This window comes from Sylvia atricapilla, unplaced genomic scaffold, assembly GCF_009819655.1.
Source record: "Sylvia atricapilla isolate bSylAtr1 unplaced genomic scaffold, bSylAtr1.pri scaffold_69_arrow_ctg1, whole genome shotgun sequence".
Classification (NCBI taxonomy): Eukaryota; Metazoa; Chordata; class Aves; order Passeriformes; family Sylviidae; genus Sylvia; species Sylvia atricapilla.
Window position 1 is genome coordinate 62,262 of NW_027077156.1, and position 136,643 is coordinate 198,904.

A 136,643-nucleotide genomic window follows, 5' to 3' on the forward strand; every position below is an offset into this window, starting at 1 on the left:
GGGGCCCCCTCGCTGTCCCCCGCAGCCGCCGGCAGGTGGCGCTGCAGCACCGCGAATGGGGAAAAGGGGCGGGGCACAAAGGGGCGTGGCTAAACCCAAATGGGCGTGGTCACGCACCTTATTACGTGTGAATATGTAACGAAGGGGCGGAGCTATGCAAATACACCCCGGTGTCGCAAAGAGCGTCGGGTGCCGAGGGTGAAAATCCAAAAGGGGCTCGTGGATTTATCCCAAATCGTTCCCATTCCCTGACCTCTCCCGGGCTGGAATTTCCCCGTGATTCACCCAAATCTCGCCCTGTTTATTTAACATTGGGGCTGGGAGGGATTTCCTGGGGGGATAAAAACGGGGCTCTGTGCCCCGCGGAGTGGCACGAGGTGGGCACGGGGACGGGGCCAGCTGTCCCCACACAATCCTGGGGGACACTAAAAATAACCCGGGAGGGACAGCCCGGCTCCGGTTCCCGGCTGGAAAGTGCCCAGGGCCCTGGGGAGGGGTTTGGGGGCGCTGCCAATTCCCTGAGGGCGGGGGTTAGGGTAGAAAAACACCCCAAATCTCCGAATTAGAGGGGCTTTAGGGTGAAAAACCACCCCAAAATCCAACCCAGGGAGGGTTAGGGTGGAAATCCACCCCAAATCTCCGATTTAGAGGGGGTTTAGGGTGAAAAACCACCCCAAAATCCAACCCAGGGAGAGTTTAGGGTGAAAAACACCCCCAAATCTCCAACGCAGGGAGAGTTTGGTGTGAAAAACAGCCCCAAATTTCCAAATTAGAGGGGCTTTAGGGTGAAAAACAACTCGAAAATCCAACCCAAGGAGGGTTTAGGGTGGAAAACAACCCCAAATCTCCAATTTAGAGCAGCTTTAGGGTGAAAACCAGCCCCAAATCTCCAACCTGGGTGGCTTTAGGGTGGAAAACACCCCTTGAGTCTCACACCTGGCTGGTTTTAGGGTGACAAAGAGCCCCGAATGTCCCAGTCTCTGCACTCGGAGGGTTGCTCTGTGCTGGGCAGTTCCCGGGCACAGCCCGGCTCCGGAGGGTGTTCCCTGGGCTGATTTCCAGCAGCAGATTAGGGAGAGGCAGCAGCTGGAGCCGAGCAAAACTGGGACTCAAAAAATCCCCGAGATCTGGGCACTTCCAGCCTCCCAAAAATCCTCCCCCGGTGTCCCTCGGGCTCATCCCTGGAGATGTCATCCCAAAAATCCAGTCCAGGGAGGGTTTAGGGTGGAAAATACCCCCAAAATCTGGGCCCTTCCAGCCTCCCAAACACCTTCTCTTGTCTCCCTGGACTCATCCCTGGATCTCTCCAGGATTTTGTGGGGCACAAAACCCCCCTTGGAAAACCCTGGGCCAAGCTCAGCCTGCTGCCAGGAATGAGATCCCACGCCGATTTTTCCACGTTATTTTTTTTTTCCCCTGGGATGAAGCATCCCCTGTGGCATCCTGTTTGTGCCGGCGGGTTTCTGGGCCAGGGGAGACGTGTCTGGGACGGGCAGGAATGGCAGGATCGGGGTGGTGCTGCCCCAGCTGCTGGGTTTGGGCTGGGCAGGAATGGCACAGGGAGCCTGTGGGTGAGGTGAAGGGGCAGGAATCCTGTCTGGATCCATGTGGGAAGGGGAGAACGGGCAGGAATCGCACAGGGATCTTTGTGGGAAGGGGAGAAGGGACAGGAATCCCACATGGATACAGGCAGGAATCCTGTGTGGAGCAGAGAGGAGCAGGGATCCTTGTGGGAAGAGGTGAAGGGACAGGAATCCTGTCTGGATCCATGTGGAAAGGGGAGAATGGGCAGGAATCCTGTGTGGATCCATGTGGAGGGGTGAAGGGACAGGAATCCCACATGGAGCAGAGATGGGCAGGAATCCTGCAGGGATCCTTGTGGGAAGAGAACAGGCCACAGATCCTGTGGGAACAGGATCCACAGGGACCTTTGTGGGAAGAGGTGAAGGGACAGGAATCACACAGGGAGCAGGGGTGGGCAGGAATCCTGCAGAGATTCTTGTGGGAACAGGTGAAGAGGCAGGAATCGCACAGGAATCCTGCAGGAAGGGGAGAATGGGCAGGAATCCCACATGGAGCAGGGATGGGCAGGAATCCTGTGTAGATCCACATGGGAAGGGGTGAAGGGGCAGGAATCCCACAGGGATCTTTGTGGGAAGGGGTGAAGGGGCAGGAATCCTGTCTGGATCGATGTGGGAAGGGGAGAACAGGCAGGGATCCTGTCTGTATCCATGTGGAGGGGTGAAGGGGCAGGGATCCTGTCTGGATCGATGTGGGAAGCGGGTGAACGACCTGCGACAGGTTTGAACCCTGCTCCGCGGTTGTTTAACGAGGTTACGGGGTTTCAGGGTGGATCGCGGGTTGATGACCCTGGCAAGGCAAAGGGAAGGACAGGGCCTGATGCCAGCTCCGCTTTCCCACCCCTTTCCCTGCAGATCCCGGCCCGGAGCAGCTCCTCGGGCAGCCGAGCTGCTCGGGAAGAGCCACCGCCTGTCCCTCGGCCTCCGAGCGCCCCAAAAGTCACCGAACATCGCCCCTGGCCGAGCCTGGCGCTGTCCCCGTGTCCCCTCGGGGGTCATCGCACCCCCAAATCATCCCCCCAGCGTGGGCAGCGCCCCCAAATCTCCCTCCCGAGTGTCCCCGAGTGTCCCCAGAGGCCCCGCGGCGTTCAGCAGCATCGCCATCCCCAAGGCCTGTGCGGCTCTGGGCGGCCCCGCGCTGCTCCAGCGGGAGACAAGGCTGAGGAGCCACCGGGGAACGGTCTCAGAGCCCCGCCGGGGCTGCGGGGGCACCGGGGAACGGCCTCAGAGCCCGCCGGGGCTGCGGGGGCACCGGGGAACGGCCTCAGAGCCCGCCGGGGCTGCGGGGGCACCGGGGGCGGCGGCGGCCCCGCCATGGCGGCCTCACCCCGCTCAGGGCCCGGGGCGCCCGTCGCCTTGGCAACCGCTGCGGAGCGAAGGGGCGGAGCCGCCGCTCTGCCGCGATTGGTGGGCGCAGCTGCCGTTCAAGCGCGCGGACGCTGCGCGTCGCTTCATTGGTTCGCGTCCCTGTCACTCAAGGAAGGCTTTGCGCGCCATTGGGCGGCCGTGCTGTCAATGAAGCGCACAGCGGAGCCGGCCGCGCTTCCCCGCTTCTCATTTCCTATTGGCTCAGCCGCGCCGAGCGCCCGGGCCACCCGCGCCTACTCGCATGCCTATTGGTCAGTTTCTCTGCCAATCAACGCGGCGCTGGGGAGGCGGGCGCACCTCTCCGCCGCCCGCTTTTCATTGGTCCGCGCCTCGCTCCCGCCTCCCTTCGCCGGGCGGTGATTGGCGGTGGCGCGGCGCGAGGCGGGCGGGGGGGGCGGTCGGGCCGGGGCGGGGAGCGGCGGCGGCGGCGGCGGGGCCGGAGCGGCGGCGGCGGAGCCCGGCGGGTACCGGCGGGGGCGGATCCGTGGCGGCGGGCGCTGGGTGGTGGTGGCGGTGGTGGTGGTGAGGAGGAGGTCGGCGTGCGGAGGTCGCGGCGGCGTGCGCGGGGCGGGGCGGGGCGGGCGGCGCTGAGGGACGACGGCGGCGAGGCCGCGGGAGCGCGCGCGAGGGTGGGGCGGGGTCACGTGGCCGCGCGCGGGGTGGCGGCGGCGGGGGGCGAGGTCACGTGGGGTCTTAAAGAACCCCGGGAAAAAGGGGCGCGGGGACGCGCACGTGGCTCCCACCGGGCACCCCAAAACCGGGCACCCCAAAACCGGGCACCCCAAAACCTCCCCCGGGAGCCGCCAGTCGCGATCCCGGCCGGCGGGAGCCGCCCCGGCGCGCTGGGGGCGGGGGGAGCGGGGCGGGCCCGGGAACGCTCCCGCTGTGTTTGATGGCAAAGCCCCGGTGCGAACGGCGCTAAGCGAGCACCGCCGGCCCCGTTCCTTCAGCCAGCGGGAAGTTGACGCACCAACCTAAGAATAGCTCGGGCAGGGAAATCGCCGGCCGTGTTGTCGCCGAAGGAAAATCGGCGGCTCCAGCCAGGTTCACGCGGGGGTTTTTTGCGGGGGGACGGCGCTGCGCGGGCAGGGTGGTGCCCGGTGTGTTACCGTGTTTGCTCTCTGGTTACATTTCAGCTGCTGATGAAATCGCAGCCGGGAGCGGAGGAGTCTTTGGACCTTCCCATGCTCGGGACCTTTGACTCATAAAAGGCTCCTTCAAAAAGCGTCGGGAGCAGAAGAGAGGGGAAGGAGAGGAGCCGGAGCAGGGAAGGAGAAGCTGCTGGAAGGAGCGGAGCCCGTCCCGAGCGTGGGCAGCTGCGGGGGGACGGAGGGAGCCGCTGCATGTGGAGTTTTGGGACAGTAAGTCACATGGAATTCCGCCTCTCCGCGTGGTCCGCGGGATAAAAACAAAAGGGAAGGCGAGGGTGGAGCTGCCGGGGAGAGCTCCCGGCTCTAAACTTGGGTTTTCCTCCACTTCTCCGCGCACCCATCTCCTGATTTCCCAGAGGCAAACCGAGCCTTGTTGAGCCGAAAAGCTTTTGAGCTTTCTTGAAACTTTTATCCCGAGTTTGTCGCCCTGCCCTGAGCGGCACAGACGGGTCTGGTGGAAAGTGGGGCAGAGCAGAGAGGCAAACCCACCCAACCTGTTGTGTGGAGGCTTCACCCTCTGCCATCTCCTCGGTGTGGATTCCCAATTCCTCAGTCCTCAAACCCTGAATCCTCAGTGTGGGTTCTGGATCCTGAATCCTCGGTGTGGATTCCCAATTCCTCAATCCTTGGTGTGGATTCCAAACCCTGAATCCTTGGTGTGGATTCCCAAGCCTGAATCCTCAAACCCTCAATCCTCAGTGGGGATTCTGAATCCTGAATCCTTGGTGTGAATTCCCAATTCTCAATCCTCGGTGTGAATTCCCAACTCCTCACTGTGAATTCCCACCCTCAATCCTTCTTTTCCCACCCTCATTCCTCACTGTAGATTCTCACCCCTCAATCCTCACTGTGAATTCCCACCCTCAATCCTGCTTTTCCCACCCCAAATCCTCAGTATAAATTCCCACCCCTCAATCCTCACTGTGAATTCCCACCCCAAATCCTCAATATAAATCCCCAACTCCTCACTGCCAATTCCCACCTTCAACCTTTCATTCCCCACCCTATTTTTATTTTTTTTTCCCCCTCCTTTCCCTGCCTAGAAATGCTCTCTCTGAAGAAATACTTCACGGAAGGCCTGATCCAGTTCACCATCCTGCTGAGCCTCATCGGCGTGCGCGTGGACGTGGACACCTACCTGAGCTCTCAGCTGCCTCCCCTGAGGGAGATCATCCTGGGCCAGAGCTCTGCCTACACCCAGACCCAGTTCCACAACCTGCGCAACACCTTGGACGGTTATGGCATCCACCCCAAGAGCGTGGAGCTGGACTATTACTTCACCGCCCGCCGCCTGCTCAGCCAGGTGAGGGCTCTGGACAGGTTCCAGGTGCCCAGCCCCGAGGTCAGTGCCTGGTTGGTGCACAGGGACCCCGAGGGCTCCGTGTCAGGGGGACAGCCCGGTGGCAGCGGTGGCCTGCAGGACGGCGGCGGAGGTGACGGAGGAGTGAGGGAGAGCGGAGCTGAGCAGGGCTTCGGGGAAGAGCTGGAGGATTTAGGAGCTGTGGCGGCACCTGGAAGTGGAGATCTCACCAAAGAGGTAGGAAGGATTTTTTTTTATTATTATTTTTTTATTATTTTTTTATTATTTTTTTATTATTTTTTTATTGTTTTCATTTTTGTAGATATATATTTCGGGCTTGTTTTAAGGGAGGGGTTGTTGGTTTCCCAGCCAGGAGAACTTTGGATATTCCGTGTGGTGTGTGGGGCTCGGGGGAATGTCGCAATCCTGAATCACAGCTCGGTTTCAGTGCTCCTTCCCGGCTGCTTTTCCCTTTCTGCGTGCTCCCTTCTGCCTCCTGAGGAGCAGTGAAAGGAGGGGAAGGAGCCGAGGGGCCCCTCGTGACTCTGGGGATTGGGAAAGCCCCAGCCCGGCTGGGACACAAACAGCAGCCTTGGGAAACTGCCCCGGCCCAGGTGTGGAGCAGGTGGTTGGGCTGGAGCCCGGCCAGGAGCCTGTCTCTGCTCGGTTTTCCTTCCCAGGAACCTGTCCCTCTTTTATTTTTCCTTCCCAGGAGCCTGGCCCTGCTCAGTTTTCCTTCTTAGGAACCTGTCCCTCTTTTATTTTTCCTTCCCAGGAGCCTGTCCCTGTGTGGTTTTCCTTCCCAAGGGTCTGTCCATGCCCAGTTTTCCTTCCCAAGGGTCTGTCCATGCTCGGTTTTCCTTCCCAAGGGTCTGTCCATGCCCGGTTTTCCTTCCCAAGAGCATGTCCATCTCTTGGTTTTCCTTCTCAGGAGCCTGTCCATGCTCAGTTTTTCTTCCCAGGAGCCTGCTCCTCTCTTGATTTTTTTCCCCAGAATCCTGTCCATGATCAGTTTTCCTCCCCAGGATCCCATCCCTCTCTGTTTTCCCCAGGATCCCACCCCTCTCTCTGTTCTCCTCCCCAGTGTCTGGGCAGAGCTGGACTCAGGAGGGGTTTGGTTTGAGCCCCGACCTTTGGGAATGCCAGGATTAAATCCCAGGGAATGTCGGGACGAAATCCCAGGGAATGCCAGGATTAAATCCCAGGGAATGCCAGGATTAAATCCCAGGGAAGGCCGGGATGAGATCCCAGGGAAGGCCGGGATGGAATCCCAGGCCCTGGGAGCTGCTGCTGTGGTTTTTGGCAGGGCCTTTGTCATGGCACAGCCCGGCCTCTGTGGGGCCTTGGGGCTGATCCACGGCCTTGGGTCCTTGCAGGGAAAAGGAGCAGGGCTGTCAGTGGTGGTTCCATGGCCTTGGGTCCTGTCAGGGCTGTGGACAGAAGGTGTCAGTGGTGATTTGTGTCCTCAGGTCCTTGCAGGGCTCTGGAATGGGGCTGTCAGTGGTGGTTCTGTCCCCTCAGGTCCTGGCAGGGTTGTGGAGAGAAGGTGTCAGCAGTGGTTCTGTCCCCTCAGGTCCTTGCAGGGCTGTGGAATGGGGCTGTCAGTGATGGTTCTGTCCCCTCAGGTCCTTGCAGGGCTGTGGAGAGAAGGTGTCAGTGATGGTTCTATCCCCTCAGGTCCTTGCAGGGCTGTGGAATGGGGCTGTCAGTGATGGTTCTGTCCTCTCAGGTCCATCCAGGGCTGTGGAATGGGGCTGTCAGTGGTGGTTCTGTCCCCTCAGGTCCTGGCAGGGTTGTGGAGAGAAGGTGTCAGCAGTGGTTCTGTCCCCTCAGGTCCTTGCAGGGCGGTGAAATGGGGCTGTCAGTGATGGTTCTGTCCTCTCAGGTCCATCCAGGGCTGTGGAATGGGGCTGTCAGTGGTGGTTCTGTCCCCTCAGGTCCTTTCAGGGCGGTGGAATGGGGCTGTCAGAGGTGGTTGTATCCCCTCAGGTCCTTGCAGGGCTGTGGAGAGAAGGTGTCAGTGATGGTTCTGTCCCCTCAGGTCCTGGCAGGGCGGTGGAATGGGGCTGTCAGTGCTGCTCCATGCCCTCAGGTGCTCCCAGCGTGGCTCTGCCATCCCCAAAGCCCTGCCTGGCCCTGGGCACCGCGGGATGTGCCCGGGATGTGGCTGGAGCTGTGGGAAGCACCGCAAAGACACCCCTGGAGGTGGCCCTGGGAATTCATTCCCGCTTTCCCCTGCGGCTTTTCCAGGGATTTCCAGAGGGAAAATCCCGCTCGGGGTTGGCAGCGGCGACCTTGGGAGGTGCCAGAGGGACACGGGGCCGAATGTCCCCACCTCGTGCTGCTCCCCGGAGATTCCCGGCCTCGGGGGGATCCTTGCCTTGTGCAAGGTCACTCCTGGCAGCCTCCTGTGCCCTTCTCGGGTTTGGGATTCCTGCCTCCCAGGAGCTTTCCCGGGGCACGGAAACCGGGCTCGGATTTGGGGGAAAAGAGGCCGGGAGCTGCTGTTTTATAGAGACATCCACAGGCAGGGAAACTGAGCTCCGGTTTGGGGGAAATTCGGGAGGAGAAGAGCCGGGAGCTGCCGTGTCCCAGAGACCTCCACGGGCAGGGAAACCGGGCTGGGATTTGGGGGAAATTAGGGGAAAAGAGGCCGGGAGCTGCTGTTTTATAGAGACCTCCAGGGGCAGGAAAACGGGGCTGGGATTTTGGGGATTTTGGGGAAAAGAGGCCGGGAGCTGCTGTTTTATAGAGACCTCCAGGGGCAGGGAAACCGGGCTCAGATTTTGGTGAAATTCGGGAGGAGAAGAGCTGGGAGCTGCTGTTTTATGGAGACCTCCAGGGGCAAGGAAACCGGGCTCAGATTTTGGGGGAATTTAGGGGAAAAGAGGCTGGGAGCTGCTGTTTTATAGAGACCTCCACGGGCAGCGAAATCGGGTTCAGATTTTGGGGGATTTTGGGGAAAAGAGGCTGGGAGCTGCTGTTTTATGGAGACCTCCAGGTGCAGGAAAACGGGGCTCGGATTTTGGGGATTTTGGGGAAAAGAGGCCGGGCCTGGACGCGCTGGCCGTGGACCCGGGCTGGGTGGGGACATTGCGGCCGCTCCTCTCCCGGCCCTGCCCCATCCCTGGCCGTCCTCAGCGCTCTCATTTCCACAGCGCTCCCGGCGCTGCCCGCATCCCCTCTGCCTCTGGGGCTCTGATTTCCCCGCTTCCCCCAGCCCGAGGCCGCTGTCGCTCCAGGAAATCCCGTCTGCTTCCCACGTCACTCCCTCAGCCCATCCCGGTGCCCTCCTCCTCCTCCTCCCCCAACTCTCCGCTCCCACATTTCAATGCTTTTATTCTATTTTATTTTAATTTATTTTATTTTTAAGGCGGTATTTTTTCCCACCCTGACTCCTTGAGAAAGGCGGAGCAGGCTCAAACCTCCCCTCGGGGCTCTCCGGCCGCTCCGGGCGGGGATGGAGCCTGCGGATGGCTCCAGGGGCCGGGATGGAAATTTTTCCATGACTTTTCTTGGCACATTGCGACTCGCGGTGGGTTGTGCGCGGCCCAGGCGCGACCTTGCCGGGGGAATACGGAGCGATATAAATAATTTTAGGAAGCTGGAACTCGCTCTGGGAATGCTGTGCGGGTTTTTTTTTTTTTTTTAATTTTTTCTTTATTTTTTTTTGTGGGCGTTGCAGCACCCGGAGAGCGGGCGGGGCGCGGGGAGGGGGAGGAGGGGATGTTCAGGGGAATTATGAAATCCACTTCTTTTTTTTTTTTTTTTTTTTTTTTTTTTTATCCGTGGGATAAAAAAAAAAAAAAAAGAAAAAAAAAGAAAGAAAAAAAAAAAAGCCGGTTTTGAGCCGGGGCTAAAGACAAAGCTGGGATTAAATCCCAGCGCTTCCCTCTGCAGCATTGGGGGTGGGGAGGGCGGCGGAGGCTCCGTGCCCGGGGCCGTTTCCACAACACGAGGATAAAAATACGTGGGGCATGTGATGAGCTGCGGGGGCTCAGCGCTGTCACCCCCCCGCCCGTCCCGGTGCGGGGATCTCCTTACACTTGGCCGCGGTTACCGGAGCCGGGGCGTGCCCGGGGCCGGGAGCCCGCGGGGCGGAGGGCAGGGGGCTCCCGGGGGCCGGGGCCAAGGTGACCCCGCGCAGTGCCCGTGCCCGGCCCGGGGGTCCCGGTGTCCCCGCCCCCCGTTCCCCATTCCCCGTTCCCCGTTCCCGGTGCGGCGCGGGCGGGGCCGGGGGGGGCGGGGCGGCCCCGCTGCGCCAGGGCGGGGGCGCGGCCCGGTGGGCGCCGGGCGGCCGCTGATTGGCCGAGCGCGCTGCCTCCGCCCGCGCTGATTGGTCGGGGCGGCGGCCCCCCTTGGCGCCGATTGGTGGCGGCCACCGCCCGGGGCGGGGCGGGGCTATGGGCGGAGGGGGCGTGGCCCGGGAACGCCGCATCCCGGCGGGGAGGGGGCGTGGTCCGGAGGAGGGGGCGGGGCTTGGCGGCCGCCGCAGCCGGGAACGGCGGGGGGAGGGATTGGGGGGGGGCGGCCCCGGTGAGCCCCTCCCGGTCCCTCCCGAGCCCCTCCCGGTCCCTCCCGAGCCCCTCCCGGTCCCGCCGCCCGCCCGGGGGCCGCCGCCGCAGCCACAGCAGCATCCGCCGCACCGGGGGCGGGGGCGGCTGCTGCCGCCGCAGCGGGGCCGCGCGGGCACCTGTGGCCGGTGGGGCGGAGCGGAGAGCGGCTCCCCCCCGCCGCCGCCGCCGCCGCCGCCGCCGCCGCCCCGGCCGGCGATGCGTGCGCGGCGCCGCGCCCCGGCCAGCCCGCCCCGCCGCCGCCTCCTCCTCCTCTTCCTCCCCCGGGGACCATGATCGGCGTGCGCCGCGGCCCGGGCGGCAGCTGGGGACATGAGAAAGGTACCGGGGCCGCCCCGAGGAGCGGCGGGCTGCGGGAGGTGCCCGGGGGGGTGCTGCGGGCAGCCCGGTGCCGGCGGGCAGCGGGCAGGGGCCCGGCGGAGCGGCGGCGGCGGCGGCGGCTCAAGTTGCATCAGGTGGGTGGGAATGCGGGGATTTTCCTGCCACCCCACCCCTTATGCAAATGGCCGGGATGGCACCACGGGCTGATGCAAGGCGGGCACGGCGCAGCCACCGCCGAGACGCGGGCCCGGGCGGCCCCCGCCGCCTCCCCCGGCGGCGGGCGGGCGGCCATGGGCGGCGGGCAGGGCAGCGGCGGTCATGCGGAGCCCGCAGAGCCGCTCCCGGCCGCTCCGCGGGGCTCCGGAGCCCCGGCACGGGCGGAGGACCGGGGGCGCCCGGAGGGTGGGCTGCGGGCCGGGCGGGGGGTCCCCGGGGAGGGGCCGCTGGGTGGGGACTCCCCCTCCTCCGGCAGGGCCTTTGCGGGGTGGGGGCTGAAGGAAATGTGGTCTGTCTTGCAGGACATCGATTTGATTGACATCCTGTGGAGACAGGATATTGATCTCGGCGCTGGGCGAGAGATTTTTGACTACAGCCACCGTCAGAAAGAGAGCGAAGTGGACAAAGAGCTGAGCGATGGGAGGGAGCGCGGGGACAGCTGGAGGAGTGCAGGGAATGAGGTCTTGGATAGAATCCCGCTAGTTGATGGAGAGACCGGGGAGAGTTTCCCAGCGCAGGTAACACCCCTGGGCCGGCCGGGCTGGGGGCCCTCGGGCTGTGCCCGCGCCTCTGCGGGGGCTCTGCCAGCAGCAGCAGCAGCAGCAGGGTTTGCCCAGGTGGGCAGCAGGATTTGGGCAGGGCCAGCCGCAGAGTCCCCCCGGCCTGAGGGGACAGCAGGGACAGCAGGGACAGCAGGCTGGGCCGGGAGCGGCGGCGTTGGCGCTTTCCCGGAGCCCGGAGCAGGAGGATGGAGCCAGCACAGGAGCACTGGGTGGGGCTCTGGCTCTTTTTCGGATGCGCTGTGGCTCCAGCCCTGCCGGAAGGGAGCCGATTCCTCCTCGGCAGCACCTCCCAAAGCCGCGGCTCCCATCCCCTGTCTGCTCTCCCCGCAGGTGCCCGGTGCGGAGGATCAGACTGCGCTGTCCCTGGAGGAGTGCCTTAGGCTGCTGGAGGCCACCTTCCCTTTCGGGGACAATAACGAGGTGAGCCAGCAGCAGCAGCGCCCCGAGGCTCTCCCCGCCTCGTTCCCTGGCGTTTCGGGGCCTCCCGCAGCAGCAGATTGGGTCTGGCTGCTCCAGGAGGCATCCTGAGAAACCACCCGGGGCCGGGAGGGGGCTGTGATTAATTAAAGCTTTGCTCCCTGTTAGTTGGTGGTGAAGTGGGCGGGAAGGGCGTTGGGCTGGGAGGGTGGCTGCATCCCCGAGAATCCCTGAACGTCCCTGAGCATCCCTGTGTGTTCCTGAGCATTCCTGAATGTCCCTGTGCATCCCTGAGTGTCAATCCCCGAGCATCCCTGAACATCCCTGAACATCCCTGAGAATCCCTGAACGTCCCTGTGTGTTCCTGAGCATCCCTGTGCATCCCTGGAGTGTTCCTGTGTGTTCCTGAACATCCCTGTGTGTTCCTGAGCGTTCCTGAACGTCCCTGTGCATCCCCGAGTGTCAATCCCTGAGTGTTCCTGAGCATCCCCAAGCATCCCTGATCATCCCTGTGCATCCTTGAGAATCCCTGAGTGTCCCCAAGTGTCGCTGAGAATCCCTGAACATCCCTGTGCATCCCTGTGTGTTCCTGAGCGTTCCCGAGAATCCCTGAACGTCCCCAAGCATTCCAGAGAATCCCTGAGTGTCCATCCCTGTGCATCCCTGTGTGTTCCCGAGCGTTCCTGATCATCCCCAAGTGCTCCTGATCATCCTCGGTGTCCCCAAATGTCCACCCCGAGGGTCCCCGCGTGTCCCCAGCCCTGACGGGGTGCCGTGCTCAGTTCCCAGCCGCGGATGTCTCCGCCCTGAGCGAGGCCGTGCCCGGGCAGAGCCGTGCCCCGGGCGGCTCCCCCAGCCTGCTGTCCCCTCTGCTGGCCGAGACAGAGTCCCCCTTCGACCTGGAGCAGCAGTGGCAGGACCTGATGTCCATCATGGAGATGCAGGTGAGCTCCGGGAGGGGCGGGGAGGGTTCTGTCCCTCCAGGTGCGGTGACACCGAGGTGACGCCGCGGTGACACCGTGCCATCTCAGAGCTCTGTCCCCGGGCTCTGGCAGCAGAACTCCCGTGCCCACGTCTCTTGCAGGCCATGGAGGTGAACGGCACCGGCGCCGAGAGCCTCTACGGCGGCCCCGGCGGGGATCTGCTGGCCTCCAACTACAGCCTGGCGCCCGGCACGCCCATCAACCAGAACGTCAGCCTGCATCAGGCCTCGCTGGGCAGCTGCTCCCAGGACTTCTCCCTCTTCAGCCCGGACATGGAGAGCCCCTCGTCCATGGCGGGCGGCTCGGCCCTGCTGCAGCTGGCACCCGACAACTCCACGGGCCTCAACAGCACCTTCGGCTCCACCAACCTGAGCGGGATCTTCTTCCCGCCGCAGATGAACAGCACGGGCAACGAGACGGCCGGGCCCGAGCTGCCCGACCCCCTGGGAGGGCTCCTGGACGAGGCCATGCTGGACGAGATCAGCCTGATGGACTTGGCCATCGAGGAGGGCTTCAACCCCGTGCAGGCCTCGCAGCTGGAAGAGGAGTTCGATTCCGACTCGGGTCTTTCCCTGGATTCCGGCCACAGCCCCGCGTCCCTGAGCAGCTCCGAAGCCTCGTCCTCCTCGTCCTCTTCCTCTTCGTCCTCCTCCTCCTCCTCGTTTTCCGAGGAAGGCGCCGTGGGCTACAGCTCGGACTCGGAGAACGTGGACTTTGAGGAGGCCGAAGGGGCCGTTGGCTACCAGCCAGAGTACAGCAAATTCTGCCGCATGAGCTACCAGGACCCGGCGCAGCTCCATTACCTGCCTTACCTGGAGCACGTTGGCCACAACCACACCTACAACATGGCCCCGGGCGCCCTGGACCCCGAGGAGGCCAAAGCTCCCGGCGCCGCCAAGAAGAGCGGCAAGGAGAAACCCTCGGAGCTGCTGGACAAGCAGCTGAGCCGCGACGAGCACCGCGCCAGGGCCATGAAGATCCCCTTCACCAACGACAAGATCATCAACCTGCCCGTGGAGGAGTTCAACGAGCTGCTCTCCAAGTACCAGCTGAGCGAGGCGCAGCTCAGCCTCATCCGCGACATCCGCCGGCGCGGCAAGAACAAGATGGCCGCCCAGAACTGCCGCAAGAGGAAACTGGACACCATCCTCAACCTGGAGCGCGACGTGGAGGAGCTGCAGCGCGACAAGTCCAAACTGCTCAGGGAGAAGGTGGAGTTCCTCAAGTCCATCCGGCAGATGAAGCAGAAGGTGCAGAGCCTGTACCAGGAGGTGTTCGGGCGGCTGAGGGACGAGCAGGGCCGGCCCTACTCGCCCAGTCGTTACGCTCTGCAGTACGGCAGCGACGGCAGCGTGCTGCTCATCCCCCGGGCGCCCGCCGAGCCGCAGCCGCGGCGCCAGGAGCGCAAGCAGAAGGACAGGAGGAAGTGAAAAAACACACAAAAAAAAAACCACAGAAAGGGGGGAACGGCAAGGCTGGAAGGGAGAAGTTTTTGGGATGAGGGCAGAGCCTGGAAGATGATAAAAAAAACAAAAACCAGATTAAAAACAAAAAAAAAACAAAGCAGCGCTTGAGGAAGGGGGGAAAAATTTTGATGCCTTCTTAGCTGATTGTGTCTTGTGGAAAGGGCGCGAGGCGCCGGGGACTCTGCGGGAGTGGCCGTCCCAAAAAATGAACAAAAAACCACAAAAATGTCTCGAGGTGGGGGACACACACACAAAAAAAAACCAGAGCTTTTTGCCCCCCTGCCCTTAGCAAGCCCAGCTGCCTCCGGAGCCATCCATCCATCCCCGGGATGCTGGGAGAGCAGGGACGAGCTGGCAGCGCTGCCGGGGAGGTTGGCACGAGGTGGATTAAAACAGAAAACCACACACAAAACAAACCAACAAAAACTACTGTTAGGAACTGGCTTTAAATAAGAGAAACAACAATGAAAAAAAAAATCACACAGAAAAAAACCCAAGAGGAAAAAAAAGAGGTTTAAGAGAACGGACTTGAAACCGAGTGATAGGAGAGACGTTTTTCTGAACTTCCAAAGTTCTGTGATTTCAGGTAGTTGGTTGTTTTTATTTTTATTTTTTTCCCTTTTCTCGTTTTGGTTCTTTTGTTTTTTGCTTTTTTTTTTCCTTCCTTTATTTTCTCCTCTTCTCCCGACCCCGTTTTTGCCATCGGTGTGTGTGTGAGATATTCCAGATTTCTCCTTCCTGGATCCCAGAGCAGGGCAACACGTGACTTCCACAAACCCTTCACAGGCCGAGGGAGCTCAGAGCCGGAGGGGAGAAAAACAAAAAAAGGAAAATAAAACCCATCCTGGGAGAGAAGGACGCCGAGGAGGGATCCACACAGAGCTTTGGGATGGTGGGAAGGGGCTGGAGGAGCAGCAGGATGCGTTCTGCTTCTCCTGGGAGATGCTTGGGGAGGGATTTGGGGTCAGGAACAGCACAAGGGGAGCCCCAACCCTGACCCCAGCCCCACCTCGGGGTCCCCTCCCATAACCACGCTTGGGTTTCTTGTTTTTTTTTTAAGGGGGGGTTCCAGCCTTGATTTTATTTTTATTTTTTCCTTATCCCCTCCATTTTAGGGTCTAGAAGTGCTTGTGTTGAGTAAAAACAAACCTAAACGACAACAACAAAAAACCACAAAAAAATTTACAAAAAAAATTTACAAAAAAACCCAACCCCAAAACCAAAAAAAAAAACCCAAAAAAAACCCAAGGAAAAAATACAAAAAAAAAAAAAAAAAAAGGGAGAAGCCCAACCCGTTGAAAAGCTGCTCAATGTTCTCTTTGCCATAAAGATTCCGTGTAACCGTGTGATCACATTATAGGATTCTCTTCTGTCCCTAGAGGTGTTGGTCTGACTTCCTTCGTTCTTTTATGTTTTCAGGAGGGGGGTGGGGGTAGTGCCTTGATCACTGTCAGGTCTCCACACCTCGGAGACCATCCTAGAGCTGGATTTCCATATAGCACAGCTGGGAGTGTTCTGACTTTACCAGCAACCAGAAAAAATAAAAAAACAAAAAAAATAGAAACGAAAAAAAAATTAAAATATATATAGAATTAAAAAAAAATTAAAATAAAAAAGGTTAAAAAAAAAAAAAAGGAAATAAAAGAAAAGAATGGCTTTTTGTGAGCCAGTCCTGTGCGTGGGATCCGAGGAGGATTCCAGGGCCCACCTGGAAAAGCAGCAGGGAAGGAGCCGCTGGCAAAGATGTGTGTGGGTTTGTGGGAATGTTTTTTCCAGGTTTGGTGGGGATTTTTTGGGGAATGCTTGGAGCTGGGATTGGCTGGAGGAGAGCCCCTTCCAGTTTCCCAGGAATGAAGCACAAGTTGGGATGTGGGGAGGTTGGGATGGAGAGAGAGAGAGAGCCCTGTGCGTGTGCTTTAAATTATTATTTTTTTGTTGTTATTTTTTTTGTGTTTTTTTCCTCTCTTTTAGAAAACTTATTTTTGATTTGAATGATCTGTGACCTGTCAGGGAGAGAAGAGAGAGATTGTTGTGAGCACAGGACAAAAAAAAAAAAAAAAAAAAAAAAAAAAAAAAAAAATTAAAAAAAAATAATAAAAACGGCTTATTCACTGTACCAGCCTCGGCTCCGGGGGGTTTTATTTGGGATTTGGGCTGGAATTCGGGGATTTTCTCCCAGTGCAGCAGCTCCAGAGTCAGCATGGATGGGAGGGAGGTGTCCCAGCCCCGGGGATGGAGGAGGAGAAGGAAAAGGAGGAAAAGGAGAAGAAAATGAGAAGGAAAAGGAGAAAAGAAGAAGCAAAAACTCCCCTGTAGGAACAACCAGCTGTGGCTTTTTTGCCTTTTTTCCCTCTCCAATCCAAGGAGAAGCGAATTCCTGGGTGAATTCCTGGGTGAATTCCCAGCTCCGGAAGGGATCCACCGAAGGGACCCGCTGCTCCCCCCGGGATCTCCCGCAGCTCCTTCCCTGTGCCCAAAGCCATCGGGAAGTTCCAGGTGATCCCGGGGCCTCTGGAGCCTGAGGAAAGCTCAGCCTTCCCTCCTCTTCCTCCTGGAGCTGCCATTTGCTCTTGGAGCCATCATCTTCTTCCTCCAGGAACCATCATCCTCCTCCAGGAACCATCTTCCTCCTGGAGCCATCATCATCCTCCTCCTGGAACCATCTTCCTCCTGGAGCCATCATCATCCTCCTGGAGCCATCATCATCCTCCTCCAGGAATCACCATCCTCATCCAAGAACCATCATCATCCTCCTTCAGGAACCATCATCATCCTCCTCCAAGAACCATCATCATCCTCCTTCAGGAACCATCTTCCTCCTGGAGCCATCATCCTCCTCCATGATCCATCCTCTTCCTCCAGGAACCATCCTCTTCCTTCTCCAGGAATCACCATCCTCATCCAAGAACCATCATCATCCTCCTCCATGATCCATCCTCTTCCTCCTCCAAGAACCATCCTCCTCCTCCTCTTCCAGGAGCCACCATCTTCTTCCAAAAACCACCATCTTCATCCAGGAGCCGCCATCCTCCTCCTCCTCCTCTTCCTCCTCCAGGAATCCTCCAGAGCTGACCCCGCTGTCCCTGCCCAGCCCCGGAGCTCTGCCAGGCCCCAAAAGCCCCCAAAACCCCAGAAAGGCCCCCAAAAGCCCCCCAAAGGCCCCAAAAGGCCCCAAAGTCCCCAAAAGTCTCCCAAAAGCCCCCAAATCCCAGGACGGGGCTGAGAAGGGAAGCCGAGGTCACTTACCCACCTCAGGGCTCAGCCTGAGCCTCTGCTGCGGCTGGAGGCCAAAACAACCCCAGAACCTGTTCCAGAACCTTCTCCAAAGCTCTAACCTGGCTCAGGGCTCACCTTCCCTCCGTGTCCTGCTCTACCTGGGCACTCACGGCTGGAGGAAAGGGAGCAAGGTAAAGAAAAGGTTAAAAAAAAAATAAAATAAAATAGTAATAATTCAAATTTTCTTTCTTTTTTTTTTTTCTTTTTTTTTTTGTTTTTTTAAAGGAATTTAAAAATCAGGATTATAAATCTAAAATTTTATTGAGACCAAAAAGGAAAAAAAAAAAAAAAACCACAAAAAAATCATCATCAAAACAAAAGGAAAAAAAAAAAAAACAAAACAACAAAAACCAACAAATCCAAAATAAAAACTGGACAGAGCTCGGTATGAAGTTAAAATCCAAACACGAACTTTTACATTTGCACACGGAGTTTTTGCACAGGAACCCAAAACACATGCTCATAAAAAAGGTTTGTACAATTCACGTCGAGATCCCACCCCTGGAGTCACTTCAACAGTTCAGGATTTGGGAAATAAATCCGAGTTTAAAAATCAAAATAATAAAAAAAAAAAACAACCTCCCCAGAGGTTTTGGGAAAAGAATTCCCAACCTGGATTTGGGAGGAAATTTGGGAATTGATTGGATTTATTTTTTTTTTCCTTGTGCTGTTTTTGGCCCTCCCACGTTCCCTCCCTGCTGACTGGGCAGGAAAAATCCAGGTTGGGAAAAGGAACGAGTGGTCAGAAATTCAGGAAATCTTTTTTTTTTTTTTTTTTAGGATTTTCCCCCCCCCCTGCCCCGGATTTGGAGAAATAGCACCTTAGAACAAAAAACCAAAACGGGTTAAAAAGGCGACAAAAGGGTAAAAAAATCCATCCCCCCTCATACAATGCACGTGTCAGGAGTGGCAGTTCTGCTGCAGGACGATACAGAATCACAAAGTTGCATTTTCACAAAGTCTTCCCCCCTTTTTGATCCCCTCCCACCCCAAAAATTCCCTCCCTTTTTCCACCCCCCCCCCAAAAAAACAAAAAATTCCCCCTAAAAATCACTCGAGGATCAGCTCCGGAGATTTTGGACATTCACAGTTTCAGTGTCTCTGTCCCAACTTTTGGGATCTTCTCCCTTTTTCCCTTAATTTTTTTTTTTTTTATATCCACCAGAATTTCTTTGCTGAATTCAGTTTTTTTTTAAAAACAAAAAAACAAAAAAACAAAAAAAAACCCAACAAAACAAAAAAAACCCAACTAAATTCAGTTTCTTTTTTTTTTTTTTTAAAAAAAAGAAAAATAAAATCTGGGAACGATCTGGGAACGTCATTTCCCTCTTTGATTAAAAGAGACCAAATTGCTCCCCCCCCAAAAAAAATCCCTCCCTTCCCAAAGGATAAACACCAGGAAACAGCAAAAGAAAGAGGTAAAAAAAAAGTTAAAAAAAAAAAAAAAACCAACAAAATAAAAGGAAACGAACAAAAGGCCAATAAAAATCCGAATGGAAAGACCTACACACGTCTACGCCTTAAAAATGCAGAGTGAACACTTTTGGGGAGGGCTGGGGGCTGCTTTTGGGGTGGGCTGTGGAGGGGAGGCAGGATCCATCTGCATTCCCATCCCCATCCCCATCCCCATTCCCATCCCAATCCAATCCCAATCCAATCCCAATCCAATCCCAATCCCAATCCCAATCCCAGCCCGGTGAGTCCTTCAGGGGAGGGGCTTTGCTTTTTCTCCCCCCCAGTTGCTCTGAGGCCCCTCCCCGAATTCCCACCTGATCCCAAAGTTCCTGGATCCACCCCTCCCCTGATCCTCCCCTCACCCCGCTTTTCCCGACGGAATGTGGGATTCCGTGGATTCTGCTGGAATCTGGGAGCAGAGGAGCGGCTGCAGGGCACGCTCACGCTCACGCTCACACTCACACTCACACTCACAGCCCGGGCTGGGGGGACTCTTCCTCCAAACCCCTCCTTTGCTCAACACCCCACCGAAGTTCCGATTGATCGTCTTCCCAAAAAAATAACAACGGCCAAAACCACGAAATCCCCTCCCCGAGGAGGCGCCCGGAGAGGGGCCCGGAAGGGTTTAGTTCTTGTCCTCTTTCTTGTCATCGTCCTCTGAGGGGTACGAGTGCCATGTCAACCGCTCCTCGTAGAAGGAGATCACCACCTGCGGGCACTTGATGTTGGCCTCCTTGGCGGGCACCAGGTCGGCTTCGTCCGAGTTCTTCCTGTGGGACAGGACACGGGTCAGGGAGGGGGAAAACCCTAAACCCTGACCCTGACCCTAAACCCTGACCCTGACCTTAAACCCTGACCCTGACCCTAAACCCTGACCCTGACCCTAAACCCTGACCCTGACCCTGACCCTAAACCCTGACCCTGACCCTAAACCCTGACCCTGACCCTAAACCCTGACCCTGACCCCAACCCCTGACCCTGACCTTAAACCCTGACCCTGACCCCTGACCCTAAACCTTGACCCTGACTTTAAACCCTGACCCTAACCCATAACACTGACCCTGACCCATAACACTGACCCCTGACCCTTGGCGGGCACCAGGTCGGCTTCATCCGAGTTCTTCCTGTGGGACAGGACATGGGTCAGGGAATGGGGGAAAACCCTAAACCCTGACCCTGACCCCTGACCCTAAACCCTGACCCTGAGCCCTAACCCTGACCCATAACACTGACCATAACACTGACCATAACCCTGACCCCTGACCCTTGGCGGGCACCAGGTCGGCTTCATCTGAGTTCTTCCTGTGGGACAGGACACGGGTCAGGGAGGGGGAAAATCCTAAACCCTGACCCTGACCCTAAACCCTGACCCTGACCTTAAACCCTGACCCTGACCCTAAACCCTGACCCTAACCCATAACACTGACCCTAACCCTGACCCTAAACCCCAACCCTTGGCGGGCACCAGGTCGGCTTCATCCGAGTTCTTCCTGTGGGACAGGACACGGGTCAGGGACGGGGAAAACCCTAAACCCTGACCCTGACCCCTGACCCTGACCCCTGACCCTAACCCTAAACCCTGACCCTGACCCCTAACACTGACCATAACCCTGACCCCTGACCCTTGGCGGGCACCAGGTCGGCTTCGTCCGAGTTCTTCCTGTGGGACAGGACACGGGTCAGGGATAGGGAAAAACCCTAAACCCTGACCATGACCCCTGACCCTAACCCTAAACCCTGACCCTAACCCATAACACTGACCCTGACCCCTGACCCTTGGCGGGCACCAGGTCAGCTTCATCCGAGTTCTTCCTGTGGGACAGGACACGGGTCAGGGGAAAGGGGGAGCAGAATGGGAACCCTGACCCCAACCCCTGACCCTAACCCTAAACCCTGACCCATAACACTGACACTAACCCTGACCCTAAACCCTGACCCTGACCCATAACACTGTCCCTAATCCTGACCCCTGACCCTAAACCCCAAGCCCTGACCCCTGACCCCTGACCCTTGACCCTGTCCCTTGGCAGGACCCAGCTCGGCCCTGTCAGCCCTTCCTGCGGTGGGAGGGGAGAGGGGGAATGGGAGCAATGGGGAAAACTGGGGACCAGAAGGGGAATGGAGCCCCTGAGATATCCCAGGAAACCCCAACCATAAAATCCTAACCCTGCCCCTGAACCCCAAAACCCTGACCCTGAACCCCAAAGCCTGGACTGTGACTGTCCCCTCCTGGCAGGGACCTCAGAAGGTCCCTCCTGATCCCTCTTTTCTCCAGGATCAACATTCCCACCTCCTCAGCTGCTCCAAACCCTTCCCTGTCCCTTGTGGAGATCCAGAATTCCCACTCTGATCCCTCTTTTCTCCAGGATCAACATTCCCACTCCCTCAGCTGCTAATGGAGCTCCAAACCTTCTTTGTCCTGGGATTAGAGCCCCATGTCCCCTCCTGGCCACATCCAGAATTCCCACTCTGATCTCTCTTTTCCAGGATCAACATTCCCACTCCAGGAGCTCCAAACCTTCCCTGTCCCTTGTGGAGATCCAGAATTCCCCTTTGATCCCACTTTTCTCCAGGATCAGTATTCCCACTCCAGGAGCTCCAAACCCTTCCCTGTCCTTTGTGGAGATCCAGAATTCCCCTTTGATCCCTCTTTTCTCCAGGATCAACATTCCCACTCCCTCAGCCGCTCCTGGAGCTCCAAACCTTCCCTGTCCCTTGTGGAGATCCAGAATTCCCTCTCTGATCCCTCTTTTCTCCAGGATCAACATTCCCATTCCCTCAGCTGCTCCTGGAGCTCCAAACCTTCTTTGTCCTGGGATTAGAGCCCCATGTCCCCTCCTGGCCACATCCAGAATTCCCACTCTGATCTCTCTTTTCCAGGATCAACATTCCCACTCCCTCAGCTGCTCCAAACCCTTCCCTGTCCCTTGTGGAGATCCAGAATTCCCACTCTGATCCCTCTTTTCTCCAGGATCAACATTCCCACTCCAGGAGCTCCAAACCTTCCCTGTCCCTTGTGGAGATCCAGAATTCCCCTTTGATCCCTCTTTTCTCCAGGATCAACATTCCCACTCCAGGAGCTCCAAACTCTTCCCTGTCCCTGCTCCAGCCCCTCCTCGGCGTGACCCCGAAGCGCCCACAACTCCTGATCCCACCCAATTCCCGATCCAGCGGCTCCGAGGGAAGGCTCCAGCGGCTCCCTGCCCTCCCTGGGAATGTGGGCAGGGGTCCCAGGCCCCCGAGACCCTCACCACTTCATCAGGAACATCAGCTCCCCGCTGGAGTCCGTGGCCCCGATGATCCGCTCCGGCTCGAAGCCCCGGGCGAAGCCTCGCGGTTTCTCCGACTGCGGGAGGGCATTAGAAATTAAAATAAAAATTAAAATTAAAATAAAAAATAAAAAAATGAAGGGATGGAAAGGAAATTTTGTTTGGGAATTCCTGGAGTGACGTTCCCGGCTCTGGGGAGGATCAGGCTGAGGTTTCAGGGGTGAGCTGAGGGCTCCAGGAGAGGTCTGGAGAAGGGAAGGATCAGGGACAGGAGCCAGGAACTGGGTGAACTGGGAACAGACTGGGATCAGACTGGGATAAAACACTGGGATCAGACTGGGAACCCAAACTGGGAAAAGACTGGGATCAAACTGGGATAAAACACTGGGAACAGACTGGGAACAGACTGGGAACCCAAACTGGGATAGGGCAGGGAACAGACTGGGATCAAACTGAGGATGGGAAATCCTTGGGAGCATTGGGATTTTCTCTAGAACAGGAATTCCCTGGGAACACCAGGACTTTCCCTGGGATGGGAATTCCCTGGGAAAACCAAGATTTCCCCTGGGAACCCCAGGATTTTCCCTAGGACAGGAATTCCCTGGGGACACCAGGATTTCCCCTGGAATAGGAATTCCCTGGAAAAACCAGGACTTTCCCTGGGAACCCCAGGCTCTCCCCTCTTTCCTCTCCCTGCCTTACCAATCCAAACCCACCCATCACCTCCCACCCCTCCGGAAAAAAAAAACCCTTGGAACACCATTTCCCAGGGATTCCACTGGGAATTCCCCTTCCAGGATCCCATTCCAGCCTCACCTCCTCCTTCTTTTTCTTTGGTTTGCTCTCCTCCCCTTTGTCCTCCGTGTCCGACTCGGCCTTGCGCTTGCTGCCCTCGGACTTCTCGCTCTCGTGGGCGGTTTTCTGGGATTGCAGGAATTCCGCGATCAGATCCGGGCAGTCCAGGTTCTCCTCGGGCTCCCACGTGTTGTCCTCGCTGCCAGCAAACACAAAGCCCACCTTTTTTCACCCAGATATTCCTGGGTTTTACTGGTTTTCCCCAGTTTTTCCCAATTTCCCGCAGTTTTTCCCAGTTTTTTCCCATTTTTTCCAGATTTTCCCAGTTTTTTCCAGCTTTTTTTCCCACATTTTCCCATTTTTTTCCAGCTTTTCCCAACTTTTTCCAGATTTTCTCAGGTTTTTCCAGCTTTCCCCATTTTTCCCCCAGCTCCTCCCAGGTTTTTTTCCAGCTATTCCCAGGTTTTTTTCCAGCTATTCCCAGCTTTTCCCAGGTTTTTCTCACATTTTTCCCAGTTTTTTTCACGGCTTTTTCCATTTTTTCCCCAGCTTTTTTTTTCAGCTTTTTGCAGATTTTTCTCACATTTTTCCCAGCTTTTCCCAATTTTTCCCAGGTCTTCCCAGCTTTTCCCCAGTTTTATCCAGCTTTTCTCTCCCTCCCTGCTTGGGGACAAGAAATCCTTGTGACCACCGGAATTTTCCTTAGGAACTCTGGGATTTCCTTTGGGATCATTGGGATTCTCCAGGATTTTCTCTCCCTCCCTCCCAGGGACAGGAAACCCTCAGGATCACTGGGACTTTCTTTGGGATCACTGGGATTTTCTTTGGGATCACTGGGATTTTCTGTGGGATCACTGGAATTTTCCTTGAAAACAGTGGGATATTCCTCAGGAACTCTGAGATTTTCCTTGGGATCACTGAGATTTTCCTTGGGAACTTCGGGATACTCCTCAGGAACTCTGAGCTTTCCTTCAGGATCACTGGGATTTTCCAACGGGATCACTGCGATTTTCCTCGGGATAATTCAGATTTCCCTCAAGATCTCTGCGATTTCCCTCGGGATCTCCGAGATTTCCCCATTTTTTCTCTCTCTCCCCACCCCAAAACCCCCCTCAGGGATCCCTCCTTCCCCTCCCACCTCCCAAAATCCCCGTCTGGATCCCTCTGGAATCACTCACTCGGAGAATCCTTTCCACTTGAGCAGATATTCCACTTTCCCTTTCACCACGCGCCGGTCCAGCACCTTCTCCACCACGTACTCCTCCTCCTCCTCCTCCAGCACCTCCTCCACCTTCTTCTTGTTCTGCTTCTTTCCCATTGTGCTGGCCAGCTTCTCCGCTTTCCCGGGCTGCTGCAGGGCGGAAAAACGGGAATAAAAACCGTTGGGACTGGGAATTGTATTCCCAGGAAGAGCCCAGGGTAATCCCAGTGGAGGTACTCTGTTGTTTTACCAAAAAAATTCCAGTTTTTGGCTTCTCTGATTCTTTTAATTTCAGCCATTTCCTGGGATTTAGTTTTTATTTTTTTCCCCTAAAAGCTGCTCTAATTTTTTTTCCTTTCCTTTTCTTTTCTTTTCTTTTTCTTTTCTTTTCTCCTTTCTTTTCTTTTCTTTTTTCTTTTTTCCTCTCTTTTCTTTTTTTCTTTTTTCTTTTTTCTCCTTTCCCCTTTCCCCTTTTTCCTTTCCTTTCCTTTCCTTCCCTTTCCTTCCCTTTCCTTTCCTTTCCTTTCCCCTTTCCTTCCCTTTCCCTTTTTTTCAGCTTTTCCCAATTTTTTCCAGCCTTTTCCTGAGCTCCTCTTCAAAAAAAACCCCAAAACAAACCAAAAAAACCAAAAAGTGATTTTCCCATCCAGGATTTTCCTCTCCCCTGCCTTGCTTGGGATAGGAAAATCCTCAGGGGAAAAAAATTGGGAATTTCTCATTTTTTCTCTCCCTGCCCCTGGACAGGAAATTCTCAGGAAAAACTGGGAATTTCTGCGAACTCCAGGAGTTTCTTGGGAGCTGAAATTCCATCAGTTGTTAATCCCAACGAAATCCAGGTCACATTCCTTTGGGAACTCTGGGATATTTACCCAGCTCTTTATCCCAGGGTTTTTCCTCAGCTTCCAGAGCTGCTCAGGGAGTCAAAAATCCCTGAAAATCCATCCAGGAAAACTCGGGATTCGGAGCTGAGAATATTCTGGATTCTGAGCCAGGAAATCCCTGGATTTGGGGCATTTTTGGGTTCATTTTGGGGTATTTTTGGGTCCATTTTTCCCAGATTCCCACAAGGAATTCCCAAAGGATGGAGGAAACCTCATTCCAAGACAATTCCCAGGTTTTTTTTTGGGCTTTTCCCAGAGGCTGGAGCAGCTCAATTCCCTGGATTCCAGCATCCTGAGCCCTCCCCTCTCCATTTCCAGCGGAATTTTGGGATTTATCCCTATTTTTATTTGTCCCCCTCTCACATTTCCAGCCTTTTGCACAGCAAACCCTGGGATTATCCCGCCAAATTCCTGATTTTTCCACGCTGCCATCCCTCAGTTTTACAGGAACACACGGAGCTGCTTCCAACCCCATCCCTGGGATCCTCAATCCACATTCCAGAGGTTTCCCATCCCAAAAATTCCCCCGAGGGAGGGATAATTCCTGGGATAACCCTGAGCCATTCCCAGCTCCAAATCCGCTTTTTTTGGGGTTTTTTTTTTTCCCCTGGAAAAAGACTTTCCCTTTCTCCAGACACACAAAAATCCCACAGATATTCCCAAAACCTTTTCCCAGCTCCCATTCCCGGAGTTTTGGTTCTTCCAGCTCCCAAAATTCCAACAGAATTCTTCCCAAAATCAGCTCCTCTTCCCTTCTCAGCCCCAGCTCCGCCCCGAATTCCCCCGATTCCTTTTTCCAAACCCAAATTCCCGGGATTTTTCCTGTTTCCCGCCAAAAGTTGTGGCTTGTCCCTCCCTCGATCCCGATCCTGCTCCTTCCCCAGATTCCCGATTTTCCGTGGAGATCCTTTTCCTCTCATCCCAAGGGGTTGTTAAAGCCCCGTCCCCCCCAAAAAATCTCACTTTTCCCCCCAAAAATCTCACTTTTTTCCCTCAAAAATCCCACTTTCCCCCCCCCAAAATCCCACTTTTTTCTCTCAAAATCCCACTTTTTCATCAGAATTCCCCTTTTTTTCCCTACCCAAATCCCACTTTTCCCCTCCCAAATCCCAAACTGGTTCTCCCCATAAATCCCACTTTTTCTCCTCCCCAAATCCCTTCTCCTCGCCCCCTAAAATTCCCTTTTTCTCCCCCACAAATTCCACCTTTTCCCTTTCCCAAAAAATCACTTCCACCCCTCAGTTTCCTGTTTTCCCAGCTCCTTTCTCTCCCCATGGGATCTCCCCCATCCCAAAATTCCAGGACCCCAAAACTCCTGGAGCCCAAAATTCCCTTTTTGCCTCCTGCAGCTCCTTTTTGGGGGGCACAGCCCCAGAGCCCCTGTCCCAACATTCCTGACATTCCATCGCACTGATCCCCCTCCCCCTGCTCCCCAAAATCCTCCCTGCACCGAGCCCATCACCCCAAACCCGAAATCCCCAAACTCCATCACTGATCCCCAAATCCCTGACCCAAATCCATCACTGAGCCCAAAATTCCATCCCTGACCCCAAAATCCCATCACTGACCCCAAATCACATCACTGACAAATCTCTGCACTCCAAAATCCCATCCCTGTACCCCAAATCCCATCACTGACCCCAAATCCCATCCCTGCATCCCAAAATCCCATCACTGACCCCAAAATTCCATCCCTGACTCCAACCCTACACCCCAAATCCCATCCCTGACCCCATCCCTGCACCCCAAACCCCATCCCTGACCAATCTCTGCACCCCAAACCCCACCCCTGACCCCAAAATCCCATCACTGACCCCAAACCCCATCCCTGACCCCATCCCTGCACCCCAAACCCCATCACTGACCAATCTCTGCACCCCAAACCCCATCCCTGACCCCAAAATCCCATCCCTGACTCCAACCCTGCACCCCAAATCCCATCTCTGCACCCCAAAATCCCATCACTGACCCATCCCTGTACCCCAAACCCCATCCCTGACCCCAAATCCCACCCCTGCACCCCAAAATCCCATCCCTGTACCCCAAATCACATCCCTGACCCCAAAATCCCATCCCTGACCCCAAACCCCATCCCTGACCAATCTCTGCCCCCCAAACCCCATCCCTGACCCCTCCCCATCTCCCCACCCCCCTCCATCCCCTCCCCCTCCCCTCCCCCCCTTTCCCCCCTCCCCCTCCCCCCTCCCCTCCCCCAACGCCCCGCCCCTCCCCCCCCTCTACCCCCCCTCCCACCGAGACCCCCCATCCCCCATCCCCCCCTCACGGCCCCAGTGTCCCCCGCCGCGCTCGGGGCGCCCGTTGCCGGTTCCCCGCTGACCTCGCACAGCCCCGCCGCCGCTGTCCGAGGGAAGGGGCGCTCGGGGCTCGGGGGGGGCCGGGGCCTGGCCGCGCTCCGTCCGCCGCCCTGAACAAAAGAGCCCGGCCAGCGCCGCTGCCCGCCGCGCGCACCGCGCCTGCGCCGCGCCCGCGCGGGGCACGCCGGGAGCTGTAGTCCGCCGCCGAGCCGCAGTGCGTTCCTCTGAGCGGGCCGCGGGGGCTGATGGGAAGTGTAGTCAGTCCCGCGGGGTAATGGCGGCTCGGTGCGCGCGCGCGCGCGGGGGGTGATGGGAAGCGTAGGCCGCCGCCGCGCGCGGAGGATCATGGGAAGCGTAGGCCGGGGGTGGTTCAGGCCTTTTCCGCTAAGCGCGCCGGGAATGGGAGAATTAAATATGAAATCAAATCAATTCATTTAATAAATTAATAATTCGACTCGGTGATGAAATTATTAGATGCGAAATAATAATTTCCGATTTTAGTTGATTTCATTGGATTAATTAATATATTAATTGAATTTATTTCACTGGGAAATAAAGTGTCACTCCCACGTGGGTTTGGGGATGAGGACTCCAGCAGCACCCTGGTGTCAGTGTCGCATTCTCCTTTCCATGGAGAAATCAACCCCTGCTGATGTCCAGCCTCAGGCCGTTCCCTGCCACCACAACCCAAATCCCCCGCCTCTGTCAGGGACTTGTGCACATCCAGAAGGTTCCTCCTGATCCCTCTTTTCTCCAGGATCAACCTTCCCGCTCCCTCAGCCGCTCCTGGAGCCCCAAACCCTTCCCTGTCCTTGCGATCAGAGCCTGATGTCCCCTCCTGTCCCTTGTGCAGATCCAGAATTCCGTTCTGATCCCCCTTTTCTCCAGGATGAACATTCCCACTCCCCTCAGCCGCTCCTGGAGCTTCAGCCCCTCAACGTCCCTCCTCCTTCTCCCGGCTCCACCCCGGCCCACAATGGCGGCGAACCACGACTCCCAGCATGCCCCGCACCGGAAGTTCCGGTTCCCGCCCGCCGCCATCACCCCGCGCGCTTCCGCCGCCGCTTAAAGGGGCCGCGCTGTGTGCGAGGTGAGGGAGCGCTGAGGGGAGGGGACAGCTTTGGGGAGTCCCTTTGTCCCCTCGGGATTTTTGCGGTGTCCCCTTTGTCCCCAAACCCCCCGTGAGGAGGGGGAGACGCTGGGCTGGGCCTTAATCCCGACCGCGGCCTCTCCCGGCGGGGCCGGGCTCGCCCTCAGCGCCCGGAGCTGGGCTCGGCCTCCGCTCCCTGTCCTCAGGAATCTTTTCCTTCCCTGGAAAAGCCAAAAAAAACCACCTCGGGAATTCCCCCTCGAGGTGTTTTGCAGGAGGCGTGGGAAAGGAAGAAATGGGATTCGTTTCCCCTTTTTTTCCTGTTTTTGGTTTGTTTTTTTTCTTCCCCCTGGGGTTTGGGGCTCCTTGTGGTGAGGGGACATCTCCTTAGGACAGGGGAAATGGGGTGGGATAAAAATCCTGAAAAAAAAAGACTTTCAGTTTGTTTTAGAGGCGGCTATGTCCAAGGAAAATAGGGAATAAACGGGATTTATTAATCAGCAGTTCACCTGCGATAGGGATAATCAGGAATAAATGAGATTAATTCCCGTTTTTCTGGCTCTGGAGGGTTTTTCCCACGGCTGGGAATGAGGATTCCCGCTGTTCCAGAGGATTGGGAAAGGTTTTTATGGATGGATCAGCGTAAAAGATAAGGAGCCTGAGATAACAGCGAGCGCTTTCCCTGGCAGGAATTTCCCTGGAAATGAGGAATTTCCCTGGAATTCTCTCCTCGAACTCCGATCCCGGGCAGGTGAGAGGCAGCTGAGCCTTGGAAAATCCCAAATTTGGGAAAAAACAACCCCAAAACGGGAATCCCAGAGCCCCTTAAATGGAGGCTTTTCCCAAATCCCAGGGATTTCCAGTATTCCCAAAAGCTGGAGCATCCCAGGATTCTGAGGATGCAGATTCCATGGAAAACCCACAGAAAAGGATTTCCCTTTCCAAATCCTTTTTTTCCCCCTTTTTTATTGTTGTTTCCCCAGATGTTTCCAGCTGCGCTCTGGCTTTAGGATGTTGGAGAACCGGGAGGAGGTGAGGAGCATTCCTGCCTCATTCCCAAATTCTGGAATTCCGGCTGGTTGGAATTCTGTCTCCGGGGATAACTCATGGGAGCTGAAAATGGGAATATGGGAATATGGGAATAGGAATGGGAATGGGAATATGGGAATGGGAATGTCTGGAGGGGTCTGTGCCATTCCTGGGAAGCAGGAAAAGCAGGAATGGGAATGTCTGGATCTCCCTGATCCCATTCCTGGGAAACTGGGAAAGCAGGGATGGGGACGGCAATGGGAATGGCTGGAAAAGCAGGAATGGGAATGGGAATGTTTGGAGCCCCCTGATTCCATTCCCAGGAAGCTGGAAAAGCAGGGATGGGAAGGGGGATGTCTGGAAAAGCAGGAATGAGGGTGGATCGTAATTTTTGGAGCCCTCCCCATCCCATTCCCAGAAAACTGAAAAGCAGGAATGGGAACGGCTGGGAAATCAGGGATGGGAATGGGAATGTTCCAGGAATGTCCCATTCCCAGGAAGCTGGGAAATCAGGGCTGGGGATGGGAATGTGTGGAAAGCCGGGATCCCATTCCCACCATCCCGCAGGAGCTGACCACGGTGCGGGTGCAGGATCCCCGCGTGCACAACGAGGGCTCCTGGAATTCCTACGTGGATTACAAGATCTTCCTGCACGTGAGCCGGGATTGGGATTGGGATTGGGATTGGGATGGGATCAGCCCTGGGAGCGGCTCTGCAGCGGGATCATCCCGATCCATGGAGGAGAATCCTCGGGATCACATCCCGGATTGGCTCCAGGATCCTGCAGTGACTGAGATCCAGGTCCTGCATCCCACAGAGAATTCCCACGGAGAATTCCCACGGAGAATTCCCATGGAGAATTCCCACAGAGAATTCCCATCCTGGATCCTCAGATCCAGCCCCTCCAGCCCACAGATAACTCCCAATGATAATTCCCACGGATAATTAATTCCCATGGATAACTCTCGGGGATGATTAATTCCCAAGGATAATTCCCAAGAATAATTCCTAGGGATAATTCCCATCCCATTTCCCGCAGTCACTGAGATCCAACCCCTCAATCCCGGGGATAATTCCTGGGGATAATTCCCAATTCCCAGGGATAATTCCCAGGAATAATTCCCATGGACAACTCCCAGTGATAATTAATTCCCAAGGATAATTCCCAGGAATAATTCCCATGGACAACTCCCAGTGATAATTAATTCCCAAGGACAATTCCCAGGAATAATTCCCCTCCCATCTCCCTCAATCACTGCGATCCAACCCCTCAATCCCAGGGGTAATTCCTGGGGATACTTCCCAATTCCCAATGATAATTCCCAGGGATAATTCCCAGTGATAATTAATTCCCAAGGATAATTCCCAGGAATAATTCCCAGGAATAATTCCCATGGACAACTCCCAGTGATACAAGGATAATTCCCAGGAATAATTCCCCTCCCACCTCCCTCAATCACTGCGATCCAACCCCTCAATCCCAGGGATAATTCCTGGGGATACTTCCCAACTCCCAATGATAATTCCCAGGGATAACTCCCAGTGATAATTAATTCCCAGGGATAATTCCCAGGGATAATTCCCAGGAATAATTCCCCTCCCACCTCCCTCAATCACTGCGATCCAACCCCTCAATCCCACGCCTAACTCCCAATAATAACTCCCGAGAGGGAATAACTCCCAGGAACAATTACCTCCAGGGGGGCTAATTAATTTAATTCCCAGGGGATCATTCCCAAGGAGCTCATTCCCACTCCAGGGATTATTTTTCCAGACCAACAGCAAGGCTTTCACCGCCAAAACCTCGTGCGTGCGGCGCCGCTACCGGGAATTCGCCTGGCTCAGGAGGCAGCTGCAGAAAAACGCCGGATTGGTGTGAGAATTCCCGGGAAAAGCCCCGAGGATTGGGATTTGGGATGGGGGGAGGTGTTGCTGATGGCCTGCCCCGTTCCCGCAGGCCCGTGCCGGAGCTGCCCGGGAAATCCGCCTTCTTTGTGGGCAGCTCCGATGAGTTCATCGAGAGGCGGCGGCAGGGGCTGCAGCAGTTCCTGGAGAGGTGGGGATTGGGGTGGGATTGGGGTTGGGGTGGGATTGGGATTGGGGTTTGGGGTTGGGATTTGGGGTTGGGGTCAGGTTTGGGGTCTGGGGTTGGAAGTTTGGGACTGGGGTCTGGGGTTTGGGATTGGGGTCAGCATTGGATTCTGGGGTTTGGGATTGGGAATTGGGGTTTGGGGTCAGGTTTGGGGTTTGGGGTTTGGGATTGGGATTTGGGCTCTGGGATCGGGGTTTGGGCTCTGGGGTCAGCACTGGGCTCTGGGGTTTGGGGTCAGGGTTTAGGGTCTGGGGTCTGGGGTTTGGGACTGGGGTCAGCACTGGGCTCTGGGGTTTGGGGGTTGGGATTGGGGTCTGGGATTGGGGTTGGGGTATGATGTTTGGGGTCTGGGGTTTGGGGTCAGGTTTGGGGTCTGGGGTTTGGGGTTTGGGATTGGGATTGGGGTTTGGGATTGGGATTTGGGGTCTGGGATCAGGGTTTGGGGTCTGGGGTCAGCACTGGGCTCTGGGGTTTGGGGTCAGGGATTGGGGTTGGGGTATGATGTTTGGGGTCTGGGATTGGGGTTGGGTTTGGAACTGGGGTCTGGGCTCTGGGCTTTGGGGTCTGGGGTTTGGGGTCAGGTTTGGGGTTTGGGATTGGGGTTTGGGATTGGGGTCTGGTGTCTGGGGTTGGGGTATGGGACTGGGGTCAGCACTGGGCTCTGGGGTTCGGGGTCAAGGATTGGGGTCTGGGATTGGGGTTTGGGGTTTGAGGTTTGGGGTTTGGGTCTGGGATTGGGATTTGGGATCTGGGATTTGGGAGTGAGGTTTGGGGTCTGGGGTTTGGGTTTGGTTTTGGGGTCAGGTTTGGGGTTTGGAGTTTGGGGTGTGGGGTTTGGGGTGTGGGTTTTAGGGTGCAGACTATGGGGTGTGGGGTTTGTGTTTGGGGTCAGGTTTGGGGTTTGGAGTTTGGGGTCTGGGATTTGTGGTTTGGGATTTGGAGGGGACAGCACCCGGGAGGGGACAGCAGGGAGGGCTGGGTGACCCTGGGGACTGTCCCTGCTGTCCCTGTCCCCTCAGGGAGGGAGGTGACAGCAGGTGACAGCAGCGTGACCGTGTCCTTGTGTGCCCAGGGGTGGGAGGTGACAACAGAGGTGGCAGCAGAGGTGACAGCAGAGGTGACAGGCTGCCAGCACCGTGTCCCTGTGTACCCAGGGTGGGAGGTGACACAGGGTGACAGCAGAGGTGCCAGCAGGTGACCTGTGTGTGTCGCTGTCCCCAAGGTGCAGAGCGCCACTTGTGCAGCTGCATGTCCCTGTCCCTGCAGGGTGGGAGGTGACAGAGGGTGACAGAGGGCACCAGAGGGTGACAGGAGGGGACCGAGGGTGACAGAAGGTGACAGGGGGTGGCAGGAGGTGACAGCGTGTCCCAGTGTGTCCCCAGGGTGCTGCAGAGCGCCGTGCTGCTGCCTGTCCCTGCAGAATGGGGGGTGACAGAGGGTGACAGACAGTGCCAGAGGGTGACAGGAGGTGACAGAGGGTGAAAGAGGGTGACAGAGGGTGACAGAGGGTGACAGGAGGGGACCGAGGGTGACAGAAGGTGACAGGGGGTGACAGGAGGTGACAGGGTGTCCCGGTGTGTCCCCAGAGTGGTGCAGAGCGCCGTGCTGCTGCCTGTCCCTACAGGATGGGAGGTGACAGAGGGTGACAGGAGGGTGACAGGAGGTGACAGGGGGTGACAGACAGTGCCAGAGGGTGACAGAGGGTGACAGGGTGTCCCCGTGTGTCGCCAGGGTGCTGCAGAGCGCCGTGCTGCTGCTTGTCCCTGCAGGATAGGGGGTGACAGGAGGTGACAGGAGGGTGACAGGGGGTGGCAGGAGGGTGACAGGGGGTGACAGGAGGTGACAGCGTGTCCCCGTGTGTCCCCAGGGTGCTGCAGAGCGCCGTGCTGCTCTCCGACAGCCGCCTGCACCTGTTCCTGCAGAGCCAGCTGCCCGTGGCCGCCATCGAGGCGTGTGTGCAGGGCCGCGGGCCGCACTCTGTCACCGAGGCCATCCTGCACTACGCCATGGGACACCGCGGGGACAGCCCGGGGCTGGCCTGGGGACAGCGTGGGGACAGCCCCGCCCCGCCCCGAGCCAGGTAACGCCCCGGGGGAGGGGCCTGGGAGGGCTGGGCACACCGGGGTGGCCTTGGGTGACAGAAAGGGACGCGGGGACAGCTCCAGACCCTCCCCGGGGTGGCCGTGGGTGACAGAAAGGGACCTGGGGACAGCCCCAGCTCCTCCCTGGGGACCCTGGGGTGGCTTTGGGTGACAGAAAGGGACACAGAGAGAGCCCCAGACCCTCCCTGAGTGCCCCAAGGTGGCCTTGGGTGACAGGAAAGCGACCTGGGGACAGCTCCAGATCCTCCCTGGGGACCCCGGGGTGGCTTTGGGTGACAGAAAGGGACACGGGGACAGCTCCAGATCCTCCCTGGGGTGGCTTTGGGTGACAGGAAAGGGACAGGAGAGAGGAGGGGCAGCTCCAGGATCTTGGTGTGAAACCTGGAGCAATCCCAGTCCCTCCCTGTGGATCCTGGAGCAATCCCAGTCCCTCCCTGTGGATCCCAGAACAATCCCAGTCTCTCCCTGTGGATCCTGGAGCAATCCCAGTCCCTCCCTGTGGATCCCAGAACAATCCCAGTCTCTCCCTGTGGATCCTGGAACAATCCCAGTCTCTCCCTGTGGATCCTGGAACAATCCCAGTCCCTCCCTGTGGATCCTGGAACAATCCCAGTCTCTCCCTGTGGATCCCAGAACAATCCCAGTCTCTCCCTGTGGATCCTGGAACAATCCCAGTCCCTCCCTGTGGATCCTGGAACAATCCCAGTCCCTCCCTGTGGATCCCAGGGCAGAGGATCCGGAGCAGGAGGCTGGAACATCCCTGGGATGGGAATTTCCCCTTTCCCGGCCTCACTGTTCCCGCTGGGCTGGAGCTGCTGGGGCGGGGCTGTGCCCAGGAATTCCGCCCATTCCCTGGATCCCTTTTTCCTGCTGTTTTCCCAGCTGTGCCCTGGACACTGTCCCCTACTGGGGGGACTTTGGCCTGGACGAGGCGCGGCCGGAGAGCGCCGAGCGTCCGGCCGGACAGCGAGTGACCCCTCTGGACAGCCCAGAATTCCCAAAATCCCCAGCTGGCCACGGAGTGACCCCTCTGGACAGCCCAGAGGAGTCACAGGATGTCCAGCCAGACACAAAGTGACCCCTCTGAAAAGTCTGGAATTCCTGGAATTCCCAGCTGGACACTGAGTGACCCCTCTGGACACCCCCAGGCCCCACAGCCCTCGCTGGGAGAGGGATCAGCACGGACTGGAAGCACTGGGATGCACTGGGAATGCAGCCCCAGCCATATCCAAGCTTTTTCCCAGCAGATTCCCAACATTCCCTGATATTCCCAGCAGTGTTCTCCTCGCTCTGCTCCTGGCTCAGATCCCTCTGGAATTCCCAAACTGGGCTCAGAAACCTCTGGAATCCCCAAACTGGGCTCAGAAACCTCTGGAATCCCCAAACTGGGCTCAGAAACCTCTGGAATCCCCAAACTGGGCTCAGAAACCTCTGGAATCCCCAAACTGGGCTCAGAAACCTCTGGAATTCCCAAACTGGGACAATCAGAGCCGAGTTTCCCGCCGGGAAAAGGGAGGGATGGGGCTGGAATTTGTGTCCCCTTCCTGCCAGGGGCAGATCCAGGGATTTTTTGGGAAAGCAGGAGCATTCCCGGGTGGATTTGGGGTCGTCTCCTCCCTCAGCACTTGGTGTGAGCAGGAAATAAAAGCGAATAAAAATGGAAATAAAAATGGAAATAAAAATGAAAATAAAAATAAAAAAATAGAATCCAAGCTGAAAGGACAGGAGATTTTGTTTTCCAGGTTCTGTTGGGCTCAGGGGTGGGAGAAGCACCGGGAATTTCGGGAATTTGGGGAGGTTTTGGCTCCAGGGAAGACTCAGGAATTTTGGGAATTCCTTGGAGAAGCAACAGGAATTCCAGGAGGAGCTCAGGGCCCCGAGCGTGGCCAGAGGGATCAGAGCTCCGTTTGGGGATTCCGGAGGGATCTGGGAATATTTTTTTGGGAATATCAGAGGGATTGGAGCCCTACCACCATCTAGTGGCCCCACAGCCAAGGGCGGGAGGGGAGGGAACCCGGGAAAAGTGGGAAAACTGGGAAAAGCTGGAAAAATGGGAGGAGGAAGCGCTGGATTCACCCTCACAGCAAAGGGGGCCACTCCCAGATCATTCCCAAATAATTCCCAGATCACTCCCAAATAATTCCCAGATCGTTCCCAGATCATTCATTATCAATCTCAATGATACCAAATCATTCCAAATCATTCCCAGCCATTCCCAGATCATTCTCAATCATTCCTGATAATTCTTGATCATTCCAGATCATTCCCAATCATTCTCAATCGTTCCTGATCATCCCCAGATCATTCCCAAATAATTCCGAGATCATTCCTGATTATTCTCAATCATTCCCAAATCATCCCAAGATCATTCCAGATCATCCCAGATCATTCCCGATCATTCCCGGAGCAGCCAAAGTGGCGAGGAGAAGGGGATTTATTTGGGAGGAACATCTGGATTTGGGATCTCCAGGGGCGTGGCCCAGGAGAAGCGGATCCGAGGGCGGGGGATGTCCAGGGAATTTTGGGGTTTTGGGAAGGGCGGGTCCATGCCTCAGTTTCCCCGTAGAATAGCTCCAGAGGGGGAATTTTGGGATAAATCCAGCGCTGGGTCCAGCAGAGGAGGATCCGCCTCGGGAATCCCGTGGGATCTGGGGGATTTGGGATCCAGGGAATGCCACGGGCCACGCCGGTGTCGTCCCTGCCTGCTCCAGGGAAACGGGACATGGAGACAGCACGGGGATGGGTTCCTGACCCCAAATCCCAAATCCGACCCCAAACCTCAAATCCCAAATCCCAAACCCCAAAGCTGACCCCAAACCCCAAATCCCAGACCCAAATCTGACCCCAAATGCAAACCCCACACCCTAAACCCCAAACCCCAAATCCCAGACCCCAAATCCAGACCCTGTATCCCAAACCCTAAACCTGACCCCAAACCCCACACCCAAATCTGACCCCAAACGTAAACCTCACACCCTAAACCCCAAATCCCAGACCCCAAATCCAGACCCTTCGTCCCAAACCTGACCCCAAATCCCAGACCCCAAACCCCAGCCCCAAACTCCAAACTCTGCCCCCCAAACCCCAAAACCCCAAAACCCCGAAGCTGACCCCAAAGCTGACCCCGAAGCTGACCCCAAAGCTGACCCCGAAGCTGACCCCAAAACTCACCTGTCCCTGTCCCTCTCACTCCTGCAGCTCGAAGGCCGGCGTCAGGAATTCCATTGGCACGATCCCGATTTCCCGGCCCATCTCCCCGACCCACCAACCGCCCCCGGGGTATTCCTGTGGGACCAGGACTGGGGTCAGAGCCCGCAGAAACACCCCAAAGCCCGCAAAAATACCCCAAAGCCCGCAAAAATACCCCAAAGCCTGCACAAATACCCTAAAGCCTGCACAAAATACCCTAAATCCTGCAAAAATACCCCAAACCCCCAAAAATACCCCAAATCCTGCAAAAACTACCCCAAATCCCACAGAAATACCCCAAAGCCTGCACAAATACCCTAAATCCTGCAAAAATACCCTAAAGCCTGCAAAAATACCCCAAAGCCTGCACAAATACCCCAAACCCCGCAAAAATACCCCAAATCCTGCAAAAAATACCCCAAATCCCACAGAAATACCCCAAACCCCACAGAAATACCCCAAATCCTGCAAAAAATGCACCAAACCCCACAGAAATACCCCAAACCCCACAGAAATACCCCAAAGCCTGCACAAATACCCTAAATCCTGCAAAAATACCCCAAACCCCACAGAAATACCCCAAAGCCTGCAAAAAATGCACCAAACCCCACAGAAATACCCCAAATGGCACAGGAACATCCCAAATTCCACAAAAATCAAATCCCACACTAATGTCCCAAATCCCAATCCCAGTGCTGCAGTCTTAATTTGAACAATAAAATTTCTTCTCTGCTGAATCTCGATTTAAATCTCGGGATAAACTTCGGGATAAATCCCAGGATTTTCAGCATCCAAAGGGATGGAAAAAACCCCAAACTCTGGTGGGAATCAGGACCTGAATTTATCCCTAAAAACCCAAATCTATCCTGAAATAAATGCCAATAAAAGCTGAGCAGCGCCTCGGCCACTCCGCAATATTAAAAATAGAAAATAATACTTTCTCGGCTGAATCCCAGGACAAATCCCGGGTTAAATTCGGGAAAATCCCGGGGTAAATCCTGGGATAAACCTCGGGATAAATCCCAGGATTTTCCGCATCCAAGGAGACAGACTAAACCCCCAAACTCTGCGGAGGACTCAGGACCTGAATTTATCCCGAAATAAATGCCAATAAAGGCTGAGCAGCGCCTCGGCCACTCCGCAATTTAAAAAATAGAAAACAATTCTTTCTCTGCTGTATCTCGGGATAAATCCCGGGCTAAATTCGGGATAAATCCCGGGCTAAACTCGGGATAAATCCCGCATTTCTCCGCCCTGCGGTGCCTGGGATCGCACCCCCGGCTCCCAGCCGTCGCTCCTTTCCCCGCTCGGCTCCGGGATGAATTAAAAGCGCATTAAACTCGAGGCAATAACGTTCCGCTCCTCGTTCCGCGCTGCCAAATTGCCCCGCGCTGCCTCGTGCAGATGTTCGTTAATTATGCTAATTTTTATTAAACCATTAACGCCCGAGCCCTGGCACGGCGGAGTTGGCTGAACTCTGCTCCGCTCCTTCCCGGCTCCATGGAATTCCTGGGATTTGGGGGTTTTCTCCTTTTTTTTTTTTTTTTGTGGGGGGGAAGAGGAGGAGAGCGAGGATTTGGGGTGGTTTTTGTTGGGATTTGGTTAATTAGCCCTTAATGAGGGGAGGGGATTTCCGGGGGGTTTGATGGGGCAGGGCTGGAAAGGAGCGGTGGGAAAAGGGAGTGGGAGGGACACTGGGAGAAACTAGGAGCACTGGGGACACTGGGAACAATGGGGACACTGGGATGAACTGGGAACGCTGGGAGCACTGGGAACAATGGGAGCACTGGGAGGAACTGGGAACACTGGGATTACTGGGAGCACTGGGAGAAACTGGGAACACTGGGGGGAACTGGGAACACTGGGATTACTGGGAGCACTGGGGGCACTGGGAAGAACTGGGAGGAACTGGGAACAATGGGAGCACTGGGAGGAACTGGGAGCACTGGGAATATTGGGGAATCTGGGAGCACTGGGGTTACTGGGAACACTGGGATTACTGGAGCAGTGTCCTCTCCATTCCCAGGGATCAGCAGGAATCAGGAAATTGGGAACCCGGTGCCCTTTTTCAAGGCTGGGAATTTGGATTTGGGGCCACCCCAACTCCAACTCTCCATTCCACAGGAATCCACAGGAATTCCAAAACCGGGAATCCGGCGCTCTTTCGAGGCTGGGAATTTGGGGTCACCCCAACTCTGTCCTCCCCATCCCGGGGATCCTCAAACTGGGAATCCTGTCCCATCCCACCTGGATCCAGGTGTCCCATCCCACCAGGATCTGTCCCATCCCACCCGAATCTTCGCTTCCCAAGCATCCAGAATTTATCCAATTCACGATTTCCCTTTAAAAAAAAAAAAAATCCAAAAAAAACCCCCACCCAACCATCTCCCCAGGATTTATCCAATTCACGATTCCCATAAAAAAAAACAAACAAACAAACAAAAAAAAAAAAAAAAAAAAAAAAAAAAAAAAAAAAAAAAAACACATCTCCCCAAGCTTTTTACAACTCACTTTTTAACCCCCAAAAACCCCACCCAGCCCCAGAGGCACACCGGGGGACACACGGAGGCGACCCCAGGGCCACAAACACCATCCCCAAAAGCCCCGCTCCATCTTTCATTCCTCGGCCGAGCCCGAGGCGGCGGCGAGCGAGAGAACGAGAGAAGGAGCGAAGGAGCTGAGCGCTGCTGGGGCACGATGCGAGGGAAATGTTTCATCTGCCGGGCCCATCTGTGCCGCGTTCCTGCCGCTCGGCCCCGGGAGAGGCTCCGCATCGCCTTTAATATTCTCCTAAATCACCTCCGCGCCGCGCTTCAAGGGCCATTGCCGCCGCGGCGCCGGTTCATCTGGAGTGCACGGCGGAACGGGGGCACGGGGAGGCCACGGGCAGGGCACGGGGTTCGGGGGGTTCCTGGGGGTTCGGGGGGTTCCTGGGGGTTCGGGGGGTTCCTGGGGGTTTGGGGGGATTCCGGAGGATTTGGGGTTCAGGGGGATTCTCGAGGATTTGGGGTTCATCTGGAGTGCACGGCGGAACGGGGGCACGGGGAGGCCACGGGCAGGGCACGGGGTTTGGGGGGATTCCTGAGGGTTTGGGGGTTCGGGGGTGGTTCTCGGGGATTTGGGGTTTGGGGGGATTCCGGAGGGTTTGGGGGTTCGGGGGGAATTCTCGAGGATTTGGGGTTTGGGGGGGTTCCCGAGGATTTGGGGGATTCAGGAGTGTTGGATTTAGGGAGATGCTCCGGGTCCAGGAATGTTTGGGGTACCCAGAAGGATCCAGGGAGGCCACGGGCAGGGCAGGGCACGGGGTTTGGGGGGATTCCTGAGGATTTGGGGGTTCGGGGGGATTCTCGTGGATTTGGGGGTCCTCAGTTGCGGGGAGAAGAGAGGAGGTGTGCAGAAGTGAAAATAAAAATGAAGAGGGGAAGTTGGTGGGAATTTGGGGGTTCAGGAATGTCGGATTTGGGGAGATGCTCCGGGTCCAGGAATGTTTGGGGTCCAGGAGGATCCGGGCAGGATTTGGGGTTCGGGAGGGATTCCCGAGGATTTGGGGTTCGGGAGGATTCCTGAGGATTTGGGGGTTCAGGAATGTCGGGTTTAGGGGGATGCTCCGGATCCAGGAATATTTGGGGTCCCCGGGAGGATCTGGAGGCGCGGGGAGGGTTTGGGGTCGGAGGGATCAGAGAAGGAGCAGGGGAATGTTCGGGATCCTGGGATTTTTGGGGTCCGGGGCCTTCAGCAGTCCCGGGATGACCCAGGGGAACAACGGGAGTTTGGGGTTCCAGGGGTGAGCAGGGCGTTTGGAGTTTCAGGGATGCAGGAATTTGGGGTAAAACCTGCCGGAATTTGGGGTGAAAACTGCCGAAATCAGGGCGCTCCCAAGCCCAGCAATACCCAGGTACCCCGGCCGTGAACTTGGGGATTTGGCGTTTCAGAAATCCAGGAATTGGGGTAAAACCTGTTGGAATTGGGGTAAAAGCTGCCAGAACTGGGGTGAAAACTGCCGGAATTGGGGTGAAATCTGCTGAAATTGGGGTAAAACCCGCGGATTCAGGGCGCTCCCATCCCGCGGCCATGAACTTGGCGATTTAGAGTTTCAGAAGTCCAGGAATTGGGGTAAAACCAGCCGGAATCGGGGTAAAACCTACAGAAATTGGGGTGCTCCCAGCCCCAGCAGCACCCGATCCCCCGGCCATGAACTCGGGAATTTGGAGGTTCAAGGATGCAGAATTTGGGGTGAAACCCGCCGGAATCGAGACTCTCCCACCCTTTAGCCGTGAACTCGGGGATCTGGAGATTCAGAAATCCATGAATTTAGGGATAAAACCCTCCAGAACCGGGACCCTCCCACCCTCTGTCCATGAACTCGGGGATTCAGAAATCCATGAATTTGGGATGAAATCATCCGGAATTTGGGCTAAACCCCTCCAGAACCGGGACCCTCCCACCCTTTACCCATGAACTCGGGGATTCAGAAATCCATGAATTTGGGATAAACCCTCCAGAACCGAGACTCTCCCACCCTCTGCCCGTGAACTCGGGGATTTGGAGATTCATAAATCCATGAATTTAGGGATAAACCCCTCCAGAACCGGGATAAACCCTCCGGAACCGGGACTCCCCCACCCTCTGTCCATGAACTCGGGGATTCAGAAATCCATGAATTTGGGATAAAACCATCCGGAATCAGGATAAACCCTCCAGAACCGGGACCCCCCCACCCTTTACCCGTGAACTCGGGGATTTGGAGATTCATAAATCCATTAATTTGGGCTAAACCCCTCCAGAACCGGGACTCCCCCACCCTCTGCCCGTGAACTCGGGGATTCAGAAATCCATGAATTTAGGGCTAAAAGCCTCCAGAACCGGGATAAACCCTTCAGAACCGGGACCCCCCCACCCTTTACCCATGAACTCGGGGATTTGGAGGTTCAAGGATGCAGAATTTGGGCTAAACCCCTCCGGAACCGGGACCCCCCACCCTTTCCCGGTGAGCTCGGGGCCGTGCCCGCGGCTGCCGGTGCCCGGGGCCGTTCCCATCCCGTTGTCACGGGAACCGGGCCCGGTTTCCCGGGGCGGCTCCAGCTGCGGCCGGGGTGAGCGCGGGGTCGGCGGAATTAATGAAGGCGGCCGCTAATGAGGAGTCGGCGGCTGTCGATGCTCTCTCGGTGTGTGTCGGGGGCCACTCGCATTTCCCGAGCTCATTACGGCTTTGCAATTAAAGGGCTGAGGCGCCGCCAGATATTTAAACTCCTTTTTTTTTTTTTTTTTTTTTTTTTTTGGTGTTGTTATCGCTCGGGTTAAAATTAGCATTTTAATAACGCCGCTGCCGAGCGAGGAGAAGGGGAAAACAACACACACACACGAAAAAAAAAAAAAAAAAAAATTGGTCGTTTTGTCACCGGGAAAACTTGCCCCGGGTTCGAGGTGAGGTTTTAATGGTAGAGTTGTCAGAGGAGAGAGTGGAAAAAAATAAATTAAAATAAAATAAAATAAAATAAAATAATTAAAATAAAATAAAATAAAGTAAAATAAAATAAAATAAAAATGAAGCTTTGCCGCTTTTCTCAGCAGGTAAAAAAAAAAAAAAAAAAAAAAAAAAAAGAAGGAAAAAAATAAAAGGAAATAATAATAATAATAAAAAAAAGGGAGTGATTTTTATTTGGTTTATGGCACACTCTGTTTCCCGAATTTGCTCTAATTTTTGGCTTTAAAGTGGCGGCTGCTGGAGCTCAGAGCTGCGGGGAGGGTTTGGGATAATTCCATCCAGCCCCAATCCCAAATCCCGAATCCTCGGAGAAGGGAGCGGGGTGCGGGTTTGGGAGCAGCGAGTGCCGGGTTTGGGTTGGATCCGATCAAAAATCGGATTAAAAAAAAAAAAATCTCGATTAAAAATCCCATCAAAATCCTAAAAAAAAAAAAATCCCGAATCCAATTAAAAATCCCATTTAAAAAAGAAAATCTGATCCTATATCCGATTAAAAAATCCGGTTAAAAAAAAAAAAATCTGATCCAAAATCCCATTAAAAAAAAAAAATTCATTAAAAATCCGATTAAAAATCCCATCGGAAAAAAAAAAAAACAACACCCCAAAACAAAATCCCTGATCCCAAACCCGATCAAAAATCCCATTAAAATCCCCAAATCCAATTTAAAATCCGATTTAAAATCCGATTTAAAACCCCCATTCCCAGAGAAAACCCTGGGGTCGTTTCCCCTTGTGAAGGTCACGGTGAAAATTCCCGGGATTTTGGGGCAGGGAATGGGATCGGGAATCCCAGAATTTTATAGGGACAGAACCGCCCCTTTTCTTCCCGGATTTTCCCCAAATCCCAAATCCCAACCTCCTCCTTTTCCTCATCCCGGTTTTGGGGTGTCCCTAAATCCCAGGGGTTGGGGAGTTGAAGGAAGAAATTCCATTTCTTCCCGAATTTTTTGGTCGAATCCCAAATCCCGGCCCCAAAGTGCCGCTGGTCCCTTCCAGCGGGATTTGGGATTTCCGCTGTTGGGTGATCCCATTTCCTTTGGGGTTGGGAATTTGGGATTTTCCTTTGGGTTGGGAATTTGGGGTTTTCCTTTGGGATTGGGAATTTTTGTGGTTTTTTCCATTGGGGTTGGGAATTTTTGCGTTTTTTTCCTCTAGGGTTGGGAATTTGGTTTTTTTTCCATTGGGATTGGGATTTTTTTTTTTTTTTTTCCCATTGGGGTTGGGAATTTGAGTTTTTTCCTTTGGGATTGGGAATTTGGGTTTTTTTCCCTTGGGATTGGGAATTTTTGGGTTTTTTCCATTGGGATTGGGAATTTTTTTGGTTTTTTTTTTCCCTTGGGGTTGATGTGAGGGATTTGGGAAAAGGGGGAGGGACCCTTTGGGAGGGCTGGGAGAGGGGCCTGGACTGGGACAACTGGGAAAACTGGGATTGGGGAAATGGGAGAACTGGGATTGGGGAAATGGGAAAACTGGGATTTGGGCACTGGGAGAACTGGGAGAACTGGGATTGGGGGAACTGGAAAAACTGGGATTGGGGAAATGGAAAAACTGGGATTGGGGAAATGGGAGAACTGGGAAAACTGGGATTTGGGCACTGGGAGAACTGGGATTGGGGAAATGGGAGAACTGGGATTTGGGAACTGGAATAACTGGGATTGGGGAACTGGGAGGACTGGGATTTCCCATCCCACATCCCAGACCCCCAAATCCATTGGAGCAGCCCCTGAGGAAGAGCAGGAGCAGGGCGGGAATCTCCCGATCCCGGCATTTCCTCATCCCGGGATTTCCTCATCCCGGGATTCCTGCGGCCGAATTCCCGAGGGTTCGATCCAATCCCAAATTTCTGCAGGACAATTCCCGGGATGAATCGGGAATTCCAGCCTCATTTTGGGATCCCAAATCCCTTTTTTCCCTCCCCATAAAACCGGGATCTTCCTTCATTTCCAGCTTGGAAAAGGGATTAAAAAAAATGGGAATAAAGGACGGGATCAGCGGGATTTGGACCTGGAAAATTCCCAATTTTCCCCCAAATCCAGGCTCCGCTCATCCCAAATTTCCCCTCCTCGGGGTTTTTTGGGATCATTTTAAATTCAGGATTTTTTCAGGATCTGAGGGAAGGGGTTGGGAATTCCAGGAGCGGGAATTCCGCAGATTCCAGAGGGAAACAAGGCCGGAATCTCCGGAATTCCCGCCGGCTTTTGGGATCAGCGCTGGGAAAAGGAGCTCAGGGATTTCGGGGATTTCGGGGATTTTTGGGATTTTTGGAATTTTTGGATTTTTAGGATTTTTTGGGTTTTCTGGGATTTTTGGGATTTCTGGGATTTCTGGAATTTCTGGATTTTTTTTTTTTTTTTTTTTTGGGGGGGGGGGGATTTCTGGATTTTTGGGATTTCTGGGATTTTTTTTTTTATTTTTGGGATTTTGGAGGATTTTTGAGATTTCCGGGATTTCTGGAATTTCTGGGATTTTTTTTTTATTTTTGGGATTTTTTGGGATTTTTGGGATTTCAGCCTTTCCTGTCTCATTCCTGAGTTTCTTTTCCTGAAGTTTCTGTGTTTTTCCCATTGTTTTCCATGGAAAAAATTCCCGAATCTGCCGGCAGGGGCGGGTGTGGAGGGGTGGAATCGGGGTGGGAGAGAGAAGAGGAAAGGAAAAAAATAGCGAATATAAAACGTAAAAAAATTTAGATTAAAATATAAGATATAAAAATGAAAATGGAAAAAGATAAGAAATAAAATGTGAGCGCTTAAAAAATAAAATTTGGAAAAGGTGAAAGGTAAACCAGCAAATAGAAAAATCAAAATGTAAAATATAAAAAATCAAAATGTGAAATATAAAGTAAAAAAAAAAAAAAAAGGTAAAATGTAAAATATAAAAGGTAAAAATACGTTAAAAATAAATAAAATATATTTAAAATAATGTTTTGAAATGAAATAAAAATGTAAAATGTAAAACATAGTAAAATAAAAAATGTTAAATAGAAAAATGTAAAAATTAAAATTCAAAATGTAAAGTAAAAAAAAAAGTAAAAAGTAAAATGTAAAATATAAAATTTAAACCCTTAAAATATAAAATTTAAAATGTTTACATTTAAAGCACAAAGTATTAAATACCAAATATTAAATACCAAAATACAAATTCTAAAAATTCAAAATCCAAAAAGAAGTGGAAAATCTCTGACAGGTAACAGCCGTCCTATCGAATATTAATATTAATATCCTATTAATTAATTAATTGATAATCCCTGGGGCCGCCCCGTTCCCAAATCCCGAATTTCTCCTCAGCACTGGAACAAATCCCGGCTCCAAAATCCCGATTTTAATTAATTTTATTTCCCTCTTTATTTATTAATTGGTGAACCCGAATTTACCTCCTTATTTATCTGCTGATACATTTATTAATGGATAAATAATGAATTAATATTTATTTACCTCTTTAGAATGCATTTCGTGATAATAATTTTGACTTAAGGATTGATTTTGAATAAGAAATTATTTTTAAATAATAATTTAAAATACATTCTTTTAAAATAATAATTTTAAAGAAATTATTTTTGAACAATAATTTTAAGAGTAGTTATTTACCTGTTTATTTATTAATTTCTAATGCGTTGATGAATATTTGTTTACCTGTTTATTTAATTATTTAGAGTGAATAATTATGTATTTACCTGTTTGTTTATTTAATAATTAATAATGAATTAACATTAACTCACCTGTTCGTTTGTTAATTTATAATGGATAATGAATATTTATTTACCTCTGTGTTCACCTGTTTGCCCATTAATTTTTAATGAATTAATGATTAATTTATGTGTTAATTTACCTCCTTGCTTACCTGTTTATTTATTAATTTATACCTGATTTATTTCCCTCTTCATTTATTAATAAACATGAATTTATCTGTTTATTAATTTATAATGGATTTAAATGCCTGTTTATCTATTAATAATTAATAATAATCTACCTGTTTGTTTACCTGTTCACTTATTAATTAATGATCTATTTCTTTCCCTGCTTTTTATTAATTAACGTTTGTTTACCTGTTTATTTATTAATTGATTAGCATTAATCTCCCTGGTCACTTATTAATTTATAATTAATTTCTCCTCGTCATTTATTAACTGATAATTATTACTCCAGCTCTTTATTTAATAATTTAGAATTAATCAATGATGGGTTCATTTCCCTACTCATTCATTCATTCATTATTTTATCCCAATAATTCATTAACTAATTTTAATAACTTAATTTTCCTCAGGCCATTCCCAAGGGGCTGATCCCAAAATCCTGGATCCTTTGGAATTGTCACACCGAGGCCCAGCGACGTTCCCAGCCAGGAATTCCAGAGGAAATCCGGGAATATCCCAGAAATCCCGGGAATTCCAGCCCCGGATTTATGGGATGAGGAACGGACGGGGTTTATCCCGGAATTCCTGGAAACAGGGACGGAATTCCCTCTTTTTCTGGGCGGGGTTTTTGGGGAATGTGCACGTGAATCCCTGTGGACGAGGGAAAATTTGGGATGAAGCTCCAAAATTTGGGATGGAGCACCAAAAATTTGGGATGGAGCATCCAGGATTTGGGGGTGAATGATGGCTGGGGGAAATTTGGGAATGGAGCATTGGGAATGCACAGGAGCGGGAAAAAATTGGGATGAAGCAGCAAAAATCTGGGATAAAGCTCCAGAATTTGGGATGAAGGAGGAAAAACTGGGATGAAGCTCCAAAATTCGGGATGAAGGAGCGAAGTTTGGGATGAAGGAGCGGCGGTGTGAAGGTGGGGCTGGATGGGCCAAAATTCGGGATTCGGGAATGTGCCGGTGAGTCCCGGGGGATTGGGCACAATTTGGGATCTGCCTCGTCCCTGTCCTCGGGGGTGACCAGGGAGTGACCAGGGGTGACCAGGGGTGACCAGGGGAGATTGGGAGTGACCAAGAGTGACCAGGAGTGACCAGGGAGTGACCAGGGAGTGACCAGGAGTGACCAGGGGTGTCCAGAGGTGACCGAGGGTGACCAGGGAGTGACCAGGAGTGATCAGGGGTGACCAGGGGAGATTGGGAGTGACCAAGAGTGACCAGGGAGTGACCAGGGGTGACCAAGAGATGACCAGAGGGTGACCGAAAGTGATCCGGAGTGACCAGGGAGTGACCAAGGAGTGACCAGGGATATCCAGGAGGTGACCAGGGGGTGACCAGCGGTGACTGAGGTGTCTGAGGGGCTGACCAGAGGTGACCAAGGGGTGACCAGAAGTGACCGGAGGTGACCAAGGGGTGTCCGAGGGATGACCAGAGGCTGACCGGGAGTGACCAGGAGTGACCGAGAGGTGACCAGGAGGTGTCTGAGGGTGACCAGGGCTGACCGGGGGGTGACCGGTGGATGACAGGGGGTGACCAGGAGGTGACCAGGGGTGACAGAGGGGTGACCGTGAGGTGACTGAGAGGTGACCAAGAGATGTCTGAGGGTGACCAGGAGTGACCAGAGGTGACCGGGGGGGTGACCAGGGGGTGACCGGTGGATGACAGGGGTGACCGGGAGGTGACCGGTGGAGGACAGGGGGTGACCAGGAGGTGACCAGGAGTGACCAAGAGGTGACCGAGAGGTGACCAAGAGATGTCTGAGGGTGACCAGGGGTGACCGGGAGTGACCAGGGGTGACCAGGGGGTGACCGGCGGGTGACCGGCGGGTGACCGGGAGGTGAGCGCTGTCCCCCAGCTGTCCCCATCCCGGCCCTTCCCAGCGGGATGGTTCCCGGGATCCGGGCGCAGCTGAGCCAGGACCAAACCCATCACTCGCCGCCTCCGGGGACACTCGGCCCGGGGACACTCGGGGCTTGTCGCCGTCCCCAAATCCCTGGGACATGCCGCTAGATGTCACCCCGCGCCTTCGGCTGGAGTGTGCCGGGTGGGAATCGTCTCCCGGCCCTTCCCTCTGCCGCTTTTCACGGGAAGGGATCCAGGGAATGACGGGTCGATCCCGGGTTGATCCCGGGTTGATCCCGGGACAGAACCCGCTCCGAGCGTTCCCTCCCACCGTTATCCCTGAGGAGGAATGGTCCGGACGGGAAAAAGGCAACGGGGCCGGGAACAGGGATATGGGAACGGAGTTTCCTCGGGATTATGGAATTCTGGAATGGGAATTCCGGGTGGGTGGGAAGGAGCTCAAATCCCATCCCGATTCCAGCCGTGCCATGGGGCAGCTCCCGCTATCCCAGGCCTCGGACACTTCCAGAGGTGGGAATTAGGGATGGGAGTGACCCTTCCCTTTTCCCAAATGAATTCCCCATGTTCCCAGTCATGAATTCCAAAGGAAACCCGACAATATCCCAGAAATCTTGGGAATTCCAGCCCCGACACCTTCTGCATTCGCGGGATTTACGGGATAAGGAATGGATGGATTTTATCCCGGGAATTCCTGGTGGTGAGGAAGCAATTCCAGCTTTTCCTCCGTTTCCCCAGTATTTTCTCCCGGTGGGAATTTTGGGAATGAGCCTTTGGCACCCCTGGGGTTGTCACCCTGATCCAGGGTGGGGCAAAATCCCTTGGGAGTCATTCCCGGGATCCCAATTTTTTGGGAGTGCCTCGGGACAGGGGTAGATTTTGTGCCCAGTTCGGTGACATTTTCCAGCCTGGACAATTCCCTGACCCCATCCCGCTCCCAGCTCTGGTTTTCCCGGGAATGTCAGGCCGGGAAGGCGCCAGATGGGATTTTATAGGAGCCGCTACGGCACGGTCGGAGCCGGCGGCCGCCGCGAGATTAATTCCGCGAAATTAATTGGGACAAGATTGAAAAGGAAATTAAGGCGCAGCTGAGTGAACATCCCCAACCTTTCCACTCCTCCTCCTCCTTTTCCCATCGCTGCCTCTCCCTCCTCTTCCCTCATCCCGAATTTATGGCGGAAAAAGCCCTCGGGATCCGTCGGTTCTGAGCGAGGAATTCCCGCCGGGATCCCCCTGGATGGACACGGGCCTGGGGCATCCCAAATCCCAAATCCGGCCCCAAAATAACGGGGAATTTGCAGCTTTCCAGGGGGGTGTAGGGGCAGGAGCTGCTCCTGCAGCACTGAATCAAACCCCAAAGTGGCCCCAAACCCAGTAAAAACCAGTGAATACCAGTAAAACCCGGCAAACCCAGTAAAAACCAGTGGAAATTCAATGAAACCAGTAAAACCCAGTAAAAAAAACAGTGAAAAGCCAAGAAAACCCAGTAAAAACCAATAAAGACCAGTAAAAAAAGTGAAAACCAGTAAAACCCAGTGAAAACCAGTAAAACACAATAAAAACCAGTAAAACACAGTAAAACACAGTAAAACCCAGTAAAAACAAATAAAACCCAGTAAAAACTGGCAAAACCAAGTAAAACCCAGTAAAATCCAGTAAAACCCAGTAAAACCCAGTAAAGACCGGTAAAACCCAGTAAAGACCAGTAAAACCAGTAACCCTCCCTCCTGACATCATTAGTTTAATTTTTAATCTTTATTTTGAGAGATTTTAGCTCCTTTTGGCCTTGAAAAATTCCCTCAAAATTCTGGATTCTGCCCCACTGAGGATGCAGACGAGGACACCCCTTTGGGAATGGGAAAATGAGCCGAATTTCAAAAAAAATCCCAAAAAATTCCCAAAAAAAGTTCCCCTAAAATTCCTCAAAAATTTCCAAAAAAACTCCCCAAAAACTCCCCCAAAAATTCCAAAAAATTTCCAAAAATATTCCAAAAAATTTACCAAAAAATCCCAAAACAATTTCTGGATTCTACCTCACGGAGGATGTGGATGACGTCGCTCCACTGGAAATGGGAAATCAAATGGAGAACGAGCCAAATTTCTAAAAATTCCAAAAAAATTTCCCAAAATTCCCAAAAAACCCCCAAAATTCCCAAGAACTTCCCAAAAATTCCGGCTCCTACCTTGCTGAGGATGCGGATGAGGTCTCCCCGTCGGAAGGAGAGCTCGTCGGGGTTGTCCCCGCGGCAATCCCACAATCCCTGGTAATAATCCGAGTAATCCCCCTCGAAAATTCCTGGGAAAAACGGGAAATTCAGGGTCAGGGAGGTGAAGGGTTTGTAGGTCCGGGATCAGAAAGGTCATTCCAGATCCAAAAGTTCTCCTGGAGCTTCCCCGGGATGGGAAAGGCTCCAAATCCATGGGAATGTTTGAATATTGGGGTTGGAAACCACCAGGAATTCCCTGGGATTCCATCATGGCCAAGGGAATGGAAGGAAATCATGGAAAAACTTTCCTGGAGGTGATTCTGGAGCTCAAAGTTCTCCTGGAGCTCCTCCAGGGTGGGAAAGGCTCCAAATGCACCGGGAATGTTGGAATATTTGGGTTGGAAAATGCCCGGAATTCCATGGGATTCCATCAGGAACTTGTTGGCAGAGGGATCTGTGCTCTTCCCAAAGAGTTTTGTCCCAGTTTTCCCTCGTATCCCAGGAATTGTCCCTGTCCCAGCTCCTTCCCCGCTTCCCAGAGGGGCAGGAGGGCATTGGAGGCATCCCGGGAATATCCAGTGGGATCCGTGGGATCCATCCCAAAATTCCTGCAGGAGCCATCCCTGGCCTTTTAGGGATAAAAACCCCATTAAAAAAAAAAAATCCCAAACTCTTCCTTTATCCCAGGAATTTTGGGAGGTGTCTCCGTATCCCATTGGGAAGGGTCATCCCAACCGGAATTCTGCCATAGCTGAGTCTCATTCATCAAATCCTGGGAATTCTCCCGTTCTCCACATTTCCCACAGTTCCAAAGTGGCCGAAATCCCAAAATATTCCCGCCACCCATATCCCGGAAATCCTTTGGATTGGGATCTTACCCTCCTCGTTCCCGAAATCCTCCTCATCCTCCGGGCACAGCGGCTCCAGCTCCTCATCTGGGGAGGGAAAAAACCGGTGGGGAAAAAATCAGGGAAAATCCGGGAATGTGACAGTGCAACCAGGCCCCAGAGAATCCTGGGAATGAAAAAATTCCCGGATGGATTGTGGAGGGAAGGAAAGGTGGGAAGAGATTTTGATGGGAAACGGGAATTGTCGTGGACACCGGGAAAAACCAAATCCGTGAATTCTGGGTGTTGCTGCGGGAAGAGAACTTGGGAGAAGTTGATTTCAGAGGGGAAATTCCAGGCTGGAATTTCCTGGAATTAAATCTGAAGGATCCAGGAGTTTTCCTGGAATTAAGATGGATCCGGGTGTTTTCCTGGAATCAGGCCTGGAAGTGAAGCTCTGCCTTCCCAATCCCACCCACCACTTGGATTTTTCAGGATGGAACCAAAGGAAAAAGCTGAAAAATCCTGGAAAAAGGGATCCATGGGGACAGGACCAGCCCCTCTCCACTATCCAGAGGTTTTCCTGGAATCAAATCTGATGGATCCAGGAGTTTTCCTGGAATTAAATCTGATGGATCCAAGAGTTTTCCTGGAACTAGACCTGGAAATGAAGCTCTTCCTTCCTAATCCCACCCACCACTTGGATTTTCCAGGATAGAACCAGAAGAAAAAAAAAAGCTGGAAAACTTTGGAAAAATTCAACTTCTCCCTCCCATCCCACTCCTGGGATCCTCATCCCGGGGGTCCGGAGCCGCCGGCGCGTCCCGGGAAGCTTCGGAATCTCTGCGGAGCCGAGTTTTTAATGGAGCAATTTGATTCAATTTTCCAGTCGATAAAATTCCCCGGCAGCGCTCGGCGCTTCCGAACGGACACCTTCACTCCTGATTTAACATTCCCATCGAATCCTTCCCGGGAAATTGGAAAAATTTATCACCTGTGAAATTTTATTTGGCCTCGGCCGCGTCTGTTTTTGTAAAACTTCATTAACGCCGAGGAAATTATCTCTCCGTGGCTTTTCCCGTTTTTTTTTTTTTTGTTCCCGTCTCTCCCGGGGTTTTTTTTTTTTTTTTTCCATGATTTTTTTGGTCGGGAGGTAAAGGAGGGAGAGGGGAAGTGAAGAGAAGAGTGGATTTGGGATTTTTCCTGGGGGTTTTTTGGGAGGGAGGTTTGAGATGAAGGAAGATCCGTGAGTTGGGTTATGGGAAGGGAAGATGAGAAATGAAATCCATGGAAAATCGTGGAAAACCGTGGAAGTCCATGGAAATCCGTGGAAAACCATGGAAATCTATGGAAATCCATGAAAACCTGTGAAAACACATGGAAATCCATGGAAAGTCATGAAAACCCATGGAAACCAATGGAAATTCACAGAAATCCATGAAAACCCATGAAAACCTGTGGAAATCCATGGAAATCTGTGAAAACCCATCGAAATCAGTGGAAATCAGTGGAAATCCATGGAAATCTGAAAACTCTGAGAGCTGCTCCAGCAGTATTCCCAGACCTGAAATTCCCAGAAAAACAAGGTTTGGATTTGGGATGTCCATCAAAAACTCGGAATAAAGAGCTGGGATAAAGCCTTGGAATTTTGAGGGGGTTTTAATAAAGGTCAAGGTTTCCTCACGTTTTTCCAAGGAAAAGTTGGGAATTTGGGAGCTCACCTGGCACCACCTCGTAGATGTCCTCGCCTTCCCGCTCCGGCTCCTCGGGATTCAGGGTGGAATTTTGGGAATTGTTCATGGAATCGGAGCTGTCCTGGTCCTTGGAGAGCTCCTCCTCCTCTTCCTCCTCCTCATCCTCATCGCAGGGAATGGTCAGGGAGCTCAGGTCTGCCGGGAAACAGGGAAAAAGGGGATGGAAAAGTGGGAATTCTTCTGATTCCAGAGGGGTGGGAAAGAGATCCAAATCCTGCGCCTGAAAAGGTGCAAAAATCCAAGGAAAAACCCAAGGAAAGATGGAAAATCTTAGGGAAGACCCCCAAATTCAGGGATGAATCCTGATGGGACAGAGCCAGGGTGTTCCAGAGGTTCTGGAAAGTTCCAGAGGGTTCCTGGAATTTTCTCAGTCTCCAACTGGTGCAACTCCACAGAAACCCAGGTGGGAGAGAGGGAAAACGGGAGGAAAAGCGGGAATTCTCCCAATTCCAGAGGGGTGGGATGGAGCTCCAAACCCTACACCAGAGAACTGGGAAAACCCCCCCTGAAGGAAAATCCCAAAGAAAGATGGAAAATCCCAAGGAAAGATGGAAAATCCCAGGGAAGGACCCCAAATTCCACGTGGGCCTGAAGAGATGGAGCCTGGGAAGCTGCCTGGAGGATTCCAGAGAATTTCTGGAATTTTCTCTGTCTCCAGCCCACTAACCCGGGTGTGGATGGATGGAAAGCCCCGATCCAGGTGGGAAAACTCTTCCCAAAGATCCCAAAAACTGGGAGCGGCTCCGGGGACTCACCTTTGAGGAGGAACTGGATCTGCTCCACCCAATCCTGGGCCTCGGCCGGGCTCGGAGCTGTGAACTGCCAGGATAATCCGTTATCCCGGGATTTGGGGTTTGGGGTTTGGGATTTGGGATTTGGGGTTTGGGGTTTGGGATTTGGGATTTGGGGTTTGGGATGAGAGGACAGCGATCCACTGTTCCCAACCCCAGGAACAGCACCAGGAAAATTCCAGGATTTATCTCACAGCTCCAAGTGGGAGTGGAGCTTAACCAGGATATCCCAGGAAAGCTGTCAGGCCTAATCCATGAAAATCCATGAAAGCACATGAAAATCCATGGAAATCCATGGAAAACCTGGCCAGGATATCCCAGGAAAGCCGTCAGGCCTAATCCATAGAATTCCATGGAAATCCATAGTAATCCATTCCCGTTTCCATCCTCAAATTCCCATTTCCCACCCCCAAATTCCCATTTTTTCCCCTCTGAAATTCCCATTTCCCCCCCAGAATTCCCATTTTCCCACCATTTCCCACCTCGTAGGAGCGTTTTCCGGGGCAGAACAGCTGGAAGCAGCTTTTTTTCCGGGAATCTTTCCGGAGTTGGGAATCCAGGCGGGCCTGGTAGCGCTCGATGGGGAAGGAGCCTTTGGGCTGCTTGCCTGGGAAAAAGGGAATTGGGAGAAATTTGGGATTTTCCAGCTTTTTTCCATCCCCTGGGTGCAGCGCCATGCGGGTTATCCATGGGAAAGGGGAATGTCCTGAAAATTTTGGGAAACTGAGATGGATGGAAAAATTTTTAAGTAAGGAAAATGGGCCACGAAATTCTGGGAAAGGGAAATGGCTGAAGAATTCTGGGAAAGGGAAAAAAATGGAAATGGAAATTAAAATGGAAATTAAATGGAAATGGAAATGGAAATGGAAAGAAAATTCTGGGAAAAGGGGAAATGGCTGGAAAAATCCAGGAAAGAGTAGTGGCCAGATAATTCCCTTTGCTCCAACAGAAAAAATTCCCAAATCCAACTGGGATTTCCCCTTCCAGGAGCTGGGAATTTTGGTTTTCCATGCTCAGATCCCTCTTTTCCCAACCGAAAGCCAGGAATTCTTTTCCCACTCACTTTTCTCGTTGGCGTAGTAGAGGAAATTCCGTTGGGTGAGGATGCACCAGCGCTTGTGCCACTCGGAGCTGAAAAAGCTGTGCTCTGGAAAATGGGAAAAAAAAACCGGAAAAAATGAGGAAAAAACCAGGAAAAATCAGGAAAAATGGGGGGAAATCCTCCTTTTTATCCCTTTGGGATGCGTTTTTCAAGGATTCGATGCGGCCAGGGAAGGAGTTTGGAGTTAAATCCCTGGAAAATGTCGTCAAGGCGGAGATTAGCGGGAGTTAAGCCAGGCCTAACTCCCGGCTCAGCTCAGGGAAAAAAACCAGGAGCTGTTTCTGCCTCTTCCCATCAATAATTCCCGAGAAAATCCCATTAGGGAAGGGAATAATTTGTGGGTTTCACGGGAAAAGGGAGATAAGGCCGAGGATGATTCCGAGCCCGGCTCTTATCTCCGCATTAAACGTGGGATGATCCCGAATCCCTGGAGCTTTTCCCGGCTTCTTCTCCTCATTAGTTTTGCCCTCCAGGCCTGGGCCGGGCTTAATTTAATTCCAGGATTTAATTTGGCTGCTCTGGAAAAGGGAATGAGCCCAGCAAGGCGTTGGAAAAACCTGGAAGCTCCTGCTGGTGGAAATCCGTGGATTTCCTGTGTTTTCCTGGGGTTTTTTTTTTTAGGCTGGGAAATTTGGGGTTTTCCCAAATTTGGAGGTGGCAGCCCCTGGGTCTTCTCTTGGGATTCCAGGTGTTACCTCGGGATCTCTTCTCCAGGTATCCTTGCTTCAAAATATTCCCAGAATTCTGGATGGGCCTTGGGATCTCCTCCAGGCCTGCAGGGAGCAAAGCAAAGGAAAATCTTGGAATCTGGAATTCCCACGTTCCAAAGTTTCCAGCCCCTTTTTTTGGGGAAGGAGCACTGGGGGTGGAAATCCCGGTTTATCCCGATCCTGCTGATATTCCCAGGATTGGGAATAGGGAACAGGGTCTTGGAATTCCAAGATTCAGCGGGATGAGGCTGGAGCTGCCCTTTTTCCCCTGGAATCTGGTGGGGTTATGGACATGGAAAAACCCAATTCCCATGGAAAATCCAATTCCCGTGGAAAACCCCAATTCCCATCATGGATCACATGGAATCTCATCCCAGAGTCTGGAAGGGCTCTGCCATTCCCAGCTCATCCCAAAAACCTGGAAATCCTGGGATAGTGAGAGGTGACCCTGGATGAGCTTTGTGATCCCTTCCATCCCAAATTATCCCATATTAAATCCATCTAAAAATGAAAAATATGGAAATAAAAATACTAATAATTATAAAAAAAATACAGATCCATAACTTTAAAAAAATCCCTGGAATTCTTTCCCTGTTCCCTCTCATCCCCAGTCCCAACATTCTGAGCCTGGCCGAGCCCTCCCTGATCCAAAGGAAAATCCTAAATCATTCCCTAATGGAGCGTCCATCCCATCCATCAGCGGGCGGGAATTCATCCCCATTAATTCCCTAATCCGTGATAAACTTCCCGTCCTTTCCTGTCGGCGCGGGGACTCCGTAAATCCCGACTTTTGCTCCGGCTCCACCGGAGCGTTCAGGTGTGCTCCGACCATTCCTCGTTAGCCCGACGGCCTCATTTTCCCGGGAATGGCCTTGGAGGCCCCGTTTTCCTGGGAAGGGCCTTGGAAGCTTCATTTTCCCGGGAATGGACTTGGAGGACTCATTCCTGAGGTGGCAAACTTGGGAATTCCAGAGGCAACAAGTTCGGGAATTCCGTAGGTAGAAAACTTGGGGATCACAGAGGGAGCAAATTCAGGAATTCTGGATGTGGCAAATTCGGGAATTCCAGAGGCGACAAACTCAGGAATTCCAGATGTAGTAAACTTGGGAATTCGGGAGGCAACAAATTTGGGAATTCTGGAATGTGACCAACTCAGGAATTCCAGAGGCAACTAATTTTGGGAATTCCAGAGGTGATAAACTTGGGAATTCTGGATGTGGGAAATTTGGGCTAACTCCCCTCAGTGGGGCAGATCCAGGAGGCAATCCAGCATTTCTTGGAATTCCCTCCAAGGTGAGGTTCAGCAGGGCTGAGGAGCAGCTCCATCAATCCAAACTCATCCCGGGAATCCGCAGAACTCCGGGATCTCCCCCAGCCGGCCCCGGGAAGCGCGGCCGGAGCTCGACCGCGGCTTTTCCCCCCTCTCCTCATCTCCCTGATAAGGAGCTCATCCATCAGAGGGAGGAGGGCGGGAAGAGGGTTGGATTTATCGGGAATGTGTCATTCCCTCCACACGCCCCGCGGGATAAATGGATCCTCCATCATCCTCCGGCCGCTCCGCACCTGCGGCCGCGCGCGCTCCGGGAGAGGCCGAGCCCGGGATTTGATGGATTTTCCCTTTTTTTTTCCCCTCTCCCCCGGCTTTAATGAACGTAAACAAACAAAGGAGAGAGGGGGAAACATCAAATAATCCCCGTGACAGCTCCCAAAAGGAGCCGGGAGAGCGGGAAGCGCTTCCCAAAGGGAGCCGCGTTTGATGTGGGATCGGGATTTGTAAACAGCGGCAGCTCCGGATCGCGCCTTATCCAAATATTTCCCTTTCCCAGCGCCGGCTGAAAGTCGGGATTGACGGCTTTGGACTCTTCAACTTTCAGCTTTCACCCCGCGGCTCCGCAGGGAGGGAGAGGGGGAGATCTCCCTCCCCATTCCCGCTGGAATTCGTTCCTGAATTTCCCCTTGGAAAAGCTGATGTGGGGCACCTGGAGATCAAACTCTCAGTGCTGATTTCCGCCCTCTGGCATTCCCGCTTTTTCAGAGGGTCCCAAACCCCTCCAAGAACCTCCGGGCCTCAAAGGAGGAGGGAGGGGGGAGTGACCCCAATTCCCACTGGGATTTGTTCCCGAATTTCCCCTTGGTAAATGGGGAAATCTTCCTTGATGTGAGGCACCTGGAGGTCAAACTGGTCCCACTCTTCCGGCTCATTCCCAGTTTTCCAGAGGGTCCCCAGCCCCTCCAAGGACTCCACACCCCCAAAAGGAGCGAGTGGAGGAGGGAGAGTGGGAATGGGATGAAGGAGCCCCATTCCAGTCGGGATTTGTTCCCATTCTCCCCATGGAAAAGCTGATGTGGGGCACCTAGAGATCAAATGAGCCGCTCATTCCCGTTTTTCCAGAGGGTCCTGAGCCCCTCCGGGGACCCCTCCGGTCATGGACCCTGAGCCCCTCTGGGGACCACTCCTCATCCATCCCATCCCGTTATCCCATCCCGTTATCCCATTGATCCCATGGACCCTATTGATCCCATTGAGTCTATTAATCCCATTGATCCCACTGATCGCATTTATCTTATTGATCCCATTGATCCCATTCCTTTTTCCCAGGGCCAGGAGCTGTCCATGAATCAATCCCAGACGGATGAAGCTCCCCTGACCATAGATAAACAGGATTTGGGATGCTGAGCCACGGGAACAAATAACAAATCCCAAATCCTGGTGGGATCCTCCCTCCCGGCCACCCCTTTTCCTTATTCCCAACAGGGAAAATCCCAAATTTTGGGGCGCTGAGGGTGTCACAGAGGTGGGAATTCCACGTTCAACCCCAAGCGGCAACGGCGCTGAAATTCGGGAATAAAAGGAAAGGAATGACAGAACCTTGCGGCCATAAATATCCCGGGAATTCCCACCCGGGGATCCCGGGGTTACATCCTGGCTCTTTAAAAGCTCATCCCAAGAAAATCAAGCACTTCCATCACCTCCCCAGGAATATTTACGGCCTCCGGGAAGGGCTCAAGAGCCGAATTCCCACTTGGAATTATCGAGGAGCCGGCAAAGGTCAGCGCAGGGATGGACGAGGCTGAAGGATTTCCCTCCCGAGATTCCCAGGCCGGGAGATCCCAACCCCGGAGCTGCTCCCAAGGGATTCTCCCGGGGTTTGGGGTCGCGTCCCGGGGCAGGAATTCAGGGAAGGGCCTTGTCATTCCATGATTTTGCCACAAGGAAGCAGCAGAAGCTCAGGATTGGAGCCGGGAGCGGGAGCGGCCCAGGCGGGAGCGGCAGCGGGGGGCTGGGATCCCAATTCCCAAATTTCCCACCCCAAAAAGGGGTTGGGAACCCCAGCTGGGATCCGAATCCCCGAATTTCCCATCCCAAAAAGGGGATGTGCTGATCCCTAAAATCTCCTGTCCCTGGGGGTTCCAGACCTCCCCTTTCCCCCTATTTTGGGGTGGCAGCTCCGTGTCCCCATCCCGGTCCTTTTTCCTGTCCCTGTCTCTTCCCGTCCTTTCCTATCCCATCCCATCCCTCTCCAAACTCCTGTTTTCCTCCCATTTTAGGATGGCAGCTCCGTGCCTCATTCCCGCTGGGAACTCCAAGGGAAGTGGATGGGGATTGACAGGTCCCTGTCCCTGTCCCTGTCCCTGTACCTGTCCCTGTCCCTGTCCCTGTCCCTGTCCCCCAAACCCCTTTTCTCATTTCAGGCCGGCAGCTCTCTTCCCCATTCCCGCTGGGAATTCTGAGGGAAGCAGATGGGGATTGGCAGGTCCCTGACCTTGTCCCCATCCCTGTCCCTGTCCCTGTCCGTGTCCCTGTCCCTGTCCCTTCAAACCCTTTCCCCTATTTTAGGGTGGCAACTCTGTGCCCCATTCCCACTGGGAATTCCAAGGGATTTGGGTTGCCAGGTCCCTGTCCCCATCCCTGTCCCTGTCCCCATCCCTGTCCCTGTCCCCCCAAACCCCTTTTCCCACTTCAGCCTGCCCCCTCCGTGCCCCATTCCCACCGGGAATTCCGCGGGAAGCTCCAGCCCCGCTCCCTCCCTTTCCCTCTCCTGACCTCATCACTTTTTTCCCCCCTCACTCTCCAAAAGTGCTGAGCCGCAGCTTTCCCGGGAATTATTTATCCGCGGGAGAAATGATTAAAAAAATTATTGGGAAAAAAAAAAAGGGAAGAGAGATAAAACAAAACATCGATCGCTGCGGAAAAAAAACTGGGAAGTGACAGCGGATAAAGGATGGAGGGACGGAAAAACAGGGAACTGCTTTTTATGGCAGCTCGGATTCCCACAAAGTCATAAATCCGGGATGTTATGGATCGGGGGCTCCTCGGGAAAAGCTCCACACGCGGTGGGGTTTGGGGGGATTTTTGGATGGAAATCTGGGTGGGATCAGAGCTCCAGGACCCAAAATCCAGGTGGGATCAGAGCTCCAGATCCCAAATTTAGGAGGGATCAGGGTTTTGGGACCCAGGGCGGACATTTGACCCTTATCCCAAAATCCAGGGGTTTTGGGATTAAACAGAACCCCAGGATTTTCTCCCATGGGACTGGAGCCTCTTCCCAGCCCGGATCTGATCCCAAACTTTCCCCTGGAGACCTTTCCCTCATTCCCTGGGAAGGGAACATCATCGGGAATTTGTAACCCCTGACATTTATGGGGGCCCTAAATTGGAAAAGTGAGGATTTGATTTTATTGCTCTCTCCGTCAGAAAAACCTCCGGCTCCATCCGACGCCCGGGAACCGCGGGATCGATATCCCGGCCTTTAATATCATCCCAGAAAACAACCCCCAAAATCATTATCCCGTTATTTTTATGATGGAATTACGGCTGAGAAATGGGAGCTCCGGGCGGTTTCCATTTCCTGGCTGGTTTCTTGAGGAGTTTTTCCCTTTCCCTCTGGATCAAATCCCAAACCAGGATGGGAAACGGGATTTGGGTGGGGATGGGAAGGGCCCTGCTCTGCTCCGGGATGGGGATTTGGGAACCCCAAATCTCCAGGATGGGAATTTTAGGAGCCCCAAATCCCTGGGATGGGAATTTCAGGAGTCCCAAAACTCTGGGATGAGGATTTTGGGAGTCCTGCAGTTCTAAGATGGAATTTTGGGAGCCCCAAACCTCCAGGATGGGAATTTTGGGAACCCTGAAGATCCCCACAGCTGTGGGATGGGAATTTTGGGAATTCCAGAGATCTCCAAAGCTCTGGGATGGAGATTTTGGGAGCCCCAAAGAACCAGGATGGGAATTTTGGGAGGCCCAAATCTCCAGGATGGGAATTTTGGGAATCTCAGACCCTCAGGAAGACAAACTCATCCCCACCAAGTCCCGGACTGGGAGCAGATTCCTGCTGGGAGAGAATTCCCAACATCCCACTGGGGCCTTGGTGGTGTCACCTCCTCGTGTCCCCAAATCCCTGCCAGGGCACACACGGATTCCTGGGATTTATGGGATGGGGAAGACGGAGCAAATCCTCGACCTCACTTTAGAACCAGGAATGTGACGGATCCGGGATGGTTCCTTGGGACTCAACCCATTATCCCACCTTTTCCAGCTGCTGGGAGGCCAGGATTGGGAAATCCCAGCCTGGAGCATATCCAGGACATCCTGGAACATCTGGATTCCTGGGATTTATGGGATGGGGGAAGACAGACCCAAACCCTCGACCTCACCAGGAAGGAGATGGATCCGGGATGGTTTCTTGGGCTCCATCCCATGATCCCACCCCACATTCCAGCTGCTGGGAGGTCGGGATTGGGACAGGAAATCCCAGTCTGGAGCACACCAGCACATCTGGGATTTACGGAATGGGAGAACACAGGGAGCGCCAAATCCTCGACTCCGCTTTGGAACCAGGAACAAGACGGATTGGGGATGGTTCCTTGGGATCCACCCCTTTTTCCCAGCTCCCATTCCAGATCTCCGGGATGGATCCAGTGGCTCTTTCCCAATCTCAGGGATATCCTGGAACACAAGGATTCCTGGGATTTATGGGATGGGGGAACACAGAGCCAAATCTTTCACTCCACTCCGGAACCAGGAATGACACAGATCCGGGCTGGTTCCTGGGATCCATCCCATTGTCCCACCTTTTCCGGGCCTCCCGGGGGGTCTCTCCAGTGCTCAGAAAGTCGGGAATGGGGGTGATAAATCCCAGCCTGGAGCAGCATCCCGGCAATCCCCGGGAATCCTCTCCATGCCCTCCTCATTATCCCGTTCCCAGCGGGAAGTTCTGAGCTCCTTCCCGGCTCCCGCTATAAAAAAGTGATGGATGGTCAGGAAAGCTCCGGGAGTTCATCCATTCTCCCATTAAATTTTCCTTTAATTGGTCTCCGAGTCAATCAGGAACTCGCCGGGCAGTGAATTAAGGAAAAAAGGAAAAGAGGGGGAAAAAAAATAAAAATTCCACGGGGCTGAAGGGAGGGGTCTCTGTGCTGTCGGTGGATTAAAAAAACACTGGATTTGCTTCCAGAGGGGCTGGAATTCCACCCTGGGAGAATCCTGTGTGGATTGAGGGATGTCCAGGAGTGGGGAATCAGCCAAGAGCTGCCAAATAACCAAAAAAAAAAAAAAACGTGGAAAATGAAATTTTCCGGAAATCTATGGGAGAGGGAAGAATCCATGGAATTGCCTGGCTGGAATCCGTGACATCCATGGATTTTTCCTGGGGTTGGGACAGCATTCCCGAGGCATGGAAAGCTCTGGGGACACACAGCAGGAATCCTTGGATTGGTAGGAATGAGCCAGGGCAAAGCCAAGAGCGACACTTGGAAACTCCTGGAGACCCATCCCGAGTTTTCCGGGAATTCCTAAAGTTCCATCGGAAACCTGGAGAGGGAAAAGTTGGGATGGGATGGCCAGGGGAATGTGGGGACAGCAGGGACATTCCAGGGATATCCCAGGCCCATTCCAGTCCCCTCTCTGGACCATCCCCACGGGAATCCAAGGAATTTAAAGGAGTAGAACTAAACCAACTTCTCTTCCCCATTTTCCCTGGGTTTTTTTAGGGAATTTCGAGGAGCGGGATCAAACCATGTTCTCCTCTCCCCCATTTTCTCCCTTTTTAATGGAATTACAAGGAACAGAATCAAACCACATTCTCTTCCCCGTTTTTCCCCCTATTTACTTTTTTTAATTGGAATTTCAAGGGCCAGAATTAATTTTGCACTTTCCCCCATTTTTCCCCACCCCCCCTTTTTTAAAATTTTAATTTCAAGGGCCAAAATTAATTTGTGCTTTCCCCCATTTTTCCCCCGTGTTTTTTTTTTTTTCTTTTTTTCTTTTTTCTTTTTTTTTCTTTCTTTTATGGAATTTTTATGGATTTTCCCCCTAACCTCTCCCTGCCCTCAATCCACCCCTGGGGGATTATCCACCCCTTTTCCCACCCCTGGGGGAACCCCGGGAGTGTCTCCATCCCTTCAGGAACACCATCCTTCGGGAACACCAAGAGCAGCTCCAATTCCCCCGTTCCCCAGGAGCCCTAAATCTCCTCCCGGCGGGAGATTTACGATTCCCATTCCCGTCCTTTACTGCAAATCCAATCGGGCAGTAATGGTGGAACACGGGGCCGCCGTCACCCAGGGCTGATGGCTCCCATAAAACCCGTGTCATTCCAAACGGATGAGTTTATAAACGGGAACAAACCCTCGGCGCTGACAGGAACATGAAACCCATTCACCATTTAAACACTTCCCATTTTTTATTCCCCAGCCCCGGCGTCGTTCCGAGGATCCGCGGCCGCCGGGGGATGAGGAGGGTGGAGGGGATGGGCTGGGAATCCTAAAACTGGGCTCGGAATCCTAAAACCGGGTTTATAATCAGCCTGGATCTGCTCAGCACCCAGCAGGATTTATCCCTTTGGCACTTTGGGAAAGGTTCCAGTGACCCCAAAGTGTCTAAACCCCAAAACCAGCCCCAAAACCAGCCCTAAAACCAGCCCCAAAACAAGGGCTAAAAGCATCCCGGATCTGCTCAGCATCCAGCAGGATTTGTCCCTTTGTCACTTTGGAAAACTATCTGTGATTCCCAAATTATCCCAAGGTTCCCAAAATCCTAAAACCAGCCCCAAAACCATCCTGGATCTCAGCACCCAGCAGGATTTGTGCCTTTCCCACTTTGGAAAGACTCTCAGCAATCCCAAATTATCCCAAGATTCCCAAAATCCTAAATAAGCCTTAAAACCATCCTGGATCTCAGCACCCAGCAGGATTTATCCCTTTGACACTTTGGAAAAGCTTCCAGGAACCCCAAGGTTCCCAAAATCCTAAAACCAGTCCCAAAACCATCTCGAATCTCAGAACCCAGCAGGATTTGTCCCTTTCCCACTCTGGAAAGGCTCCCAGTGATCACAAATTATCCCAAGACTCCCCAAATCCTTTAAACCAGCCCAAAACCCATCTCCGATCTCAGCACCCAGCAGGATTTATCCCTTTGTCACTCTGGAAATGCTCCCAGCGATCACAAATTATCCCAAGATTCCCCAAATCCTTAAAACCAGCCCTAAAACCAGTCCCAAAACCATCCTGGATCTCAGCAGGGAGCAGGATTTGTCCCTTTCCCACTCTGGAAAGGCTCCCAGCGATCCCAAACGGTCCCCGATTATCTCCATGGCGACGGGCGGGGTAAATCCCGCTCCAGGTGTGTTTGGATTGTTCCTCCCGGAGATTTTCCGGCCGTTCCGGGGCTCTTTCGGCACCTCCTCATTTCCCGGAGCAAATATTTATGGAATATTGGCCTGGAGCTGAGAGCAGGCGGAAAAGGGGGAGCAGCTCCAGCTGTTCCCAGAAATCCGTGGGGATTTTCTCCGGGAGTTTTTTGGCTGGAAAAACGTGTGTGTGTGTGTGTGAAATCCAAAATTGGGTCTTAAATCCCATCCCATCCCATGGGCAGGGAGAATTCCAGTTATCCCAGGGTGCTCCAGCCTGACCTGAGAGAATTCCAGGGATTCCTTCCCGAAATCCTACTCGAAATTCCCCTTTTCCCCTTGGAACATGTTCGCTGTGTCCTGACATCCCAATTCCCGATGAAAATATCCAGGATATTCCCAAAAGGATGGGGAATGTCCCAGGAAAAATGGGGAAAATCCTGTTTTTACAGAACCAGAAAATCCTGTTTTCCCTCTCCAGGATGGATTTTCTCCTTCCGGAAAACCGGGATAACACTGGAGACCTTTTCCTGGGAAACGCCTGTTGATCCTCAGTGGCAGCGGGAATTTTTCCCAGTTATTCCAGGAATTCAAATGGGAATGAAAATTACTGGAATTTTCCGTTATTCCAGAGATTAGGATGGGAATGATCCTGGATCAGCTGCATCCAGTTTTTTTTTTCCTTGGGGAAAAAAGGAGCTGGAATCTCTTTGGCTCCTCCAGCCAAATCCATGTGAGGATTCCTTTGGAGAGATCTGTGACCCCTCCATGGAATCATGGGATGGGATTGGGATGGGAGCGACCCCAAAGCCCAGAATTCCAGAATTCCAAATTCTCGGGGATCTCATTCCAACCGCTTCCCTCCACTGATCCATGGATAAAACCATGGGAAAAACAGAGGGAGGGGGGAAAAAGTTCCCATAAAAACCTCCCGGATGTGACTTTTCCACCCTTTCCATCCCAAATCCGGGGGCGTTCCAGCAGATCCCAGTGGGATCTCCTCCCTTCCCTCCTTCCCTCCTTCCTGCCCCGGGAAGCGCCGGGAATTCCGGCCCTGAGGGGAGGAAGCGGCACCGGAACATCCGGCCGTAAATCCCGGCCCATCCCAGGGAAATTCCGGAGTTTCCTCTTTCCCTGAGCCAATTCTGAGCCTTTGGCTCCTTCCTTGGTTTTATTGGGGAATGGGAGGAGCGTTCCCTAAAAACGGAATTCTCACCCCTTCCCTAAAACCAGAATTCCCTAAAACCAGAATTCCCTAAAAACACCATTCCATAAAAACAGCATTCCCTAAAACCAGCATTCCTACTCCTTCCCTAAAAGCAGAATTCCCACCCCCAAAAAAACACCAGGAAAAGCTGGAGCAGCCCCTGGATCCCTCCCAGGAAAACCTCTGGAATATTTGTAGCAGCTATCCCAAAATTCTGGGATTAATAAAGCCCCTAATTAATAAAGAATAATTAATGACAGGCTAATTAATTAGGACAAGTGCTTCCAACAGTTTTCCAAAGGTTTTTCCTGTCCTGCCCAGGGAATGGATATCTTGGAGTGTTTTGAGCTGGGATTTGGAGGGATCCCGGATAAAACCCAGGAATTAGGAGGAGGAATTGAGCCGAAATCCGGGATTTGGGATGTTCCAGCTCCTTCCCAGACTGCAGGAACACGGGAACTTGGGAATCCTCCCCAAATCCCATTTTAGTGGGATTGAGGCCCAGTTTTCCCACTAAAACCTGGAAACACCCCCCAAAAATTGGGAATCGTCCCTAAATCCCTTTTAGGAATCATCCCTAAAGCTCTTTTTTTGTTTTTTTTAGGGAACTGAGGCCCAGTTTTCCCACCACAAACCCTGAAAAACCTCAAAAAACTCGGGAATCTTCCCTAAATCCCATTTTTGGGAGAGACTGAGGCCCAGTTTTCCCACCAGCAGCTGAGAACAACCCTAAAAAACTTCCTAATTCTCCCTAAATCCCATTTGGGAATCATCCCAAATCCCCTTTTGTTTCCCCCCCAATTTTCCCACCACAAACCAGGAACATCCTCCAAAAAACTCGGGAATTTTCCCTGCCTCATCCCCGGACTGTTCCACCAAACCATTTTTTCAGGGAAAGCTCCGATCCCCGGGGACGGATTTTTCTCCTTGTCTCCGATGTTTTCTTTTTTTTTTTTCCCCAGGATGAACGGAGCTCTCCGTTTATTCCCGAGCTTTTCAAATTCCACTAAATTTCCCTTTCCCCTGGAAGAACTCCACGGAATCCCATAAAAGATGATTTATCCGCCTGCGTGAGCCGCACGGAACCGCCATTTCCAGGATAAATGCCGGGTGTAAATTGTTGTTTATGTCAGATTCCGACCGTCTTTACGAGTTTTCCCCAGAAAACGGGATTTTCCCCGGATTTATTTCTCCCGTCCCGGCCTCTCCTGCTCACGGAGGATCGCTCCGGATTCGGGGGCTCCGATGGGATTTTTTTCCTAATTTTTTTTTTCCTAGGTGGGAATTGTGGGAGATCCGGGATTTTAAATCGGGAGAACTCAAGGGAATTCGGGGTCGTTCCCGGGGTTTTAATTTGAGGATTGTCTGGGAAATCCTGGTTGGGAAAAAAAGCTCGTTCCCATCCGAAGGTTGGACACAGCAAAGGGAGAATTCCTTGGGAATTTGGATGGGGGGGGGGGAAATTCCTGTTCGTTCCCAGTCTCATTCCCACCGGAAATCCGGGCACAACAGCGGAGAATCCCTCAGGAATTTCCCTGGGAAAAAAGTCTATTTCCCACCCAAAATCCGGCCCCAGAGACCGGAGAATCTGCACCAGGAGATCCATGAGGTGCTCCAAGGTACAGGCCTGAATCCAGCCCCAATGGAGAATCCCTCGGGAATTTCCCTGGGAAAAGCGCCTCATTCTCACCCAAAATCCGGTAACACCAAATGGAGAATTCCTTGGGAATCTGGGTGGGAAAACTCCTCGTTCCCACCCAAAATCCAGCCTCAGCCAGAAGAAAATGCCTCGGGAATTTCCCTGGGAAAAGCTCCTCCATTCCCACCCAAAATCAGGCCCCAAAGAGCAGAGAATCCCTTGGGAATCTTCCTGGGATGCCGGGATGGGAAATGAAATGGGACAATCCCTGAGAAATTTCAGGGAAAGCAAATCCCAAATTTTTCCAAGCCATGGGAACGACGTTCAGGGATAGGAAATAAAACGGGACAACCCCCAAGAAATCCTGGGAAAACCGAGTCTCAAATTCTTCTGTAACCATGGGAATGATGACCAGGGATGGGAAATGAAATGGGACAAACCCTGAGAAATCCCAGGAAAACTAAATCCCAAATTCTTCTGTGCCATGGGAACGACATTCAGAGATGGGAAATAAAAGGGGACAAACCCCATGAAATCCCAGGAAAACCAAATCCCAAATCCTTCCACACCCAGAGCCCAGTAAACCCTTTCCATGGGGCCACAGATCCATGCTTTCTGTGCTTCCAGAGGGAACAGATCCCACCCTTTCCCTGGATTCTTCCCCCCCACCAAAAAAATTCCCTCCCCAGCAGCGGCACAACCCCCCAAAAAACCCCAGACAACTTTTCCCGCAGCGGAAAAGCCGGGAAAAGGTCAGGGAGCGGGAAAAATAATAAGATTTTCTAACGGCTTCCTTCGGAGCAAAATATTATCAGTTCTCCAGCTTTTTTTTCCGCTTTTTATGGAAGGAGATTCTGCCAATTCCAAAGAAAAAGGAGGATTAAAATGAGCTTCTGCACCTTCGGGGGCCCATTTGGAAGTTTTACTGTACGGAGCTGACAGGAAAAATCGGGAATTAATATCCCGGAGCCGCTTCCGAGTTGCAATAGCAATTATTGGACTCGGTGTCCCTGGATAAATAATGGGGCCATTCCGCTAATTAGCTCCGACGAGCCCGGCGCCGCGGAAAGCCTCCCCCGGCCCCAAAAACAACGGCGGGTTTTTGGGAATGGAGGGGCTTTTTTCCCACCTGGGAAAACCGTGGAAAAAAAAAATCCAGGAGTTGTTCCCGTGTTTGGGTGTAGAACGGGAGGTGTCGCTGGAAAAAATTGGGAATTAAAAAGGTTCTGGATTGTCGTTATTCTTAATAAATTATTCCAGTGATTTCTCACTCCATGGAAACAATTCCCTGCCTGGAAAAACAATGGCGGATTTTTGGGAATGGAGGGGGTTTTCTCACCTGGGAAAATCATGGAAAAATCCGGGAGTTGTTCCCAGGGAACAACTTGGGAAAAATTGGGAATGTTGATTGGGAATTAAGGTCGTTATTCCTAATAAATGATGGTGGCCATTCCCAGCTCCGTGGAAATCCTCCCCCACCAGGAAAAAATAATTCGGGATTTTTGGGAATGGAGGGGGGAGTTTCCCACCTGGGAAAATCATGGAAAAATCCAGGAGTTGTTCCTGGCTTTGGGTGTGTAATTGGAGGCGTTGTGAGAATAATTGGGAATATTAATTGGGAATTAAAAATGTTCTGGATTGTCAGTTATTCCTAATAAAATTATCCCGGTGATTCCCACTCCTGTGTGACTGACTCCATTAATTCCGGAGGTGTTCATTGGGAGCAGAGCTCGGAATTAATCAATCAATCAATCAATCAATCAATCTGCGATGGTTTTCCCACCTCAAATCCTGTTTTTTTAAAATTATTCCCTAATTATTTTCTGGCCTTGGGATTGCAACAGGAGCCGCTGTTCTCCGGAATATCCCAATTTATCCCAAGGAAAAACGGGATCTCCCTCTCCATCCTCAGCTCCCAAATTCCCGGGATTTCCACCTCATCCCAAATATTCCAAAATTCGAATATCAAAACTTGGGATTTTTCCGGATGTTAAATCCCTTTTCCCCACTTTTTTTCCCCATGTCTCTTTCATCCCAGATTTTCCATAGGATCAGACCCCACTCCAAATGCTCCTTGGGATTCTTGGGATTGTGCTCCAAGCTCCCTGAATTCCCAAAACTCCACCGATCCCAGAGATTATCCCAAATCCACCTTTTCCAGAGGGTTTGGAGCAGGGAAGCAAGACTTAATCCCGGATTTTTTTTTTTTGTTGTTGTTTTTAAAGCCTTGATGGTCCAGGACATTCCTGAAAAATTTCCAACTCATTCCACGCTGGGAATTCCAACATTTCCTTTTTCCCTTCTCAGCCCATCTGGATCTGCCAAAACCTCGGGAATGCCCAGGAGAATTCCAGGTTTTTTGGAGGTGAAACATGGAAAAAACTCGGAATTTTTCACTGGGATGAAGTTGGGAATTCCCCCTGGATCCCGGGTGTTGCCTCTCCCCAAACATTTCCATGGATAAAATATTTGGATTTGGAGAAAAATTCCATTTCAAAAAATCACCGAGGATTTCCAAGGAGAAAAAAACCCCTCGAGGGAATCAAAGGAGGGTTTGGGAATGACGATGGAGGAGCCCAAAAAAAGGAGATTTTCTCCCACAAAAAGCTAGGAATGATGGTGGGAATTCTCAAATCCATGGATTTTGCCTCCCCTCTCCTTGGATTATTTTTAATTCCTGGTTTTCCCAGGGAACGACTCGAATGTTTCATTCCTGTTATCTGGACATTCCCAGGAAGAGAATTCCCACATTCCTTAAAAATCTCTGCTAAAACTTGGGATGAAACGATCCAGGAAAACATCAGGAATAAAATATTCCCTGGCAAAGGGACACCAGAATTTCCTGCTGGGATTTATGGAAAACTTCCCTCATTTATTTGGGGATTGAGGCATTTTTGGGATCGTTTTTCCCCCACTTTTTTCCATGAAAAATCTGCCCCTTCCAGGTGTTAAATAAATGGGATTAAAGGAATGTTTTCCTGCCTCTCTCCCCGGATTGTTTGGGAATAAATGGGAATGATAGGAACGAAATGAGAATATTCAACTAAAAACTGGGAAAACAAATTGGGAAAAGTCCCCTAATCCTAAATCCCAAATCCCACATCCTGCATCCCGGATTTCTCATCCCAAATCCCACATTCCACATCCCAAATCCCAAACCCCAAATCCTGCTCCCCAAATCTCTCATCCCACAGCCTTTATCCTAAATCCAAGATTTCTCATCCCAAATCCTGCATCCTTTATCCCAAATTTCTTATCCCAAAACCCATATACCAAATCCCTCATCCCAAATTCCACATCCTAAATCCCGGATTCCAAACCTCTCATCCCAAACCCCGATCCCAAATCCCAAACTCCCGATCCCGGCTCGGCAGGCAGGGGGCAGTGGCGCCATTTCCCGCCCAACATTCCCAGCTGGAATCTCCGGAGCGGGAAGAGACGCGGGGGGAGAAGGATCGAGAACGAACCTCCCCAAAAAATCCCGGGAATTCTCTCCACAGATCCCCAAAAAAATCCCTCTGCGGGGCAGGGATGGAGCAAATCCCCGAGAAAATCTGGGAATGGGAATTGGATGTGCTGGGGGTTTATCCCATTCCCAGAAAATGATGGATCCGGGGATTGTGCCTCAAAAATTCCCTCCCAGCCCGAGAATTCCTCTGGTTTTCCTAAGGCCCCGTTGGAAAATCCCCCAAATCCCTGGGGTGAGGATCCGTGGGGTGAAACCCCTTTGGAAAAGTCGATCCCACTCTGATATTCCAAGGAAATGAAAAAATCCTTGGGAATACTCAGTTATCCATCCTTAGAGCCTCATTCCCTGGGGTTGGAATTCCCAGAAAAGGCATTTCCTGGAGTTGGAATTCCCTGGAGTTGGAATTCCCAGGAATGACATTCCCTGGAGTTGGAATTCCCAGAAATGGCATTTCCTGGAGCTGGAATTCCCAGGAATTGGAATTCCCTGAGGTTGGAATTCCCAGGAATGACATTCCTCATTCCACGAGGAGAATTCCCTGACCCTTCTCTCTCCTTATCCAGAAAACTGGGAATTCATCCCACGGGAAAATTTCCCGGGATTTATGGCAGGGAAACATGGAAAAGGTTCTGTTTTCCATGGAAAAAAGAAAGCAGGAATGTTGGGATGTTGAGCTTTAATCCCATTCCAGAGGCAGCAAAAGACTGGGAAAAGCACCAAAATTGCTGGGATAGATCTTGGAAAAACGGGAATAGCACTGGGATTGGGAAGAGGGGAAATGAGCAGGAAATTCTGGATCCTGCAGCAGAAATGTAACAAATTCATGGAATTTTTAGGGAGAGAATCCCAAATCCTGAGGGTTCAAGAATTCCCAAGAAGCCTGAAAATCCCAAATCCAGAAGGTTCAGGAATTCCTGAGGATCTTGGGAACTTCCAAATCCCCAAAAATTCCCAAGGGCCCCCTGGCACCTTTAGAATCCCAAATCCTCAAGAGAAAAGAATTCCAGGAAAACCTCATTTCAGCCTTTCCTAGAAAACAAAATCCAGGATTTTTCCCCACCCAAATCCTCCCTCCTTCCCTAAATCCAGGATGGGATTTTTCCCTCTGTGTTCACCATTCCCAGAAAAGCCCTTTCCCTTAAAACTTCCTTGGGATAAAGCCAAGAAAAACTGGATTTTTCATGGATTTATTCCTTTATTTTTTTTTAGTGGGAATGAATAAATCCTGTGGGATCAGGGCTGGAAAATCCTGTGGGATCAGGGCTCTCCCTATCCCAAACCGAGCACTTTTTGTCATTTTATTCCCATTTTCCATCAGAATTCCACAGATTATTTTTTTTAAAAGGATTTTTCCCTTAAAACCTTTCCCAACATTCCAAATTTTCCCTTAAAACCCGGGACTGGGAGCTGCAGTTGCCAAGGAAAAGCTCCGGGCGTTCCCAAACCTTCCTAAAATTCCCGAGAAAAGCCGAGGCCGTGAACTCCGGGCGGAGGAGGCGGGAATTGGGAATGGCCTGGAATTGACCCCGGGCTGACCCCGGCACCGTCACTCCTTTTTTTTTACAACATTCCCGGTTTTTAAATTAACTTTCCTTGGAAAACGCCGACCCTGCCCGCGGGAATTCGTCCCAGGGGAAAAAAATAAGGAAAATTTTCTTTTATGAAGCTCCCGAATTCTGGGAGAATCCAGGGGAAAAAAAACAAAACAAAACAAAACAAAATGAAACAAAACAAAACAAAACCCCCCAAATCCCCAAAAAATTAAAAAAAAAAAACAAAACAAAACAAAAAAAAACCAGGAAAAGAGGATGGGGAATGTTGTAAATGTCCCTTTACATTAAATAAATTTATATTATAAAATATAAATAAAATTTATATTATAAAATTTGTGCTGTTTAATTAATAACTTGGTGGTAAAAACTGAGGGTTTTTTATTTCTGCTGTTAATAAAGAAAATGAGCTCGGCTCTTTTCCCACCTGTTCCCAAAGGAATTCGGCTCCAAAATCTTCCCGGAATTTCCTCACGTTCCCAAAGGAATTCGGTTACAAAGGGTCTCCGAAATCTCCTCGTAATCCCAGAGAAATTCCAGTCCAAAGTGTTGCCAAGATTTCCCCAAATTCCCAGAGAAATTCAGGTCTTAAATATTCCCAATTTTCCCTCCAATCCCAAAGAAATTTAGCTCTAAATATTCCGAAAATTTTCCTGCATTCCCAGAGGAATTCAGCTCCAAAAGCTTCCCAAATTTCTCTCCGATCCCAAAGAAATTCAGCTCCAGAAATTCAAACTCCAGATATTCCCAAATTTCCCCCATTCCCAGAGGAATTCGGCTCCTGAGGTCTCCCAATCCAGAGGGTTTCCCGCTGCCATTCCCAAAATCCCAGCCCCCGGAATTCCCAGCTCGGTCACAGAATCAAATCCCCACTCCCAGAAAAATCCAGGAGATTCCCAGCTCCGGGATCTTCAATTCCCAAATTCCCAATGTCTCTATCCTCACATTCCCCCAATCCCAGCGCAGGGAATTCCCGGATCTGTGCCGGGATTGATCCCCATCCCCTGAGCAGCTTTTCCCAGATCCTTGGGATCTTTCCTTGGATTTTCCTCTTTTCCCAGGCTGGAAAAATCCAACACTGAAATTCCGGAGCGCGGGAATTTCCCAGGGTCCTGCTCCAACCTCCAGGATCTTAGGGAGGATTTGAATTCCCAAATTTTCCTTAATGGGAATTCTGTGGGCTGAGTTTGAGCCGGGCCCACTCAGGATGAGCTCATCCCAAAATTCCTGACGGGAATTCCATGGGCTGGATTTAAGCTCCAACCTCTGGGATCTGAGGGAGGATCAGGCTTGGCTCCAAGGGAAGGGATTTTTCCCAAATTCCCATTTTTTTCCCCCCTAATTCCCAATCCAAATCCTTCTCTCATCCCAAAATTTTCCTTGAATCCTATCCCTGAATTTTGCTCCAAGGGAGGGGATTTTTCTAGAATTCCCATTTTTTCCCCTAATTCCCTTTTTTCCCTCCCATAATTCCCAATCCAAATCCCTCTTTTCCAGCCTAAAATCTCTTTTCTCCCATCCCCAAAATTTTCCTCCCACCCCATTCCCGGGATTTTCCAAGAATCCGCTCCCGGGATGGGATCGGAGCTGGGCCAGGCCTGGAATTCTCTGAGGAAAAAGGAGAAAAATGTGGGAATGCCAAAGGTCCCCACCTTGATGGGAACAAAATGGGCAATAAAATCCCAGGATTTATCCGGAAAAACGATTCCAGAGTTCATCGAGGCAGAGGTCCTAAAAAAAAGTGATTTTTTTTTTCCCCATTGATCCAGAAGCTTTTATTCCATATTCCACATGAAGGAATTCCCAGCTCCTGCCCTGTGACCTGGCGGGAAATGAAACATTCTCCCCTCTCCAGGTTTTTATTCCTGACATTAATCCAGGCTGGAAAAAAATCCATTTCCCCCCCTTTTTTTTTAAGGTGAAAAAAAAGGAGAAGTGAATTTTCTGGCAAAAAGGGGGGAAAAAAATAGGGGTTTTAATAGGAGGGAATTTTTATTTTCATTAAAAATCCTGGGATTTCCAATAAAATTAATGGATAAACCAAAGTTCCTACAAAATTCCTACAAAATTCCTACAAAATTCCTACAAAGTTCCTACAAAGTTCCTACAAAATTCCTACAAAATCCCTAAAATGAGCCCAGTTAAAACCTGTGATCATCCCAAATTCCATGGAATTTGGAAAAACCAAAACAACGAAGGTGCCAAAACCCTGAGAAAATCCGGATAAAACCCCAAATTATGGAATTTTTCTGAAATTTGAGGTGGAAAAGTCAACGTGACGAAGGCGCCAAAACTTATGGAATTTCTTATGGAAACAAAACTTATGGAAAAACCAAACTTATGGAATTTCTCCCAACCTGGAGATAGAAAAACCCAAAACCCTCAGAAAATCCAGACAAACCCCAAAATCATGGAATTTCTCCCAGACTGGAGGTGGGAAAACCAAAACGACAAAGGCGCCGAAACCCTCAGAAAATCCGGATTAGAGCCAAAACTCCGGAATTCCGGGCGGGAATCCAAGCCGAGCTTTCTCCCACTGGGATCCCCCGAGGGATAAACAAATTCCAGCGGCTCGAGGAGCCGGAAAATCGGGATGGAGGCCACGGAATGACCCCCGGGGAGGGCCGGGAATGTCACCGCGGCCCCGGTTCCACCTGGGCTGGCGCCGCACACCTGGGGGAAAATCCATCACAATTCCGGATCTCAGGAATGCAGAGTTGGGATAATCTTTAACCAAACCCTTCCCCTCTGGAAACCCTTGGAAAATTCCCAGGAGCTGTTCCTGGGTTGTTTGGGAGTCACCCGGGCCGGGAAAAGGGGGAAGGATCCGTCGGGAAGGAGCCGGAATTTGCAGCTCCAAGGTCAGGCGGGACACGGGGAAAATGGGAAAATAAAGGGAGGGGAGTTAAGGAGAAGGGGTTGGAAATGTGGGATTTGGTGGGAAAAATAGGGAAATTGGGGAAATAATCCCGGATTTTGTGTGGGGATGGGGAAGAGGCCTTGGCAGGAATTCCATTGCCCTGAATCCCTGGAATTTGCAAATCCCTGAAACCCCTGGAATTCCTGAATGCCTGAAATTCCTGAATGTCTGGAATTCTGAATCCCTGGAATTCCTGAATTCCTGGAATTCCCAAATCTCTGGAATCTGCAGGTTCCAAAACATCTTTGGGAAATCCAGGGAAGTTCCAGGCTCCAGTTTTAGGGAAAAGCTGTTCCCGCTCTCCCTTCCCAGGGCCCAGCCTGGAACTGGGAGTACTGGAATCCACTGGGATCCACTGGGAACACTGGGATTCACTGGGAACACTGGGATTACTGGGGGGAACTGGGAGGAACTGGGAACACTGGGATCCCACAGCTCTGGGCCCATCCAAGGACAGCCAATCATGGAAAATGGGAAAATTAAAGGGATCAAATTTAAGGGGTGGGGCTTGGAATGTTCCTGGAAATGTGGGATTTCTCAGGAAAAAGAGGACATTCAGGAAAATTCCAGAATCTTTGGAATTCTGGAATCCCTGGATCCTGCAGGGTCCCAAAATATCTTTGGGGGAAATGGGGAAGGTCCAGATTAAAAACAAATAAGAAAAAAAGGATTCAGTAAAATGAGATTTAGTAAAATGGGATTCAAAAATATTTGGATTCAAAAAAAATTGGGATGGAAAAAATGGGGTTAAAAAAAATGGGATTCAAAAATATTTGGATTCAAAAGAATTTGGAATTTTAAAAAGGGATTAAAAATGAGATTCAATAAAATGGGATTCAAAAAATTTGGATTCAAAAAATTTGGATTCAAAAAAACTGGGATTCAAAAAGTTTGGATTCAATCGCAACCTCTCCAAAGTCAGGAAAATTGCGCCTCCATCCCGAGCCCCTTCCTGCCTTTTCCCAACTCCAAACCCTTTGGAATATCCAGGAAATCCAGGGAAAAAGGGATGGGAACAAAGAGCTCCCAATGAGGCATCGGGATCCTCCACGGATCCAACTTCACCAGGAAACCTCAAAATGAAAATCAAATATTCCATAAAAATCAGATATTCCCTAAGAATCAAATATTCCCTGAATATCAAATATTTCATGAAAATAAAATATTCCCTAAGAATCAAATATTTCCCGTAAATCAAATACTCCCTAAAAATCAAATATTCCATGAAAATCAGATATTCCCTGAAAATCAAATATTCCACACTCGTCCTTCCCACATTCCCACCACGAGTGTCTCTGTTTGGAATGAGGAGAAATTTTCCTGGCCCAGAATTCCGGGAATTTGGAATTCGTTTATTCCTGGAGTGGGGATGTGGGACATGGGGATGGAATTATTCCGGATTCCTGATATGGAGGAAAAGTTGGGAATTCATTCTGAGCTCCAGGGAAAAGTTTTGGGGAGTGGGGAGAAAGGTGGGCAGAGCAAAGGATAAAATAAAGTGAAATAAAATAAAATAGAATAAAATAAAGTAAAATGAAATGAAATTAAAATAAAATAAAATGAAGTAAAATAAAATGAAATGAAATAAAAATGAAATTAAATGAAGTGAAAATAAAGTGAAAAAAAGTGAAATAAAATAAAATAAAAATGACATGAAATGAAGTCAAAATGAAATTAAATGAAGTAAAATGAAAGTAAAAATAAATAAAAAATAAATAAAATAAAACAGAAATGAAATTAAAGTAAAATAAAGTAAAATGAAAACTAATAAAATAAAATAAAATAAAATAAAAATAAACCAAAAAATTGCCTTCTGTAAATCCCTGAGTGTTTTAAAATCCTCCAGGAATATTTATCTCCACCCAAATCCGGGTTTAAATTCAGCACCCCCGAATTCCCCAATAATTTCACTGGATTTTTTTTACAATCCCAAATTTTTAACTTTTGACATTTTTCACCTCCAGCATTTTTCTCCAGGCAGAAAAATTTTAAAAAAGGAAAAAAAAAATCTGGGAAATTCTGGGGCTGAAAAAGGATTTTTTTGGGAACATTTGTCACCGTAAAATGTAAAACCAACCCGAGCAGCCACAAATTCCCGTTTTTTTTTTAATTCCCTGTTCTGCCACAGCCAAAATTCCCACTCCGTGACTTTCCCTCGGAAGCGTTTCCCGGCCCGGATCGCTTCGGCTTTTTGTCATTAAAATAAATAATTTTGATTTAAAAACCCCAAAACAAAACAAAATTAAAGGAGAGAGTTGAGACAGGGGGTACTTCTTATCATTAGAAAAAAATTAATTTTGATTAGGAAAAAAACCCATAAAAAAAACCCACAAAGGGAAATGAGTTGAGAAGAGGAGGAGGGAAGATGAAGATAAGCGAGAAAAATCAATTTTTGGAGGAGAAAAAGGGAATTATTCCATGGATAAGGGAAGGAAAAGGGGACAACGCTGGGTCAAATCAATTTTTGGGGGGAGAAAAAGGGAATTTTTTCCTGGATGAGGGAAAGGGGGAAGGAAAACCCCGGATTTGTCTGTGGCTGTTTACACTGGGAAAAAAAAAAATAAATCAATTTTTGGAGGAGAAAAAAGGGAATTTTTCCCTGGATAAGGGAAGGGGAAAGTGGACAACCCTGGGTAAAATCAGTTTCTGGGAGGGAAAAAGGGAAGTTTTTCTTGGATGAGGGGCTAAAAAACCCTGGAGTTGTCTGTAGCTGTTTACACCGGGGGAAAAAAACAAATCAATTTTTTTAGGAGAGAAAAAAGGGAATTTTTTCCATGGACCAGCAAAGGAAAACCCCGGAGTTGTCCTCGGCCGTTTACACCGGGAGCCATCTGGCAGCAGAGATATAATAACAATTATCCCGCGGAGATTCCGCCGAGGAATCGCGGCCCCGTAAATCAAATTAACGCCCCGCACGCCCCGCAGCCCACCCCGAACCTTTCCCCGCTCTTCCCTTTCCCTTTCCCTGCTCCCGTTTAACCCCGGGAACGCTCCAGGACCAGGCTCCCCCCCTTCGTCATTAAGAATTGATTTTTAATTTATGGCCCGCCGTATCCCGCCCGTAATTCCGCCTTCGTGGTGTTTACGCCGAGATTTGTGTCCTTCCCAAATCCCGGGTTTATTTATTTCCTTTTTTTTTTTTTTTTTTTTCCCCTTTCCCCTCCTCTCTCCTCTCTCCTGGCGTGGAAATATCCGATATCCTTCATTAGCTCGATTACATCGGATAAGGGGGTTTATTCCTTTAAATTATTTAACCTTGGGAGAACCCGCTGGGACCCCATAAATTCCGGCCCCGCTAATGAAAATCATCCGTTAGGGCCGTTCCCCGAGACAACGGGAAAAGGGATTAAAACAGCTCGGAAAATCAACTCCCTTTCCTTTTTTTTTTTAGTTTTAATTTTAATTTTTTAATATTTTCTTTTTTTGTTGTTATTCTTTTTAATTTCCGTGTCCTTGGAATCCGACAGATTGGATAATTCACCAAAAATAAACTCCTTATTTTTTTTTCCTCCACACCACTTCGGTGCTGATTCCGAAACTTTTTATTTTATTAGGATATCCCATTTTTTTCCCCCGGATTTTGGAGCATTTGGAAAAGCCCGTTTGGAAGGGGAGAGGTTCCTGAACTCCTTTTTTTAAGCTGAATTTGGCAGAATTTAGTTCCTCCTTCCAGCAAAATCGACATCCGGCACTTTTTGGGGCTTTCTCTAAAGCTGGAATTCTGATCCATGGGAATGGGAAGGAATGGAGCTCCATCCCTAAAAATTCCACAGAAAACCCAACCCAGGGCCTGCCCAGGGCACAGAAAAAAAGGGGAAAAAGCAAAACTCAGGAGTTTTGCTTGAAGTTTTGATCTATTTCCTTAATTACTAAACAAAATAAATTTAAATTAAGCTCCGCCCCCCTCATGGGGACATTTTTAGCGTTCAGGTTCCTCTGATGGGAGATGTCCCATAAATTTGGCTTTTTTGGGGGGTTTTTTGGGTCCTTTTTTGGGTAAAATGGGGTTTTTTACTCATTTTTGGGGTGCAGGGTTGGTGGAGCTTCCCAGGATGAGCACTGAGGAATTTTGGGAAGGTTTGAGGAAAAAACAATGGGATTTGGGATGGATTTCCAAGGAAAAAGGCGAAAACTACATAATCTTCACTCTTTACCTCACTGGGGATTTTTTGATTGGTTTGGGGATTTTGGGGGGTGGTTAAAGCAGTTGAGAAGAGCCAAACAACCCCAAAATTGACCCTAAAGAGGGATTTGGGCACGGAATAAATCCTGAAGTATCTGGAATTCTCCCGCTTTCCCACGGGACATTCCAAGCGGGATGGGAATTCACGGGGATCCGCCAAAGATCTTGGAGGTGCCACCAAAGCCAGGAGAACCAACCCTCCACACCCAAGGCACGAAAAATTAAAATAATTCCAGGTTTGGAGATGGAAATATCCCATTTTCTGTAGCGCTAACCGGGAGTTGTCGGATTTGTGGAGCTCTGGAATTCCATGGAGGCGCCAGGAAGGACCAGGCCACCCTTGGGCCACCAGGCCGGGCAGTCCTGGCCAAACCAGCACCTCCAGAGGTCTCCAAAAACATGGATAAACTTGTTTATGGGATTTGCTCAAATCTGGGACAACTCCACCGGGATAAAACCGAGGGAAAAGTTCAGGATGGGTTCCAGGTGGGAATCAAAGGCTCTAGATCCTCATTTTTTCCCTGGATCCTCATTTTTTTTGCCTGGATCCCGTTCCCGGGGCCTGTAGGAACACGACCACCCCGACCCCGATAAAATCCCAAGTTTAAAACCTGGATTTAAGGACGGCTCCTCAATTTCCCAGCCCCAAACAGGTTCCAGCTGCTCCAATCCAGATCAACTTCACCGGGATAAAACTGGAGCCAAGGGAAGAGCTCAAGATGGTCCCCAGAGAGGAATCAGAGACTCTGGATCCTCCTTTTTCCCTGGATCCCGTTCCTGGAGCGTGTAGGAACACGACCGCGCCGGCCCAAATAAAATCCTAGGTTTAAAAACTGGATTTGGGGGCGGCTCCTCAATTTCCCAGCTCAAACGGATTCCGGTCCCAACCCTCTTGCTCCAATCCAGATCAACTTCACCAGGCCAGGACTTCAGGATGGGTTCCAGGGAGGGATCCGAGGCTCTGGATCTCCTTTTTTCCCTGGATCCCATTCCTGGTGTGAACACCATTCCCTGAGCCCACGAAAACCCCACATTTCAAAGGGGGTTTAAGGGTTTCTCCATTTCCCAGCTCTCCCAGATCCCGGTCCCAGCCCTCCTGCTCCAGTCTGGGATAAACCGGATCCAAGGGAGGATCCAGAGGCTCTGGACCTTCACCTTTCCCCGGATCTCATTCCCAGACCGTGCAGGAACGCCGCGACCCCTCCAAAACCCCAAAACCTTTAAAGGATGCTTTAAGGACGGCTTCTCCATCTCCCAGAGTCCCAAATCCTCCTGGGAAAACCAAACCCAATTTCCCCGGCTTTAATCATCGTGCCTCGCTTTGTCTCCAAGCCTTTTCTTTGCCTTTCTATCCCTTTCCTCTTCCATTTATTTTCTTTTTTTTTTTTTCCCCTTTCTCTCTCTATTTTTTATTTTCTTTTTTTGTGCTAAACCTGTAAAAGGCGCCGGGCTGGGAGTTCATTTGGAGCTGATAAAACCACGACAGCGCCGGGCCCGGCCGCAATTTCCCTTCCAGGGCTGTCTCCGAAAACATAAAAAAACCCCCTCGTCCACACGCAGAATGCAAAGAAGCTCCGAGTGCATTGGGAGGAAAAGAAAAAAAAAACAAAAAAAAACCCCACATGGAAGACGAGAAGGGCGGGCGGCGCTGGGAGCGGGGAGAGAGAGCTGCAGATCAATCATTTATAATTAACAAAAATCCGATTGGGGCTTTAAATAGAGATCAATGAGCGGCGGGCTGAGTGGATTGCGAGGATGTATTCACCTTCTCGTAACTCTCCTCGCGAGCTGTCACACCTCCCGAACCCCCATTTGTTTTGTTAACAAAGCTTCAGGGGGCGCCGGGCTCTCATTGAAATTTCATTAATCTAATGGAGTAAAGTCCTGGAGAAGGGGGGGGAGAAAAAAAGGAAAAAAAAAAAAAAAAAAAAAAGAAAAGGAAAAAAAAAAAAATCAAATTCTCGTTGGGCGAGATGGTACCTGGGAAAGATAACCTCTGGTTGAACTCCCCGCCTCGGCGGGCTCTGCCATCAGTCTGGGAGCAGACAGCAGCGGGATGATTGCAGCCACCGGCCGCAGATCCTTCTTCTGCTGCTGCCGCTGCTGCTGCGGCTCCTGCAGCCCCCCCGAGCCCGGCCCACAGCCCCCCGGGCTGAGCCCCGGCGCCGCCGGCCACGCGCTGGGACCGGGGTCACGGCTGGGACAGGGTCAGGGATAAAATCATCCCGGGATTGGGTTTGGAACTGCTCCGGGGTCACGGCTGGGACAGGGTCAGGGATAAAATCGTCCCGGGATTGGAACTGCTCCGGGGTCGTGGATGGGACAGGGTCAGGGATAAAATCATCCCGGGATTGGGTTTGGAACTGCTCCGGGGTCACGGCTGGGACAGGGTCAGGGATAAAATCATCCCGGGATTGGGTTTGGAACTGAGCAAGGTCACAGCTGGGACAGGGTCAGGGATAAAATCATCCTGGGATGGGGTTTGGAACTGCTGCGGGGTCACGGCTGGGACAGGGTCAGGGATAAAATCGTCCCGGGATTGGAACTGCTCTGGGGTCGTGGATGGGACAGGGTCAGGGATAAAATCATCCTGGGATGGGGAGTTTGGAACTGCTGCGGGGTCACGGCTGGGACGGGGTCAGGGATAAAATCATCCCGGGATTGGGTTTGGAACGGAGCAAGGTCACGGCTGGGACAGGGTCAGGGATAAAATCACCTTAAGATTCATTCTGGAAGTGCTGCAGGGTCACAGCTGGGACTAGAATGGGGTCAAGTCTAAAATCATCATCCCGGGTTTGGGTCTGGAACTGCAGCAGGGTCACAGCTGGAAATGGGACAGGGGTTTGGGTCTAAAATCACCCTGGGGTCGGTTCTGGATTCACCTTGGGCTCAGTTCTGGAACTGGACACATCCCAGGTGTCCCCTCACGGAATCCCAGAGCTGCTGAGGTTGGAAAATTCCTCCAAGGTCAAGTCCAAACTTCAGCCCAGCACTGTCACAGGATCATGGAACAGTTTTGGTGGGATGGGACCTCAAAGCCCATCCAGGGACACCTCACCCTTCCCCAGGGCGCTCCAAACCCTGTCCAGCCTGGCCTGGGACACTTCCAGGGATCTGAGGTAGCTTCTCTGGGAATCGTGCCACCTCCCCGTGTCCCCACTCACTCACGTCCCCAAGTGCCACCTCCCTTCAAATCCCTCCAGCACGGCCCTGGAAACTGCAAACAGGAGGATCTTTTTTTGGGCATTCCTCTCTCCAGCTAAAAATCCCAAACTTTTCTTCTCTTCCCCATGCACTTCAACCCTCAGCTTCTCACGAGACCCTCGGGGATTCTGAGGAGGTTTCCAAGGCAAGATCTGGTTTCAAGGGAAAACTGGAGGGTTATTTTTTCTCCTGGAAACCTCCTCGTTCCTCCCGCTGCTGGATCCGTGACCTTCCCAGCAGCTCCCGCTAATTTTTCGGGGGTGTTGTATTCGGAATATTCCAGGAATCCCAACAACTGGAGTCAGTAACACGGCCACAGGAGACTCTCAACTTTCACTTCACGCTCCCGGCAAATCCCTGCTCTTTCCCCGGCTGTGGGAAAGAGCAGGAAACTTGAGTCCGAGCGAGGAAAGGCCATTAAAAATAAAAAAAAAAAGGAGGGAAATCTCACGGGTTTCTCAATGCCTGGCACCGCGGGAAGGACGGGAATTTTGGGGGAAAACTCCGGGAATTTGAGTGGAGGGCGATAAAGCTGAGCACAGACACCTGCACGGCCCAATTCCGCTCCAGCGGCGGCAGTTATGGCAAAAACTCTGCTCGATTTATTGGGGAAATGAAACCGCCCGTTTCCCCCGCTCGGAAATCCAGGTGGCGGATAAAATCCAGCTGCGGATTTTATTTGGGATAATCCCCGGCAGTGCCAGCTGTGCAGCGCGGTGCCGAGGCCTTGGACACAGCCCCAAATCCTGCCTTGATTTCCCAATTAAAGGAGCCCCCTGGTCCCACAGAAATCCGGGAAATCAGACCTGGAATATCCCGGTTAAATCCATTTTATATTCCTGGTGGGGTCACGGTGACGGGTCCCAGTTTGTCCCCACACCAGTCCCACGGTGGTGGCACTGAGGGGACACAGAAGATCCAGATCCTCCTCAGGACATCCCTGTGTCATTTTTTGGGGCTTTTTCCCCTCCTCTCCTGCCTGTCCTCCAAGGTTTTTTCCTCCTCCAGTCCTGAAGTTTCCAAGTTTTCCCATCTCCAGCTCTGCCCGTGGTGGGTGGAGAGGGACGAATCCCGGGAAAAACGGGATCAGCGATTCCATGGGATCCCCATCTCCTTCCCCCACTCCACAGGAACCTGGATTTGTGTTCCCTCACAAGATGGGACTTCCCCCAGGGATGGAATTCCCGGGGGATCCCTAGCTGCTGCATCCCTGGAATTGTCCTGGGACACGGATAATGGGAAGTGTCCCTGGATGGTGCTGGAGGGATTTTAATGTCCCATCCATCCCAAAGCATTCCAGGATTCTGGAATGTTCTCCTGGCCCACCCCAAGTCCCTCCTTCCAGCTCCAGACCACGATCCTGCTAGAGAACACAGGACTGGATGGAAAAAAAGCTGGAAAAACCTCAAATGGAGGAAGGAGGAGTGGGAGGGCAGCCAGGACAGAGTGACCCTGCCAGGACAAATGGACACGGCCAGGACAGAGTGACCCCGCTGGACAGAGTGACCCTGCTGGACAAATGGACACGGCCGGGCCGGGAGGGGCTGATCCAGTGAATCCCAGCCTGGAACTTTCCCAGGAGTGAAAACGGGGAATTTTGGCTCATTAGCACTGATTTCCCCATGGCCACAAGCCCCAAAAATTCCAAATTGCTTCTGGGGAGAGACAACAGAATTCCCAGAGCATCCAGGGAGGATGGAGTGAGGAACGAGCATCAGGAACTAGGGATCCAGGGAGATGGCAACACCGAGCCAGGAAAAGAGGGAATTTTGGAGCTGGTGCTCACCCTGGTATCCCACAGATATCCCACTGGTATCCCACTGGTATCCCACATTCTCAACCCTCTACTTTCTCTGGAAATCCCCTCTTGGCCCCACCCTGACCACAGGTATCCCAAATTCCCACCCTGACCACGTCAATCCCAAATTCCCAACCCCTCGGTTTCCCCTGGACCTTTCCTCTTGGCCCCACCCTGACCACGTCAATCCCAAATTCCCAACCCCTCGGTTTCCCCTGGACCTTTCCTCTTGGCCCCATCCTGACCACGGCAATCCCAAATTCCCACCCTGACCACAGATATCCCGAATTCCGACCCTGACCACGGCAATCCCAAATTCCCACCCTGACCACAGATATCCCGAATTCCCACCCTGACCACGGCAATCCCAAATTCCCACCCTGATCACAGATATCCCACATTCCCACCCCCTCTGGGCCCTTCCCACACGGCCCCACCTGCGGATTCCCCTCCTGTCCTCCCGTTTATCCCGTTCCAGCCCCGCTCCAGAACCGCCTCTCCCTTCCTGAGCCAGCCGGGATAAAGGACGAGCAGGCAGAGAAGAGAAATCTCCTCCACAGAATATTCCAGACAGGATAAAAAAAAAAAAATCTTAAAATTCTTTTTTTTTTTTTTTTTTTTTTTAAAGCGCGGCACCTTTTTGGGGATCCGTGTGGGAGCAGGGATGGGAGGAAATCTGGGAACGGATGGGAGAGGCGCCGATTCCAAACACGCACACGGACGAGCCTTGGGGGAATTGGGTGAACTTTTGAACCAGAGCTGCGGAGAGACAGAGCCGAGAGCCTGTTCCCACTTTAATAAACAATTCCCTCTCTTTCTTTTTTTTTTTACTTTTTTTTTTTCTCTCCTCAATTAATTAAGGTTTGGGAAGGAAAAAAAAAAAAAGAAAGAAAGGAAAAAAAAAAAATGGCAGGAGAGGAGTAATGGAGCGGGCGGCGCGTTCCTTACAGATGGATCCTACCTTTGGCTGCTTATTAAATCTCTGCATGATTGCGCTGCAGAAAATTAATCGCATTGTTTTCCCTGTTTTTTTTTTTTTTTTTTTCCGAGGGCTCTGCAAACAGCTCGGCTGCTGCTCCCTGCCCCCATTCCCGCACGGAAAACGAGACCGGGATCGGCGGGTTGGCTCCAGGGGTTCTCATTCCGGGGGTTTGGGGGGAGATTTGGGGGTTTGGGGGTTTGGGTGAGGAGGGGAAATGGGGAAGGGGTTGGGAGAAAAGTGTGGGGAGATGGGATGGGAGGAGGATGGAGGTCACTGGGGTGTTGGGGATGGAGCCCAGCTCCAGCCTCCTCTTCCTCCTCTTCCTCCTCTTCCTCCTCTTCCTCCTCCTGGGCCTCATCCTCATCCTGATCTTCATTCTGATCCTCAGCCTCTTCCTCCTCCTCCTGGTCCTCGCTCTGATCCTCGTTCTGATCCTGATCCTAATCTTCATCCTGATCCTCAGCTTCCTCCCCTTCATCCTCCTCCTAATCCTGGTCCTCACTCCGATCCTCATCCTGATCCTAATCTTCATCTTCATCCTGATCCTCAGCTTCCTCCTCCTCTTCCTCCTCCTCCTCCTGGTTCTTACCCTGATTCTCATCCTCCTCCCAATCTTCATCCTGACCCTCCTCCTCCTCCCACTTCCAAAGGCAGCCCCACAAATCCCGAGCTCCCAGTCTGAGCCCCAAACTGGGATATGGGATGAGGATCAATCCACCCCGAGGCCTCTGGGTTTGTGTTCCCGTTGCCTGGAGTCGGCTGAGCGCTTCCAGGCCTTTGGAATTCCCAGCCAGGCCCTTTGGACACCAAAAACTGGGAAAACAACGGCTGGGAGTGAGGGGAAACCCCTCTGAGCTCCCTTGGAGAGGGACGGGGCGCAGCGTTATTCCCAAAATAACTCCTGTAGCAATCCCAGGAATTTCCCCAGTTCAAAAAGGTGGATTGAGCCTGGTCTGGGATACGGGGAGAGCTGGGGGTGGCCAGGAAGGGAAATGGGAAAGGAGAAAGGGAAAGGGGAAAGAGAATCCTTCCCCATCCCTCTTTTCCCACCTCTCGTTTCCTTTTCCCTACCCCTCTTCTCCCCATCCTTCTTTCCCTTCCCTACTTCCTTTTTCTTTTCCCATCCTTATTTCCCACCCCTCTTTTCCTTCCCAATCCCTCTTTTCCTTCTCCATCCCTCTTTTCTCATCCCTCATTTTCGTTTCCCATCTGGCCTTTTCCTTCCCCATTCCTCTTTTCCTTTCCCATCCCTCCCAACCCTTGAAACGACCACCCCAAAACACCCAAAACCTCCCTGGGAACAACTGAACCAACAGCCCAAACCCATCCCAGACACAAAAAACCCCCTAAAAAACTCCCTCTGCCACAATCCCGCGACTCAGGGGTAAAAACCCGGGAAGAGGCATCCAGGGATGATCCCGGGATGATCCCAGGGTGATCCCAGGGTGATCCCAGGGTGTTGCCGTGGCGGCCAGCCCTCAAAACAACCACCCCGAAACATCAAAACTCCCTTCAGAACAACCAAACCAACACCCCAAACACAAAAAAACCCCTAAAAAACTCCATCTGCTGCAATCCCGCGACTTGGGGGTAAAAACCTGGGAAGAGGCATCCAGGGATGGTCCAGGGATGATCCTTGGGATGATCCCAGAGCGTTGCCATGGCTGCCAACCCTTGAAACGACTACCCCAAAACACCAAAACTCCCCTCAGAACACCCAAACCAACACCCCAAACACACAAAAAAACCCGTAAAAAACTCCGTCTGCCGCAATCCCGCGACTTGGGGGTAAAAACCCGGGAAGAGGCATCCAGGGATGGTCCAGGGATGATCCCAGAGTGATCCCAGAGCGTTGCCATGGCTGCCATCCCTCTCAACCCTTGAAACGACCACCCCAAAATCTCCCTCAGAGCACCCCAAACCCATCCCAGACACAAAAAACCCCCCTAAAAAACTCCGTCTGCCGCAATCCTGCGGCTCGGGGGTAAAAACCCGGGAAGAGGCATCCAGGGATGGTCCAGGGATGATCCCGGGATGATCCCGGGCCGTTGCCATGGCTGCGGGGTGACCCCTCGGCACCAGCCGGGGCCACCGGGGTCATCCCGCGACCGCTCCGACCCGCGGGGTGAAAAGTTCAGGCAGCGCAGGAAAAACCAATACACGGCCCCGCCGGAGCCGCTTCCCGATTTATTTCCATTCCCAGCAAGCCATGCATAGAAAATCCAGATAAATCCCATTCAGCTCCGCCGGGGGACCCGACACCCAATGGATGCAAACAGATGTCCGCAGGGGAGCGGGGAGGGGCCCGGCCTGCCTTTAATATTTATTAATAATTCCCATTAATTCCGCCCCTTCGCGAAACGAAACAAGAAAAAAAAATTCCTTTTGTTGGTTAAAAAAACCGGTTTTTAATTCCGAGCCGTCCCCTGCGGAATTTTTATTTTTTAAGGGGGGGTGTTGGGTTGTTTTTTTGGGGTTTTGTTTTTTCCTCCTCCCCTCTGCGCTCTTTCCCAATCTGGTGTCAAATTAGGGGAGATAATGAGTATTTACAGCGCCGTTAGCGCCCCGATTTATATCCCGATTTATTTCCCTGCCTTCCTCCTGACCGATGGATAAATCCCGGTGATATCCCGGCCTGTTTTTTTTTTTTTCCCCGTTGTTTTAAATGTATATTATAAAATCCGCCTTTTTGGCTGTATAATTAATAACTTTGTGGTAAAGATACAAGTTTTTTTATTATTATTTCTGCTATTAATAAAGAAAATTAGGCAGAGTGCTAGTAGTGGATAGAGTAGTCGCTTGAACTGTTTGTTGGGTCAAAATAACATCCAATAAACATGTAAAAAACCCCTGCTATTGATAAAACACGTTTAAAACTATTTGACCAAAATAACATCCAGTGAACGTGCAAAAAACCCCAACTATTGATATTAAAAAATGCTTAAAACTGTGCATTTAACCAAAATAACATCCAATAAACATGTTAAAAAAATCCCAATGCTATTGATATAAAAATAATATGCTTAAAACTCTCCATTTGACCAAAATAACATTCAATAAACATGTTTAAAAACCTCCTGCTATTGATAAAATATTCTTAAAACTGTTTGGTCAAAATAACATCCGATAAACATGTAAAGAAGACCCTGCTATTGATATTAAAAATATGTTTAAAAACTCTCTGTTTGACCAAAATAACATCCACAAACATGTTAAAAAAAAAAAAAAAAAAAAAAAAAAAAAAAAAAAAAAAAAACCAAAAAAACCAAACCTGCTGTTGTTATATCAAATATCAGCATCTGCCATCCGAAAAAAGTCTGACCCAAAGCCCGAACTGGAAGTGATAATGAAAACACGGCCAAAAAAACAAAAAAACAACACTTGAGTTCTAACAAAAGCAAACCCAAAGACTGAACAGTTCCTGGAATATGGAATTAGATTGTGGGGAAAAAAAATAAAAATCAATATTCAAAGGGTTGATACAACAGAAAGAGTATTTAAAAAGAAATAAATTCTAAAAAGCCTCTGAAATAGCAGGTTGTGTGGTACTTTCCTTTTTGTTTGATTTGTTTCCTAATTGTCTTAATTTATTATTATTACTATTATTATTATTATTATTATTATTATTATTATTATTATTATTAAAACCAATTTTCTTAAAATTTAGCAGAAAAGTGAAAATTTTGGGGTGTTTTTTCCCCCTTTCCCTCGTTTCTCCTTCGGGAGAAGCTGCCACGAGGCGGCCACGAGGTGGCTCCTGGAGCCCTGGAAGAAAATCCGGAATATTCCGAAGGGAAAATGGGAATTTCTCGGAGCGGAGGGGTTGGGATGAGGCGACCCCGGGGGGGATTTATTGCCAAAATTTCCTCGTTTTTTTATTGCAGGATGATGGAAAGGGACAAACAGAAAATCTGAGGTATTATTTAATAAATATATTATAAAAAAAAAAAAAAAAAAAAAAAAAGAGAGAGAGAAAAAATTCCTTGGAAAATGATTTTTTTAAAAAGCGACGATGGAAAGGGAAAAGCAGAAAATCTGGGGTATTACTTAATAAATATTAAAAAAAAAAAAAAAGAGAGGAAAAAATTCCTTGGAAATTTTTTTTTTAAAGTGATAATGGAAAGGGAAAAAGCAGAAAATCTGGGATATTATTTAACAGTTATTTTTAAGAAAAGGTACCCAAAATTCTCTGGAAAATGGGATATTTGTGGCTTTTTTAAAAGGGATGATGGAAGGGAAAAGCAGAAAAGCTGGGTTATTATTTAATAAATATATTTTTAAAAAATTATGTTCAAAATTCTCTGGAAAATGGGATTTTGTAGCTTTTTTTAAGGGATGAGGGAAGGGAAAAAGCAGAAAATCTGGGATATTATTTAACAAATAATTTTTTAAAAAGAAAGGTACAAAAAAATTCCCTGGAAAAGGGGATTTTTGTGGGGCTTTTTAAAAAGAGATGACAGAAGGGAGAAGCAGAAAATCTGGGATATTATTTAACAAATACATTTTAAAAACGGTGCCCAAAATTCCCAGGAAAAAAAAGGGACAATGGAAGGGGAAAAGCAGAAAATCTGGGATATTATTTTAAAAAAATAAAACTCAGCTCGGTGCACCAAAATTCCCTGGAAAAAATAAAACAAAACAGAACAAGAAAAAAGGGATTTTTCCTGTGGCTGCACAGCAAAATAATCCTAAAAATCAATTTTTCTTTGATTATTCCCGAGTGGGGAAAACTCGGAAGCGGGAAAAGAGGGAAAATGGGAAAGGCAGAGATTGAAGGGAGGGCCTGGATCCAATGCCAAAGGGAGAATTTGGGAATTTGGTGTTGGAAAAGGAACCCTGGAGCTGTGGGAGGATAAAATTCCCAGGAATTCCTGCAGCTTTTTTAGGGAAAATTCTCCAGGTTGTTCCTAAAATTCCTTTAAGTGAAGGAAAATCTCAATGCCACCTGAATTCCCACCTTGAATTCCCACCTCAAATCCCCTCCAAATTCCCAGTTTTTCTGTTTTGCCAAGTGAAAACAGCAGGAAAAACAAGAAGTAAAGAATGAAATCAGAATTAATTTGTTTTTTCCTCTTTTTTTTGCTCTTTGGGAGCTGCTTTCTGATCACGGATCGATAATTTTCCAATCATGGCCCTCGGCTTTCCTTCCTCCAGGGGAAAAAAAAAAAAAAAAGTGGGAAAGAAATTAAAATCCCTTTTCCCAAATTCCCAAATTCTCGCCCCAAATTGGAGTTGGGTGGAATTCAACTTTGGGATTTCCTCAGGGAGCAATTCCAGGGTCATGGGGGGCGCTGAAATGTCGGGATCAGATTTGGGATTTATCCCGGGATTTATTCCCAGGGTTTGGCCCGGCCCAGCTCAGGGAATCTTCAAATGATGATTTAATAAAAAGCGGGAATATCAAAGGGAAAAATTATTGGGATAAAAAAGGTAATTATTGACCCTGAATGTGAAGGGATAGTCCCAATATTCCCAGTGATCCAGGGCAGGGAATTCATGAGGGAATTTGGGTTTTTTTACTCCTCAAGGAGTAAAAAAGGAGGGAATTAAACAATTCCAGGAGCTCCATTTCTCCAAGAGCCTCATTCCCATCATCCCCGTCACAAATCCCGGCCCCAAATCCCATTCCGTGATTTCAGCTGAGCCTCAGCTCCCAAAAACATCTGAAAATCCAAAATTCTGTCCCTGATTCCCGTGTTTTGGGAGCTGCTTTTCAATTCTTTTTATCGTTTGGGGTTTTTTTTCCGCACAAAAGGAAGGATAAATCTTTAAAAATCAGGATATGGAGATTCCCAGACCTTTCCAGGCTCTGCTTGGATAAAAAGGGGGAAATTGCTGGTATTCCAAAAATTAAATAATGGGTAAAATAAAATTAAATTTGTCTTCTTATCCCACTGTTTTCTCTCCCAAGATCCGCAAGAAAATTAGATTTATGGGATTTTTATGGACTGGATTTGGACTTTTCCAGCTGTTCCCAGTATCCCAGGAAGAAGGGATATCTCAGGGCCATGGATTCACTCATCCCAACTGGAATTTGGGGAATCAACTGCCAGGAGAAATCCTGGGAATTGGCACTAATTTAGGGGGAAAACCGTGGAGAAAAGGGATTAAAATCCCCTAAAATCCCCTAAAATTCCCTAAAATCCCATCAAATCCCATCCAATCCCATCCAATCCCAGGCTCCTCATGGGGAACCTGCTCCAGGTTTTTCCTGAGGGTGACAAACGCGGGGAGATTTTTCCCTCTCAGGGTTGGGAATGTGCAAGTCCAGGGGCCAGGATCTGGAGCATTTAAATCCCGGGATTTATTTCGGATCCCACACAGCAATTCCCAGCTTCTCTTCCCGGTTTTATGGGTTCAAAAAATATAAATAAAACACACGTTCAGAAAAAGAGCGGAAAAGTCCCGGAATTTGGGACGTGGGGTGAATAAATCAGGGAGGGAATCAGAGTGGGGGGAATTCCTGATGGGGAAACATTCCCTGCAGGATTTTCATGGTTTTTTTTTTTTTTTTAGGGAAAAAGAGCGGCAGGGTTTGGAAACGGGGATGGAGGAAAAGAGGGATGGGGAAGGAAGGGCTGGGATTGGGATTGGGGTCAGGCTGGGATTGGGATCAGGATCAGGATTGGGATTAGGATCAGGGCTGAGATCAGGATTGAGGTCAGGCCAGGATTGGGATTAGGATCAGGGCTGGAATTGGGGTCAGGGTCAGGGCCAGGATTGGGATTGGGGTCAAGGCCGGGATCGGGGTCAGGGCTGGGGTCAGGACTGGGGTCAGGGTCAACATTGGGGTCAAGGTCAGGATTGGGATTAGGATCAGGGCTGGAATTGGGGTCAGGGTCAGGGCCAGGATCAGGATTGGGGTCAGGGTCAGGGTTGGGGTCAGGGTCAGGGTCAGTCCCAGGTTTCATTTCCAATGCAGCAGGTCCACCACAAAAGTGCCCAAGAGCAGAGGGAGTGATGGGATTTGGGATTTGGGGTTTGGGGTTTGGGGGTTTGGGATTTGGGGTTTGGGGTTTTGGGTTTGGGATTTGGGGTTTGGGATTTGGGGTTTGGGGTTTGGAGTTTTGGGTTTGGGGTTTGGGTTTGGGATTTGGGATTTGGGGTTTGGGGTTTTGGGATTTGGGGTTTTGGGTTTGGGATTTGGGGTTTGGGATACAGATGGGGATGGAAGGGGAGCAGGAGAGGGAAAGGGAGGATTGAGGTGGAATTGTTTCATTCTCGGTTTGTTTGTCTGGGTGCGGGGAAAGGGAAAAAAGGGGAAAGGGAAAAAGGAAAGAAGGAAAAAAGGGGAATAAAAGTAGGATATTTTGGGGGAGATTTTTGTTAGATTTGTGAGGAGATTTGGGGGAACATTTGGGGAGACATTTGGGGATATTTGTGGGGATTTTTCTGGACATTTGTGGGGACATTTTGGGGGCACTTTTGAGGATATTTGGTCCCTCCCTACCCCAGAGCTTTCCTGGAGAGCTGCTCAAAAAAATCCTATTAAATCCCCCCAAAATTGAGGGTTTCCCCCCACTCCCCATAACCCAGCTGCTTTTTCCCTTTTCCCTCACAAAATTCCTGGGGTGAAAATACAAAATAGTGGGAATTGCATCTCCCACAGTCTCTGATTTTTTTCCCTAAACATCCCCAAGTGTTACAAAATCCTACTAAATCCCCTAAAGATGGAGCAGTTTCCCCACTCCTCACAACCCGGCCGCTGTTCCCTCACAAAATTCCTGAGGGGGGGGCAGAATAAAAAAAAAAAGAAAAAAGTGGGAATTTGCATCTCCCACGCTCCCTAATTTCCATCCAAGGTGACAAGGGAAGAACAAAGTGGGAAAGAAAAAAGACAAAACAAAACCCACAAACCCAACCCCGACCGACGACAACAACAGCAAAAAAAAAAGAAAAAAAAAAAAAATCCCATTACGGGGGGTTTTACCCTTCTGCCAGCAAAAAAAAAAAAAAAGAAAAAAAAATAATAATAAAAAAAATCCCATTAAGGAGCTGTCAGCGCTTAATTCCCGTTTTTTCCTGCGGGGAATCCGCCGCCGCTGCCGTCTCCAAAAGGAGCTGATGGAATTATGGGCTGGTTTTTTGTGTGTTGTGAGGAGTGTGAACAGGAACTGAACCTTGAACTTCATTTCCCCTTTGAACTCGTTACCTTGGGAGCTCGGCCCCCCTCCTCTCCTCCTCCTCTCCCGCTCTCCGCGACCCTTTTATTTTTTATCCTTTTCTCTTTTTTTTTTTTTTTTTTTCTCTTTTTGTTCACCCTCCCTCCCATCCTCCTCCTCCTGCCTCCTCCTCCTTCTCTTCCTTCTCCAAACAAATTTCATCCCGATTATTACCGTCCCCTTTCCCCTTTCTCGGCTCCGAGATGGGATAATTACGGAGCTCAGCTAATTACCTGCGGCTGGGGCCAAGGTGAGCGGGGCTTGGCGTGAACAGGAGCTGAAACCGCCGCCGCCCCGATCCCAATTTGATCCCAATTATCCCGGACGGACTTTTCCATCTTCCCCGTGCCCTCCTCCCCCCTTGCCCTGCCCCGCGGCTGGAGGCTGGGAAATCCATCCCGAGGGGAAAAAAATAATGGGATTGAGGCATTCGTTTTCTGTTTGGGGTTTCCATTTCCATTGCTTTTCCGTTTGGGGTTTCTTTTTTGTGTTTGGGGGGTTATTTTGTGTGTGTTTAGGGTTTTGTTTTGTTGTTTTTTTTTTTTTTTTTTTTTTTCTTTTGGGTTTGTTTGTAATGTTGGGATTTGTTTTCCACTTAGGGTTTGTTTGAATGTTGGGGTTTAATGTTGGGTTTGGTTTTGGTTTTTTTTTCCCATTTGGGGTTTCTTTTCTCTTTGGGATTTTTTTTTCGATGTTGGGGTTTGTTTTCCATTTGGGATTTGTTTGAATGTTGGGGTTTGTTTTAATTTTGGGGTTTCTTTTCTATTTGGGGTTTCTTTTCCATTTGGAGTTTTATTCCCTTTGGGAACGAGAAGATTCAGCTCCATAAATGGAACTGTGGGAATTTAGGGACTCCCCCAACCCCCAATTTCTTCCATCCTGGGAAAAGTGTTTGGGAATTCTGATCTGCCAGGGAATGGGAATTTCCTGTAATTCCTGAGTCAGGACACAAAGATTTGGGGTCCAGGTGGATTTTGGGATTTAGGGTCTGAGCTGATTTTGGGATTTGGGGTCTGAGCTGATTTTGGGATTTGGGGTTTGGGCAGATTTTGGGATTTGGGGTCTGAGCTGATTTTGGGATTTGGGGTTTGGGCAGATTTTGGGATTTGGGCTCTGGGTGGATTTTGGGGATTTGGGGGCGGCTGCAATGGGGACCAGGCTGGATTTTCCTCCCTTCCCCTTGGTGGAATTCCGGAATCCTCAGGGAAGCAGAACAGCCGTGGCCACTGATCCCAAACCTTCCCTGGCAAATCCACGGATTCAGCCTTGGGACAGGGGCTGGGCCTGGCCCCTGGAATCTCCAGGGAATGGGAGGAAATTCCACTTTTGTCCCTCTCCCTCCATCCCCAAATCCCAAAATCCCCCAATCCCATGGGATCATCATCCTCCTTCCAGAGCTCTTGGGTTGGGTTTGGACATCCTGGAAAAGGAGGGAAAGGGAATGACCCAACGCCCGTCGTGTCCCCATCCGGAGTGAATTTCCACCCAAAAAAATTGGAGGGAATTTTTCAGCTGAATTTTTCTTCTGCTTTGCAAGACCTCAAATATCAAATCAAAACGGGTTTGTTCCATTTATCCCAACTCTATTTCCAAAAAAAATAAAATCAGATTGAAATGATTTTGATACGTTGATCCCAATGGGAATTCCAGAAAAAAAATTGCAAATTTAACTGGGTTTGATCCATTTAATCCCAACTCCAATTCCAAAAAAACCCCAAAAATCTTCCATTTCCTGTGGGTTTTTTCCCCCCAAGACTTTCCCTGTTGGGTGGACAAGGGACAATGAATTTTTTTTTTTTTTCCCCTCAAATCAAACGGAATTTTACGGGAATTGCGATGGAGAAAACCCCCAAATTTCCCCAACCTTTGATTTTCCTGGAGAAAAACTCAGTGGAAGGGACCAAAAAAAAAAAAAAAAAAAACACCAAAAAGGGAACAAAATCAAAACTTCGAGGCGAAAACCCCCAAAAAATAACAAAACCGAGCTTCATAAAAATCCCCAAAAAATCACTTAAAAAACGAACCAACGCAGCTCAAGGCCGGCTGCTGAAGGGAATATCCCAGGATTTTCCTGCGGGAAAGATGAAAATTCCCGATGAATTCGCCTCCAAGTGGCCCCGGACAAAGGGCCGGGGGTTGATAAATGGGGATTTGTCACCGCTCGGGGTTAGGCCGGGGTTTGGTCCCGGTTTTATCTGAGCCGGGTAAACAGCTCATTAATCCCGGAGAGACTAAATTAGGTGGGAATGCAAATATCGGGAGGAAATAATGGCAAAGGGGACACCGGGAGGTTAAAAAAAAAAAAAAAAAAAGGTGGAAAATGGGATTGGTTTTATCCGGGATGGAAAAAAAAATAAAAATAAAAGGGATTTGTTTTATCTGGAATAGGGAAAAAAAAAAAAAAAAAAAAGGGATTTAACCGTGAGGAGGGGGGAAAAAATGGGATATGTTTTATTGGGGAAGGGGGAAAATGGGATTTATTTTATCCAGGAGGGGAAAAAAATGGGATTTATATACCCAGGAGGGGGAAAAAAAAAATTGAGATTTCTTTTATTGAGGAGGTGGGGGGGGAAATCCATTTATTTTATCTGGGAGAAGGAAAATGGGATTTATTTCATTGGAGTAGGGAAAAATGGGATTTATTTTATTGGGAGGGGCAAAAATGGGATTTTTTTTAATTTATTTTTTTAAGTTTTTTTTAATTCAGGAGGAGAAAAATAAAATCAAGGAGAGAAATTCAGGATTTGGAGTTTCGGGATGTCCAAATTAATCCACTGTAGGGAAGCTCTGAGCTCATTCCCTGGAATTTTAGGAATCCAGGAGGGTCGGGATGAGGAAGGTCGGGAATTCGGGCAGATTTCGGGTTTTGGGACACCCAAAATTCTCCTGGGGTGGCCTTTGGGGGAATTTTTTGGGAATTAAAAGGGGAAAGCTGGGATTCAACCCTTAGGGACGGGAAGCTCAACCCCACTTGAATTTTAAAGGATTTTTATGGGTTTGAAGGATTTTGAAGGGTCCTAGAAGGATTTGAAGGCTTTTAAAAAGATTTTAAAGGGTTTTGAAGGATTTTAAGAGATTTTAAAGGATTTTGAGGGGTTTTAAAAGGTTTTAAAGGGTTTTAAAAGGTTTGGAAGGATTTTGAAAGGTTTTAGAGAGTTTGGAACTATTTTTAAGGATTTAAAAGGGTTTCGAAAAGGTTTTTGAGGTTTTCAAAGGAATTGAAGGATTTTACAGAGTTTGGAGCTATTTTTAAAGTTTTTCAATGGTTGGAAGGATTTTAAAACATTTTAAAAGGTTTTGAAGAAATTTTTGAAGGATTTTGGAGAGTTTGGAGCTGTTTTTAAGGATTTTAAAGGGGTTTAAGGGGTTTTGGAGAGTTTTAAGGGGTTTTGAAGACTTTAAAGGGTTTTTAAAGGATTTTAAAGGGTTTTGAAGAGTTTTAATGGTTTTTAAGGATTTTAAAGAGTTTAGAGGGTTTTGAAGAGTTTAAGGGTTTTTTTAAGGATTTTAAAGGATTTTGAAGGGTTTTAAGGGGTTTTTAAGGGTTTTGAAGAGTTTCAAGGGGTTTTTAAAGGACGACACGGGCCCCGTGCCTGCCCCAAGCCTTCCCTGATCCCATCCTTCCCGCACACCTCATGCATCAGGTGTTTATCGGGAATTCCGGAGCTTTTTCCGGCTTTTTTGGAAGGAGTTCAGAGAGCACCGGGAGCTTCCCTCCCTTTCAGTTTGCTCCTCTCGGGGTTCCGGTGCCTCCCGCGCCCTCGAGGCCTCTCCCGATCCTAAAAAAATTGGGCTGGAAAAATCCCAAACCCATCAGTTTCCCGGTTAAAATAAACTTCCCGTTTCTTCTCCCCCCAAATTCCAGGGTTTTGTTTTATGGCTTTGATCCTCTGCTGGAGCGTCTCCTTCAACTGATTAATTAGGAATTAATTAAGGACTGGCCGGGAGGTGTTTGGGGGGATTTGGGATCTTCCAGAGATTTGGGATGGTTGTCTCCAGGGGGAGATATCCCTGTCCACGGCACGGGGTTGGAATTGGGGGTTTTTTAGGGTTTTTCCGACCCCACAAAACATTTTGGGGTTCCTGAGTCAAACCACCCGGAGCCCGCAGGAGGATTTGAAGGATATAAACTGGATCCAGTGGATAAAATTCCTTAAATCCCTGTCGATCCTTCCCTCCTGCACCTCTTGGGTCTGCCAAAAGTTCTTTGGGATTATCCAGGCCAGGAAAATGAGGGAAAATCCCTCAAAAAACTGCCCAAACCCAGCGGTTTCCTGGTGGGGAAGGGCCACAGTGAGGGGAAAAAACCGACCCAAATCATCAATCTCAACCCCAAATCGTCAATCCCGACCCCAAATCATCAAACCCGAGCCCAAATCATCAATCCCAAACCCAAATCAATCCTGAGTCCAAAACTTTAATCCCAACCCCAGAACTTTAATCTGACCCCCAAATCAATCCCAAGCCTAAATCACTTCCAAACCCAGAACTTTAATCCCGAACCCTAATCGATCCCGATGGATGGGATGTGTCTTGGGGTTGGTTGGGGTGTGTCTGTGGGATTTTTTGGGATATGTTTTGGGATGGGATTGGGGGATGTTTCTGTGGGGTAGGATTGGTTTGGGATGTGTCTGGGGGAGGATTTGGGGTTTGGGGGAGGATTTGGGGTTTGGGGTCGTTTTTTGGGGTTTGGGGAATCAAACGAGAGGAAGAAGCGGCGCCCGCGCGCGTTCCTGCCGGGCACATTCCCAAAACGTTCCCAAAATCCCGTTCCCAAATCCCATTCCCAAATCCCATTCCCCAAATCCCGTTCCCAAAATCCCGTTCCCAAAGCGCGTTCCCGACGATCATTCCCGGGCGCGTTCCCGCTCCGCGCGTTCCCTCGCGGCCCCACACGGGGGCGCTGCAGAATTCCGGAGAGACCGCGGGACCCCAAACGCACCGAAATCCCCCAAAATAGACCTAAAAACACCCAAATCATCCAAAAACACCCTAAAAACTACCCAAATCATCAAAACCAGACCCCAAATAGACCCTAAAACCACCAAAATCCCTCCAGACCCTAAAACTACCTAAATCATCCAAAATAGACCCAAAATAGACCCCCAACCCACCAAAATCCCCCCAAATAGACCCTAAAAACACCTAAATCATCCAAAAAAGAACCATATAGAGCAAACTCACACCAAATCCCCCCAAATAGACCCTAAAACCACCAAATCCTCCCAAACAGACCCTAAAACCACCAAAATCCCCACAAATAGACCCCAAATAACCAAATTCATCAAAATCCCCCCAAATAAACTCTAAAACCACCAAAATCACCTCATAAGACCCCAAAATCCCCCAGTACACAAAACAATCCCTCCAAGAGACCCTACAAACACCACAACAGACCCCAAATAGACTCAAAACCCACAAAAATCACCCCAAAGAGACCCCCAGATTCACCAAACAGACCCCACGGATCCCCAAAACCCCAAATCCACCCAAACAGATCCCGAGAACCCCTGAACGATCCCAAATAATGCAAATACCCCCAAAAAGGCCCCAACAGACATGGAGAGACCCCCAAGACACACGGAGCCCCCCAAATATTCACTGACACCCCAAAAATTCCGGTGGCACCCCAAAATATCCCCCGAGACACACCAGACACGCCTCAATGTTCGCTGACAACCCGAAATGTCAACCCACAGCCCCAAAAATCCACGGGCACTCCCCCAAAACCACCCCAAAAATCCACAGACGGCCCCAAAACCCTCAAATAAACACGGGCACACCCCAATATTCACCGATAGTCCCAAAAATCCACAGATGGCCCCCCAAAATCCCCCAGTAAACACGGGCCACCCAATAACCGATAGTCCCAAAAATCCACAGACGGCCCCAAAACCCTCAATACACACAGGCACACCCCAATATTCACCGACAGCCCCAAAAATCCATGGACACTCCCACAAAAACACCCCAAAATACACAGATAGCCCCAAAATCCCCCAAAACATGGGCAACCCCAATATTCGGTGAGCAAAGGGAACAGGAATCTCCAAAGGGACTGAGCAGAATCCAAAGGGATAAACCAGTGTCCCAAGGGTATAAGTGGTGTCCAAAGGAAATGGAGTGATATCCAAAGGGATACAGCCAGATCCTAAGGGATTAACCCATAACCAAAGGGATAGATCAATATCCGAAGGATAAATCAATATCTGAAGGGATCAATCAATATCCAAAGGGAATAAATCAGTATCCGAAGGGATCGATCAATATCTAAAGGGAATAAATCAATACCCCAAGGGAATAAAACAATATCCAAAGGGAATAAATCAATATCCAAAGGGAATAAATCAATATCCCAAGGGAATAAATCAATATCCAAAGGGAATAAATCAATATCCCAAGGAAATAAAACAACATCCCAAGGGAATAAAACAATATCCAAAGGAAACAGAGGACTATCCCAAGGCGTAAATCAATATCCAAGGGATAAATCCATATCCCAAGGACAGAGCAATGCCTGGAGCTGCCAAATCCAAAAATCCCCAATTCCTAAAACCCTGGAATGCTCCAGGTTGGGAAAGGAGCTCAAATCCCATCCCATTCCCTGCGACACTTCCCGTTATCCCGGGATTTGGACATTCCCAGGGATCCACGACAGCCAGAGCTTCCCTGGGAATCCCATCCCAGCCCCTCCCAGGCAGGAATTTCATCCCAAAATCCCACAAAATCCTTCTTTTCCAGCCCCAAACCTTCCATAAAAACTAACCACCAAACTCCAAAATTGAGGAATTTCCAAGTTTTTAAGCCAAAATCGGTTTGGGGAAGTCTCCCGGAGCCCGGGACACTCGGGAATTGTCTCCAAGGAATCCTGAGTGTTCCAAGATCCCTCAAGACTTCCCATCACTTCCCAGACTCTGGCTCTGTGCAAACATTTGCTCCGGAATGTCTCCGCAGGGAAATCCTCCGGAGCTCACGGCTCATTGAGTAAAGTCATTCCGACCCTCTCCGCGCCTCCGGGGATAACTGGAATGTTCCCGGGTTCCCAGGAGGAATCAGAGCGAGGAAAAAAACCATCCCAGTGGATTTTCCGAATCCAAACTCCTCCGCCTCCAAAATTCCCTCTTTTTTTAATCTGTGAGCATTATCCCAAATCCAATCTGCTCCCGTTAAGCTGGATTTAATCAAGTTGGGAATTCAGGAAGGTGGGAAAAGCACCGGGATTGTCAACATCGTGTCGGAGAGTGGAAAAATCCACGGGAATGGGAAGGGTATTCCCAAAATCCAATTTGTTCAGTTTGGGAAGCCGAAATGTTGCTGCTTTTCCCACAGGGATTTGGGAATTGCAGAATCCAGATTTTCCTGAATCTGAAGTGATGGTTTGAACTTGGAGGTGGATCCACATCCATGGAAAAAAACGGGAATATTGTTGCGCCTCCCAAAAAGGAAGCAAAGAAACAAGTAGGGAAAAAAAAATAATAATAAAAAAAAATCCCTCAACTAAATTAAAAAAAGTCTTGGAAAAATTTCCAGAGAAATCCCAAAATACATGGATCCGATTCCAGTCCCGCACTGCAAAACCATCATTCCCAAAGCATTCCTCATTCCAGCATCAGCATTTCCCAAAAATTCCTCATCCCACACCAATCCTTGAGGAAACACCGTCGGATTCCGGCTCCTCCCGTCTGGAGCACGAGGAGAAACCCTGAATTCCCAAAAAAATCCTCTCCAGAGCAAATCCCTTCAAAGAAACCCAAATTCCAAAGGGTTGGAACAAAGCCTCCTAAAAGTGGGAATTTGAGCTCCCAGGAAGGAAAATTCCCCCAAATCACCCAGGAATTTTGGGAAATCCAGCGTTTTTCCATCACAATCAATCCCAAAAGAAACCAGCACCGAGAAATACCTGGGATTTCAGGAATATTATCCACGATTTTCACATTAGTGGGAATGGATGAAGCACAAAAAAATAAACCAAACCCCAAATCCCCTCGTGAATTATGGATGGAAAACCAAAAAGATTCCGGGTTTCTCTTTGACCTTCTCCAGGAGATAAAATTCCAAGAATTCCGAGAAACACCAGTGATGTTCCAGAAACACGCCCAGAATTCCAAAGAAACTTCCCCAAAAACATTTCCAAACCGTCACCGAACTCACCCTCATCCTGGAATTCTGCTGGGAACGAGGGCTCAGGAATCCGGGAATGGCCGAAATTCCGGCTGGATTTTCATTGGGGCCCTCCTGTCCGTCATACTCATCCTCCCTGGATGGGAAAGGCAAGGAGAAGTTATTTTTTGGGAAAAAAAAATAGGAATTTAGGAATTCCTAACCCCAAATATCCCCACTCGCGTCGTGATCCCGCTTCCTTCTGGTTCTCTCCCAAATCCAAACTCGTTTTTGTGGGATTTAAGGGGTTTTAGGGCAAATCCATCGCTCAGGGAATTCTTGCTGCGAGAACACACAGAAAAAACCTGGGAATGACAATCCTGAGGCCAGAATTCCAGAGGCAAATCCAAATCCTTGTCCCTGCCATAAATCCAGGTGGAAAATAAAGAATTGCATGAAAATGGAGAATTTTCCTGAATTTTAGAGGGAAAATAACCTTGGGAATCCAAGGATAAAAAACATGGATTCCCTACACAATTATAGGGAAAAGAAAAAAACATGGATTAATTGTACAAATTTCCAGGGATAAAGATAAAAATATTTATTCCCTACACAATTTTCCAGGACAAGGATAAAACATGGATTATTGCACAAATTCCAGGGATCAGGATAAAACATGGATTAATTGTACAAATTTCCGGGGATAAGGATAAAAACATAGATTAATTGTACAAGTTTCCAGGGATAGGGATAAAAACATGGATTAATTACACAAATTTCTGGGCACAAACCCACGACTTCCCTCCAAACAAATCCCGAGGGGGGCGCCGACAGGAGCTTTCCTCTCCTCCAATTACCCTCCCGTCGAATTTTCCAGCGAAATTCCCTCCCGCTTTTGATATTTTTCCTGGAGAGGCCACTCAGGGCCAGGTGCGGGAGGACTTGGATGGAAATCGGGCGGCGCTAAAAGATTGTTTTAATTGGATATTTGTTGGGGAACAAAAGCGGGGCCTGATAAGGGAGCGGGGGGCAGCTGCTCCTCACTCAGCGCCCTCCAAACAGCTCCGGGAAGGAATTCCCAGCTGCTCCTTTGTGACAGATTTTGCGGAGTTAATTCGCGTTTTATCGTGAAATGAGGAATAAAACCGTTCACCTGTAAGAAATAAAAGGTGTTTGGGGGGGAACGAGGGGATTTGCAACGGAAAGAAGGGCCCCAAAAGGAACTCCAAAAGGAGATGGGTCTTTTCCGAAAAATGGGATTGCCAACGACCCGGTGATCGACACCTGATGGAAATCTTATCGACTCCGTGTGTCCATGTGTCCATCTGTCAGCGTGTCCATATTTCTATCTTTCCGTGTGTCCATGTGTCCATCTGTACGTGTGTCTGTGTGTCCATCTGTCCATCTCTCTATGTGTCCGTGTGTCCATCTGTCCATGTCTCTGTGTGTCCATCTGTTCGTGTGTCCGTGTGTTCCTCTGTCCATGTGTCCATCTGTCCATGTGTCCATCTGTCTACGTGTCCGTGTGTCCATAACTCCGTGTGTCCCATCTTTCCATGCGTCCATGTTTTCATCCCTCCGTGTGTACGTCTGTCCCTCTGTCCGTGTGTCCGTCTGTCGTGGGCCTGGGTGCGCATCCCGACACCCGGGGCTCAGTGAGGGACACATCTTGCTGGATTCCCTCATGGAGAAACATCCCTTTTTCCCATTCCAGGTGCGTTATGTAACTGTGTGAGCCATGGAAGCCAATCCCAATCCCAATCCCAATCCCAATCCCAATCCCAATCCCAATCTCTCCAGCAGCACTCGGCCAACGCAAAGGGCCGGGAAAAATTCTGCTGCTGCCCCGTTAGCCAGGAAAACTCACAATCATGGAATGATCATGAGGTGCTTTATTGAGAGCTCTGGGAGTCGGGGTACAGACCCAAATCCAACTCCGACGAGGGTCCGAGAAAGTCCCAATATTAAACCCCTTCGTTAAACAACTTTATGTTAATTATTAAACCTCCGTTGTTCTGTTGTATGCACCCAAGAATGAGTTTTGGTAAATATCTTCCCTTGTGATTCTCATGATTCTCGTTTGAGATAATGATCACGTTCAGCTACCAACAATCTCCGTGTGACGAGAGGGACGTTTCTCCCTCTTTTCCAGCTCCTGGAATCCCAAAATCCCTAAAATCACTCCGACAGGGTGAGTGGGAATTCCAGGAATTCCCAATGCTGGAGCATCTCTGCACGCTCACGGGAATGCGAAAAACCCTTCCTGAAATTCCTTAAAAAAAGATTTCCATGGAATTTTGTGTGGAGGGAACAGGCAGCGCCCCTAACGGGATCCAGGTGTGGGATTATTGGGATAAGGAGCAGCCTGGTCCCGTTTTTTCCGGGATGAGCGGCTCCGGAGCCTCGGAATACTTTGGAGCAGGAAATTTTCCAACTGGGAGCATTCCCTGCGTGATCAGGAGCGGGGGGAGAAGCTGTTCTCCACATGGATCAGGCCATAAATCTGGCAGGAAAATCCCCAAATATGGAATATCCGAGCGGATTATCGCCATCAATCGGGGGTTTTTATTCGGGAAGGGAACTGGAATTCCCAAAATCCCTCCCAAATTCAGCCTTTGGTTATAAAACGATCCAACATCGATAATTCCCATCCTGAGGATCGTTCCAAGCGCAGCTGCTCCTCACAAAAAAGAAAATCCATGGAAACGAGCTGCTTCGTTTTCCTTTGGCACCAGGAATATTCCGGAATATTCCTTCAGGAGCCACTCAAAACTCCACGGCCCTCGCTCCATAAAAAACCTGATTTCCAGCTGGAAATTTCCAAATTCCATTTGGATTCGCATCCCGAGGATTCCTCACGCTTTTAAATCCACTTTTTCCCTATAAAGTTTATGGAGCGGGGAGGAGCCGGGGCAGGAGAAACGATTCCGGGATTGTCATTGTGGTGAACGAAAAAATCATTAACTCTTAATGAAAAACACCGGGAATAAAACCCAAACAGCACAAAAACCCTGGAAAATAATTATCCCACACTTGGCGCGGAGCTGCTCCGCGAAATCCGCAGCGAATTCCCGGATTTCCATTCGGGGCATGGAAAAGCAGGATTGGAACAAAACCAATTGGATTTGTCCCCTGGGGAAAAAAAAAAAAATGGGATTATCCCGTCTTGGAGCTGGCTGGGATCCCCAAAGGGGCAGGAAGAAAAGTTTGGAGGTTTTCTCTGGAATTAAAAGATGTTGGGATTTACCTGGACCAGATTCCGGGGGGGACAGGTGGCCACAGCTGGAATGGGAAGAATTCCAGAGGTTTTGGTCCCATCGGTGACCCCAAGGCCCTGCAGGGGACAGGAATGCCGAACATTCCCAGCCCCTTGGAGGGAAAACCCTCTGGAACAGGGGGGAAATGCCGAGAGGAGAAGGAAAAGATCCCGATTTGGGAAGAAAAAATCTAGATTTGGGGAAGGGAAAATCCTGAGCTGGAGAAAGAAAAGATCCAGATTTGGGGAAGGGAAAGATCTGGATTTGAAGAAGGAAAGATCCCAAGCTGGAGAAGGAAAAAATCCGGATTTGGAGAAGAAAAATCGTGAGCAGCAGAAGGAAAAGATCCTGAGGTGGAGAAGGGAAAGATCCAAATTTGGGGAAGGAAAAGATCTGGATTTGCAGAAGGAAAAGAAGCAGGAGAGGCAAAATTCTCCCTCTTTCCCAACTCAAACCTCTCCTCAAAACCTCAAGATCCCCCAAACAAAATGATTTTTAAATACAAATTTTTCATTCTTTCAGCTGCAGCTGCTTCTCATGGAGAAAAAAAAAAAAAAAAAAAAAAGGGAATTAATGAATCCCAGCAAAGCCGTGGAAAAAAACACTCCCAATTTCCATGGATGACAGGAAAAAACCTGCATTTCCCGCAGCTTTTTATGGGAATTGCAATTAAATTTCCTTGGCTTTATCAGGTACCCCAGAGCTTCATTAAACATCTCTGAAATCCCAGGAAAAAATCAATATACCAGGCGAGCTCCGGGCGGGATTTTACGAGGAGCGGAAACGAAATCCCCAATTCCCTTTCGAATCCCAGAAAAAGAAAAAAAAAAGAAAAAAGAAATAATTCCCCCAAAATTCCTCCTCAAATCCCACCTGGCTCAGTGAATATCCCTGAATTTCCAGAGATTTGTTTCCTGGAGCTGAGCCGTGAAAGGATTGGAGGGTTTATCCCGAAAATATCCTGAAAATCGGCCGGAATTGGGGAAAAAACCCCATGGAACCGCAGGAAAAACGGAATGGACGAGATTGGAGCTGCTGGGATGTGGTTAAAGCTTTCCCTGTATAAATTTGGGATGTTTCAAAATGCCTGGATGAGCTGGGAAATTGAGGAATTCTCATTTTTTTTAAAGCTTCAGAGTTTGGATTTTTCCCAGGAAGAGGTGAGGGTTTGGTGGGTGCGGATTTTCCACAGGGACTGTTGGATTCCTCGGAGTTCCAGGGCCTGGAAAATCCTATATTTCCCTAAAATCCCACATTTTTATTTACTGACTTCCTTGGAGTTCCAGAGCCTGGACAATTCTATATTTCCTTAAAATCCCAAGTTTTCTGTGAATTGACTTCCTAGGAGTACCAAGCCTTAAAATTTTTCCTTAAAATCCCATTTTTTCCATATATTGACCTCCTCAGAGTGCCAGGGCCTTCAAATTTTCCTTAAAATCCCTCATTTTTTAATTTATTGACCTCCTCGGAGTGCCAGGGCCTGCAAATTCCCCTTCAAATCTGATTTTTTGCCTTAAAATCTGGTTTTTTTTTTTTTTTTGGCCTTCAAATCATATTTTTTTCTATTTCATCCTTCCATCCATCCATCCTCAGCACAATTATCCCCCGCCCCCCCCCCAAAAAAAATCCCATATGGGCCTCCAAATGGCCGGAAAAAAAGGCAAAAATTTTGGGATTGAGGCTAAAAACGTCGGGGAAAAAACTTTGGGATTGAGGCTAAAACACCAGGAAAAAGGGGAAAATCTTTGGGATTGAGGCTAAAAACACCGGGAAAGGGAAAAATCTTTGGGACTGAGGCTAAAACCGCTGGAAATAAAAGGGAAAAACTTTGGGATTGAGGCTAAAAACACCGGGAAAAGAGGAAAATCTTTGGGATTGAGGCTCGGCCGGAGCTGCTGGAGCTTGCAGTGATTGCCAGCGCCCAGCAGGTCGGGCTGCAAGGCAGCGGCAGCCGGGAACACGCCGCTGGAATTTCGCTGCCCTCCCCTCCCCAGGCACGGAAAAACCACATGGAATTCCTTGGGAATATCCAAAGCCAGCCAGGAATCCCGGGAAAAGGGTGGGAAGATAAAACGGTGGGTTTTGGAGGGGGATTAATTTGAAATATTTCGGTATTTTAAATATCAGTGTTGGGATATGATATTATTATTGATATTTATTATTGCTTATTATTGATAAATAATATCAATATTATTGATTGGGTCTGAGTTTTAGGGTGGAATAAACAGGAAAAAAAAGAATTTTGGGGGGATTTTGAGAATCATCCCGAAGGGAATCCAGCAGTTTAGGGGTTAAATTATTCCTTGTCCCAGGGCAGAGAAACTTCCTGGATTAAAAAAATAATAAAACGGGAATAACGGGGAAATGGTGAATCCCTAAATCTTTAATCAGAGGTGCAAATATCCCGATGTTTTCCCCCAGCTGTTTTCAGCCAGGGAAAATTCCCAAACCCAGGAGAAATCCCAAACCCTCCTCAGAGCCCACAGACGACACTCCAGGAGATGCCAGCCTGGAGTTCTCCACTTGGAATTCTCAGCTTGGATTCTCCGACTTGGAATTCTCAGCTGGAATTCTCCACCTCAAGTTCTCAAGTTGGAATTCCCAAGTTGGAATTCCCTACTTGGAGTTCTCAACTGGAGCTCCAACTTGGAGCTTCTCCGCTTGGAATTCCCAACCTGGAATCCTCCACTCAGAAGTTCTCCACTCGAGTTCCCAACTTGGAATTCTCTGCCTTCAGTTCTCCTACCTGGAATTCTCCACCTGGAATTCTCCACCTCGAACCAGAGCCTTCAGTGGGGCTGCCCCAAGCTCCTTCTCCTGCATCCCAAAAACCCAGGGGCTTCCAAAATCCCCCAAATCCAGAAATCCCCGTCAGTTCCCACCTTCCCTCTGGATTTTCCAATCCCTTGGGTCACCCCAGGCTGCTTTTTCTCCTTTTCCCTCCTTTTTCCTCCTTTTTCCTCCTTTTTCCTTCTTTTTCCTCCTTTTCCCTCCTTTTCCATCTTTTTCCTCCTTTTTCATCCTTTTCCCTCCTTTTTCCTCCTTTTTCCTCTCTTTTCATCCTTTTTTCTTCCTTTTTTCTCCTTTTCCCACCTTTTTTCTTTTTTTCCTCGTTTTCCTCACCCTTTCCTCGCCTCCCCCTGGGATTTCCTCCCTCCCTGGCAATCCTTGGCTCTTTTCCATCCCGAATTTTCCCTCTGGAGCAGCAGCAGCTCCAAGGAAGCCGAGTCAGGCTGGGGATGAGCCTGAAACCCGTCCCGGGCCGGGATTCCCACGGGATGTAAACAAGTAAACAAGATTTATCCCTTTTTTTTTTTTTTTTTTCTTTTAATCCTTTTTATCCTTTTTTTTTTTTCTGTGTGTGTGTGAAGGACAAAACCAGCCCCGGGTTTGTGTTTGTTTGGGACTCATAAATTATCGCTGCTCAAAGGGGAAGTGGCAACGAGAGGATCCCAAATTCCGGCCTGGCTCCAGCTTTGGGAGCGCCGATTTTCCTGGGAAAAAGGAAAAAAAAAAAACCTCTCCCTGGGAAGCTGGGTAATAATTAATTAATAATTCTGCAGAGTGGGTAAATGGTTAATTAATAATTCGGCAAGATTCTGGACAAAGCTGGGCAATAATTAACTAATAATTAATTAATAATTCTATGGAACAGGCAATAATTAATAAACAACTTTGCAGAATTCCAGGCAGAACTGGGCAAGAGTTAATAAACAATTCCAGAGAATGGGCAATAATTAATAAATAATTCTATAAAACTCCGGCTGAGTGTGGGAAATAAAGAATTAGTAATTCCACAGAATTCCAACTGAAGCTGGGCAATAATTAATTCATAATTCTATAGAATTCCAGGACAAATCAGGAGATAATTAATTAATAACTCTGTAGAACTCCAACTGAAGCTGGACAATAATTAATTCATGATTCCATAGGAACAAAAAAAAAAAAAAAGAGGCAAAATCCCACTTGGAGCAGCAAAACCTCTACCCTGATAAAGGCCCTGTCGTGACATTAAAATTCGACTTTTTCCAGCTCCACCTCAGCAGGATTTGTGGCAATTAGATTTTTCATTATTAAGTAATTAATTAATTAACTGCTGCTCCTCCCCAGCGCCCCTGGGAGCGGGGGGAACCTCGGAGCAAAAAATTGTTTTGTTTTATTTCCATTTTTGTTTTGACATCCCCAGAGGGAGTTGATAAACACAGAGATTCCAACAGCGCCTCCCAAATCCGTAAATCCCAAAGTTCTTCTTTTTTTTCCCTTTTTTTTCTTTTTTTTCCTGCAGTTTCCAAAACACTTCATCAATCCCAGCCTGGGCAAACCGCAACGAGCCAAAAACGGGGTTTTTTTGATAAATAAAACTTCCTAAAATCACCCGGCACTCCATTAATTCCGGGACACTCCGGCTCGGCTTCAAAGGGAATCTTTGCAGTAGAAAAAAAAAAGGAGGTTTTATTCTTTTTTTTTTATTTTCTTTTTTTGGGGGAGTTTTTTTTTTTGTTGTTTTTTTTGGGTTTTTTTTTTTTTTTTGCTGTTTTAATGATTTGCTACTTGTCCTTGTCATAACTACATGGAGCAAAGAAATTAAAAAATTTAAAAAAATTAAAAAAATGCAGGAGCTGGGAGAGGGTTGGAGAGAAAATCTGAGGTTCCACCGCGGGGCCAGAACTTGGCATTTGGAACAAAAAAACCCTGGAGCTTTCACAGGGAGAGAATCGTTGGCGAAATTCAGAAATGACAGAAAATCATTCAGGAAATGTCGGTGCTAAAACGTGGCCGGGAAAAGCTCCCCGGGCAAAAATTCCCAGGAAAAAAAAAAAAAAAAAAGGGATTTTTGCTGCTCTTCTCTGCCCAGGAGGCAAAAATATCCCAGATTTGGGAATGTTGGATTTTTGGGGATGGGGGAATGCAGGGATCTCTTAAAGATGATTTCTGTTTAAAATGTTGATAATTGGCATTTTCCATGGAAACGTTGGGATTTAAGGATAACAAAATATGGGGGGAAAAAAGCTGGAGCTGCTTTTCCAGCTGCCCTCAGGTGGGACTGGAATTTTGGGATTTAGGGATAAAACGGAGCAGCCACAGGGAGGAAAAACCCTTGGGATTCAGGAGCTATTCCCAAGATCATCCCAAGAAATTCCCAATTTTCCCCCAAAAGGCTCTTCCCAACCCAATATTCCAGAAAATTTTCTCCCTGTGCACATTCAGGGATTTTTCCTGATTTTTTTTTTTTTCCTCAATCCAAAGCAAACAACTCCAAGAAATCCCAGGCCCTTCATCGGAATTCCAGGTTTTTTCCCCAAGGAATCCGTGCCGGGAGCTCGGATGTTCCACAGGTTTTAGAGGGGGGAAAAAAGAGCTCCCAAATTTGGTTTTGGGTTTTTTTGGGGATTATTCCCAAAAAGGAGAGGACGGGGATGGGTGTCACTGCTGCTCTGCACAGCTCCAATGGGATCCCAGGAAGGATTTGGAGTTTTATTCCAAGGCAGAGCAAAACGGGCTCTGGGAAAATGGATAAAAGGGAGATAAAATGATCCCAAAAAACAATTCCCCCAAAAAATTATAACTAAAAAAACCCCAAGACCAAAAATCAACACAATATCACCTCAACGAGGCCTGCTCTGACTTTTCTCTTGGTTAATGAGCCCTTTTAATTAACAAAGATCCCTAATTTTTAAATCCTAATTCACCTCCTTTCTCCACATTCCTATTGATTGTTCCAGGAAATTGGAATTCTCTGGGGTTGAGGCAAGAAAGACTCTGGGAACCTCTGCATTTTTTCAGCCTCAATTTTCCCAAAATTTCATCGAAAAGGGAAAATCCATCCTCTCTCTCCCCTGAACGTTTTGACGACTTGGGAATATTTTAAGGGAATTCTGCTGTTCCAGCAGTTTGGGGAAAACCATCTGGGAAGAATTCAGATGGAAAAAAAAAAAATTAAAAAAAAATTGGAAGAGCTGTCATCAGCTCCGTGCAAATAAATCTGGGTTTACGGATTAAAAGGGAAAGGCGTCGCTTCCCAACGCGTCCTCTGGGGATTTTGGTGGGAATTAATCCTTGGAGTGCCCAGCCAGGAATTCCATGGAATGTCGGCAGGAAAAATTCCATGGCTGGAGACCCGGAGGGAAAGCCGCATTTTCCACCTCCGAGGGCAGAATTTCTTGTAAAATTCCCCATTCTGGCAGTGCCTATTTTCCTAAAAATTCCCATTCCAGCAATGTCCTTTTCCCTTAAAATTCCTATTCCAGTGATCCTTTCCCCCCCCAAATTCCCACTCCAGAAAAATGCCTATTTCCCTGAAAATTCCCACTCCAGAAATGCCCGTTTCCCTCACGAATTCCAATTCCAGTGATCCATTTTCCCCTTAAAATTCCACCCAACCGATCCCTTTTCCCCCTCCCAAATTCCCATTCCAGCAATTCCCAATAATTCCCATCTGTCTCTCCTGTTTTCCCTGGTGAATTCCCACTGCTGCCTGCCGAAATTCAGCCCTGCCCCTCGGCTCCCGTTATCCCCAGAGGGACCTTTTTCCCCTTTTTTTCCCCTTTCACAGCTCCATCCCTTCCCAAATTCCGGTCCCTTTCCCACTTTCCTGCTCTCCCTTGCAGTACCCCCGATCGGCCTTCGCCGCTCCCTCAGACCGCTCTTCCTCCCGAATCCCAGATTTTCTCCAACATTTTTTTCCCTTGGAAAACAGCACCCGGGAGCTCGTGGAGGGGGAAGGGCTGCAACTCCCGATTTTCTTCCCAAATTCCTTCTTTCTCCGAGGAGATTATTCCGAATTAATCACAGAGAATTAAAAAAAAAAAAAAAAAAAAAAAAAAAGTCACTCTGGTAATTCCCAATGCGAATTGATTAAATGAAAATAAATTGGATTAAGGGAAAAATTGATTGGAGCTCCAGCGTTTGGTGCCGGGGATTTGGGAACAGCAATTCCTGCTCTGGATCCCTAATCCTGCTCAGTCGTGTCCCCACTCAATCCCAATTTTTCCTCAAAAGGGGGAAAAATTCCCAGTCCTGAAATGAGGGAATAAATCAGGAATAGCCAGAATTCTTTCCTCAATTAAAAACAAAAAGAAAAAAAGAAACCAGGGATGGATAAAACTCCCATTTGGAACAGAGAAATCCTGAATTCCTGATTTAGGTGGAATTTTTAGATCCCAGGATTGATTCGGTTCGTTCCAGCCAATCCCGGGAACCCACAGGTTGGGAGAACTGAAATTCCTGGGATTTTGCTCTCTGGATTCCCAGGGCTCTGCTTTTACCAGGGCTGGCTCAAGCTGTGCTTAAACCCTCCAGAAAATATCCCCTAAATATTCCAAGAAAAGCCTGGAAGGAACCTCTTCCTTCGCCTGTTCCCTAAACCACCCTGTTCCTTAAATCCATCCTCCATTTATCCCCGGATTTCCCTCTTATCCAGGTCTTTGGGCACAGATTGATTTTTATCCCTAAAAATCAACCCCAGCTCCACATTCCCGGGCTCTTTTCCATCCAGGACCCCCAAATTCCCATTCCCACCTCTCCTTTCTCCGCAGGGATCGAGCTGAGCTTCTTGGTACATCAAATCTGTGGTTTTTTTCTCCTCAAATTTTCCCGTTTCCTTGGAAGGTTTTGTTCCAACAACATTAATTCCCGCGGGGACTCACTTAGAGAAGACCTAGGAATTCCCAGTGGGAACTCAAGCCAGGAATTCCAAACCAGCAATTACCCAGTGGGAATTCCAAGCCAGGAATTCTAAACCAGGAATTCCAAACCAGCAATTCCCAGAGGGAACCTAAACCAGGAATTCCAAACCAGGAATTCCCAGTGGGAATTCTAAACCAGGAATTCCAAACCAGGAATTCCCAGCGGGAACTCCAAGCAAGCCAGCACTCCTTTCCAAATCCCTGCCTGTTCCACATCCCAAATTTCCTACTTTTCCTTCAGCTTCCCACTCCATAAAAAAATTCCAAGGAACAAAAGCCTCCTCCTCCTCCACCTTTGAAATTCCATGAACTTTCCCGATTTAAAACCCTCATTTTCTCTGCTCGCATCTTCCCGTTTTTTTTTTTTTTCGTGTTTTAATTTCCAGCCCAGCTGTCCGCTGGACTTTTCCAAACGGCGCCAGATGTTGGATTCATCGGAGAACAATGCTCCGGGAAGCGATTAAAGGCTCAGATGGGAATGGGATAAGGCCGCTCCCGGAGGGGATTTGCCAGGCTGACGCATTCCTGGCATTTCCCGGATGGGCCGAGGGGAGGGAACGCGCCTGGAATTTGTTCCCGGGGAAAAGGAAGGATCGGGAGGAGTTGGAATTCCAGGAAGGGATTTATTCCCAGAGGAAAGGAAGGATTAGAGGAGTTGGAATGCTGGGAATGGGTTTGATTCCTGGAGCAAAAGAAGTTGGAATGCCGGGAAGGGATTTATTCCCTGAGGGAAAGGAAGGGTCAGGAGGAGTTGGAATGCCAGGAAAGGATTTATTCCCTGAGGCACGGAAAGGACTGGATAGATTAGAATACTAGAATGAGTTTGATTCCCAAAGGAAAGGATTGGATGAGCTGGAATACTGGGAATGGATTTATTCCTGGAGTAAAGGAGGGATTGGAAGACCTGGAATGGCAGAGGGATTTATTCCCAAAGGAAAGGAAAGATTGGATAAATTGGAATGCCAGGAAGGGATTTATTCCAGGAGGAAAGGAGGGATTGGAGGAGTTGGAATTCTAGGAACGGGTTTAATTCCTGGAACAAAAGAAGGTTTGGAGAAATTGGAACACCGGGAAGGGAATTTGTTCCTGAGTGAAAAGAAGGATAAGAGGAGCTGGAATGCCAGGAAGGAATTTTATTCCAGTAGCTCCCACTTTGGTGGAATTCCAGGAATTCCTCATGGATCCCAGCCATTTTTTACTGAAAAAGGACAAATCCACCAATCCCGATGTTGTTCCCGATGCTCCAAATCGGGAATTCCATCCCCTGAGCCAAGGGAGCTCCAGCTCGCCCCGAGTGATCCCACATCCACCAACTGTCCTGGAGATCCTGGAATTCCCTCCTGGTGACCCTCAGGAATCTCAGGGAGTTCAAATCCTCACGCCCATGATGGAGGAGATGAGGAGCAAAGCCAAAATCACCCAAATTTTTAACAAGGAATGGTCATTCCCGGAAAATTCCCCTCCTGATCCTGGACTCTGCTCCCATTCCAAGCTCAGGAAAACCGAGGGACAGCCCGGAATCTTCCCTCACAATCAATTCTCCCTGGGAATACCCTGCCCTTTCCAAGATTCCCAAACTTTTCCAAATTTTTGGAAAACTTCCCAGCCCAGAAATCGGTGCCAAAGCCACAGAAATTGTGGGATTTGCTCTCTGGGATGAGATCCCTGCTGTGGGATTTTCCCACCCCAAGAACTGCCCACACATCCATAAAAACACTTTTTCCTGGAATTCAGCACCAGGAACATTTCCCTAAGTCCAACCCTTCCCAGCTGGACTCACCTCGGGACGGGGATTCCAGGTGGTACCTGAAAAACAATGGAAAAGGAGCCGTAAAACTCCTGATTTTCCCCCAGGATTGTTCCAGCCTGAGGATGAGGGATGGATGGAACAACCCAGGAACTCAGGGAATGGGAAAACCAAGGAATTCCCAGAGGATTTGGGATGTGCCAGCCCTGGAGAGGGCTTGGAACAACCCGGGATGGTGGGAAGGGAATGGATCAGATTTCAGGCTCTTCCCAACCGTAATTCCATGGATTTCCACCCCTTGGAACAGATCCTGCTCCAAACACAAAAATTCCTGTCACCTTTTATCCCTCAAATCCTTTCAAAGTCACTTCCAGCACCAAAATATTCCAGGATTTTTGCTGAGCTCATTCCCAGCAAGCGGAGTGCGATCCATGCTTTGCCCATTCCCAAAAAAAATAAGGATTTAATATTAAAAAAAATCTTTGTTGTTTGCGTTGGATTGGAAAAAAACCCAGGAAAAATCCCCGAATGTGCACAGGGAGAAAATTTCTTGGGATTTTTTTTGGGTTGGGAAGAGTCTTTTTGGGGAAAAATTGGGAATTTCTCAAAATGCTTTTGGGAGCGGCTCCTGAATTCCACAAGGGATTTTTTTCCTCCCTGTGGCTGCTCTGTTTTATCCCTAAATCCCAAAATTCCAGCCCCACCTGAGGCAGTTGGAAAAGCAGCTCCAGCTTTTTTCCCCCCATATTTTGTTATCCTTAAATCCCAATGTTTCCATGAAAAACTCCAATTATCCAACATTTAAGGGGAAAACATCAATTCTAAGAGATCCCTGCATTCCCCCAATCCCCCAAAAAATCCAACATTCTCAAAATCCGGGATATTTTTGCCTCCTGGGCAGAGAAGAGCAGCAAAAATCCCTTTTTAAAATTTTTTTTCCTGGGAATTTTTGCCCGGGGAGCTTTTCCCGGCCACGTTTTTAGCGCCGACATTTCCTGAATGATTTTCTGTCACTCGCAATTCCCGCTCCCTGAAAGCACCGGGGCTTTGTTCCCGACCTCTGTCATTTTTAATCCCAGGAAATGGCCTAAAAAAAGGGGAAAATTGAGTTCCATTCCCTCCTGGAGCTCTGGGAAGGCAGAGGGAAAAATGCCAAAAAAAAAAAACCCTTTGGATTTTCCTGATTTTTTTTTTTCATATTTATATAAAGAAGCAGAAAAAAAATTCCGAGTTCAGCTCAAGGGTTTGGCTTTAATTCCATGCTCGGATGGTTTTTTACTCCGGGAAGGAAAAATTTGGGATCAAATGGAACTGGGAATGGGAGGAGGAGAAGTTTCAGAGAATGTGGAAGAGCTCATTCCTGCCTCTGCCAACAGAAATCTTGGATAAATCCCATAAATGCCGGATCTTGGGAGCTCTTGGGTTCCAGGAAGTTCCCGCAAGGAATTTCGCTCTTTTCCCAATATTTCCCTAAATTGGTGTTTCTCCCACCCTTTCCTGCAGAAAACTTCATCCTCAAACCAATTTTCCCAATTTTCCAGAGTATTCTTGGATTTTTGGGCCTGAACACCCAAAAAATGCAAAAAAAATTTGGACAAACTTTGGTTTAATGGATTGAATCCAAAATCCAAACCCCTCTGAGCTGGATCCATAAAATCCCGGCAGCTTTCAATCAAATTCCCGCTTTTTCCTCATTAATGAAGAGCTGATGGGGTGGAATGGGATCTTCGGAGCCGGGATTTGAATGTCTGGGAAAATAAATCTTTAAAAGAAAATCAATGCTGGACGAGATTTCCAACAGAGGGGGGGAAAAAAAATGGGAGCCGGGAAAATGGGATTGGGAACTCCCCATTAGGGAAGAAAAGGATTTAAATTCATTTTTCAGCTCCGTTGAGGCTCTTGGGTTTCAGGTTAATGATGGATCCGGGAGGAAATGGATGGGAAAAGTGGATAATTCCATCAGCCAGGCTGGGAAGGCTGGAAAATTCCGGAAAGGAACAACCCAGAAGGCTCCAAACGGAATTAGTGGTGGGAGCGAGCTCAGGGATAAAATGAGGTGAAAATGGGATTGATTTAATTTGGAATAATATGAGAAATTCCTTCCGTAAAAGAAAAAAATGGAGGGGGGAAAATTCCTGTCCTGAATAAATGAGGAATATCTGAGAATTCCTTCCCTAAGAAAAAGGGTGAAAAATCCTCATCCTGAAATGAGGGAATAAATCGGGAATATCCCAGAATTCCTTCCTCAAAAAAAAACCCACCAAAAAACCAAAACAAAACCAAACCAAACCAAAACAAACAAACAAATAAAAACAAAAAAAAAACAAAGAAGGAAAAAAATCCTATTTTGAGATTGAAGAATATTCCAGAATATCCCGAATTCCTTAAAAAAACCAAAAAAATGGAGGGAAGAATTCCTCATCCTCCAACAGAGAAAACCCAAACCAAACAACAAAAACTTCCCAAACTGTCCCATCATCCCGAACCTGGACCATCCATAAAATTCCAAACCATGGAGAACTCCACAGGAAGGAGGAATCCCCAAAATCTGAGGGAATTCTGGAGATTTGGGAATTCAGGAAGAACTGACCTGGCTCGGACGCGCTGGAGGCGACGGAAATCGCGTCCCGCCACTCCCGGGCCCCGGCGCTGAGCGGCTCCTCCTGCAGACCCCGCGCCAGGTAATCCTGAGCCTCTGGAAAACCGGGAATCATCAGGGAATGGGCAGGGAAATCATCAGGGAATGGGCTGGGAAATCAGGGATACGGGCAGGAATCAGGGAATGGGCGGGAAATCATCAGGGAATGGGCTGGGACATCAGGGAATGGGCAGGGAAATCATCGAGGAATGGCTGGGAATCATGATACAGGCGGGAAATCATCAGGGAATGAGCAGGAAGTCACCGAGAACAGCCCAGAAATCAGGGATACAGCTGGGAAATGAACAGGGAATGGGCAGGAAATTGGGGGATACGAGGGCTCGGAGAGGACAAGTGGGGAAGGGGCAAGGAGATGGAAAGGTCAGGAATTCTGGGCATGGGAAAGGTTGGAGAAACCTGGACATGGGAAAGGGTTTAGGGAATCTGGGAAGGGGATTAGGAAACTTGGACCTGGGAAAGGAATTGGAGAAACCTGGAAGGGTCAGGAACCTGGGAAGGGTCAAGAAAGCTGGGAAAGGTCATGAAATCTGGACACGGGAAAAGGTTAGAGAACGTGGGATGTGGAAGTGTCCCTGGTGGGATTTAAGATCCCTTATCCCAGCCCATTCCAGGATTCCCAGGGATTCCCAGGATTCCCAGGGATTCCCAGGATTCCCAGGATTCCCAGGATTCCAGGCTCACCAGCAGCACTTTGGAAGCTCCAGGACACCAAGTGCCAAAAATTTCCCGTTATACCAAACACCCAGCCAGGAATCTCAAAATTCCTGCCAGGCTTCGTAAATCCCAGGCCAGCCCTGGAATCCCGAGCCAAAATTCCCTTTCCAGCACAACCATCCGGGAGTTTCATGGCACAGCCAAGCTTCCAGTCTAAGGACGAGGTTTAATAAAACCATTTTACACCACTAAACAACCGAGAAAAAAAATCCAGAGATCCGAACCTAAAAAAACCCCAAATCCTGCCCTGAGGATCCCAATGAGGACAGAGGGAACAAACTCATTTTTTGGGAGCACAGAACCAACTCCCCAGCGCCGGAAAAATCCCGGAAAACTCCCGTTTTTCCACAGGAAAGGAGCAAGCAGGAAAACCAAACCCCTCCCGTCCCCCTGGGACAATCCCAGGGTGGTTTTTAAACTCGGATTAACTCGAGATTAGCGGGTTTAGTGCCGGGGGTGTCAACCCTGGCTGAGTTATGGGAGCGGCAGCGGCTTTTCCAGAGGGTTTGGAGCGGCAGGAAAAGGGGAAGGAAAAGGGCCGTAAAGTCAGGGAGGGAATAAATCACCCTAAAATCGGGTTTAGGCTTCGTTGGGAGCAGTAAATTCCAAAGAGCTCAGGAGGTTGTTTGGCTGGAGGGTCCCTGCTCCTTTTTGGGGGAGAAAAGGGCAAAAAAAATGGAAAGAAAAAAAAAAAGAGGGGGAAAAAATGGAGGAGAATAAAATAAAGGGAGAAAAAGAGGGGAAAAATAGGGGAAAAAAATGGGGAAGGTCCTTCCTTCCCAGCCTGGGAAGAGCCAGGAGCTCCCACGGCTCCTGGAAGGCCTTGGGATTGTCAAAGTTTGATCCCAAATCCCTCTCTGCGTTTTTTTCCCAGCTCCTTCAGGGACCAAAGTCCCAAAACCTCATAAAACACAGAATAAACAATAAAAATACTGAATTTAAACTCCCTCATTCCCAGCCTGGAGCCTCCACAGCCCCTGGGAATCTCCTCAGGATCCTCAAAGTTGGATCCCAAATCCCTCCCCACTTTTTTTGCCGGCTCCTTCAGGGACAACAACGAGATCATCCCAAAAAAATCTCATCAAACGCAGAATAAACAATAAAAATATTATATTTGATCTCCCTCATTCCCAGCCTGGAGCCTCCACAGCCCCTGAGAATCTCCTCAGGATCATGAAATTTGGATCCCAAATCCCTCTCCATGTTTTTTGCTGGCTCCTTCAGGGACAACAACGAGATCATCCCAAAAAAATCTCATCAAACGCAGAATAAACAATAAAAATATTATATTTGATCTCCCTCATTCCCAGCCTGGAGCCTCCACAGCCCCTGAGAATCTCCTCAGGATCGTGAAATTTGGATCCCAAATCCCTCTCCATGTTTTTTGCTGGCTCCTTCAGGGACAACAACGAGATCATCCCAAAAATCTCATCAAACGCAGAATAAACAATAAAAATATCGGATTTAACCTCCTCCTGGCGATCTCCTCGGGCCCTCCAAGGCCTGGGGATTGTCAAGCCCCGGCCAGGTTTGATCCCGAGCTCTGTGACACACAATTAATCTCCATTCCACCTGTCAGCCAGGGCTGGGGGGACCAGATCTGAAACCTTCAATTAAACACCGGCAGCTAACGAGGAAATAACCCCGGGAAGGAGCCGATCTCTGGGGCGGCAGCTCGGAATTGTCACCGGGGAAAATTCCCAAAATCATCCAAGGGAAAACTCGGAGAATTCGAGGGAATTTGGGATGGGGTGGGAGAAGCTTGTCCTGCAGGGACAAGGGGGGGAAGTTTTTGGGGGTTTTGGAGGTGGAAGGATGAGCTCGGCGCTGCTGCGGCAGGAAATGACGGCTGAAACCCCAAAAAAACAAAAACTACCCAAAAAAATCACCCCAAAAGGGGTCCTAGCTGCTTCCTCGGCACTTCCCAAACATGGGATTTCCACAGGCAGAGCTGGATTGAGTCCCTGCTGGGGTTTTGAGCACCACAGAGGTTATCTCCCTGTGCCGCACCAGAAAATCCCCACCAGATTTGGGGTTTTTGGAGATCAAACCCCCAAAAGCAGAAACAGGTGCAAAAGAACCCTCAAAATTCGGGGTTTCCACAGGCAGGGGTGGATTGAATCCCTGCTCCGGCCTGAAATCCCTGCTGGGGTTGGATTGAGGGGTTTAGGGGCAGGTGGGCAGCACAAAAGTTCTGTACCCACGCCAGAGAGAAAAAAAACCCACAAAATTCAGGATTTTGAGGCCCAAACCCTCAAAAACAGCCCCCAAATTCTTCTGTGGGTCAGGGACAGAGAGGTCCCACAGCCCCTGAATTGTCCCCAAGGTGAGGGAGGTCCCACAGCCCCCAAATTCTTGGGATCAGGGACAGTGAGGTCCCACAGCCCCAAAATCTCTTTGGTGTCACCCCCAAATTCTCCTCGTAGTCAAAGAGGTCCCAGAGCCACCAAACTTTTGGGATCAGGGACAGTGAAGTCCCACAAACCCAAATTCTCCTCATGGTCCAGGAGGTCCCAAAGCCCCCAAACATTCTTGGGGTCAGGGAGGTCCCACGAGCCCTGAAACCCCCAAAACAGCACAGAAAAAGCCCCAAACCTTCCCCAGGCTCCACCCCGCCGGGATCCCCCTCCTGCGGCAGCGAGGAGGAGGAGGACGGAGGGTTTGTTACCTGCCAGGAGCCTCTGGATCTCCTCTGGGATCAGGGGATCCATGGGATTCCTTCCCTGGCGAGCAGAACCGGCTGCGAGCGCCCCGGGGTGCTGAGGAGGAAGCAGAGAGGGCGGAGACACCCCAAAAAACACGAGGAGGAAGAGGAGGAACCTTTGGGGTTGGGATTCCTCCTCCTTTTAAGCCCCCCCTCTCCCCAGGGATCGTTCCCGGCTGTCCTGGATGATCCCAAAAATTCCAGGTGGGAAGAGCTGAGCTTCGGTCGAGGAGTTTTCACCTGGAGCTGGGTGAGATTCCCCAGTGGGAATTTCCTCCAGGAGATCACCTGGAGCCTCCTGGGGCTGGGATTGGCATTTTTTCCAGGTTTTCCATCCCAAAATTCCTGTGGGAAAAGGTGGTGCTTGGGTGTCCTGGAATGAAATTTCCCCTTTTCCCTGGAAAAGGAACAGGGATTGGGTTGGAAAAATGAAACCCCGGAGTTGTCTCATGGCTGGGGTGAGGAAAAGATGGAGAAAAGTCCTGGAAATGTGGAGATCTCCACATGGAAATGTGGGAAATATTCCTGGATACGTGGGGAATTCTGTATGGAAACAGAAAAAGGAAAATCTCCTGGAAATACGGAGATGCTCCTCCATAAAATAATGTGGGAAATATCCCTGAAAATTTGGAGATTTCCATATTGAAATACTCCTGGAAATACTCCTTAGGATGATCCTCCCTAAGGAAATGTGGGAAATATTCCTGAAAATATGGAGATTTCCATATGGAAAATACTCCTGGAAATCCAGAGAGGCTCCTCCAGCTGCTCCCAAGTGTTTTGAGCCCTCCTTTTTCTAGGAAATTAAGGGAAGAAAATTCCCATTTTTCTTCCAGTTCTCAGCACAGCCCAGAGCAGGACCAGGAGCCGGGGGGGATCCCGAGAGTTTGGGATCGGGATTTGGGGCTGTAGAGCCGAAGGAAAAACCCCAAAGCAGCTCCAAAGTCCTTTTTTGGAGCCGTTTTGGGATTTGGGATTTGCAGGCCCAGCGTGTGGGACCATCCCCCATCAATGACATTTCCCAAGGAGGAAGATCCGATGGAGAAGGGACCATAAAGATCGGATTCACGGGAAAATTCTCCGCTGGATTTTTTTGGATTTTTTTTTTGTCTGGAGCACCGGGGGATTCTCCAGATCCGGGATCAGAAACCTCCAAGTTTTGAGGTTGCCACGTCATTCCCACACCCGGGAGTTTCACATCCAGCATTTCCCACACGATTTTTGGTGTGTTTTTAGGTTTTAAGCTCAGCTTTTTCCCTTCCCCTTTCAGCCTCCTCAGGCTCGGCTCAGCTGCGGCACGGGGTCGGTTTTAGGACCAAAACCAGACCCAAAATTCGGCGTTTGCAGCGGATGCTGAGGCCTCAAAACACAGGAAACGCTGCAGCTCAGGGGCCCCGAGCAGGAGATGGAAAAAAAAAAAATATCACAGCAGCTGCTCCTCCCATCTCCCGCCCAGGTAGGGCCAGGATTTAGGGAGTTCTGAGACTTTTTCTGGGAGGAAAAATGTGGATTTTTCCTTGCCAGTGCATCCCTTTACATCCCCCGGCCAGGTAGGGCCAGGATTTAGGGAATTCCGAGACTTTTTTGGGAGAAAATCGTGAATTCTTTATGTTAGTGCCTCTCTTAAGTCCTGCAGCAGGTAGGGTCTCCTGAGCCAGGATTTAGGGAATTTGAGCCAGAAAATAAAATATCACAGGTAAAGTCTCAGGAAAAGGGATTTTTTCCCGATTTCCAGGGAAATTACCTATTACTATCATTATTTATTATTATTATTATTATTATTATTATTATTATTATTATTATTTCTTCCTTCCCTTTTTTTTGCCTCACCACCTCAATTTCTGGATGTGTGAGATGGTCACAAACATGGATTTGGGATCAGCTGGGAAGGACACGGGGGAATCCGGCCCCGTCCTTGTCCTGCAGCTTCCCAATTTTTGGGGATTTGGGATTTCAAACCTCCTCCTCGCTGAAGGAAAAAAATAAAATAAAATAAAATTCCCACCTGGATCCTGGCGGGCTGTGCCCTGCTGACATCCTTTGGAAATCCAATTTCCCGGGAAACGGATTGGGGTAACCATGGAAACAGAGACGGGCGGCCTTGGAGGAGCCACATGGAGAACGGGAGAGATGGAGCTGGTTCCTGTCGGGAATATTGGGAATATTGGAGGGAAAACGGGAGAGGTGAACCCCTTTTTCCTATCAGGAATATTGGGAGAAACGGGGTCCTTTTCCTATCAGGAATATTGGAAATATCAGAGGGAAAATGAGAGGCAGAGCCCTCTTCCCATCGGGAATATTGGGGGGAAAGGCAGAACCCTTTTCCTGCCAGGAATATTTGGAATATCAGGGGAAAACAGGGCCCCTTTCCTGCCGAGAATATTGGGAATATTGGTGGGAAAACAGGAGCGGCAGAGCCACTTTCCTATTGGGAATATAGGGGAGAAAACCAAGAAAGGCAGAGCCCTTTTCCTCTCGGGAATATTGGGAATATCAGGGGGTAAACGAGGTCCTTTTTCTATCAGGAATATTGGGAATATTGGAGGGAAAACAGGAAAGGCAGACCTGCAGAGGTTTGATCCATCAGGATCACAGGGGTTTAAAATTCCAGATTTATTTACAATTCCGGGATTACAAGGCTTACAAATCCAGCATTACGAGGGTTTAAAATTCCAGGAATTTTTACAATTCCAGGATTACAAAGCTTTAAAATTCCAGTTTTATTTACAATTCCAGGATCACATGGGGGCCTAGGAGGGATTTGGGTCCGTGCTTAGGGCAGGGAATGGGACAGGAAATATCAGGGAAATTCCCAGGTTGGCTCTGTCAGGATCAGGATTGGGATCAGGGCAATTCCAGAGCCTCCAGGAGATAAATTCCCAGCTCTGGAGTCTCCCAGAGATAAATTCCCAGCTCCAGAGCCCTCCCTCTGGGGCAATTCCAGCATGGAAAGGACCATTCCAGCTGGAATTCCTGTTGGGATCCAACACGGACAGGGAAATTCCAGAGCAGACAGGGCAATTCCCACCAGGATGGACCAGACAATCCGTTGAAATCCTCGGCTGAGGGAGTTCTTTGGGAATTCTCTGGAATGTAATCAGGAGCTCCTCACCGTTGCTCTGCTCTTCCTGTGCCCCAGAGCAGATTCCAGCCTTTTCCCGTCGCTATCCCGGGTTTTTCTGAGTGCTCCGGAGGGAATTTCCTGCGGGAATTTCACTCAGGAGCTCTCGGAGAGCACAAATCGATGGCTCAGGAGCAGAAATATTCCATCTCTATTTTCCTTTCCGTCATCCCCGTGCACGGACAGAACCTGGAAACTCTGCCAACGCATCCCAGGAAATTCCATCCCCTGAAATCCTGGGACTGGGCAAGGGAGGCGTTGTGGGAATGTTCTGGAGGAAATGTGGAACGTTCTAGGGACGGGAATTCACCTTTGGGATAAACTGAACCCTAAAAGGGGCTTTGGGATAAACTGAACCCCACAAAGAGCAGAGGAAGCGATGGGAAGAGCGGAGTTTTCCGTGCCCGCCACCCCAAATCCTTCGGGAATGGGAACAGGCTGGGTCAGGTCGGACTGGGCTGGGTCAGACCGGATGGAACCAGACCAGGCTGGGCCAGACCGGGTCGGGTTGGGCCAGGTTTTGCTCCTGGCTCCGCTGGGCCGGACACAGCCGAGCTCCGGCGGAGGCAGCGAGCGAGACGGACAGAGTGACACGGGCGGAATGAGCTGTCACCTCCCATTTGTCACCACCCGGAGCCGCTCCCCGTTGGATTCCCGCGGCTTCCAAACCCCCCGGAATTTTTCCAAGCTGATTCCAGGTGGGAGGATCCGGAGTTTATCCATCCTGGAGGGCCCTCGGAGATGAGCTTGCCTCTTGTCACCTCCTGGGGTTTGTACCTGGGAAAGTCAGGGAAGGAATCCTGAGATCCTAAAATCCTGGAACCTGGGAATCCTGAGTCCTCAAATCCTGACTCCTGAAATCCTCAGATCCTCAGATCCTGAGTCCTCAAATCCTGAATAGTGAAACCCCGAAATCCTGAAATCCTGAATTCCCAAATCCTGAAAATCCTGAAAATCCTGATCTTCAAATCCTCAAATCCTCAAATCCTGAATACTGAAATCCCCAAATCCTGAATCCTGAAATCCAAAAGTCCTGAATCCTGAAATCCCAAACCCCTGGATCCCAAAATAGCTGCCAGCGGCAAGGGCAGGGGGAATGTCACCAATCCTGGTGGCAGAGACACTGAGGGACTGGATTGATCCCTGAGCACACCGAAAAACATGGAAAAAAAAACGGGAAAAAAAGCGGGATTTTATCCACGCCTCCCTCATCCCACCCCAGGCGGGATTAAATTAAGTTTGTGACCCCGCGGGCTCGGCTGTCGGGCGCTGTTAGGGAATTAATGGGAAGGTTGGGATGCAGATGGGAACCTGTCAGCTCCAGGGCGGGATTTTCCTGACGTTCCCGGCGTTTTCCATTAAACCCTCGTGTTCCAATTTGTCACCGGGGCCGCGCCAGGGGGAGGGAAAACTCGCTGTGAGCTCGGCTCGGGATTGAATCCAGAGGGGGAAATCCTAAAGGAGAGCCCCGCTCCAGAGAGAAGAAGGATTTTGGGATGCTGGAATCGGCCAAAAAAAAAAAAGGGATTTGCCAATTAAAATGGGAGCAGCGTCCGGATCTGTTGGGATTCCGCAGGGTGAACACCAAAACAAATAATAAATGGAATTTTCTAATGGAAATAAAGAAAAACACGATGGGAAATGGTTTCATTTGGATTTTATGGCTTGGGTTTGGATGGAAATTGAGGTTTTTGGTTTCGAGGCTTCCCTTGTGGCCCCACCCAGGGAAGGACTGATGTGGGAAACACAGCCAGTAATGGGAATTTTGGGAATTTTGGGAATTTCCGTTTCCCATGGGTTGTTCCCAAGCCCACGGGAAACGTCGGGATGAGTTTTGGAAAATCTCATGCAGGGACACCTCCCACGATCCCAGATTGCTCCAGTCTGGCCTGGGATAATTCCAGGGATCCCAGGGAATTCCAGGGATCCAGTGGAATTCCATTTCAGCCCCTCCCTGCCCAAACCCTCCTGGAATTCTGGAACTTTCCAGATCCTGGTGCGGCCGCTCCTCTTTGAAAGACGGAAAAATGGATTCAGGAGGGGATTTTTGGGAAAAATTTCCTCCCTGGGATGGAATTCCCAAAGAATCTGTGGCTGCCCCATTCCTGGGAGTGTCCAAATCCAGGTTGGAGCAATCTGGGATCATGGGAATTGTCCCTGGATGTTTCCGAAGGCAGGAAAACTCATCCTGATGGTTCCCAGGGGCTTGGGAATGACCTGTGGGAAGATGCCGGGGCTTTGTGTTCCCAAAATTCCCATCAGTTCTTCCCTGGGAGAGGCTGGGATGGAATTCCCAGGGAATCTGTGGCTGCTCCATCCCTGGAATTGCCCCAGGCCATGTTGGAACAATTTGGGATCATGGAAAATGTCTCTGGATGGGACTGGATGGAATTTCAGCTTCTTCCCACCCAAACCATCCCATTTGGTTGGAATTCCCCAATTCCTGGGAATGGGAAAAACCAAACCAAACCTTCCCAGCGGGAACATTCCCAGGAAAAACCTCCTGGATCGGGCTGAGCCCATCAGGAGCTCGTTGGGGGAGGAGGAATTCCAGCTGGAATTCCGGCCTTGGAGAGGGATCGGGAGGGAATTCCAGCGGCGTTTATTGGGAATTGTCGTCACCCCAGCGGGAACGGGATCCAGATGTGGGCAGGGAAACGGGGAAGGTGAACGGGGGAGGATTTGGGGTGGGGGGAGGAACCGTTCCTGGGGATTTCCACTTTCTGGGCCCGACTCCTCGGAATTCATCGGAGCGACTTCAAAAATCCCAAATTTTGGAGCCGCACCAGGGGGAAACTCTGGGGTTGGAAACAGAGATCTCAAAATCCCAAATCGCTAGGGTTGGAAACACAAATCTGTGATTTGGGATTTTTTAGGAATCCAGGCCCGGCTTTTGGAAAAGCGGGATCCTGGCTGGAGCAGCCGCAGGTGGGAGGTCAGAATTCCGCAGGAATTCCATAAAAATCCACAATTCCTGGGTTTGGTTTTTTTTTGGCATTCCTGGCCAGGGAAGCATCTGCCTGTCCCTGGTGGAGATGAAAAATCCATCCCTGGAACCGAGCAAATTCCATCGGAGCAGGAGCAGCTGCTCAGAACCTTCTGAAAGGCAAATTAAAATAAAATAAAAGGAGGGGGGAAAGAAATTCCTCATGAATAAATATTAGGGGGAAAAAAGGAGGGGGAGAAAAATTACTAAAAAAAAAAAAATAAAAAAGAAGTTTCCCGAGAACAAAAGAAGAGGAAGTTCAGGAGGGAGGAGAGACGCCGGGAGCTTTCATCTCAGGGTGGGAAAAAAAAATGTAATTAATGCAACATCCTGGGCTGGATCCGGGATCAGAGATAAGGAATTTCTGGAGGGAAATAAGGGAAGCCATAAAGTGGAATTCCTGCGGCTGTCAGCACTTTGGAAGGGTCGGGATGGGGGAACCCACAAAATTCCTGACTCAGCTCCCCGGGAATGCTCGGCAGCCTTTGATCCCGGGGTGTGCACGGAATTCCCGGGGGGAAAAGGGCAGAGAGAGGGGATTGAGGGGGAAAAAATCTGGTTTGGAGAGAGGGGAAAAAAAATTGCATATTTTTCGGGGAAAAGAGACGGGTTTTTGAGGAGAAAAGCTCGTTTTTGAGTGGAAAAGAGGCGATTTTTTGAGGGGGGGAAAAAGCCCAGGTTTGAGGGGGGAAAAAAAAGATGTTATTGAGGGGAAAGGAACGTTTTTGAGGAGGAAAAAGCACTTTTTTGAGGATTAAAAAACCCTTCTTTTTGAGGAGAAAGAAAACCTTTTTTGAGGGAGGAAAAAGCCCAGTTTGGATGAGGAGAAGTCTGGGTTTCAGGGGAAAAAGAGACATTATTGAGGGGAAACAGACATTTTCAAAGGGAAAGTGCCAATTTTTGCAGGAAAGGCCCATTTTTGAGGGAGAAAAATGCAGGTTTGACAGAAAAGAGACATTTTTAGGGAAAAGAGCCTGGTTTGGGGGGGAAAAGACCCTGGGCTTGAAAGAAAAGAGTCATTTTTGAGGGGAAAGACGCATTTTTGAGGGAAAAAGACCTTGATTTTGAGGGAGAAGAGCCATTTTTGAGGGAAAAAAAGCAATTTTTGAGGGAAAAGAGCCATTTTTGAGGGGAAAAGAGCCATTTTTGAGTGAAAAGAGCCATTTCTGAGGGATGCCGTCATTGCTTCTGGTCCAACCCAATCTGATCTGGGATCTTGTGTTTAAAAACACACCCCAACAATTGCAAAATCCCAAAGCTCTGGTGTCTCCTGCCAGACCAGGGCCCAGATTTCCTGCCTGTGGAATTCCTGGTGTTATCTCCTCCCTGCTGCATCTGCGCCTTATCTCCGAGATAGGAGGAATTCGGGATTTACAAACTCTGGGGGAGGCAGGATTTGGATCAAAGGTTTGGAATGGGTTTGGGACTGAGGGACACAAGGGAAAATTGGGATCAGGGGTGAGATCCTTGAGGACAGATCCTTCGGGGTTTATCCCAAAAAGGTGAATTTTTTGGGAATCTGCAATAATCCCTCAGCAGGACTGGGAAAATTCTGATCCTTTGGGTTTGGGTTTCTCCTTTAGATAGGAGGAATTTGGGATTTACAAACTCTGGGAGAGGCAGGATTTGGATCAAAGGTTGGGAATGGGTTTGGGAATGCTGAGACACCCAAGGGAAAATCGGGATCAGGGGTGGGGAAAGATTTGAGGGAGAAGATGCTCCTTGAGGCAGATCCTCTGGAGTTTCTTCCAAAAAGGTGAATTTTTTTGGATGTCAGTGTGGGGAAAGATTTTGGGGAGAAGAGGCTGTTCCTGCTCCTCCTGAGAGCTGATCCTTTGGGAGGGTTGTCCCAAAAAGGTGAATTTTTTGGGAATCCGCAGTAAACCCTCAGCAGGACTGGGATGGTTCTGATCCTTCTGATTTAGGTTTTTCGGGGTTTTTTTTGGAATTTTAGATGGGATTTCCCTTCCAGGAAGGGAAACGATGCCCTGGGAAGGGCCGGAGGATCCACTAGGGAGCACCTGCGGGCCGGGATATCCACAGGGGTTTCCCCGCGCCGACTCCCGGGCTTTGGGATGGTTTCACGGGAACACGATCAGGGGAAGGGGGGCCTTTTGTTTATTTAGGCTGAGAGCTCCCAGATAAGTGACAGCTCCGAAGATGCTTTTCAGCACTTCATAAATCAACCGCCAGCTGGGCAGCCTCACCTCGGAAACGTCTCCTGATTTTTTTTTCTTTCCTCCTTTTTTAATTTTTCTCCTTTTTTCCCTTCCGTCCTTTTTAATTTTTCTCCATTTTTCCCTTTCCTCCTTTTTTATTTTTCTCCATTTTCCCCTTTCCTCCTTTTTTATTTTTCTCCTTTTTATCTCTTTCCTCCTGGTTTTTTTTCCCTTTTTTTCCCCTCCTTTTTTTCTTTCCTCCTTGTTTCTCTTCTCTCCTTTTTTTCCCTTTCCTCTCTTTTCTCTTTCCTTCTTTTCTTCTTCCCTCCTTTTCTGTTTTCTTCCTTTTTTCTTTCCTCCTTTTCTTCTTTCCTGGTTTTTTTTCCTCTTTCCTCCATTTCTTTTTCCTCTTTTTTTTCCCTTCCCAACTTTGGAAGACGGCCCTTCCAAAAACCAAACCAACAACAACAAAACCCTAAATCAATATTCCAGAGGAAGAACTCTGCCAAGAAATATTGTGCATTTAGGGGAGGGAAATTTTCATTCTTGGAAAACTCGAGGTGGAGGAGATCCCTGGGTTGCAATTCCTGGATTCGGAGCCCTCAGAAGGCCGGGAATTCCCAGGGACATCCATCTCAGGCGTTTTCCTGCCTCTTTTCTCTGCCTCACTCGGCACTTCCAGGGGCTCACGGGGCTCCTTCCCCTCAGATTCCTGGGAATGTTGGTGCCCCTTTGCTGCCCAGGGACAGAATTTGGGATCTGAGAGGCTCGGGAAGGGTCTGGGGTGTCCCCCGGGGTCTGGCCTGGCCTGGGATCATGGTTTGGATCCAGGGATTCGGTGTCTGGATGAGGGAAGTGGAGAAAAAGTGATGGTGAGGCCTTTGGGTTCTCAGGGAATGGGGTTGGGATGGGATCAGTGGGATGGGATCCATGGGATGGGATTGGGATGGGATGGAACAGAACGGAACGGTTTCAGTTGGAAGAGACCTCCAAGCTCATCCAGTCCCTCCCATTATGACCCTTCCCATCATCCCAGGTGGCTCCAACTTGGCCTGGGACAATCCCAGGGGTGGGGCAGCCACGGGTCCCCTGGGAATTCCCTCCCAGCCCCTCTCAGGGAAGACTTTCTTCCCAAAATCCCGTCCAAATTCCCCCTCTTTCAGTTTTAACCCGTTAGCCCTTGTCCCGTAACTCCAATTCCTGATGGAAAAAACAGACTCTGGATCTTAAATAGGATAAACCAGGCTCTGGATCCTAAATAGGATAAACCAGGATCTGGATCCTAAATAGGGCCGGAACAGGCTCCGGATTTGTTCCTGGGTGGATAAACCTGCTGCGAATGCGGGGCAAATTGTGGGATTTTTGGGGCTTCTGGATTTTCCCCGCGGATGGAGCAGCTCTGGAGTTTTTCTCTGCAGTTCCCTGCAGGAACTTGGCAGAGAAAAAAGGGAGGAGCAGAGCAGAAAGGAAACGGGATAAAAAGGAGATCAAAAAAATGTGCAGATTTTACAGAGGTCCTCAGGGGCTGGAAAATCGGGAATCTCGGGTGTGGCTCCCAACATCCCCAAGGAAAAAAACGCCCCCCTCCAAAAAAAAACCCACAGAGGGGGAAAATTCCTGCCAAAAGCAGGAGCGAGGAGGACAAAATGTCCAACAAAAGGACCTGGAACAGCTCCAAGGCCGCACCTGGGAGCTTTTCCCAGCATTTTTCCAGCTCCGGCCCAGCTTTAATCCCAATTCCCGGGGATGGTGTCCAGAGGACGGCGGGGAGCTGAGCAGGACCTTGATGTGGCTTTCAAACGGCCCCCGGCCTCCATCTGCTGAGGCTCGGGGAATTCTTTTGGCTCCTCGGCAGATGTTAAAGGAGGTTCTGGGGCTTGGAAAACGTCTGCAGACATGGAAAAAAAAAAAGAAACAAACCAACGTTCCTGCATGGAAAATTGTCGTTTCTGCACGGAAAAATGTTCCTGCTGAGGGGCCGAGCTTCATTCAGGGGGAGGAAAAAAGAAAAAATGCTTTTGAATGATGTGAAAATGGAATTTATGGAGCAGGGGGTGGAAATCAGGCGGGAAGATGGGGACTGGGGATGGAGAAATGGAGAAATGTAGGAATATAGAAATACAGAAATAGGAAAATGTGAGAAATCTAGAAATAGAGGAATATAAAAATAAGGGAAGATGGAAATAGAGAAATACAGAGAAATATAGGAAAATAGAAATGTAGAAATAGAGAAATGGAGAAATGTAAAAATACAGGAAAATAGAAATATAGGAATACAGGAGAATAGGGATATGGGAAAATAGAAATGCAGGAAAGTAAAAAGAGAAATAGAGAAAATGGAGAAATACAGGAATATAAAAACAAGGGAATACAGAAATGAAGAGATGAGGAACACCAAAATACGTTTGATATTCAAGATTCCCATCAGGAATCAGAAACTCCGTGGTGGATCTTGGAACACCCCCAGACTCCCAAAATCGAGAACAATTCCCAACTTCGTGCCTCCAGACCCTTCCAGGGTGGATTAAGTGGAAGCCACCTCATCTCTGCTTTGTCCAGAGAATTATTTCCAAGGTTTTTAACTCGGGGAAGAGGAAGGAAGGACGGGGATGTGTTTTTACAGGCTTTGAGGCGTTTCCTCATGGGCTGGACACTCAGGAGTGGTGACAGATTATCTGGAGATGTCACTGTGCTCCTTAGGAGGAGCTGCCACCGTTTATCTGCTCCATATCTGTAGATTCAGGTGCCCAAAACCCAAATCCTCATATTTTATCTCTCAGCCGCCCAAACCCCAAATCCTCGACCTTTATCTGCCTCATGTCTGCAGATTCAGGTGCCCAAACCCAAATAAAAGCAAAAAATAAAATAAAATAAAATAAAATAAAATAAAATAAAATAAAATAAAATAAAATAGCAAATCCTCGGCCTTTATCTGCCTCATGTCTGCAGATTCAGGTGTTCAAACCCCAAATCCTCATCTTTTATCTCTCCTGTGTCTGCAGAACCAACTTCAGCCCCCAAATCCTCAGCTCTGTCAGGCGTCAGAGGAGCTCACCCAACCCCTGAAACCATCTCTGGGAGATGCTGCTCCTACAAAAAAAAAAAAAAAAAAAAAAAAAAAAAAAAAGAAGCTTTGGTGGTGGAAGGGAAACCAACAGAATTCTGAAAAAAAATCTCGTTTTACACCCAAACCATGAGAACCATCAAGGGGAAAAAAAAATAAAAAATTCTCCTTTTCCAACTGAAGTTTTTAGAGGTGCTCATCCAACCTCTGAAACCATTTCTGCTGCTCCTGCCAAGGATTTGGTGGTGGAAGGGAAACCAATAGAATTCTAGAGGAGGGAGGGGAAAAAAAGTCTCCTTTTCCACCCAAAATGATCAGAAAATGTTTAAATCGGTAGAGCAACTTTTAAAATGTGAATTTACACAGGCTGGGCCATCCAAACGGAACAAAACGAACTCTGCCACAGGTGAACTCTCCGAGCTGCGGTTTTATGGATTTTTTTTTTTTTAATTTTTTTTTTAATGATAATTCGGGGAGAAAAACCTCACTTTTAAGGATCAGCCGAGTCCTCCCGAGCCAGAGTTCAGCTCAGCTGTGCTCTGGCAGGATCCTGCGTGGCTTGGCTGGATAAAAAACCTCATTTAAAGCTTCCAAAGATAGCGAAGATGAGTCCCCCAGGTGAAATGTGCTGCTCCATTTGCTCCTTCTGAGGTGAAAAAAAGCTTCCAGTTATTCCAGGCAACGATTTAAATCCTCACCCCGAGCCCTGTGGCCTTTTATTTTCCCTCTTTAATTCTCTTTTGGAAGAGGTTGGCGCTAAAAGAGGAGCAGCAGGTGGATGAACCAGCCCCAGGCCCAGCGAGATTCAGTCTTGGAAATTGTGGTGTTTATTCAGAGGTAGAAATTGGAATGAGATTTAATCTCCACAAAACTCCGGTTTTTAGGGTTTGGGCTTCTGGAGCCATGTGAGGACGCGGTGCTGTGCTGCTGCTGCGGTTCCCAGGTTTTCCTGCAGAAATCCCGAAATTCCAGACCCTTCCCAAACCCATAAGTGACAGTGACAACGATTTTCCTGCAGAAATCTCAAAATTCCAGAAATTCCCAGCCCCATGTGCAACAGTGACAATGATTTTCCTGCAGAAATCCCATAATTCCAGACATTCCCAGCCCCACAAGTGACAATGACAACAATTTTCCTGCAGAAATCCCATAATTCCAGACATTCCCAGCCCCACAAGTGACAATGACAACAATTTTCCTGCAGAAATTCCCACAATTCCAGACATTCCCACAAGGATTTTCCTGCAGAAATCCCCGCAGCCACATCCACCAGATAATTTTGGGTGTTTTTTTTTTCCTTTCCCTTGTCCCTCCTTTCTCCTTCCCAACCCCAAATCCTTCCCCGTCTCTTCACCCAACTCCTCAGAGCACAAGAACCACTTGACCCCGTGGCAGCGCCCCGGGAGGAGGCGAGCGCCCACCGGGAGCTGCCCCTGGGACACGGCGAGACCCCGGGGCCGTGATGGATGGTCCCCACCACCCCGACACGAACCAGGTGTCGGAGCCGCCCGCCGACAACCCCCAGCTCGGCCTGGGGCTGCTCCAGAGCCTGGGATCACGGCGGTGATCCTCAGCCTTTTCCTCGAGATGGGAAAAGGGCAGCACTGGCCAAAGGTGGCCCAGGGGCCGCGGTCATCACTCAGACGGTCAAACAGGGAGAACATCCGATATCTAAACAAATCCTCCGCAGCTCCGGGGGAACTCCCAACCTCCTCCATTCAATATTTGAATGTAGGGGCCCCGTCTGGTGATGTTTGTTTGGCCTTGTCCTGCCCCACCTGCGCGAGGGGGCGGCGAGAACATGGATGCCAGAGATAACAAATCCGCCGAGGACAGAGATGGATGGGTGGGCGGAAAGAGAAGAGGGTTTGTTGCAGGGAGAGGTTCTTGTGAGGGTTTAAGGACGCCCGGGTTGGTGGTTTGTAAGAAACTTGTGGAGATCACGATGCGTTGGATTAAAATCGTGATTTAATGGCTGGGTTTGGATGGGTCTCCGCTGGGGATGGGCTCCTCCAGCTCTGTCCCGGTGGATTGGAGCCAGGCTGGGTCCCTGGCTCGGAGGTGGCTCTGTCCCTGCTCCAGAAGGGGAACCAGTTGTGGTTTGAGCGCTCCTGGAGTCTGGGTGGTCTGAACTCTGCTCCCTCCTGGGGGAGTTGGGAGGAACGGCCGCTCCAGAAACACTCTGGAGGGAGACAGGGTTTGTGAAACCTCAGGGTGATTCCTCAGGCCAGACCTGCTCTGGTCAGTGACATCCTGAGGGTCATTCCTGTGTCCAGACCTTCTGTGGTCAGTGACATCCCAAGGGTCACTCTTCAGGCCTTCTGTAGTCAGCGAAACCTCGAGGGTCACTCCTCTGTCCAGACCTTCTCCTCTGGTCAGTGAAACCCTGAGGGTCATTTCTCTGTCCAGACAGAGCTGGACAGGATTTTTCCCCCTGGAATACAGGAATTCCTTAAAAAAAGTGAGATTTTTTTTTAAGGTTTCTGATCTTCTCCTCTGGTCAGTGAAACCCTGAGGGTCATTCCCCTCTCCAGACAGAGCTGGAGAGGATTTTTCCCCTCTGGAATGTGGGAATTCCTTAGGAAATGAGGTGGTTTTTTGAGGTTTCTGATCTTCTCCTCTGCTCAGTGAAACCCCGAGGGTCAATCTCTGTCCAGACCTTCTCCAGACAGAGCTGGACAGGATTTCTTCCCCCCTGGAATGTGGAAATTCCTTATGAAAGGCATTTTTTGGGAGGTTTCTGATCTTCTCCTCTGCCCAGTGAAATCCCGAGGGTCACTCTCTGTCCAGACCTTCTCCAGACAGAGCTGGAGAGGATTATTTTCTCCTTTGAATACAGGAATTCCTTAGGAAAGGCATTTTTTGGGAGGTTTCTGGCCTTTCAGCCCGGCCAGAACTGGGATCTCTGTCACCTCCTGGGCTCTGCTCCCTCTCCACAATTCCAGGAATTAGGAAGTGAAACCAGCCCTGACCGAGGGGATGCAGCTCCAAAATCCCACCTTTAACACCACCGCTCCTGTCCGGGACACAAATCAATCCAAATTAACTCGATTTTAACCCAAAAAAACCCCTTTATGGAGCAATCCCTGCAGGTTCCCAAAAAACCAGCCCAAAAACCCATTGGAAAAAAATTCCAGAACGTTCCATGGCCCTTCCAACACTGAAATAAGAATTAATTTTTTTTTTTTTTTGTGCCCTATTCCAAACCCAGCTCCTTCCCTGCAGATTCTGGGAGCTGCTTTCTCTCTCTGCCTCATCTGAAAACATTTTTTGGGGTTTTTTAGCAGTTTTGGACAGGAAATCTCGGCCTCTGGGCTCAGGCCTTTCCTTCACAGACAGAAATCCTTCTGAGAATTGTCATTATCTCACAACTCCTCCTAAACCCCACAAACCCTCGAGTTCCCTTCTCTTTTTAATTTTTTTTCCCTCTTCCCCGTGCTGAAAATTCATGGATTTTTTGAGGATTCTCCTCAATTCCTTCTCTGGAAAACCCCAAACACCGCCCTCGCCATTTCCAACACCCAAATTCACATTTAAAACCTCTTTTTTGGGGTGAAAAAAAAAAGAAAAAAAAAAAGAAAGGCTTTTAATCGCTGTTTAACCAAAAATAAAAAGCGAATACGAGGCGATCGGGGCGCTCAGGACCCGAGATAAACCCGGGTTTATCGGGAGTGCTGCCACGGCCCGGGTGAAACCGGGATAAAAGCTGGGCTTAAACCTTATCTCCAGCCTTATCTGCTCGTGCTCCGAAGGTATTTACACTCCGATAACCTCTTGGTCCCGAAAAGAGAGAATTCTGTGTGCCTCGTGCGTCCAGAGCTGATAAAGGGCTGAAATGTGAGGAGAAAATGGGATGGGGGAAAAAACCCCCACAGGCTGCTTTAAAATTATTATTATTGTTATTATTATTACTATTATTATTATTATTATTTGATATTATTATTATTCGATATTATCATTATCAACATAATAATTATTGTAATCATGATCATCATCATCCTAATCGATATTATTATTTTCCATAGCATTATTATCATCACAAATATCATTATAATAATCATTATTTTTATTCTCGATATTATTATTATCAATAGCATTAGTATTATCATCGTCATCATCATCCTCCTAATTGATAATATTATTAACAATATCATTATTATTGTCATCATCATCATTATAATCATCATTATTAATATTTTATTATAGATATTATTATTATTATCAATGCTATTTTTATTATCATCATCATCCTAATCCATATTATTATAAATATCATTATTATTATCATGATTATTATCATAATCATAATTATTTTTACTATTATTTTTACTACTGTTATAATTGTTATTATTGGGGGGTTATTTCACCTTTTTTTTTTTTAATTCTTTTTTTTTCAGGATTTTTCAACGCGGAATTCCTGGAAATTATTTAAGGAGGGAAATTCTAATTTTTTTATGGAGTTTGTTTTGGTTTTTTGGGGTTTTTTGGCTCCGGAGCGGGAGATGAAGATTTGAGGGTGGAGGAGAGGAGAAGAAAAGAATTAATTCCAAAATTCGAATTATGTTTTGGGGTATTTTTGAGATTTTTTTTTTTTTCTGCCTTTGATCCGCCGCTCTGGCGGATTCCTCCCTCTCAGCAGATCAAGGAGAATTTTTATCTCCCTGCCCACTGTTATTTTTATTATTTATTATTATTATTAAAATCTCCTTTTCGCTCGCTGTCTGCCTGAAAAATTCCAGGTATTTTGGGGGGTTTTGGGGTTTTTTTGATGTTTTAGATGAGGAAATGTCCCTGGAATGTTCCGAGCCTCTGGAGCGGCCACATCACAGGAGAGGGTTTACAAAAAGCAGAATAATTCAGGAATGCCGCGGGAAAAACAGAAGGGGAAAAGAAAAAAATAATAATCTCTTTTATTTTTTTTTTTTCTGCTGGATTTTTGCCTCAGCCGGAGGAAAATCGGGAGGGGATTTTCTGGTAGAATGAGAAAATGAAGAAATAAATGAAAATAAAACTCATTAAATTGGGGTTAACCCAGACTGGGAATTTCGGGATTCCTGTTCCTGGATATTGGGGAAAATTTCCCTGCAAAAATTCCCTGGAAAACTTTTTCAACATCCCCCAAACCCATTTTATCCACCCCAAAAAAATCCAAATTTCCCTGGAATTAGGAGAGTTTTCACCCTCCCGGCCGCTGGGAGCGGTTTTTTTTCCTTTCCGCCCGGTGTCGGGCGGGGTTAAAATGTGAATTATCTGCAGGAAACTCCATTAAAAACTCATTAAAAAAATAATAAAAGCTTTTCCCTCCCATCCTCGCCCGTAATTAACGGGAAATCCGCGAATATTTGACACCCAAATTGGGGTGAAAGAGGCGGAAATCGGGAGCCGAGATCCGAATCCCGCCGGGAATTCCAAGATTTTTAGGTGGGACTTGGAATAACAGCCAAACAATTAAATTTTAGAAATAAAAATTAAAAAATAA

The 136,643-nt window shown here is 49.7% G+C and overlaps 4 protein-coding genes across 7 annotated transcripts; 2 read left to right on the forward strand and 2 right to left on the reverse strand.

Annotated features, from left to right (window-relative positions):
- The first annotated feature begins 3,348 nt into the window (after positions 1–3,348).
- On the forward strand, positions 3,349–58,027 carry NFE2L1 (NFE2 like bZIP transcription factor 1). 2 transcript variants are annotated; one of them, XR_010746028.1, is made up of 8 exons: positions 3,349–3,412; positions 4,085–4,309; positions 5,143–5,636; positions 10,813–11,028; positions 11,404–11,493; positions 12,273–12,434; positions 12,575–14,310; positions 58,011–58,027. XR_010746028.1 is itself a non-coding variant. In XM_066340360.1 (7 exons), the coding sequence occupies exons 3-7, from the start codon at positions 5,145–5,147 to the stop codon at positions 13,901–13,903; spliced, it is 2,289 nt and encodes a 762-aa protein (XP_066196457.1). In that variant the 5' UTR covers positions 3,349–3,412; positions 4,085–4,309; positions 5,143–5,144; the 3' UTR covers positions 13,904–15,093. The 2 variants fall into 2 exon arrangements, 1 of the variants encoding a protein (XP_066196457.1); XM_066340360.1 differs by lacking the exon at positions 58,011–58,027 and having other exon boundaries at positions 12,575–15,093.
- Positions 18,953–27,285, reverse strand: CBX1 (chromobox 1). Of its 2 annotated transcripts, none has more exons than XM_066340367.1 (5): positions 27,155–27,285; positions 23,913–24,082; positions 22,756–22,933; positions 21,922–22,016; positions 18,953–19,440 (listed from the first exon to the last, which is right to left on the reverse strand). In XM_066340367.1, the coding sequence occupies exons 2-5, from the start codon at positions 24,050–24,052 to the stop codon at positions 19,296–19,298; spliced, it is 558 nt and encodes a 185-aa protein (XP_066196464.1). In that variant the 5' UTR covers positions 24,053–24,082; positions 27,155–27,285; the 3' UTR covers positions 18,953–19,295. The 2 variants fall into 2 exon arrangements, with proteins under 2 accessions (XP_066196464.1, XP_066196463.1); XM_066340366.1 differs by having other exon boundaries at positions 23,913–24,085; positions 27,155–27,279.
- LOC136374999 (sorting nexin-11-like) lies at positions 28,158–35,091 on the forward strand. Of its 2 annotated transcripts, XM_066340356.1 has the most exons (9): positions 28,158–28,221; positions 28,911–28,972; positions 29,205–29,253; positions 29,818–29,904; positions 31,025–31,125; positions 31,208–31,306; positions 32,725–32,800; positions 33,182–33,422; positions 34,327–35,091. In XM_066340356.1, the coding sequence occupies exons 3-9, from the start codon at positions 29,233–29,235 to the stop codon at positions 34,416–34,418; spliced, it is 717 nt and encodes a 238-aa protein (XP_066196453.1). In that variant the 5' UTR covers positions 28,158–28,221; positions 28,911–28,972; positions 29,205–29,232; the 3' UTR covers positions 34,419–35,091. The 2 variants fall into 2 exon arrangements, with proteins under 2 accessions (XP_066196453.1, XP_066196452.1); XM_066340355.1 differs by lacking the exon at positions 32,725–32,800 and having other exon boundaries at positions 33,210–33,422.
- Positions 35,941–119,888, reverse strand: LOC136375006 (src kinase-associated phosphoprotein 1-like). Its single transcript, XM_066340364.1, is given in 15 exon segments — positions 35,941–36,146; positions 36,616–36,729; positions 50,020–50,132; positions 50,922–50,978; positions 52,592–52,759; positions 53,380–53,443; positions 53,898–54,022; positions 54,479–54,562; positions 55,213–55,290; positions 101,120–101,179; positions 101,182–101,225; positions 113,787–113,816; positions 116,348–116,375; positions 116,378–116,452; positions 119,799–119,888. Coding segments are annotated over 14 exon segments (1,068 nt in total). The 5' UTR covers positions 119,842–119,888; the 3' UTR covers positions 35,941–36,146; positions 36,616–36,630.
- Between the last annotated feature and the right edge of the window lie 16,755 nt (positions 119,889–136,643).

What these genes read in the sequence shown, in the direction of transcription:
- LOC136374999 (XM_066340356.1), top strand. Translation starts at nt 29,233, where the DNA reads ATGTTGGAGAACCGGGAGGAG. An exon ending in ATTACAAGATCTTCCTGCAC is followed by an intron (nt 29,905 to 31,024) that starts GTGAGCCGGGAT and finishes TTATTTTTCCAG; the next exon opens with ACCAACAGCAAGGCTTTCAC. An exon ending in GTGACAGACAGTGCCAGAGG is followed by an intron (nt 32,801 to 33,181) that starts GTGACAGGAGGT and finishes GGGTGACAGGAG; the next exon opens with GTGACAGCGTGTCCCCGTGT.
- NFE2L1 (XM_066340360.1), top strand. Translation starts at nt 5,145, where the DNA reads ATGCTCTCTCTGAAGAAATACTTCACGGAAGGCCTGATCCAGTTCACC. An exon ending in GGGAGAGTTTCCCAGCGCAG is followed by an intron (nt 11,029 to 11,403) that starts GTAACACCCCTG and finishes CTCTCCCCGCAG; the next exon opens with GTGCCCGGTGCGGAGGATCA. An exon ending in TGTCCATCATGGAGATGCAG is followed by an intron (nt 12,435 to 12,574) that starts GTGAGCTCCGGG and finishes CGTCTCTTGCAG; the next exon opens with GCCATGGAGGTGAACGGCAC.
- CBX1 (XM_066340367.1), bottom strand. Translation starts at nt 24,052, where the DNA reads ATGGGAAAGAAGCAGAACAAGAAGAAGGTGGAGGAGGTGCTGGAGGAG. An exon ending in AAGTGGAAAGGATTCTCCGA is followed by an intron (nt 22,934 to 23,912) that starts GTGAGTGATTCC and finishes GTTTGCTGGCAG; the next exon opens with CGAGGACAACACGTGGGAGC. An exon ending in CTGATGTTCCTGATGAAGTG is followed by an intron (nt 19,441 to 21,921) that starts GTGAGGGTCTCG and finishes CCTGTCCCACAG; the next exon opens with GAAGAACTCGGACGAAGCCG.